A 144,179-nucleotide genomic window follows, 5' to 3' on the forward strand; every position below is an offset into this window, starting at 1 on the left:
GGGTGGACGGTCCTTCTGCTTCTACGTCATAGGAATTTTTATGAATCAAGATGTACGGGCCTCTAGTTCACAAAGATACCAAAGATACCTTTTAGCAGGGCTGCCGGGAGCTCAGGCAGGACCGTGAGACCAGAGACATCCTGGAGTGAAGGAAGTGTGCCTCCGCCGTGAGTCAGTGCCTTTGAAAAGCAACATGTACACATAGAAAGGCATCATCATCATTATCAACCTCATTATTAACACAGTGAGCACTAAACCATAGACCTCATCTTCAGGGTCACTAATTCAAAATCTTTGACTGGAAAAGGAGCACCAGCAAAGCTAATTAAACAAATGGGCCCTCTCTGGGAAGCAGCACCTCTTCTGGAGAAAATATCTTTAGCACAATTCATACCCGTCTCTGGAGTTTTCTTTGCCTCTTTCCTTACTGAAAAGCAGCTTGAGAAGCTAGAAATGCTGACCTGTTTTTTTTCTGTTTGTTTGTTTTTGTTTTTCATTCTTCCTCCCACTTCTAACTGATGCAGACAAAGCTTCTTTAGGAGAGGAAGAGAGCAGTTTATAAACCATCTTCATCATTTTATGAGTAGGCATGGAAACCACTCTTCTAGGTATGGAGACTAGGAAAAATGCAAGAAATCACCGGAAAAGAAAAAGGAGAAGCAAATACTAGCTCTGAAGGAAACTGAAATACCTCTTCTCAAAGCTCTTCTTGGAAAGGAGAAAGTCTACAAAACCACAAAACCACCTCAGATTTATTCAGCCCTCTGGCCTGTCTGGGAGACAGGAAGGTGCAGGGGTCAAGGGGTGGACTTTGGATTCACACAGAGCTGGGGCAGATCCCGGCCCTGACACACACCTCCCTTCCCGCCATGGGCACATTACTTACACTGTGTGACCCTCAGTCTTTTCATCTATAAAATGGGAGAAGCAGTATCTACCTCATAGTACTGTGTGATGAGTTTTTTTGTGTCAACTTGGCTTGATTACAGTACTCATTTATCTAATCACCCATCTAGGTGTTGCTGTGAAGGTAAGGTAATTTGTAGATGCGGTTAACATCTGCAATCAGTTGACATTAAGTCAAAGAGGTTACTCTCAATAATGTGCCTCATCTAGGTAAAGGCCTTCAGGGAAAAACCTGAAGTTTTTCAGAGAGAAAGAAATTCTGCTTCAAGACTGCAGCGCTAACTGCTGCCTGAGCTTCCAAGCTGCTGGCTTGCCCTGTGGATTTTGGACTTGCCAGCCCTCACAATTGTATAAGCCAGTTCCTTAAAATACAGCTGTCTCTCTGTATATGTATATGTATATGTGTATATATATATGTATATGTATACATTATATATAGTACATATGCTATTTAGTTATATATGTATATATACATATGTTTATATTCTGTTCATATATTTAATACACACATATATTTCTTTTTCTGTTTCTCAGGAGAACCCTGACAGATAGAGGCTGTCTGGGGTCTCATACAACGCACGTGTGCTGACATGTATGCTGGGCCTGCCCGACTGGCCTGTGTAGGGGAGCTGGCCTGCCCACAGGCTGTGTTGATTGAGAGACCTCCCTTGGCCCCCACCCCCACTTTTGCCTGCGGGCCACAGCTGATTGGACCGGGCAGGGGTAGGCATCTGACCTGAAGGCCACTAATCATGGACTGGCCTGACACGATCCAAAAGGATGAGCCAGGCCAATTAGATTTCTCTTCTTAGGAGCTCGATTAGGAACTAAAGAAAGATTTCACCAGCTGGTAGAGGGCAAGTTGGGTCAATGATGGAACAATTGAAAAGGCTGGAACGAGGCCGTCATGGGATGTGACCACAGAATGGTCTGCATTTTTGTGAATCTGTAACCAAGCCTTAAAATTTGGGAGATTTTGAGTAAAAAATCTAGCCAGAATGTGAACCCCCAATGGCAGCCCTCCTGTGCCAGGGCCTGCTCTAAGCTCTGGAATAACAGCCCCCTTCCTGAAGGCAATACTTGCCTCCTCTTAGAAAACTGCAGGACTGACTGGGCCACCAGATCAATCTCTGCGTTCCTCCCAACACTGCCTGAAATCTAGCGTATCCTTCCATGAAGCCACCTCTGCCTTCCTCACAGTAGCTGTAATTAATTCCTTTCATGCTGTCTCCAACAGAATGCCCCACAATCAGGCTCTTTGAAAATCAGAATGGCCCCAGTGTGTCTCCAAGTCCGCTCAGCACCCTCAAGTCTGCATCTGGCAGGCCACTTGCCCCCTCCTGCTCACACCTCTGCCTGGTGTCTGTCCCCACACTCGATGGGGGAGGCTACAGGACCTCCCCCTGCCACCCCTCGACCGGCTCCAACAACTCATCTCAGGTCGGCTGGTTCAGCGTACATTCGTACAAGGCTACGTATCGTGATAAAATAAGGTCCAGGGATGCCACTTTTAAAAAGTTGTTCGTGTAACAGGTCTCTCAGGAGAACATCTTCTCTTTTGTATATGGCTATAGCCCCTAAGTCAGTCTTAAACCAAAGTAAACTCCCACAATGCTTTAACCTGTAAATTAATTGCTCCTGAACAATAAACCTCTGTGGAGCACCTACCATATTCCAGGTCTAGATGGATGTGGTGGAGAACACCAGTGATTCAGATGGGTCTTCCATCAGTGAATCACGGGGACCTGGAAAGTGAGAGTGAGAAGGGTGGGGCACCATTGGGCGCAACCTCTCATTATACCGGGGAAGAGATGGGGCCCCGTGGGCAGACGTCTTCTTTCTCCAGGGTTCCGCAGATAGCCTCAGAGCTGGGCCTAGAATCCTGTTCTTTGGACTCTTTGGCCAGGTCTTTGCCATTTCATCATGAAGGGTGAACTTTAGGTTTCCAGGCTGGTGACCCAAAGGAGCGATGTAGGCTGAACAGGGGACTATATTGAACTGGAGAATACAGACGCCTCTAATGATGACTGCTACTTCTTAACCTTTCATGCCTCATCCAGCCTACCTATCCATGGGGCAGGACCCTTCGCGGCACTTGGCAGTGTGCAAGAGGGGCAAAGGGAGGGTGAATAAAGTCAGGATAAAGCCAGTCCCTTAGCTCTGCGTGGTAAAACACCCTAATAATTGAAGTTTGTTTAATCTTATTTGCATGGTCTAGCCAACAGGCATAAGAATTGCCTTGGACATTTCTTAAAATGTGGATTCCTGGATCCTCCCTGGAGATTCTGAGCCAGAATGAAATGATTCTGATGTGGCTGGTACCCAGGTTGGTGACAGCCATTGGGGAGGGAACAGAGCACTGAGCTGGTCCCTGAGAGGTGGGGACTCTAGAGCTGGCTGGATGAAGGAGCTGTGTGATTTCACTTCTCCATGTGTTGTTACATATGGACGTTCAATGGGATCATCCTAGGGGACTCTCCAGTTCTGCCACCCCAAGGTGATGTTATTCAACAAATCCCAGACTAAATTCAGACTAAGAAGACAGGCACAGAGGGGCTGGGGGCTATTGCCCACACTTAAACACACGTGCATGGACTTCCTTGGACAGTATTTCCTTCTGCCAGTGAACCTGGCCTAATTGGAACACCCTCTACCCAATGACAACTTTTCAACATATGTGTCCTTTCCAGAGGCCCTGCAAACGGAGCCCAGCCAAAGGGCCTATCGTCTAGGGGGACGGGTCCTCCAGACTCAGACACCTTGTTTCCTCTTCTTTCTCCCACTGATGTGTCTTACTGCTGAGGATGTTCACTCATACACCTAAGAGGGGATGAGCCCATAGACACGTGATCCTACAAGAGGTGAGAAAAGGAGTGGTTCTGGGGCAGTTGACTTTAAATCTGAGAGGTAGGGTAGCCCTGCCTCTCCACTTTGAGCCCAGAGACACCATGGACACAAGAGAGGCTTTGGAGTCAGACCTGAGTTCTAATCCCGGCTCTGTCACTTACTTGCTGGGGGTAATCCAAGTAACTCAATTTCTCTGAGCCTCAGTGTTGCCTCATCTTAAAAGATGAAATGGGGATACTCAATTCAAGCTTATCATTTCCGGGGTGCAGTGAGAATGAAATCTGATCACATACATGGAGCTCCAGACACTTAAAAGGGGCTCAGTAATCCTCACCCTCCCTCTTGCAGCTCTTTCTTGCTGCCACACTCTGCTTGGGGAAAGGTGTCCCTGCCTGTCTCTCCAGCTGAGAAGTCATCAAGATAGAGTGGAGGTGGCAGGAGGATGTCTTCTCTCTAACATTATTTAAAACTATTCAAAAGAAACATTTACACAAAAAGCAACTCTGGGGACACAAAGCGAAGTGAACAAAACAAATATAAATTCATACAGTGAAATGCACATTACAATTCCTACAAGAGCTTCTGATAAACGCCCCACAGTTCTCAGGGACAATGGGGCCAATGGGAGCTGCGGATGTCCCCAGCTGAAAATGGAAGCCTTGTCCCCCCTGGGGGTCGTCCGCTGCTACTAGACTGTTTTCTCAGCCCAGGAGATGCCTGAATTGGAGGCACAGACAGCGTTCCACTTGCCAAGATCAGCTTTGCAGCTTCCCCTGGCTCCTGGCCCAACCCACACAACCCTTTCCCACACCCCCCACCCCTCTGGTGGCCCCTAAAAGACAAGAACTATAGCCCCGCCTGCACAGAGCTGCACAAAGCCTGTCACGACTCTGGCCTCAGGAGGACCAGTTCTCATTCGGGTGGGTGTTGGACAACAGCAGAAGCGGGAGGGTGACAGCACTGCCTTTCTGCATCTGGGCCAGGCCCTGCGTGGGCTGCTGGGGACACAGAACCGAGAAAAGGGAAAAGGGACCCAATCCTGGTATCTCTGACTCACAGCCAGCCACCTGGACTCAGCGCCCCCAGGGCTGGGGGCTTGGGAGGGAAGCCCTGTGCGGCAGCCCCTTCATGGTTAAAGCAAAGCCCTGACAAACTTGGAGCTGGAGGTGGGCCGCAACCCGCAGCTGACTGAGGCTGAAGGAAGAGTAAGATCCTCAACTGCCCAATGCTTCCAGCCAGACAAGCAAGAGTTCACATCGCTTTGCGGGCAACTTATATAAGGGTTAAGCAAGGCCTCCCGGGCCTGAGAAGGTAGCAAGGATCTGCTCTGGGATCTGCAAAATTTGCCAGCGAGTGATAGAGAGAGCTGAGGGCGCTTACTTGAGGGCCCGCGGGTGGAAGAAGGATTTGCCATAAGTAGGGACGCCTCAGGGCAGAACTAGAACCAGGTGGTAGAGGTATAGAGAATTTTCTACTACTCACAGTCATTAACAATGGAGCAAGCACTGAATTGAGGTCGTTAGAGGGATGATCTGTTCTGAAGTTTGGGTAGAGATGCCCAAAGTGAGATACGTTGATGGGCATGATACCAGTCATACAGGTAACCGGGGGCCTGGCCAGCCCTCGTCAGTATATTGAGCAACCTACTCAGGCACAAGGATAGTCTGAACACACTGTACATATGGGTTTCCTAGTCAGGCTAAGGAAACCAGAATCTCCAGGAGTAAACTTCTGGACCCCTGTCTTTGAATCTGAACTCTCAGAGCTTATCCGGAACCGGACCGCCCTCAACTCGCAGGTGTCAGTTTGCAGTCAAGGCCTGGCAAGTGGTGCTCTGCCCGGATCCTCCCTCAGCCTGGGACCATGCACTGGATCACAGGGGTGAGGTCAAGCCCCCGCTGACGGGGGCACAGGTTCTGCCAGAAGAAGTGATGGTGTGTCATTGCACCGCAGCAGAGCTTCCTGCTGGGCATCCTTTTTGTGTCAGACGCTGGTCCAGTGGGTCCAGCTGTCCCCTCAATCCAACCCCTCATCATGTCCTAATACACTGTTTATGGCGCCCTATCTAGAAGGCCTAATTGTGTAGAAACAGAGGGAGCCCCACAAAGGAACACACCAATGGCTGCTCCTGTCCATTTCCCATCTGTCGTTGTTTTTCCTTGTCTCTTGGTTGGAGTTTGCCCTCTTATAACCTAAAAAATTGGCCCTAAACTCAACCCTCCAGAGCTGCCATATCTTTCCATAATCCCAGACAAGGACATCTAGTTTAGACCAGACATAGGGAGGGAAGATGTTTATACATTGGAAACAGCAACCAACAGAAAGAACAACACATTTATTGCATTCCGAGCTCCACATCATCTAATTTATCCCTCACAGCAATGCTTTTAGATGGGCTACATTCTGTGGTCTTTTTGGATCAAATAACTGTAGCAGGACATGGGCCTTCAATTTGCTTTGATAGGCTGCCTGGATTTGTTTGGACTTCTTTGTTGCATTGGAAGGTCTCATCTAGTTTTCCGCAGGATGGGATGAAACATCTTCCATCCCCTGCAGAAGAGGGCTGTGTTCCCCTAACATCAATCCTCTGCCTTCAGAGAATGGGTTCCTGGTTATTCCTTCTTTTTATTTTTAAATTAATAATGATTTTTAGGAGGGGGAAGGGAGGGAGAAAGAGGAGAGAAGCATCAATGAGAGAGACACACATTGATTGGCTGCCCCTTGTATGTGCCCCGACTGGGGACCGAACCTGCAACCCAGGCCTGTGTCCTGACCAGGAATCAAACCAGTGACATTTCACTTGTGGAACAATGCCCAACCAACAGCCATACTGGTCAAGGGTAAAGTACTAGTGATTTGAGATCCGGTTTTTATTGATGGGGTAGATGTTTGTTGTTTTATGTGTATGTTCACGTTGGCTATCCAGCACTCTTTTCCTGTCTAAAAATAAAATACCCCAGTGTCCTTTTGGAGAGTTACTTTCCCCCGACATTGTGTGCAGATTGGTGTGTTTTGCCCCCATTCCAGGAAACGCCCTTCATCAGATCCTCCTCTGTTACTACAGTACAGCCAAGGAAGTGGGCCTGTGACCTATGACCGACCAATCAGACTCTCCCCTGGAGCTTTGAATGTTGAGCAGAGTAACTCCAAGATGCAACACTGACAATCAAGTCACTCCTGTGCTGCTTCCATGCTGTCTTTAGACTCCCTGTTACTTCCATGAGCTCCCTGATAACTTTCCAATAAGTTTCCTTTTTTGCTTAGATCACGTTTTATGACTCAGCCAAACCCAAGAGTGACTCCCTTCCCTGGCATTATTTTGATTCTTTATAATAAGCAACATGATGGAGAATCAGGTCAACAAGAGACCGAAAATTTGTACTTTCTGCTGCCTCCCTCCTTCTCCCTCTAAGACATCACTGCTTAGTGAATGGGCTGAGGGAGGAACTACTTCAATAGGCGCATTCCAGTAAGTGCTGAGGAGCCAGATCTGACAGCTTGCAGTCCGCCCTCCTTCTTTCCATATGTGGCACCTTCACATCACCTGCAATGGGCCTAATCCATCTCCCCTGTAGCCTTGAGGTGAAGGGGAGCATCACTTCAGATGCCAACCAACAACAACCCTAGGGTGACACCTAGGCCCTGCTGTGAATCATCATTCTTTTCTCATTTGGCCTCATCTCTGAGGACACCATGTAGAGAGCCTCCAGGCTGTCTGAAAGTCCAGAAAGGACATGGACCTTCCAAGAGTCTAGATACTCTTGTGCAGATTCAGAAGCTGGACTGACCCCTCTAGAGAAGCAGTTGCTAAGTGAGTGGGATGTGGAGCCTCCGACTTACCATGTTCGTTAGAAAATAACTCAAGAGCCAATGGGGTGATGTGACTTCTGATAAACCCATCTAATCTGGAGACTCATTCAGTGATGCCTGGAATGTTGGGACAGCTCTGCACTCTCCACCGAGGCCCATTTACTCCAGAAAATGGAGGGAAATCAGAACCGGAGCAAGAGAAGATTCAGGTGGGGTGAAGAGTGAAGTGGGCAGCCAGGTACAGCGCTGTCACATACAAGAGGAGATGAAATTTTTTGTGCATCAGATAAAACTAAAACCCACAGGTAGAAGCCTCAGGGCAGCTGACTTGGATCGGAATAAGGAAAGTCTTTTAGACAGAGCAACACAGCAGCAAAGTGGGCTGCGTGAGGAAGGCTCTCAAGAAAGCGGACAGGAGCGTGACCTCAGGAGGCAGCCACCTGGGTCAAGTCCCAGCTCTTTTACTTAACAGTTGTATGAACTTGGGATGTTTCTTAACTTTCTCTGTCCCCATCTATAAAATGAAGGAAATAATGGTACCTACCCCATGGGAGTATTTCAGGGTCAGGAGTCAATGTTTGTAATGGGCACTGAATAGTGCCTGACGTATGCATACACTTATGGTAAGTGCTGAGTAATCACTAGAATTATTACTGCTAGGTAGTGAGACAGGACTGCCGGAAGCATTCACACTGGGCTGGATGACGAGTGTCAGGGATGCTAGGGGTCATCCCTGCCCTGGCTGGAAGATTGGACCAGACCACGGTGCAGAGAATGGAGCATGGGCTTTTGCAGAGGAGACTATTTCGTCATGTGACTACTGCCCGGACTCACAGTTAGACTCAGGCCAGAACAGAGATTGCTTCTTGAAAATCTCCTTGGCGGCTGTCTGAGCACCCCTTCCCTGTGCCTCACAGCATGCTGGTTTGTACTGGTTCCTGGGACAGGCTGCTGCCCCACCTGGGCAAGTATGTAGGGCATTTTCCCCTCATCTGGGGCTGGTCATGTGCCAGTACCCCCTTCCATTCTGCCCTGTCCTATCATCCCTTAGTGCCTGCTGAACGATGCATAGGATGCCCAGTTGTCTTGCCACCTCCTGTACTTATACTTACATACACAGGACTTGTACATAAGTTCCCTTAACAAACTCTTGATAAAATGATGAAGTTGTCAGCCCCTTCCTATGGCCTCTTGGCCCTGGGAGATTCTGTGTAACAGCTTTGGTGGCAGATGGCTCTGGGTTTTATATCACACAGCTATCACTGACTTCGGACAAACCACAAAACCTCCAGGTCTCAGCTTTCACATCTGTAAACAAGGCTGGTATCGCTCACACCACAGCACTGTCACAAGGAGGAAATTATCACGTGTAAAGATATCTGTCTAGTGACTCGGACTTTTTTGTATTTTTAAAATCTCAGAAAACAATAATACTGTAAGAAATGTAAAGAACGGTCACCTGTGAATAGTCCGTGACATACATTGAGGGCGGAGTCCGCGTGATTCTAGTTTCCTCACCTTCTCCCCGAAAGCCCTGTGGCTGCCTGACACCAGAGCTCATCTTTTTGTCCTTTTGTGAATGCCCTTTCCTTTCAGGCAGCTTGGCATGACTCACCCTTCTTTGCAATTAACTGTGATGTTCTGCTGGAGGCTTCCATTACAAATGATGCGAACAGCCACTGCAGCCTACACAGGGCCTGGCTGTGGCTTGCTTTCCCTTGGGCTATACTGCCAAAGAGACAGAAGATGGGCCCCTGGGAATGTCCTAACTGGCTGGCCTCTCTCCTGCTGCCCAGTTTTGTCCCCTGACTGGGGTTCCCATGGCATAGTCAGTCCCAAGGACTGGGCCTGCACATTCACACAGGCTTACTGGCACCGGGCTGGGTAGCAGAAGCCAGGAAACTAGGCTGATGAGGAAGGCTGGCAAGGAGAGATGTGCTCTTTGTTCTCCTGGAGTTTGTCTTCCATCTAATTCAGGATGCTTTAATTGAACACCTACTCTGTGCCAGGCACACCAGGGATCAGACATGGATTGGAAGGAGTCCTCACTCTGGAGAAGCTTAGAATTCGCCAGGAGATAGATGGAAGCAGATCCATGGATAGTTTGGAACCTCTCTGATGGCATAGAGCAACTGCTGTATAAGTAGAGGGGAGACTCTCCAACCAAAGGGGCCCTAGGAAGGCTTAACACAGTTGCCACTTGCTGAGTATGTACTAAGCACAGGGTACTTCCCCTATCTCATTTAATCCACCCAACTCCGTGAGGAATGGGATTGCTATTACCTCTATTTTTACCAATGAGGAAACTGAGGTTCTGAAAGGGAAATAACTTCCCAAACTCACATAGCCAGTAAGAGGTAGATTCAGGACAAGATTCTCAGCCCAAAACCTTTTTTCTAAAAGGCTAGGCTGCATACTTCCTAGAGGAGGCTGCATTTGACCTGGGACTGAGAAAAAGCTGATATTTTAGGCAGCTCTGAGGGTAGGGCATTCCTCCTGCCTCCCTGCTTTTGAGCACAAACTGCCTGCTCTGAGCCCCTCTTCTTCCCACAAGGGGCTGATAAAGCCTCAGCCAGGCTTGGGGAAGGGCCCCTCTAGTTTCTGTCTCCAGCCCCCACCTGCGATTCATCCCTAAACAAAGCACCGTACTGTCGATCCAAATAGCACTGCCTGTCCACTGGAACCAACAGCCAGATTGATTTAGCACCTGCTGGGAGCTATTACTCGGTTATGCACCATTAATGACCCATTCAACTCTCTAGCCAGTCAGGCACAAACACATCCCTTGTTACCTCGAGGCAAATTTGTTCTTGCCTCACACGTGGAATTTTAGACTATCAGTCCTGGAAGATAATAACAGAGTAGTTCGAGTGCTTCTTCTAACAGATCCCATACTGAGATTGGAAGTTCATACTGGCCTGGAGCCTTCAAGAAAGGCCAGTGAAAGAGATGCTGTCTTCTTTGGGCTCTTCACCTGCTGGGAGGGACAGAATAAAGATGCATAGAGCCTGTCCTCTGTAGGTATATGTTCTGATTGTGCTGTCACATTCCATCCTTATCCAACCCCTGATGAGAGGGCTCTCTCTGCACCCCATTTTCAGATGGGAAATTTGATATGCTGAGAAGCTGTGGGACACACCCAAGGTCACATGAGAAGAAGCCATCTGGCTGCCTCCAAAGCCCTACCCCAGAGCAGAAGGAGGCAGGTGTTTTCTTTCCCATCCCTTTTTGGGCTTCAAAACAGGCTTAGATTTGGCATGGACCCAGGAAGTCTAGGACCTGGTGTCTCCAGTGCAAAGGGGCTCCCCAACACTGGACCTCCCCACTGCGGGGAGGCCTGAGCTGCCTGAAGTGATGATCAGCCCTGGGTAGGCACGAGGTGACACACAGAAGGCTGTGGAAAGTGTACTTACATTTCTTGCTTTGTTCCTGGATGACTCATGCAGCCCCCATAACAAAATTAATGTCTTCTCCAGCACCAGAAAATTGCATTTCCTTCTTTAAAAATATCACCATCAGCCTGCAAATGGCCCTGGTTTATTTTGGAGGCATGGAGCCATCCTGTGGCCACTTTCCTGGACAGGCCGGAAGCTGAGAGCAGGACCGCAATGGGAAGCCTCTGGAGGCCGTCTCTGAGTCCTGTGCTCTGCCTCTGGCCAGACCTTCTGCCCCCGCCTGTAACATTTTATCACACCCGTGTCTCCTCAGAACTGCTGTTCCAAGTGTGAGCAAGTGCTCTGAAAGCCCCCAGCACACTCCCTCACGGGGCTCCTCCCCCAGTAACAAGGGGCAGCCAACATTTACACAGTATTTACTATGTGTCAATCACTATTCTGAAGCTACACAGTGATCCCCATGGTTTGTTACCCTTAGTCAACCATGGCCTGAAGTACTAAATGAAAAATTTCAGAAACAAACAATTCATGTTTTCAGCTGCACACTGCTCTGAGTAATGTGATGAAGTCTCACAATGTCCTGCCCTGCCCTGAATGTGAATCATCCCTTCGCCCAATGTATCCTCGCTATATAGCTCCCCACCCTTAGTCCCTTAACAGCTGTCTTGGTTTTCAGATTGACTGTCCTCATATCACAGTATCAAGGGACCCTTATTTACTTAATAATGGCCCCAAAGTGCAAGAGTAGTGATGCTGGCAATTCAGACATGCCAGACAAAAGCTGTAAAGTGCTTTCTTTCAGTGAAAATGTGAGTACAGTACAATATATGAGAGATCACTTTCATATAACTTTAATTACAGTATATTATTATAATTGTTCTGCTTTAGATATTGTTAATCTCTCACTGTGCCTAATTATAAAATTTAGATTTTATAATCTCTATATAGATTATAATCTATATTATCTATATATAGATAATATATATTATGTATTATAGATATATAGATATAGATAATATATTATATATTATATATACTGTATAATCATGTATTATATATAATATATAGATTATATATTGATATATAATATATAGATTATATATTGATATATAATCTATATAGATACATATAGATTATAATCTATATATCGATATATAGATATATATCGATATATAGATTATAATCTATAATTATAAAATTATAAAATTTAATTTATAAATTAAATTTTGTCAATGGTATGAATGTATAGGAAAAAACAGAGTATATATAGGGTTTGGTATTGTCTATGGTTTAATGTATCCACTGGGGTTCTTGGAATATTTCCCCTCTGTGGATAAAGAATGGCTACTGTATATGTGTATGTGTATATAATTATATGTAATATATATGTATATAAGTATGCATATATATACACACACATTCAATCTTCACAATCCTGTGAGATAGGTTTGGTTTCCCCGTCTGTGCAATAGAGATGATGATGATGCCTATCATCACTGTACCCTACAGCCTCCAGCACCCTCGCTCCTCATTTTACCCACTAACTTCTTGGGGCCCCCTCTATTCAGTGGTCTCCTTTAGGAGAGGGTTATATCTTCTTTGTCCAGGTGAATATGTGCCCAGGCTCGGCTCAGGATCTAGGGCACAGCAGGGCTCCACATGGGCTTGCTGAAAGAATGCATCTAGTCTGCCAACTAGGGTGATAGCTCTTCCTGGGGCTCACAGGCCTCTTCATGCCTCCTGTGTTTTCAGTTCACCCACGACATGCCCCTGGCTCTGTCCTCTGTGCCCAAGGATGGTTGGTGTTGCTTCCAGCCCTGGCCCTGCCTGTCTGTTTGGGACTTAGTGCTTCCTCCCGCGGGAGTTGGAGGATACGGTGGATGCAGACAAGTATGCATCCCATGCCTAAGTTCAATTTTTGTTTGCCTTTCAAAGGCACTAAGTATATATACTTACACGCAAAAAACTAAATGTTGGATATCTACTTCAAATCTGGCACTGTTTTAGGGGCTGAGAAGCCAGTGGTGAAGAAGAACAAGTCCCACCCTCACAGCAGTTCATTTTCGTGGGGAGACAGACTGTACACAAGCAGAACCTGAGTGTGTGGCATGGCGCCGAGTGGTGTAGGTGCTGTGAGGACGTAAGCAGGGGAAGGGCAGAGGGAGGGGGGGTGGCCAGGGAGGGTTTCCCTGAGAATATAGCAGAGCAGAGGCCTGACGTAGTGGGGGAGACAGGCTGATATCTGTGGGAAGAAGGTTCCAGGCAGGGGGAGCAGCAAGTGCCAAGCTCTGCGACGGGCTCATGTGTGGAGTGATGGAGGGAGAGAGCAAAGAGCCATTGCAGCAGGAGCAGAGTGAGTGTGGGCACAGATCACGGATCCTTGTGGGCCACCATGGCGATTCGAGGTTGGTCTTAGCCCATAAGGGTGGCTTTAATCAAACACCACAGACTTGATAGCTTATAAACAATAGGCATTTATTGCTTACAGTTCTGGAGGCTACAAGTCTAAGATGAGGGTGGCAATATGATTGAGTGAGAGTCTTCTTCTGAACTGCAGACTTCTCATTGTGTTCTTACTGGTGGAAGAGGCAAGGGAGCCCTGTGGAGTCTCTTATGAGAACACTAATCAGAATCCAGAGGGCTCCACATAATTACCTTCCAAAGGCCCCACTTTCTAATACTATCACATTGAGCACCGGGACGCCAACATATGAATGGGAGGGGAGACACAATCATTCAGACCACAGCAGGGTTTTATTCCAGAGACGCCAGACACTCCAGAAAGGGCTGGCACAATCAGGCCCATGATTTTATAATATGAAAGCATGGGTTTCTGCGTGTGAAGTCACCTTCACTTACCAAGATCAATAACGATGTTTGGGGTTTACAAGTAATCTTTCTGTTACCACTACTGTTTCTCAACAGTGCCCTCCCTTCACAGCCCACATTGCATCTCCATGGACTTGACCTAGAACTTGCAGTCCAATAAGAGATACAACTAAATAAACAATTGCAGTGCTGCTGATACAAGCTGTAATGGGGCAGCGGAGGGAGGTGGGGGAGCAGCAGAAGGGGCTATGCAGTCAGATAAGGGCTTTATCAGCTGGAAAGTCAGGGGTGCCTTCCAGATGAGGTAGCATTTGACATGAGGTGTGAAGGATAAGCAAGAATTGGCCAGGAAATATGAGGTCCTGGCAGGGGAAACCATACATATGCACAGAGAAATCCTGATGCTACTGTAGCAACGGTTTTGTCTGCACCCCGATTCTCTCACCCCTTGTCCTTCAGTGCCCACCTTGCCAACTCCAAGGCTGGCTGAACTTGGCTGTAGAAATTTGCCACCACTGGTTCCAACACAGATTCACACTCTAATCCCAGTTGGACCCTTGGCCACTCAGTCTTCCTTTCCTTGATATTTAACGGCCCGCCACGTTCCCAACAGCACACACTCCAGACCTCTATTCTCTCCCTACCTCCCTCACTCGTTGAGGGTGGCCTGATCTCATATAATGAAGTGAACTCCCAGCTCCTTGCTACTGATCTTCACCTCAGAGAATGTTTGCATCTTTAGCTCTCATGAAACAATCAGATGATATGTTAATGGGCAACATTACATGGAGAGAGAAGGCTGCCACCACCTGACCTCCACGGTTCCATTTTAAAGACACCACTAAGGATGGGAGAGATCCCTAAGAATGGAAGAACCAAGGCATGCGCCTTTCGATGAGATGACACATGCCATGGATGGTACCTCACTTGCATATGGGAATCACCTGGGGAACTTTAACACATACAGATGACTGGGACACACCCCCACCAATTACGATTTAAAAGGTCTGGAGTACAGCCTACGCATGGACATTTTTAAAGTCTCCCAGGGAATTCTAATGAGCAGCAGGGTTGCAACCACTGCCACGTGAAGCACAAAGCACTACCCGTAAATCACAAAGTACACCTTTGAGCTGTGCTTGCCTCCTCAAAAGTTGATCCTAATCAAGCGTTTCAAGTTAATCTCTAGTAACAGAAATTTCAGGGGCTAGAGGAACAAGTTAAGTGACACTGAGGAAGCAATCAGACAAATTCAGAATGTGACTCATTCTGCTGAGCAACTGACTCATTTCATTTTTTCAGTAAATCAATAGCTTTAAAAAGGGGGAGAAGGAAATGTTCCAGATTAAAAGACTTTGAAGATATAACAACCAAATGCAGTGCATTAATGCATTTTGGATCTTGAATTGGACAGGTCGCTTTTCACACTGAGGAAACTCGGTTGTGAACTAGAATTAGAAACTTTCAAAGAGTGAACAACTATGTTAGGTCTGTAATTATATTGAGGTAATATAAGAAATGATTTCTTAAAATATATTTTATTGATTGTGCTATTACCATTGTTCCAATTTTCCCCCTTTTGCCTCCCTCTACCTGGTACCCCCATTCCCTCTGGCAATCCCCACCCTCTTAGTTCATGTCCATGGGTCATGCATACAAGTCCTTTGGCTACTCCATTATCTATACTGTTCTTAACACCTCCCTGTTTATTTTGTACCTACCAATTTATGCTTCATAATCCCTGCTCCTTTCCCCCTAATCTTCCTCTGCCCTGTCCCAACTGATAACCTTCCAAATGACCTCCATATCTATGATTCAGCTTGTTTGCTTAGTTTGTTATTTGGATTCAATTATTGATTGTTGTGAATTTATTGCCATTTTGATGTTCATCATTTTGATGATCTTCTTCTTCTTATATAATTCCCTTAGGCATTTCACATATAAGGTCTTGATGATGAACTCTTTTCATTTTACCTTGTCAGGGAAGTACATTATCTGCCCTTCAATTCTAAATGATAGCTTTTCTGGATACAGTCATCTAGGTTGTAGTTTCTTGCTTTTCATCACTTTGAATACTTCTTGCCAATCCCTTCTAGCTTGTAAAATTTATTTTGAGAAATAGGCTGCTAGTCTTATGGGAATTCCTTTGTAGGTAACTATCTGCTTTTCTCTTGCTGCTTTTAAGATTCCCTCTTTATCTTTAATCTTTGGCATTTTAATTATGATGTGTCTTTCTTAGTATGGTCTTCTTTGTGTCCATCTTGTTTGGGACTTTCTGTGTTTCCTAGACTTGCATGTCTATTTCCTTCACCAAATTAAGGAATTTTTCTTCCATTATTTTTTCAAGTAAGTTTTCAATTTCTTGCTGTTTTTCTTCTCTTTCTGGCACCCTTATGATTTGGATGTTGGTAGGTTTGAAAGTGTCCCAGAGGTTTCTAAGCCTATCCTCATTTTTTTAATTTCTTTTTTCTTTCTGCTGTTCTGATTGAATGCCTTTTCCTTCCTTGTGTTTCAAATCATTGATTTGATTCTCAGCTCCATCCATTCCACTGTTGGTTCTCTGTAAATTTTTCTTTATTTTACTTAGTGTTACCTTCATTTCTCTTTGGGTCTTTTTTATGCTGGTGAAGTACTCAGTGAGTTCCAGGAGCATCCTGATAACCAGTGTTTTGAACTGTGCATCTGATAGGTTGCTTATCTCCATTTTGTTTAATTTTTTTCCTGGAGTCTTGTTCTGTTCTTTCATTTTGGTCGTATTTCTTTGTCTCCTCGATTTGGCAGCCTCCCTGTGTTTGTTCCTGTGTATTAGGTAGAGCTGCTTTGACTCTCTGGCTTGGTGGTGTAGCCTACTAGAAAAGTGAACCTGGTAAGTTGTATGGGTCAAAGCCTTAGCTATTCACCAGGGCAGCTTGTGTCACTGCTCTGTTGCTCTGTTTTGGGGGAGGGCTTGGAGAGGGGACAATGATGCTGCCTGGCCTCTGGAGTTTGCCTGGGAGGAAGCTGTCTCCTGGCACTTGGCCTGTTGCCAGTCACTTCAGTTTCTCCCGGTATGCCACTGGTGTTCTTCCAGCTGTTGCCCTGGTGCTGAAACTCAGAGGGAGTTAAAGTCCTAAATCCATTGCAGGTCCTTTAAAAGGAGACACCTGAGAACCTTGCAGTTTCTTTGGCTGCCCTAACCCCCACTGGTTTTTACAGGCAGAAGTTATAGGGACTTATCTTCTTAATGCTGGAACCCGGTGCTAGTGGTCTGGTCTGGGGCTGGGGCCCCTCACTCTTGAGGTATCCCTCCGAATTTTTATCCACCACACACGGATATGGGACCATCTGTTCCTGTCTCCATGCCTTTCCATGCCACTCTGCATCTCCACACCTCTCCACACCTCTCCTTGCTTCCCCTAACGCCTCCACATCTCTGCTCCTCCTACCTTTCTGGATGAATGTGCCTTCTTTAAATCCCTGGTCGTCAGATTCTACACAGCTTGATTTTCTGACAATTCTGGATGATATTTGTTTTGTAGTCTAGTTGTATTTTTTGCTATAGTTGTGCACAGAGGCAAGGTGTGTTTACCTACACCTCCATCTTGACTGGACTCTCAAGCAATGTTTTAAATACCATGTTTGTTAGGTGTAAAAGGATGAAATTAGAGGTGATTTGGGATTTGTTTTAAAATATTTCAACAACAACAAAAAGGATAGATGAAGCAAGTGTGACAAAATTTGAGGAATTATTAAATCTGGGTGAGAGTTTTTGGGTAGTCACTTGTTAGTCTCTCTATTTTTGTATTGAAAATTTTATAATATAGTTTTTTAAAAAAGGTGAACCACTTTGCTTTTGCAGTACCAGATATCATTATGATTTGTATTGGTACGTTTGTTCCCTTGTTCCACCCTCATAATGATCAGCAGCTGCATTAATACCAGTCCCGTGAGACCAGAGACTGTGCCGAGCACTGCAATTCCCACTACAGTCCTGTAGGGTAGGTGCTATTATCCTCACTGTGCAGTAAAAAAACTGAAACTCAAAGTTTGTCACTTGTTCAAGTTCACAGAGCTAGTAAGCAGCAATCACTATTAAAAGCTGGATATAAAAGCCCCTCGTCTTTATCAGTAAGCCTTATTATTATTTTCCTTCCTTCTTCTTCCTCTCATCCTCTCTCTCTGCTTTTCCACCATCTATCTCTCTCTCCTTCTGCCTCTCCCACCCCTCCTTCCTGAAAGGACACGCACTTCGACCCTTCTATAGCAGTCAGTGTTTTCTCCTCTTCTTCCCTCCTTTACACCACAGGGAGAAACCATCTACACTTAACGTCCTTCATGCTCACCCCACTCATTCCCTACTCCTTTGTTCTCTGACTTCTACTGCTCTCAAGGCCACAAAAGGTTTCATGAATAAACCTGGAGAATGCCTTCCACCTCATTTAATCTTGCTGCAGCGTGTGGCCCACTGGCCTGCTCCTTCCTTCCTGGAGCACTCTCCCTTGATCTGCAAAGACAGATTCTCCTGATGAATTTCTTCCCTTCTTTGGCTCCTCATCCTCCTCCTACAAGTGTAATGTCACCTTTCACAATGCACTAAGCATCTGACCTGCATTATCTGCATAAGTATTTCTCAAACTAGGGCCCTAGGATGAGCTTCACAATCACCTGGGGTGGGTGTTAAAAACTCAAGTCCCAGGACCCACTCAGACATGTTGAATTGGACTCTCAGATCCTAGTATTTTCATTTTAAAAAATAGGTTCTCCAAGATATTCTTACATCCCTAGGGTAACCATGCTTTCCCACCTGCCACTGGCCAGCTGATGATTCTGAACACTGAAGATTTATTACAGCTTCAGGCTTCACCCATACCAGTCACCTAGTCTCAAAACCCCAGCCTCATTTCCTACTCCAGCCTCTTCCTCATTTTCCATATGTGGTCAGTTGCTCCATCTTGATTACTTTGTGTCTGAACCATTTCTTGCACCACCTTCCTCTCTCATCCCACTGAGCCCCACTGCCCCACCTTCTGTGGAACTCATCCTCTCTCACCTGGCCTATTGCATGTTTTCTGAGAGGCCCTCTTTCCCCCTAGAGCCACCCTCATCTCCCCAGTCTCTCTTCACACTGTTGCATGAATACTCAAAGCAAAGCCCTGATCTAATTGTATGGATTACCCCATCTCTCAATATGCAGTGGTTCCCTTCTGCCTTCAGGACAAAATCCACATTCTTTCACAATCTAATCTTTCCCAGCCTTTCCATTCGTATCTTCTATTTAGATCTAAAGTGATCAAAGCTAAAAACACTCTTTGTTCTCCACAGGCACCTATGCTTTGCTCATTAGATCTCTTCTGTCAAGGATACTTCTTTCCTCTATATTAGATATTGAAATTCTATCTTCTGTGGCAGCTACTAAACCATGCCTTTCCTGGTCATCATGCCCTTGTGCGATCCCCTCCCATTTGAATCTGGGCTGGCTAATGCAATGCAGTAAGAGTGACATTGCATTAGCTCCCAAAGTTAGCTCCCAAAGTTAAATCATAAGAAGGCTTGCAGCTTCCCCCTTGGTCTTATGGAATGATGCTCTGAGGGAAATCAGCTTCTTGAAAGAAATTCAGCTACCCTGAGTTTGCTATGCTGTGAGGAAACCCAGCTGGCCAAGCTGGAGAAACTGGGTAGAGAGAAAAACTGCCAGCCCAGGATCTTCCCACCATCCCAGACCAAGTGCAGCAGGGGAGTGATGAAGCCAAGTCCAGCTGAGCTTTTGGATGACTCCAGCCCCAGCTGCAACCTAACTGCAACCCCATAGGAAACCCCAAGTGAAAATTCCCAGACAGCCCCATCAATCCACAGAACTGAGAGAATACTAGGGCTGTCCAGAAAAAGTCCAGCCATTGTTACTATAACTAAAATGGTTTGTACAACATCGATGTGACCTGGAAACCAAGGAGAGTGGATTGGAATGCACATGTGTGAATAATGATAACTTCACTGTTCTAGTTGGTGGGGGCAGTAGATACCGTTAAGTGAGGATGAGTATTGTGTGGCCATCACATTCAAAATGACTGAGTGCATAGAGCAACAAATCTGCATCGAATTTTGTGTTAAGCTCAAACATTCCTCTGTGGAAACTATCCAGATGATTCAGAAGACTGCAGCTATGGGCAACTGGTGATTGGCAGCTTCATCATGACAATGCGCCCACTCGTGCATCATGTCTCATGCAGAGTTTTTGGAGAAACATTAAATCACCCCAGTGACTTAACCCCTCTTCAGCCGACATTTGTTACCTTATAGATTCTGGCTTTTCCCAAAACTAAAATCGCCTTTGAAATGGAAGAGATTTCAGACGGTCGATGAGGTTCAAGAAAATACAATGGGACAGCTGGTGGCAATTGGGAGAACTGTGTGGGTTCCACGGTGCCTACTTTGAAGGGGACTAAGACATCATTGTCCTATGTACAGTGTTTCTTGTATCTTGTATCTTCTTCAATAAATGTCTCTATTTTTCATAGTACATGGCTGGATACCTTCTGGACAGATCTCATATAATCAATTGTTTTAAGCCACTAAGTTTTGGAGTGGCCTGTTACACAACAATAGATTTCTGGAACAACTTCCTTCTAAGTACAGCTCAAATACCCACTGCTTAGTGCACAGATCCCTGAGCCCTTGGAATGAATAAATTGTGCTCTCATGTGTGCTCTTGCAACTCTCCATATCTATGGGAGATGAGACTTATCACAGTCTGACACACAACTTAATTAACAAGGGCAAAGATTTTGTCTCATTCATCTATGAGGTTCTGGTGGTAACCACTGTTCACGACACCAAGTAGATGCTTCAGACAAGATTTGCTCAATATAATTGATTTCCTTTTCCTTTTCTAGTCCCTCAAGGCAGACAGGCAGCCTAAAGACACAGAGAGTCCAAGACCTCAGTGTTAACTAGTGTTAACTAGTAACCTTGAATGTGCCCAATCAGTTTTGCAAAGCTTTCCAATCTAGAAGGAAGAAAAACCCTTGAGACAATTTTTAAAAGCTGAATTGAAGAGAGATGGAAGAGGCTAGAGGTGACTGTCATTCCTAGCTCACTGACAACAGACAAACACTGTGGACCTGTGCTGTCTACGTCAACAACACACTTGTCCAGCTCCCTGGAAGGTGCCTGCAGGTTCTGGATGGGAGGAGTCTAGTTCATAAGGGACATGAAGGACACCCAGGGCATCCACCATGGCTCCAGCTGAGATGGACTCTGCATACACAGTTTGTTCATCAATGCCAGCTCAGGACTTTTAACTACTGTTGATCCTCAGAATCAGAGACCCACCAAAGCCCTCTTGAGGGCCAGGAATATACCTTCTGTGTCATCACTCACCCTTTCAAAATGCACTCCCAGCCCTGGCCAATTGGCTCAGTTGGTTGGAGCATCACCCAATATATCAAAAGTCTGTGGGTTTGGTTCCTGATCAGGGCATATATCTAGATTACAGGTTTGATCTCCGGTCAGGGTGCATAAGGGAGGCAACCAATTGATGTTTTTCTCTCACATTGATGTTTCTCTCACCCCTTCCTTTTTCTTTAAAATCAAGAAACAGACTCTGGTCAAGATGGAGGTATAGGTAAACACAGCTTGCCTCCTTGTACAACCACAACAAAAAAAACAATTATCACCCAGAATTGTCAGAAAATTGAGCTGTATGGAAATCCAACAACCAAGGAATTAAAGAAGTCACATTCATTCAGATGGACAGGAAGGGTGGAGATGTGGGGATGCATAATGGGTGGTCCTACATCCATGTATGGTGGATAAAAATCGGGGGGGGGGGCATATCTCGTAAGCAAGGGATTCTAGTTCCGCACCAGACCACCCAACTCAGGGTTCCAGTGCCAGGAAGGTAAGTCACCAGTAGGCTAAAAAACTAGGGGGGGTTGGGGTGACACAATAAACTGCAGGATTCTCAGGAATCTTTTCTTAAAGGGCCTGCATGGACTTAGAACTTACACAGACTCACTCCTTCTGGGTTCCAGCACTGGAGCAACAGATTGAAGGGTATCAGTGGCACATGGGGAGAAACTAAAGTGTCTGGCATCAGGGTGAGTACCAGGGGACAGCTTCCTCCTGGAGAAAACTCCAGAGGTCAGACAGTGGCCATTGTCCCTTTTCTGAGCCCTTCCCCACACAGAGCCAAAGAGAGGTGGCACCATATCTCAGACTCCATCAACCTAGTTCACACAGGCCACTCAGCCCAAGCGATTACCTGAGGCCCCGTCCCATTCAGCTTATGGTATGCTTTTCTACAATAGGCCATGCTACTAAGATAGAGAGTCAAAACAGCTCTAGCTAATACACAAAAACACACAGGGAGGCTGCCAAATTGAGGAGACAAAGAAATATGGCCCAAATGAAAGAACAGAACAAAACTCCAGAAAAAGAATGAAACAAAATGAAGGTAAGCAATCTATCAGGTGTAGAGTTCATAACACTGGTTATTAGGGTGCTCAAGGACTCATTTGGGTACTTCAACAGCATAAAAAAGACCCAGGCAGAAATAAATTTATGTTAAGGGAAATAAAAAAAATTTTTACAGGGAATCAACAGTGGAGTGGATAAAGATGAGAATAAAATCAATGGTTTGGAACACATGGAAGAAAAAAAAATTCAATCAGAACAGCAAGAAGAAAAAAGAATCCAAAAGAACAAGGATAAGGTAAGGAGCTTCTGTGACAACTTCAAATGTATCAACATTTGAATCATAAGGGTGCTGGAAGGAGAAGAGAAAGAGCAAGAATTTGAAAACTTATTTGAAAAATTACTGAAAGAAAATTCCCTAATTTGATGAAAGAAATAGACATGCAAGTCTAGGAAGCACAGACAGTCCCAAACAAGATAGATGCAAAGAACACACACCAAGAAGCATCAAAATTAAAATACCAAAGATTAAAGATAAAGAGAGAATCTTAAAAGCAGCAAGAGAAAAGCGGATAGTTACCTATAAAGGAATTCCCATAAAACTAGCAGCTGATTTCTCAAAATAAATTTTGCAGGCTGGAAAGGACTGGCAAGAAGTATTCAAAGGGATGAAAAACAGGGCCAACAACCTGGATTACTCTATCCAGCAAGGGTATCATTTAGAATTGAAGGGCCAATAAGGTGCTTCCCAGATGAGGTAAAGCTAAAGGAATTCATCATCACCAAGCCATTATTAAATGAAATGTTAAAGGGACTTACTTAAGAAAAAGAAGATCAAAACTATGAACATTAAAATAACAAAAAATCCACAACTATCCATAACTGAATCTAAGAAACAAACTAATCAAACAAGCTGAACAGAAACAGAATCATAGATATGGAGATCATTTTTTTGGGGGGGGTTAACCACTGGGAGGGAGAAGGGGGAAAATGGGGGAAAAGCCACAGGGATTGAGAAGTACAAACTGGTAGCTACAAAATAGGCAGGAGGATGTTAAGAGTAGTATAGATAATGGAGTAATCAAAGGACTTATATGCATGACCCATTGACATGAAATAAGGGGAGTATTGTTGGAGGGAATTGAGGGTACTAGAGGTAGGCAAACGGAGAAAATTGGGACAACCGTAATAGCAAAATCAGTAAAATATATAACAATAAAATAAAATCAATAATAATATCCTCAGGTGAAGATTAAAAAAAAAAAACACACTCTCAAACCTCTCTCTGATCACTTTCATTCTCTTCCCATTAAACAAGCATTTTCTGAGCCCTATTTTGCCAAACAGTTTTAAGTATGTTCTATGCAAATTGTAGCTGTCACATTATGTAAATGAAAACAGTCTCTATTCTGTTATAAGATAGAATTCTAAATCTTCTATGTGACATGTGGTGAGGATCTTTCTAGGATTTGACTTGTTACATTAGTGCTTCTCCATCTTAGCTGCATATTCCTGGAAAGTTTTGAAAAAAATACCCATCCCAGATCAATGAAATCAGAATCTCTGGGCATCAGATCTAGACATAATATTTTTAAAATGTCCTCAAGTGATTCTAATGTGCACCAGTAATGAGAAACATTGTTCTTGCAGACCATAAACATTGCTAATGTCTAGGGTTCCAGGCAAACCTAGGCAGTTTCCCCAGTCCTATTTCTTATTTTGGCTACAAATTATCTTTTTCCAAAACATTGTCTGTCCCAATAGGACACGAGGGACACTAGACAGACATGAAGCTGTCATCAAGAAAGTCTTAACTGAATTCAGACCAGTCACATTTCATGAGTTTAATTCCGTGTCATTGAATATTGATTTATCTTCCAACTATGAAGTATATTTTTTTGTAAGAACTCTGGAGGCTGTAGAATGAGAATGTTAGATGAGAAAACAGAATTTTCTCTCTTCCATGACTGCAGGTGCATAAAAATGTTTTTTTAAAACCTGAAAGTGAAAGCATAAAATGATCATAATTAGGGTATTGAATGATTTTTTTTTCTTTCCAAACTTCTTTTGTATTGTTCATCATAGTTTTAAAACTTTAAAAAAAAAAAGTCTGCGTACTTAGATTTATTCATAAAGAGGCTGCCTTTAACTGACAATCAGAACGAAGACATACTGAGCAACTGAGTCTTGTTCCCTCTCCGGGCCCTGATTTCTCGTCTACAGGTTGCACCAGACGAGCTGCAAGGCCTCTCACAGTACTTCACTCTAATTCTAGGCTCCCATGATGCTGTTTCTATGAGATCAGTTATGCAAATGTTATCCAGCATGCTTTCCTTGGTGAGGAGTCTGGGCCAAGCGGGCTCTGAGCTGAGCCCGGTTCACCTCCTCACCCCCTGAGCACACCCCACCCACAGCTCTGCCCTTGCCTCCGCCTACACTGTGCCTTCCTGCATGCTGACTTCCCTCTGTGGTCCCCTTCGCCCACTCACAACTACAGGCCTCCTTCCGGACCGCCCCTACATGCTGAGCAGTTTGCCAGTTAATATACATCAAGCTGCCACATTCAAACAGTTCTGAGAGTCCCATCTGTTCTCAGGAACGTTCCAGCTAGAAGGACCACCCACCATCAGCATCACACAGGCCAGCCCCAGAGGGTCCTTCTGAGTGCTGAGCACTGGAGACCGGGGCTCCCCATTCTGCCCAGCAGGGCTTGGCCAGAGAGAGCATGAGGCAGGGGCATCTGGTCACCTGGCTGGACTGAAGGTCCCATACTGCATCTAATAAGAAATTCCATCTCACTCTGGGGAGTCTCAGATCTCTCCATCCAGAGCCACCCTCTCCTGGGAGATCTGAGGGCTGAGGGCCCACAGCCCTGGATGCCAGCACGGGGTTCGAGGAAACGTCATCCAGAATAGATCTGGAATGCTTGTTCTTTATAAAGCATCACATAATAATGGCTACCATTGCTTTCGGTGTACTGGCTGCTCCAGACTCTTTATGCTGTCAAATGTTCTCAGCTGTCCTGAATGCAGGTACTATTATTATAACTATGTTTTTAGATAAGGACACTGGAGCTTAGACAAGTTAAGTGATTTCCCTTAAACACCTGGCTAAGTGGTAAGAGAGTGTGAAGTATTGGTTCTGAATTCAAACTGCTTACATTGAATTCTGGCTCTGTCTTTTACAAAGTGTATGACATAATCATGAATCTCTCTGAACATCAGCTTGCTCTTCTATTAAATGGGGGTGATAATCCCTATTTATCAGGATGGATGTGGAAGGATTAGAAGACATCATCCATGAAAAATGCTTAGCACAGAGTCTGGGCTCAATAATTACATGCCGTTGTTTTTAGCAGGACCTGAACCCAGATCCATCTTCTAGGTCTCAAAAATGAGTTTCTATGAGTATTGAGTTCACCTGGTTTCCCCCTTCACACAGGCTCTGGGGTGCTGGGTGCTATGAACTATGCTTACACTCAAAAGCCCAAGACGGAAGAAAGGAATGACAAAACTCTTGCACTGCACACCTCTCATTCTAAAGCCCAGTAGCCCTACAATCTTGTGCTTACAGCTAATAATGTCAGAACCCTGCTTGCCCCACCCCAAAGGAATGAGACGAGGTGGCGGAAGTGAGTGGAATATGTAGAAGAAAATGAAATGAGACCACCCACTCAGAGACACACCCCAAAGGAGAGCAGAATAGTTTCAGACTCTCATGAAATGGGTGGTTTTACATCCCACTTCCCCTGACCCACACTGCCCAATCCCTGCTCTGGTTAAATAGAGATCAGAAGAAATCTTGCAAAGCGAATATAAAACCACTTAATAAATAAATAAAATTAATTGTGAACACCCAGTTGACCCTTTTGCCTTTGAGTTTGGAATAATCTATCAGGTGGATTAGCATTTTTCTTGCCCCAGCATGCGAGTGGGAATATGTGGCAGCAGTGGCCTCCTGGAGCATCCCTAACATTGTGAACATGCGAATTTAGGTACAGAAAATAGTCCAGTAAAGGGTGAATTGTGTGTGTGATGTTAGTAATTTCATAGTCTAGTCCACAAGTTAACAAATCAAGGTGTAGGTGACATCCCCATGGAAAGGACCTCAGAGATGCACCCTCCCACTCTGCCCTTCTCCAGGCCACTGGCTTACTGGAGCCACAGGAAAGGTAAGTTCATTTATTTGGTACTTAGCATTGTGTGCACACAGCTTGTGGCCAGCTGGGAGTGGGGACCGTGACTGTGGTGAGCCTACTCGCATGCGGACAGCCCAGCAGGACCTCTGAGAAAACTTTTTCAGTTAACCCTTGACTCCAGAGCTCATGGGGCCCGGGCTTCTGGGAAAATGAGGTGTGTGTGTGTAAAACTCATACTGAAAGGACTTTCTTCCTTTTTTCTGTTGCACTGCACTCTAAGCAGGACTCACTGGCCTATGACAAGTGTATTTTCTGAAGGGGGATGCATGCCTTCTGTTCCTGTTGGTCTCTCTGGTGTAAGGATGTCCTCCCTCCCTTCATTCTTGGGGAAGTTTCTTCTGTCAGGTGGCCCCTCTGACATGAATTATCCTCTGTCTTCAAGGTCAGGCACATTTTCCTTCCTGCTCCTTTGGAAATGGCCCTCCCTTTGTCATTACAGACTATGCTGTGTGGCCAGTTGACCTCGTTCTTTGTCCTGGGAAGGCTTGCATGGTCTCGGGCAGGAGTTCTCAGCTGGAAGCTCTGGACTCTTCCATAGGCCTCTGTCTAGCTCTCCATTCTACTCTCTCATTCAGTATCCCCTACACCCCTCTCGGCCCAACGAGGACATGCTCTTGTATGTACACTGAAAGGTAGAGAAAGCTGGCCTGGGACAGGGGTGGCTAGAGAGAGCCACCAGTGGAGACAGAGACCGACAAAGGGCAGAAAAGACAAGCGATGGAGAGATAGCACTGCTGCGTTTGGTCCTCCAGGTCCTGATTCTGTGATTGCTGGAATGCTGTTGAACTTGCATAATACTTTTTTTTTAAACCCGAGTTAGCTAAATTTGTTTTCTGTATCTTGTCCCCAAAAGAATCCTAATAAACATCTAAAGCCACCCTCAGCCCCATTTCTCTAGAACTCTGCTGTGTGCATCCCTCCCCTGAAGTCTCCCCCGCCGGTAGAGTTAGCTGCCGCACCCCTCTTCCCACAGCATCTTGTACACAGCTCTGTACACACCCTTGTGTGATAATGATCTAAGTGGCCATTTGCCCATTTTCTTTGGGACAAGCACTGAGTCTCTTTGCTAACCAGGGGCGAGGTATCATTTATTCAGCAAGGTATTTTCAGAAGCCCAGAACAGTGCCTGGCATATCGTAAGTGCTTATTAATGTTGGATGAATGAATACATCAATGAAAGATTAAATTGTCAGTGAGGCAAAACACAAACAAGTTGCATAAGACTTCTTAAAATAGCTCTGGAAATTTTCATTCTTACTTGAGTTTTAAGCATACCACTTGGCCCAAGAAACATTAGACTGGCGGGGACACTGCCCTGAAAAGTGAGTGCAGAAGCCCAGGAAACAGGGCTCAGTAACTGCTGCTGTCTGTCGCGAGAACTCTCCCATTATCTGTCCCCTAGGAACAGATACCATCCCCCTGGTCAAAAAAGTGAGCATGTGACCCATCCTAGCCAATAACAGTCCTGACCTGAAGCACCAATGTTTCCCCACAAAATGCAGAGGGTCTGCTTGCTGGGGGACAGGTGGAAGCTGGCATGCCCATCCAACCAGACACATAGAGAGGAGAGACGGATGAAGCGCTGGAGGTAACCTGGGAACCCTCAAGCTGTCTTTTGTCCTCCTTCTATTCTGGGAGCTGTCCCATGTCCTTACTGGCTTGGAGAACCTATAGATTCTCCCTGTAGTTTCTAACACGGACTGAGAACATAAAGTTCCCTGACCAATTCAACACTAGACCTCCTGCAGGAATCTGGACCTGATTACCAAGGCTATCCCCGCAAATACAGCTTCGTCATGCTAGCCCTTCCTTCCCACCTCTGTCTGGTCAGGAGTCATTTGTGGACTTTACCTTCCTTCTGGCCCAGTCAGATTTTTGGGACCCAGGTGAGCCAAACTAAAAAAGCCTCAGAGCTAAGTTTAAATGTGACCCTTAATAACCTCCCAGCTGCAAGATTATGTGAAAAATGCAAGGTGCAGAAAAGTCTGTATAATGTATCATGATTGTTGTACCAAAGCAGAGGGACACACGGTCATAAAAACATAGAATGCATATACAACAGGTAAGAATGGAAGTACCATTTAATATAAGCTCTTTGAGGGAAATTTCCACTTTTTTATTCCTGCTGTATCTTGAAAACCTAGGACAGGCACTCAATATGTATTTATTAAGTGAAGAAATAGAACAAAATGAAAACAAAATTCCTGAAGAGATATATGAGAGTATGGCACTAGTGGTTGCCCACTGGGGATGTGGGTGTGTGTGTGTCAGGGCTGAAGAGGGGTGGGAAGGAGACTAAACAACATTTGGCGTTGTGCACATTTTTTGCAAGTATGTACTGCCTGGAAAAGAAAAATAAAAAGAAGTAAGAACAGGGATTCAGGTCACCTTGGGCCTAAAAACAGGTTGGAAAACAGGTAGAATCTGGTCAAGAATCTAACTCATATCAGTTTCCGTTACAAGGGAAGAGAAAAGGGCTACGTAGAAGATTAGCGGTGGCTGCTCCCCTTGCCTGGTGTCCCTGCAGGACTAATCTGCTCCAGCTTGTAAATATGGCAACCCTGAGCGCTTTCTTACATAAGCAAATAAGGCTCCCCAAAATAGCACAGCCTACTTGCTTTGAATACTGAAGCAACAGGCTTTCATTTTGACAGCCAGCCCTTGACATCTTGCCAACCTCACGGAAAGTCATCTCTGCCTATTCTCCACTCAGCTGATTTCACTGACACCTTTGGAAATGATAGGCACTCTTAAGAGAAGAAAAGACCCTATGTGTTTAATTTGAGCCAATTCCCATTTCAATAAATATCTTCTGTTTCTAGCAATATTCCCAAATATCCAGTTTCAGCTGTCCCTTCAAAAAGTGGAAGAGACACGATAGAGAATTAGTACAATGGTCCCCCGCTTATCTGTGGGGAATACTTTCAAGACCCCCTACCCAATGGTTGCCTAAAACCATGGAAAATACCAAATCTAATAATGTGTTTTTTCCAATATATGCATACCTATGATGTATTTAATTTATAAATTAAGCACAATAAGAGATTAAGTACAGTAAGAGATTAATACCAATAACTAATAATAAAGAACAATCATAATATACTGTAATTAAAGCTATGCGAATGAGGTCTCTACCTATCCCTCTTTCTCTCCCTCTTTCTCAAAATACCTGATCATACTGTACTCACAGTATGTGAGTACATACTCACATATGTACTCAGAAAAGGTACTCACCTTTTCACTTAAGGGAAGTACTTTACAGCTTCTCTTCGGCAAATCGGAATTGCCAGCATCACTGCTCTTGAGCTCTGGGACCATGGTTAAGTAAAATAAGGGTCACTCGAACACAAGCACTGTGATGCCGTGACAGCAGGTCTGACAACCCAGGTGGCTCCTACGTGACTAAGGGTGGGTCGTGTGGATATGCTGGACGAAAGGGTGATTCAGTCCCGGGTGGAACATAGCAGGGTGGCAAGAGATCTCATCTCACTGTTCAGGATAGTGCGCAATTTAAAATTTATGAATTATTTATTTCTGGAATTTTCCATTTAATATTTTCAGATAGTGTTTGACTGTGGGGAACCAAAACCATGCAAAGCAAAACCATGGATAAGGTTTAGGGGAGGGGGACTACTTAATCTCTGTCTTTGACAGAGAATTTAGTATTTTGACAGAGATTTGGAGTTTGACCCAAAATATCTCATTTAAAGTACATAACAACTTTTCGCAGGAGATGAGATCATCGCATTTTACAGAAATCGGGGCTTAGATCAGCAAATGGGAAACAAGGACTCCCACCAGGCCTGTCTCTGAAACACATGTTCTGTCCACTCTAGTGCTCCCTCTAGTCGCATGATACCTGCAGTTTATAAAGCAACTCATGTAAACTACCCCATTTAATCCTCGCAATCCTGAAATCTAGGATTTATTTTTGACTCCCACTTGCTAAGAACTGAATGTTTGTGTCCCCCTAAAATTGGTATGTTGAAGCCTAACCCTCAGTGTGATGGCATGTGGGGGTGGGCCTTTGGGGGAAGTAATTAGGTTGTGAAAGCGGGGCCCTGTGAGCGGGATCAGAGATTTCCTCCCCTGCTCCCTGCTGTGTGAGAAGAAGGCCGCCTATCAACCAGGGCGCAGCTCTCAGCAGATCCTGGACCTGCAGCACCTTGATCGTGGACTTCCCAGCCTCCAGACTGTGAGAAAGAAATCCTTGTTGTTTAAGCTTCCCAGTCTATGGTAATCGGTTAGAGCAGCCCAAACAAGTTAAGACACCATTGGAAGAGGGGAAAACTGGAGCTCAGAGAGAGGTAAGCAAGGTGTGGGAAGAAAAAGACCCAGATGCTGCTCCTGACTGTGAACTTCTGGGACCAGGGACCAGCCATGCATCTTCTCTGGCCCAGAGTTACCTCATCTGCAAGGCAGAGTGATGGACCGGATGGCCTCATGTTCCCAACAGCTCAAATAGTCTGTGATCATAAGAAATCTCTTGGTGTTCCTTGTAAGGAGATTAGAGCTTCAGTTGCTAGAAGGAAGCCAGCAGAAACTTATGTCCACAGATGGGCCTGGTGGGATATTTGCATTTGTTCCTATGCTGAACTTGACATGTCTAAGTTTCTATAGCTACGATGCCTTAATCATAAAGACACTGATTCTAGAGTACCATGAACATTCCCGTTGGAAGTGGAAGTGCCAAATTTCCCAGGGGCTTCACACCTCGTTATATCATCGCTTTAGATAATTTTTATCATAATTTAAGTTTATTGAAATATCAGCTTTTTTGTTTAGAAGCAGGGAAGTCTATGCCAGTGTTTATACAAGGGCAGAAAAAAAAAGAGTCAAAAACTCAGTCCACCAGAAACAAGCCAGCCCACGTGCATCACCTCCACTGAGGTAATGGAAACATCAGAGGAACCCAGCTGTGCCTGGCTGCTCAGGGAGGGGGTGGGGGAGGCTTCCCTTTGCTTGTGGGCAATGCAGTAGCATCTGCAGGTTAGTGCTGAGCTTTCAGCAGCAGCAGGAAGCAGCGTAGGAGGGGGCCCATGTCCCTTGTCTTGCTTGGTAAGGTATTGGGTAAAGTCGAAAGTGAATGGACAGGCTGGGTTTAAATTTGGGTGCTGTAACTTGTGGCTCTGTGAATCTGTGATCCTGGGCCAGTTACTTTATCTCTTTGAGCTTTAGTTACCTCATCTATTACTTCTCAGCATTTCTGTCTGAAGACTACTTGCAAGGATTGAGGTGGGGAGAAAATGATGACAGTTAGGTAGGTCATTTTACTATCCCCATTTAGTAGATGAGGAAATCGAGGCACAGGAAGATTAAGTAACTTACTAAGATTTGAACCTGTGCTATCGGGCCCCAGAGCCTGCATGGTAACCTTTGCACTAGACTGTCTAAATAAAAAAAGCTCTCATGTGTAGGTTCACATTTCCATGGATGTGTCCCCTCCTGGGGGTGCTATGTCCCAAGATTTTTCACAGAACATTTTTCATTGCTTTGGTAAAGTTGTCCAGGTCCAAGATTTGGCTTTCAGATTTGTACACCCAGAACCCAGCTTCTGTCAGCACAGTGAAGATGGGCCATCGAAGTTGGTAATATACAATGAGAAATAACTACCAGAGGAACCAGAACCCTTGAGCCCTATGATCAATGGCAGTCATGCTACTTGGAAGCCACATCAGAATCAGAAGATTATCTGAAAGACACGATAGCCAACATATGGAAGAAACCTAAGTGTCCATCGATACACAATTGGATAATGTGGTACATATATGCAATAGAATGTTACTTGGCCATAAAGAACAATGAAATCTTGCCACTTGTGACAACATGAATGGACTTAGAGGGCATTATGCTAAGTGAAATGAGTCAAAGGAAGACAAACAGCATATAATTTCATTTATATGTGGGATTTTTGAAAAAGGTTTTATTTAGTTATTTTCAGAGATGGGGGAAAGAGGGAGAGAAACATCAATGTGGGAGAGAAACATCAGTTGGCTGCCTCTCTCACACCCTCAACCAGGGACCTGGCCTGCAACCTAGGCATGTGCCCTGACTAGGAATTGAACCAGCAACTTTCAGTTCATAGGCTGGCACTCAATCCACTGAGCCACACCAACCAGGGCTATATGTGGAATTTAAAAAACAAAATGAACTAGCAAAAAAGGAACTAACTTATGTAGAGAGGGAACAAACCAATGGTTGTCAAATGGGAAGGGAGGTAGAGGGATGAGTGAAAAACTTGAAGGGATTCAGAAGTACAAATTACCAGTTAAAAGAACAATCACAGAGATGTAAAGTACAGCATAAGAAATACAGTCAGTAATATTGTAATAACTATATATGGTGACCAGTGGGTACCAGACTTATTGGGGTGATCACTTTGTAAGTTATATAAATGTCTAATCACTATGTTGTACCCCTGAAACTAATATAATGTATGTCGACTGTAATTAAAAAATAAAAAAATTAAAAAAAAAAGAAGGGAGTTACAGAACTCAAGAGTCTGACAGCGGTCAACTGTGAATCCAGCCACTGTAGGCATGCCTCCTGCTTGCTCCTGCGCTTGGGACTGTGAAATCTGAAGGTACCAACTGAGGCTTTCTCTGTCAAGGGCAACGTTAAGACATATTCACCTAGTCACCAAACCTTTGTCCTTAGGACTTGACTTTTGGATAATTTGTGCCCACACATAAAGGAACTTCTTGCTTTCGATCAGAGTACAGTAAAGCATGGAGCCTTGTTTCCCTAAGATGACTTTGAGGGTCTCTGCCATGATCCTTGACAAATTATGCTTAAGTTTAAATCTTGAAGAGAAATCTTTCTCTTGATTTCTCTCCCACCATTACTGGCAACAGTACACAGTGCACCTGACATATAGTAGGTGCACAATAAATATCAAAGTAACCACAAACATCTATGCGATGACATATGGACAAGACACATTCCTTGGCCTCAAGGAGTTCATAGTCTAAAGAGGATGAGAAACATGGATAGACAATGATGACTCAGGATACTAAGGACTGTGAGGGTGAGGGTGGAGTGTCACAAGAGCGTCAAAGTGAGGTGTGTAGCCATATTGGTCACAGAAGACCCTCCCCCCACCCCTGAAGACATCTGAGCTGTTATAAAGGATGAAAAAACTGACATGCAAAAGGATAAGCAGGATCATTTCAGACAGGAAACAGCGTGACACATTTAACAGATTACCAGCGATTCACTAGGAGTGAAGTCAATTGGGGGTGGGAGTGAAGGAGCTGGGGGAGTAGGAAGAGATGAGGCTTTGTGCCCGCTCAGAGGATGGTGCCCCTCTCAGGCCTGGAGCTTCCCCAGGCCCCTTTCCCATCTGTACGTGGGCACCTGCCCTTGGCTCGAAGGCTCTGTGCGCGCACTGCACAACTGCATGCAGAGGCCCTTGGCCCAGTGTACTGCGTCGCCAAGGACATGTGTCACAATCTGGGACGTCTGGATTTTGTTCAGAAAATGCTCAGAACCAAAAGGATTAATTAGAAGCATTTAAAATGAGAAGTGACACAATCACAACTGTGTTTTAAAGAGAATACTTTGAAAGCAGTAAGGCTTGTGGGGTGAGGACTAAGAGAAGGCTGGAGGGCTTGGGGTCAGGATATACTGTGGACACAGGCAGACACAGGCAAGGATGTGGAACAGGAGTGAAGCTTTGAGAAACACTTGGGGCATAGATGGGACAGGATTTTGGAACCAAGTGGATATGGAAGAAGAGAGGATGAAGACAATGATGACTGGGTTCTGAAGGTCAGGAGAGAGTGGCTCTGGAGACATGATTTGGGAGTGCTATATATGGACAGGGAGAAGTTGAATCCATCGATGAGTCTAGTGAGAAGAGGACACAGAACAAAACGTCAGGAAAATTTGATATTTTAGAGACAGAAAGAAATGTTCAAGGGGTCGGAGGTGGCTGAGAACATGCTGGCCCTCTGTCTTAGTCTTTCTTTTTTCCACCAAGTAGAAAGTGAAGGTATCTGTAGAGACCAGTGCGGTATGTGTGCGGGGCAGGGAGTGGTATGTGGAGAGTGAGGAGGAGACAGCCGCTGTGGGGAGTGGGTGAGGGAGTTGACTGGGGACACTAGAAGGATTGCCAAGCACAGATTGTTTTCTCCTGGCCTGACAGCTGCTGTCAGTCAGAGGACCAGATGGAATAATGAGGTGACATTCTCCCAGCACAGAAGCTACACTCTTGGAGCAGAGCAAGTCTCTTCAGACGCAGACTTGACTTTATTCCTCTGAACCAGTAGAGGGACACTGGAGCTGGTGTAGTCCCTTGTTTATGGGAGTGTGGGATACCGCCCCGAGGTGCCTCCCCAGTTACAGCCTGGAGCAGGCCCTCACAACATTCGCAGGTGTGAAGCAAGTGTAGAAATGGAGGCCCCTATACCAGATGTCTAAACATTTAGAAATTATAAATTAAGCTATTCCCACAGCTGGCCTGCATTCCCGGCCAGGGCCTCCCAACCCATTCCCAGGTACCACCCTTGCACCTCCCTTGGCTCAGCCCTGCTCCTGCGGCCTGGAGGGGCAGCTCAGATCTGCTGGTGCAGGATGGGACACAGGCTGGACCTGGGCCCAGGACCACTGGCTCTGGCTAGATCCTCCGAACCCAGGAAAGGGACTGACACAGTCAAGGGCCCCAGAAAGCCAGGGCAGGCAGGCAGGTCCCCCTCCCTGCATGTTATCTTGCCAACTCAGGATTTCCAGGTGGTTCTAACCACCTCCCAAAACTACGTCACCCATGTAGAGAAAAGGGAAAAAAATATAGTTCTCTTGTGGAAACTTCTCTGGCTAGATCCTCTCTTTGGGTGATTTGAAGCAACTATAAACAAAGCAGACTTCCAGGAAACAAACGGGTTTCCTTCAAATGGTAAAGGGTAAAACAAAATGTGCTATATCCATACAATTGAATACTAGACAGTAATGAAAAAAGGAATAAATGACTAGTGAGTGCGTGTGTGCGTATGTGTGTGTGTGTGTGTGTGTGTGTGTGTGTGTGTGTGTGTATAACAGCATAAAAAGTAACTCAAAAAGCACTTAAAGCATTACACTAAGTGAAAGAAGCCAGGCACAGAAGGCTATCTACTGCATGATTTCACCTGTGTGACATTCTGGAAAATGTGAGCTTCGGGGAGAAGACAGATCAGTGGCGGCCAGAGCAGGAAGAGGAAAGGGATTAACACCAAAGAGACATAAGGGAATTTGATTAGATGATGAAAATGCTCTATATCTTGATTGTGCTGGTGGTCGCGTAACTGTATATATTTGTCGAAATTTGTCAAAACAAACACTTCAGAGAGGGTGAGTTTTATAGTGTGTAAATTTTATCTTAATGCAGTTTACCCTGAGTAAATAAAGAGGTAAATCAATTAGACCCTCTTTCTCTGGTTTCCCAGGGCAGAGGCTGTGCTTTTCTCCCTCTTCCTTGGTGTGGGGGTCATTTCAGCCCAAATGATCCTCCCCTGTAATTGCCCTTCTCTCAACTGTTTATTTACCAAATGAGAGGGGGGGAGGGGGGAGAGAGAGAGAGAGAGAGAGAGAGAAATAGAACCCATTGACAGTAAACCTTCTATGAATATTGAATTTTTCTTGAAATTTTAAATGTACAGTGTTAGAGCCCCATAAGCAGTGATTGTAAAGTGACTATTTCTCCCCTTAATTTACCTGTTTTGCAAATTTGAAATTTTTCATGGGTTGGATTTGCTTATAAGGGCGTGTACCTGCAGAACAAGCCATCAAGTCCCCATTTGCTTGAGAGATCTGCCGTATGTGTCTTTTCATCATGGCAGGGCCCAGCTGGAAACCAAAAGAGTAGGAGATAATACAAAATGATAAACAAAATACATTTCTTTTTTTTTTTAAAAAAGATTTTATTTATTTATTTTAGAGAGAGGGGAAGGGAGGGAGAAAGAGAGGGAGAGAAACATCACTATGTAGTTGCCTCACATGCGCCCCCAACTGGAGACCTGGCCCACAACTCAGGCATGTGTCTTGACTGGAAATTGAAACGGTGATCCTTTGGTTTTCAGGCTGGCACTCAATCCACTGAATAACACCAGCCAGGGCCAAAATGTATTTCTATTTGTCTTTCTGATGCCTCCTCACGTGTACTCACATGCTCCTCCCCAGTCCAGCACTCTAGTTCCCACTTGAAATCCTAGGAGCCACTTACTCTGAACCTATGCCTTAGACTTGGGATATAAATCAGAGAAATGGATTTTTTAAATGATCATATCATGGAAAAGATTTTTGACATAAACACCGGTTATACCAAAGAGCTGCTCTTAACTATGGGGGTCCAGAATTGTGTGATTCCACTCCCTAAAGTCACAAAGCCTTTCAGTGACTCACTTCATTTATATATGAAATGGGCATAATAAGAGCTATCTTTCTGTTCTCACTTCACCATGGTGATAGCCAAATGAGGTTTTGTATGCGAAAGAGCTTTATAAACTTTGAAAGAGTACAGGCAAGTGTGAGCGGCTACTAAGTGGCTATGAGACCGCCAGCATGGTTTGAAAATGTGACTCCTTGAAAGCCGCAGATGGCCCTGGCCTGTAGCAGAAGCCCCAAAAGCTTCGTTAATGATTGGGATACTTTTTATTTCTAGTTTATAACCAGCCTGCTGTCAGCCTCCTTCCCCATCCTCCTACTCACAGGAACACAGTCTAAAGATTTCTCTTTCTGTTCTGAACACTGGATCCTGGCGTGCTAGCCTAGTCAGGGTCACGCAGGTTACGGTGAGCTGGCCCAGACCCTCCAGTGTGTACTGAGAAACCGCAGAGGTCAGCACTACAGCCAGGCCTACCATTGTCCGGCCCCATGGTTCAGTGGACAGGCTAATGTGGCCTATTCAGGGAGGTGGGGCATGAACAATGGGAACAAATCTCTGCCCACTGTGCTCCCAAGGGGCAAATTGCTGGCAAGATTTTCCCCAGAGCTAATCAATTCCAGAATCATTTAACCAGGGTTTTGAGCCCTTTGGTTTCTGACTCACAAAGGGCCACACTGGTGCTGGGAAATGGAAAACCATTTTCTCTAAAGTGAAAGGAAGTGAGATCATTTAGCAGAGAGAAGAGAAGACCAAGGGGGTCAGCACAGGCCTGGCAGAAATGAAGTGAGAGATTAACTTCCCCTTTCTGTGCCATAGCTACTCCCCTCAGCTACACGTAGCTTTCTAGCTCCCTTGTAGCCCCTACCCACTGCCTTACCTCTACTCCCTCCCCCTCCACCTGCTCACCAGACAGCATCTCAGACATCATTTACAGACACCTCAGTTACTGATCATTAAGGCAGGGAGGGCTTGGGGAGACCACCAGCCCACTAGTTTCCAACCTTTTCAGGGAGGGCCACTTGCGGCTTTGTGCCTCTTCCTGCAGGGATACCGCATTCAGGAGATTTTAGAATAACTGCCTTAATTGAGTATCTGTTCCTTTGGGTAGTTCGCTGGGCCAAGGACTTTCCCTTATTATTTTGTCTCATGCCAACAAAACCACTGAGAAGTAGAAATAATTATCTCTATTTTACATATGAGAAGGCTCAGACTAGAGAGGTATATTTGCCTGAAACCTGACAACCGGAAAGTAAGACTTTAAGAGTTGAATCTAGGTCTGTGTGGCTTTAAGGACCCACGTGCATTTATAAATAGTTCGTGCTGCCAGCAATTGCACTCCTAAGTATATACTCAAGAGAAATGAAAATATGTGTCCACATAAAACCTTGTTTATAGCAATATTATTCATAGTAGTCAAAAGGTGGAAACAACTCATGTCCATCAACTGGTGAGTGGATAAACAAAATGCAGAAATTCCACACAATGGAACATTATTTGGCCAAGAGAAGGAGTGAAGCATGGATATATGCTGTAACATCAGTGAGTCTTGAGAAAATTTTTCTAAGTGGAAGAAGCCAGTCACACACAAAAAACCCCCCACATAATATATGATTTTGCTTATATGACTTGTCAAAAACAAGCAAATATGTAGATATAGAAAGTAGACTAGTGATTATTTTGGGTGGAGGTGGAGGAGAGGGGGAAGTTAAGGCAGAGCTCCTTAGAGGGTACAGGATTTTTTTTTTTTTGCAGTGATGAAAATGTTCTAAAATCGACTGGGGTGATGGTTGCACACATCTGTGGGCATACCAAAAGACATTGTGTTGTATTAAATAGGTGAAATGTGTGTTATGTGGATTATATCTCAATGCAGCTCTTTAAAAGGAATTGCTCATGCAATGACTGATAAGGTACCATGGTTGTGCTCTGTGAAGGCTGAGAAGCAGAAGCTATATGATACAATGGAAAAAGTAAGAGGTGTGGAACCAGTGATCCTGGACAAGTTATTTAACCTCTTGGAGCCCTAGCTCCTTGTCTTTAAAGTGGGGTTAATAAGCCCCCATCTCACCATGTTGTTATGGTGTATGGGAAAGCCCTCAGTCCTTCCAGTTCTAAAATTCCCTGATTTTGAAGTTTGAGGCTTGAGTGAAAAGGTAGAGGTAGGAGGTGTCTGTGGACACAGAGGTTTCCCTTGCTTTGAAATCACACCAACAGGAACCCTTCTTTCCTGTGAGTGCCAAAGACTGGCCAAACTGGAGGGCTGGAAAGAGAGCTTGACGGTCCACTGCCTTCTGTCCCCTGATAGTCCCAAATAACAGAGACAAGGTAGACATTAGAAAACGAGAAATCAAGTAGATCAATTTAAGAAGCAGAAGCAAAAAAGAAAAGCCTCACAAATAATGGGACGGCAAAGAAACACCCCCTGGTCAAAGGGAAAGGAGGAATCCCCAGAAAGAGAACGAAATGAAATAGAGGCAAGTCAACTATCAGATACTGAGTTCAAAAGAACAGTTCTAAGGAAGCTCAATGAGCTCAGTGAGCTCAGAAAACATTACTAAAAACTGCAGGGAAACTACAAGGAACTTACTGCAAACTATATCAGCATGAAAAAGGACATAGAAACTATCAAGAAGAGACAAGAGGAAATGAAGAATACAATTTCTGAATTGAAGAACACAATAGAAAGGCTCAAAAGCAGGCTAGATGAAGCAGAGGATTGAATCAGCCAGCTGGAGTATAAGGTAGAAAAAAAGCTCCTAGAAAGAGCAAGAAAATGAAAAAGACTCAAAAAGAATGAAGAGGCATTTAGGGAAATGTAGGACAACCTGAGATGTAATAATATCCATATAATGGGGATACCAGAAGGAGAAGAGGAGGAAGGGATAGAGAACCTGTTTGAAAAAGTCATGATGGAAAACTTCCCTAATTGGAGAAGAGAAAAAGTCACACAAATCCAGGAAGCACAGAGGGTCCCATAAAAGAGGAACCCAATGAGGTCCACTCCAAGACGTATCATAATTAAAACCGCAAATGTCAAAGACAAACAGGGAATCCTAAAAGCAGCAAGGGGAAAAGAGGTAGTAACATATAAGGGAGCCCCAGAACAGCTAGCAGCTGACTTCTCAGCAGAAACACTACAAGCCAGAAGGGAATGGCAAGAAATATTCCAAGTCATGAAAAACAAAGGTCTGCAACCAAGACTGCTCTACCCAGCAAGGCTCTCACTTAAAATGGAGGGCAAAATAAGGAGTTTCCCCAGACAAAAAAAGGCTAAAAGAATACATCTCCACCAAACCAGCATTGCAAGATATACTAAAGGGACTGTTTTACAAAGATGAAGAAAAAGAGTCTATGAATATCCAGTTCCTTTCACAGTCACCAATACTTGATTTTTACAATATTTTTAATATTTATTAATCTGTGACAAGGATGCGTTATTTTAATTGTTCCTTTATTATTTGTTGAAACTAAATCTGTTTTTGTATATTTCTTGCCTATTTCTATTATTTTTTAAAAAGCTTTACATGGCTTTTTGGTATTCTTTATCCGTTTTCTGAGTAAGTGTTTGCAGAATTTTTTCCCTAAAAAAAAAACCTATTAACCCTTTTTTAGATGTGTTGCAAATACTTTCCTTTTCTAATACTTGTCCTTTAACTTTTTTATATGTATATTACTGTATAGTGTTAAATGTTTAATATAGTTATATTGTCAATATTTTACTTTATAACTCTGGGTTTGAACATTTTACTATAGGGTAAGAAAAATATTATTTTGTATTTTCTCCTAAAACTCCTTAGATTTTATATATTGATTTTTAACTCACCTGAATATTTTTTGTGTAATGTGTGAAACGGGGCTCTATATTGGTTTTATTTCAAATAATAGTGGTCCATGCACTTTATTTGTTGAATAAGCCTTATTTTCCCCATTGATTTGATGTATCAATTTAATCATATATTACATTGTTAGACAGATATATACATTTGTTTCTAGAATGGTCATTTTATTTCATTTACCTACTTGATTACTTCTGTGATGGTGTCATGTTTTTTTTAATTGCTGAGACTTTATAATGGATTTAAATGTTTTAAGATTTTATAATGGTTTTTGACATTTAAAAAATATATAAAATCAATCTGCATTAAGAAAAAAAAGAAAAGAAAACCAGGAGTGGTTGTGTGAACACTAGGGATCACCCTGCTGACCTTGGAAACGGGTGGCAGCTAGAACCAGGAGAGAGGTGAATGAGAGAGCTAAGAGAAGGCCAAGCTTCTCTAAAAATATGGCTGTCGTGAAAGCAATGGGATAGGTTGGATGATTGTGATGTATTTCTGCCAAACTATGAGGCATCTGCCAAAATGCAGAGATGCTTTTCTGAAAACAACTAGGGAATGGAGAGGTATAAAAAAGGTAAGCAAGTAAACAAAACAAAAAAACTAAATAACCTCATAACAGATGCTTAAATAGTAGGAAAAAGTACAGTCGATCTTCATTATTCACAGATTTTATACTTGTGAATTTGCCTACTCACTAAAATGTGTTTGTAATTCCCAAATCACTACTCATAGTGCTTTCAAGGTCATTCACAAGCATGAGTAGAGCAGCAAAACACTTGAGTCTCCCAATGTAGATATTCCCAGCTGAGACCAAACAAATGCTCTGCCTTCCGATTTCCTTGTTTCAGAAGGCAGAGAGAGATGCTCTGCTCTCCTACTGTAAACAAGGTTTTTTTTGGTTTGTTCATTTGTTTGTTTTTGCAGTCTACTTAGTGTTATATGTTTTGCAGTGTTTTCCTCTGGTTGGAGATTTTGCTGTTTGAAAAGACCCTCAGTGTAGTGCTGAAGTGCTGTCTAGTGCTCCCTAGCATAAGAAGGCTGCACTGTGCCTTACAGGGAAAATATGTGTGTTAGGTAAATTTCATTCAGGTATGAGTGGCCATGAATTCAATGTTAATGAATCAACAATATATATTAAGGTGTTTTTTTAAATAGAAACACATATTTAAAAAGGCTATCTATAACCTATGTAGGATGTGTTTTTAGCTAGAATTGGATTTCATTGTTAAAGGGACATGTAACATGATAGAAACAATATTTTATTCATTCATTTATTCCTAGTGCCTAGAAAAAATTCTAGACAAATAGCTAGGCCTCAAAAAATAAATATTTTGGAAGTTAAAAAAATAAAAAGGGTTATGCATTTATTGTCAAAAATGTTGTGATCACAGGCTCACAGCCACCTAATTCTGTATTTCCTCTAGGATTAGTTCAGTATTCACTATTCAGTGTTCACAGTCTTTATAGAATATAACTACTGCAAAAAATAAGAATTGGCCATACCTGTTATGTATTTTTCATTTTCATACATTATCTTATATTATTATATTACATATAAACAAAACAAAGTATTGTCTTTGTTTTACAGATAAAGAAATTGAGGTTAGGTTAAAATAGATTAGATTGTGTAATTTAGAGCTAACATATGGAAGTGGCAGGATTTGAATCCATTTCTAACTTTCCAGAGGGAAAGGAAGCTTTCTCCTTCAACTGGAACGCCAGTTTTTAGCAAAGGGTGGCCAGGCCCATATCAGGGTTGGTGGGAAGGTACAAGGAGAGTTGAGCTCAGTCAAGAACAGTATGTATCTAAGAAAGGAGGGTGGAAGAACGGAACACAATCCTCTAGATGCAGTCTGCTCTGGTCAGACTATAGCTAGAACAGTGGGGGGGAAGATAATCTCCAATTAGCATAGAAGAGGGCACCAGGATGGTGAAGAGACTGGGAGCCAACCACATCAAGAGAGAAACAGGGGAAAGCATAGGAAGTGTTCAGCCTAGTACCGAGACAAACAGGGAACATCTTTTAAATACCTGAAGGGCTCTGTTGGGAATGAAGAACAGATGAAAAGCAGAACCAGAAGAGAGGTTTAAACTTCCAGGGAGATTTTGACTCGCTCAAAGAAGTATTTTCTGATGTTCAGAGCTCTCCAACAAATCAAGATTAGGGACTGAGGGTCATGGCCCAAATCTGGCTGCAGACCCTTTTGCAGGCTCACAGTGCTTTTTAAAAGACTATGTTTAAATGCCCTTCCGTGGGACACGGGTCTCCAGTTTCCACGGCCTGTATCACCCCGTGCTGTTAGCCCCATGTCACTCCTTCGCCTTACCCTTTAAGTATAGTGTTGACGGATTTAGCAAATAAAAATACAGGAATAAGTTAAATTTCTATTTCAGACAAATGACAAGTAATGTTTTAGTGTAAGTACATCCCATCCAATACTTGGGATATACTTACACTGCATATATATTTATATCTGACTTGGGGTTACTAATATTGTCCTGTATTCAATCTGGCAACCCTATCCTGGAGGTCTTACTTTTTGTTTTTAAATTTTATTTTCCTTGAATAAAGGAATAAATGACACCTGGTCACATTTAACTCCCATTCCTCCCTCTCAATCCCCTACACCCCTGCCCTGTGACAGCCCAACCTCCTACCCTCTTCCCCTTTGGCAACAATCAGCTGTTCCCTGTATCAATCAGTTTTATTTATTTGTTTGTTTGCTTTTAGATTCCACTACTGTAGAGGCTTTACTGTTACATTTTTGAGGAAGTTGGCTCTGTATTTGAGAAATATTCAAAGACTTGTCTCAGAGGAATGCTCAGAATGGAAAGAGGACTAAAATGGTCTAAGCACACCATTGCCCTATTTTCTTGAAATGGGCCCCCTCCCCACCACCCATTTTAGAGCAGCAAAACAATAAAAAGTAGATAATACTTCCAAATAATGACCCAGGTACTTTGCTGGGTGTGCTTGACAGGTGGGGCACCTGTTTCTTGCTCTAACAGCAGAATGTTCTACCAGAACTGAGGTTGATTGATAGACAAATACACAAGTGCTTTTGGCCTCTAATATAAATTCCTTTAAAGTGCAAGTTGATTGATGTGTTCACAGCTGGGGAGAATGGTGGCAATCTCTTTCTGGATCAGGGCATGAACCAAGAATCATAAAACATTCCAAAATAATAATAGTTTTATCTGTCAAAAGTCATCTTCCTCTTCTTTGAGACTGTGGTTAGTCATCCTGATGTGTGTTTTCCTATCCTGCTGCCAGAACTGCTCTTCTAGTTGCTTTGAACAGACTGTGACCAGCTCACCAAGCACGGGAACATGGCAGCAGTTGAGACTGACAGTAACTTGCTCTGTTACTACGCAGCCTCAGTTTCCTCTGCAGAAAAGAAGAGCCAGGATCTCTGAGGTCATTCTCAGAAACTATACCTCTAAAAATAAGTATTAGTAGTCTTTGAACACAGCTAGTCTTTCAGCATCCTCCTAGGCATCAGAGAATTAGAATATTTACGTTCGATGGGACTTGAGGGAGCATTCGGTTCAACTCCCTCATTTTGGAGATAAGGAAAATTAACTTCATGGTAGGGTGACAAGGTCCAGAGCTCTTTGTAGCTCAGCAAGTGGCCTCTCTTTCCTCCTCCTCAGTTTACCATGTCTTCCTCCCTCACTTTCACCCAAATTTCTAAAAGTCCTTCACTCAAAACAAAAATAACAACAGCAACAAACAGCAAAATGCAGGAGAAGTTAACATAATGAATAAATCATCCAGGGGAGAGTATGCACCACAGACTAGAGTACAGACTGAAGTATATACACAAAGGGAGGGTCCTCAGCTGTTCTACTTTGTCCTTATCAGGAAAAACTCCTAGAAGACATGGGCTTTGCCATCTTTTTAAAGACAGGTATGTCCAGAATATCCTCTGGTTCCCTAGGATACTCACTAAATATTCCTAGTGAGGCCCTATTTCCTTCAAGATTAAATAAATACAATCTCAAAGTAAAACTCCATTTCAACTATTAAAGTAGGGAAAATTGTTTAACACGTCCTCTCCAGACTTAAGGGTTGAGAGGGACCTGACACAGAAATCTCTGGATCTTAAGGACTTCAAGGGACTTATGGCATTGCTGTTTTCAAGTAATAGCCTGGTTTTCACTGGCTGTCTTGATAGGTATGCATTCTATCTCAGGTTTGTGTATTTACATTATGTACATGGATCCCCAGCCAATATGTGTTGAATGAATAACAGGGCTTTGGAAACAAATATCCTGGGTCCTTCATTCACCAGCTGGTAAACTTGGGCAAGTTTTTAATTTCTCTAAGCTCCGGTTTCCTTATTTGTAAAATGCAGATAAAGCACGTCTTTCATAGGATGTGGTGAAAATGGTATAATAAAAGCAGCTATTATTATTGTACCTGTGAATTAATATAAAACTTAAGCAATAAGAAACAGTGTGATTTTCTAAGTTTTTAATGGAGTCCCATTTTGTTTGGTACAGAGAGACAGGCTGGTAACCTGAAGGCTGAGTTAGCTGTTTTATGTAACTGCACACTCTGGTGGGTACTATTTTACTGATCTCTAAAAGTGTTTAAGGAGAGGCATTACAGTCAAGAGTGGAATGCATGACAATTGTTTTATTTATAATGCTTACTTGAATGACAAAGCCAGCCAGCATTAGGCTGCCAGGAAGAAGCTTGTGGCCCCATCCATGCCATTACTCCACAACACGGCGGAAAGACTGGACAGCAGGCGAAGCTGCACCCCAGTCGATGGGCTTCCGGTACTCCCTCTTGTCCAGGAGGTACTGCCTGCCACGATAGCTGGGGAGCTCGTAGAAGATCCAGGCACCCTCCAGCACTTTACAGGAGTGGACCTCTTGCATGTGAAATTGCTCCATGATGGAAGGACAATCTTCAGTGGTTTCATACATCTGACCATTAAAATCCCCTTTCTCAAAGATCTGAATCTTATACTGGCCTCCGCGAGACTGAAAAAAAAAAAAACACACAGGAGGAAATGAACAGCAACTATTATGGAAATCACCAGCAGGCCAGAGAACAGCATGGTTCAGAACCCACCATCTTGAAATCTAGATCTATACTCCCATACCCACTGTGCACTGACGGAAACAGCTGACTTTCAACAAGAAAAACTTATTTCCTTAAAATCCTCAAGAGGTAATAATTAACATATTCAGTCTTGTGATGAACTGTCCTAAGGTTTTATTGAAGCTTTCACAGCCAGAAAAAGACAGCTCCCCATTAAGAAGTAGGAAAACCTCAAAAGACTCTCACAGAAAAGAAAAGAAAAATGATGGGGGGAGGGCGAGCGAACGCACAGCCCACTCACCAGATGAACAGCTCTGCAGGAGCCGAGGCGGTCATTGAGGGCCAGCCAGTGCTGGTATTCAGGGTACTCACCCCGGGGTAAGATGTACATGTGCCCAGAAAAGTTAGGCCTTTCATACGCAACCCAGGTGCCCCCTTCCACTCTAATGGAGTTGCAGCGATTCAGGTACATGTGGAAATCTGCACAGTCACAATTGCAATCATAGTGGCGGCCTTGAAAATTTTTGTCTTCATAGAAAGTAATCTGAAGTACAGGGCATGCAAAGAGAACTGAGGAGTTGGTTGTATGCATTATTCATACATAAAATAAAAATTAAGAATATATTCCCCACTTTAGATAATCCTTCCTCCTCCAGTTTGCTCTCCCTCACCTTACAGCATTTGCCTTCTGGCAGACAACTTTGGTTGTCAACAATAGCAAGGAGTCCTTTCTGAAGGCTTAAAGTGAAACAAAACAAAAAGTGCTCTAATAGAAGTCAGCAATTTCAGACTCAAGCTCATTGCTTTCTCCTTTTTGTTCCCACAGCTCACTTTACCACATTATATAATAAACTATCTACTAATATGTCTCTCCCTCCCACAGGACTCCTGGTATACTGCATCCAAGGGCAAGGGACCAAACCTGAGTTAAGCTACTAACCCCTGTGCCCAGCATTGACAGACTCTTAATAAATGTTTGGCGAGGATACAGGAGTGCATATGCAGACATTCATTTTAGGTGGTGTGGAAGATATGTAGGAAAAAAAACAAAACAGACCTTAGTTTTAGAGAACTTATTTTAGATGGATTTAGAGCATACATCTGACCATTAAAATCTCCTTTCTCAAAGGTCTGAATCTTGAAAATACACCATATTATGGCCTGTTATGATTTCATTGCCAAGAGAGCTGTTGCAAAGTAACAAAATGAGAAGGCAAGATGTTCTCTCTTTCAAACTCTCACCAAGTTTCTAACAGAACATCAGGGTACACCTCTGAGATCTGTGATGGCCCTGGAAATATGCATCCCCCAGAAAGCAGAAATAATAAATCTGGGCTCTGCAGCTGCCATCTCTGTAATCAGCCCTACCACCTCAGTCAAGCCATCTCTCTGGGCTCCAATTTCCCATTTGTCAAAAGAAAGGAATAGACTGCACTTGGAAGCCCTGGCTGTAGAGTAGAACTCAGAGCTTTTCTGGTTGAAATGGGAGATGGCGTTCCCAGAAATTCCTAGGGCTTCATGAAACAACGTCTGACAGCCAGTAGATCAAAGGAACTAGAGTTTGTCCCTTCTTCTAAAATTCCACAATCCAAGACAAATTTAGAACTGAAATCACAGGTGCCATTGATTCCAGAAGTTAATTCCCTGGCGTTATGCTGCCACCTTGTGGCTTTCTTTATCGATTTAAAAAAGAGAAACCCTTGGGAGGAACAGAGCCAAGTAGTCTGGTGAGATCTTAGAGGTGAGGCTTGAAGGATAGATAGTTGTGGGTTTTCCAGGGGCAGAGGAGAAAGGATGACATGTTCAAAGGAATAAAGGGGTGAAAGGTCATTATAGGGACCAGTAGTTCATTAAACCTGGTACATATAGAGTATTTGTGAAGTATCAGGAAATAAAGCCAGGAAAGATGCAGGAGCCATGCTTAGAATCCTTTGGTGATCATGTAGGAGATGCAACTGGAAACAGATGGTTGCTATGGACTAGGTGAGTGGAGAGGGCCAACGGAGGGGCAATTGCAATGTGAAGGATAATGAGGAAATAGTCAAAAGATATTAAAAGTCAAAAAAGGATTTGGTGACTAATTAGATGTAGAGAATAAAGGAGAGGAAAAAAACCAAGAATGATTTGCAAATGGGCATAAAACCTCATCCCCTTCCACCCCCCCATGGTTCTTTCTAGATAATTCCCCATTAATAATTATTTCCTTCTATCTTAATCTCCTCTCCTTACCTTTGCCATTTCTATTCTATTTCCTGTTCCCTAAAAAACTTCCTTACTCCTTCCCACCCCTAAATCATATACTTCATCTTCTTCCTCCCCTTCCCCAATTTCTCTCTTCCAGCTCCCTTTCCCATTTCAATGCAGCACATATTTAGATGCAGAGCATGTTTGCAGATAAACAAAAGTGCAGCAGCACTAATTACTGGCTCTGTGACCTTGGACAGGCCATTCGCTGAAGCTCAGTCTCTTCATCTGTGAAACTGGGTAACAATATCTACTGCACAGGATTGTTCTGAGGGTCCAACAGAATATTAATAGCGCACTTAGTTTAATACTTGGCTCCAATTACCAATAAACTTTTGCTATAGTTGTTATAGAAAAAGAAGTTAAATAAGTTGCCTAAGGTCACTAGATAGTTACCAGTTAGTTACAGGTGAGAAGACTGCAGTGCAAATTGCTGGTTAGTAATGTTTTTCATTTTATATTACTTTATCTCCCCCTTTGCTGTCTTCCTACCTGCACAGCTATCTCTGTCAACATACAGCATTTACTCTAAAAAAAAAATAGAGTAAGACTGATCCTGAGTCTGAGAGGATTTTCCCAAAACCCAAGGAAAGGTCTTTAGGAAAATCAAGGTAACTTTTCTATAAATAGACCCAAAGTTGTTAATTCAATTTGACCTTTGGTTTTTGGTCAATTACAAAAAAAAAAAGGCAGCTTTTCAAGGGATATGGGAAATTAAGTTAGTGTCATCTATTTTCCTTCACTGTTTCTCACACTTACTGCCCCCTGCACATCTGCCTGACATCAGTATCCGAGAACGGAAAATATACATGATGTCTACAAGGTCCCATTGTTGTCCACCGTCCCAGCAGAGAAGCCAACCATCCCAAGATTGAAACAAAGCACTGATGTCCTGGAATCATTACTAAGCTCCAGGACCAAGATCTCCTTTCAGTGGGAGAACTTCCAAATCTCAGGATCCCGAGAATGTTGCAACTTTGCATTTTTCATGGAGGACCATGAAATCTACCCTATGGTCACTTGAGAGGAGGTTTTGACTCTTGGGCAAAATAGATAGATAGATAGATAGATAGATAGATAGATAGATAGATAGATAGATAGATAGATAGATAGTCAGCAGAGAAGGCTAAGAAATTCTCAGATTTACCTAGAATTTCAAAATTCCTCTCATTTTCAAGTTTGTTTTTTTAATAAAATGGCCTACTAATCCAATACAGCAGAAAGAAAATTGTCTCAGGTGTTCCAGAGGTAATAAAAACAAACATAATACATTATATTTTGCCAAGCCCATAACTCCTCTGATTAAATTGCTAGCAAGATAGTAGGAAAGGGAGAAGTAGTAAGAGAAAGAGATACTATTTTCTTTGGTCTATCAAACAGGGTTATTTACCTTAAGTAAAAAGCCCAGCTACAAGAAATAAGAGAGAGCACACCATCACCACTTTGGAAAGCTCTGAGAGCAGGGATGTTTTCATCTACCGTGGTCTGTAACAGCCTTCCTTCAAGGCACATGGATATCCCCCGAAGGAATTCGAATTATTTTTAGTGGTATGTGCAATGACGTATGAATTTTCAAGAACCTCAGAGCACTAAAGACACTGTCTCATTTTTTTCCCCAAGCTTTATGGGTAAGTATGATTATTAGTTCTATTTTCTAAATGGAAAAAAAATCAGGCACTAACCAATTCTGGAACACATTAACAGGTGTTCCCTAAAATGATGCCATGAGAAGTACTTGGCATTGTCTATGCAGCTTTCTTGCCATAGATGGTTAGCTAAAATCTGAACATGTGGAAACAATCAGAGAAGTCTAGATTTCAGGACTTTCTACAAGACACCTGGTCTGGACTTTGAAAAATACCAATGTCTCAAGAGACAACAACAAAAAGGGTAAAGGGGCTGTTCTATATAAAAAAGGCTAAAGGAAAAAAAAAGGTTAAAGAAACATGACAACCAAATGCAATGCATGATCAATTCTTCATTGGATCCTACATCAGGGGAAAAGCCAGCCATGAGCAAACTTTTGGGAGCAATGGGGGAAATTTGAATACAGTTTGAATATTAGGTATTGTATTTTATGATAAATTTGGGGGACCTAATGATAATTCATTTTTCTTATTGAGTTCCATGGGGTTGGCCCTGGCTGGTGTGGCTCAGTTGGAGTGCCATCCCACACACTGAAAGATCACAGGTTCAATTCCTGGTCAGGGCACATACCTAGATTGAGGGTTCAGTCTCGTCAGGGTGCCTACAGGAGGCAACCAATCAATGTTTCTTCCTCTCTTCCCCCCTTCCTCTTAAAAAAGAAATCAATAAATGTATCGTTGGGAGTGGGTTTAAAAAAAGACTCAGTGCATTTGAAAATTTTCAAACTAAAAAATCGGGGGGAAATGGCTTTGTCTTAGACCAAGTGGTCAGTGGAAGAGCTAAAAAAAAGAAAGATATATTCCCTCATTCCCAAAGCCCTGCCTGCGGGATCAATACCCAGTGCAACAATTATGAGTCAAGTATTTAAGGCAATTTATCTAATTTAACAAGCACTTTATTTGGGGCTAAGGGTAAAAGTAACTGCTTGAATGAAGAGAGTATGTAGTATTTAATTCACTTGATTGGTTCATCTGCCTTGTCCTTTTAAAATATTAATGGTTGAGGCTGAATTTAATAAAACAAAATTTTCTATGAATACTGAAAGCTTTCCATTTCAAATAATCCTCTGGTATGCATGTCCTATTCCTGTGGAAGTTCATAGAATATGCATTGCTGGAAGACAGAAATCAGGATTTTTACTTATTATATACTTGTACAGTACTCAACACAGCACCACACATAAAGATTACCCCTTAACGAACTGTTATGTAATTGTTAGAGCAGAAAAGAGTAAGCATTTCTTAATATTCTCTCCCAATCCCAAACTTTTAACCACGATCCTACCTCCAGGCAAAGGAGCAAAAACTTTTCTTCATGCTTCTTTCAATGTATTACTAGGTGAAAAAAAAGTGGGTAAGCTAAAAATCAGTATGACCATTTACTTACCTTGGCCCTAGTGTTAGACATTTTTTTGGTGCATAGATTGGTATCCCCAGTGCTGAAATCCAGGAATAGCTACAGAGTTAGAGACATTTATACTGGGCTGGTTGCAAATCAAACATTTGCTTAGTCATGAGAATAGGATCCAAAAATTGAGTCAGTCATTTAGAAGCTATTGATGGTTTCCAGAAAAACAAATGGGATTATGCAATAAAGGAAAGCTTCAGTGCCCACTTTAATGCTTACCAAGCCTTGCTGTACTACAGACTTTGCTGAGTCAAGACACCAAAACTTTGCCAAAGTTTTCAAAATAAAAAATGAAAAAAGTCTTCTTACCTGGGCAATTTGATTTTCTAGAAACCATTAAGAGATAATTCAAAAGGATATCCTGTATTTCTGAACAGAAGTGACATGTTGCAAAGCAACATATCTTATATAACTAAAGGCAATGCATGCTCTGGATTTGAATAAAAAGTTGCCACAAGGGACATCTTTGAAACAATTAGCAAAAATTTCAATATAAACTGTGTATTAGATAATACTATTGTACCAATGTTAAAACTTCCTAAATTTTATCTTTGTACTATGACTAGCTAGGTAAGAAAATGTCTGTTTTTATTAAATACATGCTAAGGTATTTAGGAGTAAAGGTCCAACATAACTGTAACCTACTCTCAAATCATTGAGCAAGATTAAAGTAATACTATATAGAGTGGTAAAGTGGTAAAAGGTTAACACATGGTGAATCTAGATAAAGGGTATGTAGGAATTCAGACTTTTACACTGGTTCTTTAAGTTAGTTTCACACACACACACACACACACTCACTCACTCACTCTCACTCACTCACTTTCTAATCCACAAGAAAGGGTGCTACATATGTAGTTTGGGAGATGGAAAACGACTATGGGAACTCCTGAATTATTTGCAAAGGTTTAGCTGGGCTCAACTTGCTACCTGTTAGGTAGCATTTGTCTCCAATGATATCTTATTAGGACCTATTTAGAGAACATGTTGGCACTTAATACATCTCTGACTTTAGGGATGAGATTATACCTTATATATGCTCACAAACACACACAATACAACTCAACTGTTTTCCATTTTACTTTTCCTGGGCAAGTATATTTTTCTCAAAAGTCCCACTTCCTCATCTTTCCACTAACCAAGCATCCAACAAATACTTTAATAAATGAGATGCCCCCAATATACAATATGGTAAAGTCAGAAAATGGCAAATGTGTTTTGATATGAACATTACTGGGAAACAAAGTATTAAGTTAGGTGATTAGTGTTCTGAATTTTATGAAGTTTAAAGTAATTCATATTATTTTAATTAACCAATAGCAACTTACAAAACACACTTCTGCTTTCTTGAATTTCATCTTAACATAAAAACTATGAAAACCTCAGAATTAACACATTTCAAGGTTGAATTTTCACTTAAGAAATAAAGATCAAGCCCTTTTTTGATGTAATTATTAATTAAATGGTCAGTGAGCATATGAAATGTTTATCAGTAGATTTATTTTACTAATTTGATAATTATTTTATGTTATCTTAAAGAACACAGCTTTCCCAATCAAATGTAAACTTTATTTTGATATAACATCACAGAGTAACATTGGAAACCTTTTCTAAAGTTAAAAGTGAAAAGTGAAGCTTTACCTGTTTATCGAAAGAAGAAAATTACTTTTTAGAGCATGTTTATTGAAAATTTGAAGCAAAAAATGAAAAATACAATTTCATTAAGTTTTATACTTTAAGGACTAGAGTATCTTTGCATAAAACTCTCTCTCCTATACTTATATACCAACAATCATACTTTCTTTCCAATTATTTTTGAAAAGAGTAGTGATTTCCTTTTAAATAGTTACAAAGAACTATAAAACTCTTAACCCCAGAAAGGATGAAACCCTTTTATCATACAAATTAAGATGTGAAGTTAACTTGTAAATCTACATTCAATCACTTTAATATTAATTAACATACATACAATGGGACTGGCTTCATCAACTTTTCCATTTTGGCATCACAAAGATGAATCTTTCGATGTTCTATAAGCAGTATATTTATGTGATAGTCAGAAGTTTACTTAAAATTCAACTCAAATGGTAATAAATGAGTATGAAATGGAAATCAAGGAAAGGTCTTAAATAGTAAGAAAAAGCCCCGAAGTCTTCTAAATAGCAAGAGCACATTCTCAATTTAGTTTCAAGATGTACATCATTTTCATCCTCATTCTTCCGGGGCCCTGAAGAGAAAAGAAAAAATTGAAATTAACTTCATTTTCTATTGTCTTCATGCAAATAATTAGGAAAAAACCTTTGCAATTATAAAATCACATAAATTATCAAGGTCAGATGAAAATTGTAAGTAATAAAATAAATGTCTAAAGTTAATTACATTCCTTTTTTCTGAGGAACACATTAGTTCATAATAAAAGAAATTCATACACAAATCTTAAACATTGGCAGGTTATGGGGATTAGTTTAAACTAAAACTTTACCCCGTTATAGTTCCTATTTCCTTATAATCTTCTTCTGATTTCCGATTCTTAATCTTAACATTTACTGATTAAATACTGTAAAATTCCTTTTAATAAAAAGTAATACTTTAAAAATGTAAACAGCATATAAAGTAACAATAAGTTTATGCGTTTGGAAAACAGTTGAGAAGTTTAGTCAAATGTTAAACACATGGCCTTCTACTCCTAGGTATGCACCCAAGAAAAATAAAAATATGTCTACACAAACACTTGTACACAAAAGTACATAGCATTATTCACAAAAGCTAAAAAGTGGAAACAACTCAAATGTCCATTAACCAATGAGCAGATACACAAAGTGTTGTATATCCATACAATGGAATATTATCCAGTCATAAAAAGGAATGACATACTGACACATGCTACAGGAATATACCTTAAAAACACTACGCTGAGTGAAAGAAACCAGGCACAAATGTTACATATTTTATGATTCCATATTATATGAAATGTCCAGAGTTGACAAATTAAGAGACAAAAAGATTAGTGGCTGCCAAGTACTGGGGGAAGAGGAGATACCTGCAGTTGCAGGAACAGGGAGTGATTGTCTCTGTGTATGGGGTTTATTTTTAGGGTGATGAAAATGTTCTGGATTTGTTAATGGCGATGGTTGTACAAACCTGTGAATATAATAAAGCTGCTGAATTCTTCACTTTAGAAAGATGATTTTCACGGTAAGTGAATTATATCTCAATAAAAATTTAAAAATGATTTTTCCTACTCTAGACACTGAGTCTCATTTTTCAAAGACAAATACTATTCATAATTTTTTATATCTTTTCAGAAATTTTAGGTATATAATTAGCATCTAACTATGTGTGATAATCCCTCTTTTTTCAAATACACAAGGGAACATTTTACACATACATTTGCTCCAAACCTCCCACCCCAGGCTCAGTGATCATTTAGGGTCAGCACATTCAGAAATACTGCATTCTTTTTAAAGATGAATTCCATGACATTGATACATCAGTTCATTAGGCTCCAGCCTGCTATTGAGAAGCATTTGGGCTTTTTCCAGTCTATAGCTATTTCAAACAATGCTGCAATGAACGTATTTTTTACAGAGATCTTTCCATACATGAGTGTTATCTATAAGTTAAGTCTAAGGAGTGAAATTGCTAAGTCAAATATATGTATTTTTAATTTTGATTTTGTCAAACTATCCTACCAAAAATTTGCACAAATTTACACTTTCCCCACCGGTAAGTGAAAATGTTTTGCCAGTGTTGTAACATGTATACCATCGGTTTTTGATCCTTGCCAATCTGATAAAAAATAGTATCCTACATTTCTTTAATTTTAAATGAAAGTGAGAATCTTTGTATTTTTCTATTTATTTGTGTCCTTTGTTTTTCTACTGCTGGTCTTTAAAAATATTTTTAAATGGCAAAGTAAATTTCTGTAAAAATACTACATATTGAATTAAATAATTTCCATTTTAAATGTCTCTATCCATGTTCTCCTCCATTGAATTTGTGATCTCCTAGAGTTCACTATTCAAATCTTCATTTGGATTAATTCTGGTAACTTATTATTGCTCATGTGCAATTAACAAAACCCAGCTAATCTATTAATTGGTTTGTGTGTGGGGAGATATATGGGAAAGAGTAAAGATGTGTTATAAATGAGGAATAAAACTTAAAGCCATGAGGAAAGTTGTCCCTTTGGACAGTACAAATTGTGCCACTGTATTTGTCTATAATTTGATAGGGTCCACCTAAATATTTTGGTTGGACTTCTCACTATAAACTGTGGCAAACATGGGTATGTAAAGGTCTGTATGTGCTGGTGGGAGTGGTGGAAAAAATTTGGCAACATTCGATAACACAATATGCTGTGTAGTTTTTTTGTATGCTTATAACCCTTCCCCAAAGTAATTTGTTTTAAGTGGTCTGCATTATAAATGCCTACCAGTGCTTTGATGTAGGAGTCTTATCCTGCTGCTTGTTTGGAACCTGCTGCAGGGGGCACAAGGCTGTCCAGCTGTTGGAGATGTCCTGTATTAATCAACCACTCATAAAACTTATTCTCCACAAGTACCTGGAACTGTTTCCTTTGATCCCTAAAATTGCAGTTGAGAAAAAGAATGTAAAAACACTAATTCATATTGATTTTATTCCAAGTGATTATAGAATACTTCAATGGAATAAATGTTAAATTGTTTCTAGTTACCCATTTGTTCTCTCCAAATAAATGTTCTGTTCAGTTCTGTACAGTGGACCACTGTCCCCCAAAATACATTTGGTCAGATACAATGTCTTCTTTGTAAAAACTTATCAATAATTACATATTTTGTTCTACTGTGGTTATTTATTCAACAGATATTTACTGAGGACCCAGTGATGCTGGGTGGAATTCTGACTTGTGGGGATAAATGTGTGAAGAAAGGGGAAGAGACAAAGCTCCTGTCCAGGCAGGTCTGTACCGCACGGCTCCAGAGGGCACCCTTCCCACTATTAATCTATGCAGTCTGTGTTCCCTGTGAACTGTGTATTTTAACAGGGAAGATAGGTAATAGATAAAATAAATATATGATATGAACTTAAGGAGTTTTAAATGCCTTCCAGAAAAATTCAGCAGAGTAAGTGAATGGAGACTATTGGGAATGCTATTTTAGGAAGAAAAAAAATGAACAGAAAAAGCCTGAAATAAAACTTAAGCAGAGGCCCGAATGGAGTGATGGATTAAGCACACTAAATATCTGGAGAAGGACATTCCAAGCAGAGGAAACAAAAAGTGCAAAGGCTCTAAAATGAGAGCGTATTTCACATGTTCAAGATAAGAAAGAGAAGGCTAGCTCCTGACAGTCAGGAGCTGGCTTAGTACTAACAGCTAGCACTTAGTATAGCTAGGCTCTGGCCTGGCTGTGGTGTTGTCTGTTAACATAAACAATTCCATAGACGAAGACCAATATTAGACAAGGCCACTCTCAGGGGATAACAGATCAAGGCAAGAACAAGACCACTCCATAATCCTATCTCAGTCCAGACAAAAAAACATTTTGTGGTCCATACCATAAATATCCAAACATCCAAATAACCAAACATCACCATTTCCTCCCTAATGAGTAACTGCTGTTTCTTTATGATTACAGTTTTAGCTCCACTTTATTCTTTCACCTTTAATATAAAAATTACTAAGATACTAAATCATAGAATTGCTCTTGCTTCCAGATAGAACCCAAACCACAAAACCTTGCTTCCTAGAATCCTCCCCCAAATCACCTGACACAAGCCAAAACTCAATTATAAGTCCTTTTTTAACACCTTTTCCTGAAATGAAACATGATTGTCTCCTTACTTGCAATGAGTAATAAAACCCAGCTTTGTTCTGCTTTAATGGTCCTGGTGGTGTATGGCTAGAGGGCAAGGACTAAGTAATAGCAAGAAGACTGCTGTATGGCAGAAGGGGTGTAAATGAGAAAAGAATAGCAGCAAGTGAGGCAGGAGGACTGGTAGGTACGGTAAAGGTTTTAGATTTTATTCCAAGTATGATAGAAAGCCATTAGAGGGGTCAGAGCAGGGAAATGATACAATCTAATCACTATTACAAGAGTGTATTGGCAGTTTGTTTTCAAATTGATCAAAAATTCTTTTGTCTTCCTATATTCCCCAAATTAAATTGAGTGCTCTTCCTTGTTTTTAGTGTTGTCCTGGACCTTACTGTCTTAAAACACAATGATTCAGAGCCAACATTTATTAAACACTCACTGCATTCTGAACTCTGCTCATAAGCTTTTCACATGTGTAAAAAAATCTAGGCATGTAAATACTAGAATATCATATCATATCATATTATATCATACAATAGTTCCCAGAAAATAATAAAGACACTAAGAACCTAAGTTCTGGAACCAGGCTGACTTGTGAATCCCAGTACCTGTATGACTTTGGGTAAATTATTTAATCTATTTGTTTCCTTTTCTGTAATAGGGTATAGTTATAAAGACTAAATGAGTTAATATATAGAAGGTACTTAAAATAGTACTTGTTGCATAGTAAGTGCCCAATACATATTACCTGTTATTATGGTCATATTCCTTATTCTATGATATGCTAACCTGAGAATGACCACTCTGAAGCATTAACGTCTTGGTGGCTCAATTCACAAGATAGAAACCAGGTGGAACATTTGCAAAAAGTAGCAGCATTATCACAATGAATTTCCAGGAAAAGCATGAGTTGTAACTGTTAGTGATTTTTTTATTTTTTGGTATGTAGTGACTGTTTTAAGAGTCTAAATGTAATTTTGTAACTATGGAGATATATATATATATATACAGGGTGGGACTAAAGAAGGTTCACAGTTGTGAATACGTGAAACCAGACTTTATTCTTGTATTATTATTATATTATTTTCCATACAAACAACTGTAAACCTACTTTTGCCCCACCCTGTATTTCATTCCTTAATCCATATTATGAGAACAAAGCCACAAGAATGCATCCAGAAAATACTGTGGCTGGATCAAGTCTTTTTTTCAATTACTCTTTCTCTTAGAATAAACTTCATTCTAACAGGTCAGGTCTCGGATATTCTGAGTAAACAGTCTTACCGAGAAGATGTGTCTCACAAACACAGCATTAAACAATGTCTCATACACATACTACTAAACACAGTATAGCATATATCACTACACACAATATCTCAGGCACACATATTACTTATTAAACCTTTGCATCAGTCACAACTGGTGGAGGATATACTTACACTTTATGATACAATTAAAGGCTAGTTAACAGACTCAACATCACATAGTAAAGTGACATGGTCAGTACTCATTCCTAAGTCTGAGTACTTTCCAGTACAATGTAGACACGGCTATCCAAAGAACACTAATCTTGACCTGAGCAGTGTGGCTCAGTTGGTTGGGCATCAGTCCAAAAACAAAGAGTTTGATTCCTGGTCAGGGCACATGCCTTGGTTGCAGGTTCGGTCCCCAGTTGGGGTGCAGAAGAGAGGCAACCAATCGATGTTTCTCTCTCACATTGATGTTTCTCTCCCTCTTTCTCCTTCCTTTCCCCTCTCTCTAAAAATAACTAAATAAAACCTAATTAGAATAAGCATTTTTATTCATATATCAAATGGCAGTGGGGATCATCAGAAATAGAAACATTTTAGAGTGGCTGCCATTTTCCAAAATAATGACAACCAGAAAAAAAAATACTAGGCAAATGAAATCCAGTTATTAAAGAGTTTTTCTGTCTTAAGGAGAAGAGTCATAATGATCAAGATATTATCTAGACATATAGCATTTATTGTGAAGATCCCCAAAAGAACTTTATACCGTTTTCTCAAACTTGCTACAGCTCTCAAGTGGACAATGTTGTAACATTGTAGAAAAAGCAGCCTTCCATCTTTTGGTACTATGTTTCCTATGTTCCTTTTCTAATATCACTAACAAATAAAATTTTACTAAATACCAAGATACTTGCACAAGCAGTAACTGTTTATTCTGAGTACCACCACTTTCAAGATATATATGGTATTCTTTCCAAAAGAAAGTTGATTAGTCAGCCCTGGCTGGTATGGCTCAGTGGACTGAGTGCTGGCTTGTGAAACAAAAGGTCACTGGCTCTATTCCCAGTCAGGGCACGTGCCTGGGTTGCCGGCCAGGTTACTCAGATGGGGGCATGTGAGAGGCAACCAATCGATCTCTCTCTCACACATGGACATTTCACTCCCTCTCTTTCTCCCTCCCTCCCCTTCTCTCTAAAAAGTAATTAAATAATATCTTTAAAAAAACAAAAAGTTGATTAATCAAGTTTCTAAACTGGACCCCAGTTTTTGGAGTCGCCTTTGATTTTCTTGTGTTTTTTCACAAAATCCTACACTGAATCCTGCCTCCTGTCAAGGTACTTCTGGTCTCTGCCCCCTTTCCTTCCACTGTAGGATATTTCATTCATATTAATGTATATCTGCCAACTAAACTTAAGTTTCTTTGAAAAAGGGAGTTTAATATTTGAGTTACTAGACTCTTATCTCTCCAAGCAAACAGTGCCTGAAATGCTGACCTGAAACACAAGCCTTAAACTGAAGACACACTGTATATATTTTTTATTACTTTAGCACAGCTGTAAATACGTGCAGATTAATTTGCTTTTCCTGGAGTTCTACTAAAACAAATTATTCTAGAAAATACTTACTTTGTCAAACGAGCTTCCTTCACCGTTTTCTGCCAGATCTGTATCTTTTGTTCTCTTTGACCCAGGGCTTTCTGATATGCAGATGGAAGACCCCCAGGTATCTCTGTGGTGTCCCCTTCCATTTCAAAGGGAATAATAAATACATAAAATTCACAAGGTGGTAAGAGTCGGAAGACACTCGTGTCTCTGTTCTCTCTGCACACAATCATTGGATTATCCCAATAGTTAGGCACTGTAGCAAGGCCAGTTCTGGCCATATGGTCCTCCAGCATTGGGTAATGGGTATGAAAAGGGGCAAAAGTTACTGTGTGGTTCCCAGAAAGTATAAGTGGGCGTGTAGGTGTCAGAATGTGAAAGATGCAGCCTATAGTAGAAGAGATGGACAAACGATGACAAACAGCAATGACTTTAACATTGTCACAGCTGTGGAGATGAAGAGCAGTCTGTACTGGGCCGAGGATAAACGTGCTATTTCTGCACTTCTCAATTGTCACAGATCTGAAAAACGAAAAACTGAGGTAAATGCCTGCGAATGAAAGTAAGATAAAAATATTTGACTACAAAATCATTTTCTGATGGTAAGAAAAAGATCAATCATTTCCAAAGTAAATGTCAAAAATGTCAGAACACTAGGAAGACTGTGCTTACCGTAAGGGAGAGAGCAGATATATAAAAGATTCGTTGCAACGGTGAATCTTTACATGTGCCCCCACCAGAGTATCTGAGCTCTTGGCCAATGTCTGCTTGTAAACCTGGCTCATCACCACCATGCGGTGCATCCTAGGGGCCACATGAGTATTACAAGCAATCTTAGCTCTTTTGGTCGTCCCTTCAACTAGTTAAGAAAAACAAAAATAAATGAGATAGTTTCGAATGAAAGAAAAATGACAACCATATGATGTTACACATATCTACATGTATACAAACATGTCTAAAATTAGATACATGTCAGTTTAAAAAATATTAGATCTGGGTATGGATAAAGAGGTGTTTGCTATATTATTCTCTGTACTTTTTTGGTATGTTTTCAATATTTCATAATTTTTTGTTATAAAAAATATAAGAAGTATAATCCTTTCAAGATTGCCAAGATGGATCTAAAATACTTTTTATTTCTATCCTTCAAATTGAGTAACGTGCCTAAGGTTGTATAGTTGGCAAGTCGGAGAGTTGGGCCAACTCAAGTATCTTTTTCTCCAAAATGCCTTAATTTATCATCCCTACCTTTAAATAATCTGTTTAAACTGCCATGATACTAATTCTGAACCCTTCCTAAGTTACTTACCACATCATTCTATGAATTCTTTTTGGGTTTATGCCTTCACTCCCAAGATCATTACTGAAAAGCACACCTTCCTCTCAAACACAGTGCCTCACACAAACTGACAAAAATTCTGTGCAGGTTGCCCCCCAACACAGTCCTGTCATTAATGTGATTGACCTCTCAGACTGTACTTCCCTACAAGCCACCAGGACATCCTTGTGAAGAATACTGACCAAATGTGAAATCACTGAAGTGTGCTATTATTCTTCTTAAAAAATAATTTTTATTACCTAATATTAGATAAATAATACATGGTTGTAGAAAAAACTTAAATACCAGAGTAAAAGGATAAAATTACTTGTTATCCTAGTATCTACCACTGTTAACATTGTAGTGTAATCCTAACAGGTTAAATATCTTTTTTTCCCCTAGTAGGGCCTACCCTAACATTTAAAAATTTACTTGAATCTATACTCTTTTATCAACATCAAGAATTACGTACTATCTACTATGTATTAATGGAAGCCTTACATATGTGAGTCTTTGATCTCACACTAGAGTAATAGCTTAGTTGGATATAGAATTCTTAGGTCACTATGATTTTGCTCGCGATTCTGTAGATGTTGAACAACCATTTTCTGTTTTATAACACTATAAAATTTGATATAGAACTGACTTTTTTTCTTACCTTTGCACAAAACCTATTTTTTTCTTTATCTTTGAAATTCAGAGATTATGAAAGTATATTCTAGGTGTTTTTTCATTAACTTTGTCTGGCATATGCCTCAGTATAGGTATCTACTTCTCTTTAAACTTATACTGGGGTCCCTCTTCTCTTCAAACTTATTCCTGGGCCCCAAGAAGTCATGTAGCACTTTAACCTCTCCTTTTAGCCATTGGTGGACTACCAGGAATAGATAACTGATGCAACCGAGGCCAGACACTCTCTATGGTAAATTTAAATCTCCAATTTAGAAATATCTAGTCTGCATATGTCTTTGGTGCTAAAAAGAACCTTATCTCTACACCGGCTCCCTGAGGTTACCTGCAGAATGGCCAAATTCTGCTATGGTGTGTAGTAATAGGGAAGCCTCAAGAGAAAGAGCTTATGAGAACGAGAGGGAGTCAAAAAGAGAAAAGCAGAGCAAAAACAGGACTAACTGAAGTTGGGAGCTTCTGTTAATGTAAATCAAAATGACTTAGACCAGTAAGTCAATTATCTGAGACTGATGCTGCCTTGAGAGAAAAAGGCATATATACACAAGAAAAATGCTCCCCTTTTCTATTTTATAGTAGCAATAATATTTAGGTCTTCTATAGAAGATACATGATCATTAATATACCAGAAAACACTAGGTTCCCTAACTTGTCATTCAATTTAATATAGAGTAAAATATTAAATACCTTGGTGAGCCCAAGCCAATTTCTTTCCAGACTTGAGGCAAGCAGAGGTAGCAAATGGATTCCCAGTCAAACAGGCTCTCAACCAGGCTTCCAGCTTGTAGAAAGAAAAGGTCTTAGAAATCCGTGAAAAGCCATTTTCTGCATGTAGTGGTTGCCACAGGGCAAGTTCATGAAGTGGGTATATCTTCCTGGCTCTCCTCACTGTACCTTCAATAAGAAAGCTGAGTGCTACAACAGCTTCTCTAGAGACTAGACTACTATTAGTCGAATGAGAGGATGTAGTGAGTTGTTCTGGATCTAAAAGCAGCTCAAGGAGATCTGATAGATGATCACAGACAAATGCTTGGTGACTGTAATCATTCCAGTTCTAAAAAAGATCAAAACAAAGCACTCTTAAGATAGATTCTGTAAGACATGAAGTTTTTATATTTTAATTATTTTGTATTTATGTTTTGCCTCACCCTTAACAAACCGTTTAAGAAGCCAAATAAACCTTTTTTTGGCTCCTTAAGATTTTTTGTGTATCTGATAGGTATAAACACAGTCTCTCTTGATCTTAGCCAATTCAAATTACAAATAACCCTTAGTGTGTGCCACACATTAAGTATTGCACAAAGTTTAATATATTTAATCCAAACAACAATCTTAAGATAGCACAGTTTACAGATGAGGAAAAAGAGAAATAGAAATGTTAAAAACCTCACCCAAGGCTACAGAGCTAGTGAATACTCTGAAGTTTCAGATCAAACATCAAAATAATCACATTGGGCATTCATTCAATGAAGCATTGGGTTTCTTCATTTACCTGCTCAAATTACAGAAAAAATTTCCAATTCCACTGGATGAAACAAAGCAACTAATCTTACAGTAACTAAATTTAAGAGAGGTTATAACTTTTGGAATAAGCTTTGAGTTGGCAGATGTCCCAAGACTTGGCTTATTCATTTGACAGATATTTTTTGTGTTATGAACAGTGTTAAGTGATGAATTATGAAAACTAACACATATATACTTTCTGTTCTCAAGGAACTCAGAGTCTATGTTGTGAAAAGACAATATAAACAAATAACTAACACAATGAGGTAAGACCTATAGCAAAGATCTCCAAAGGCATTCTCTATGAGCATGAGAGAAACAACAAACTGCACTTGAGGGAAAAAACTGTAGTGGATGCTGTTTGACTAGATTCTTGATTAATGTTGTTAGGCAAATAGACAAGGAAAAAAGGCATTTGAGGCATAGGGAACAGCATATGCCAAGGCCCATAGAAGTAAAATTACCTGCTGTGTTGAGAACTGGAATTTCTGGGCAAGGTGAAGAAAGCATGCTAGGAAGTGACAGGTTAAAAAAAAAGTTAAAATAGTAATCAGGGACCAATCATGGAAGGCCTTGCACGACACACTAAAACATCTGGACTTTATTTTGTGTGCCAGGGACCAAAACTTATTTTCTCAATAGTTATCCTTTAAAAAAAAAAAGTTTATTGTACTTTTTCCATTACCATTTAACCCCTTATACCTACCTCTCCCCTGCAATCACTACCCTGTTGTACATGTCCATGAGTTTATCCTTTTTGCTTGATCCCTCCACACCTCCAATAGCTGTCATTCTGCTCTTTGTCTATGAGTTTGTCTCTAGTTTGTTTGTTAGTTCAGTTTGTTTATTAGATTCCAAAGATGAGTGAAATGATATGGCATTTGCCTTCCTCTGACTGGCTTATTTCACTTAGCATAATGTTCTTCAGACCATCCACGCTGTCACAAAAGGTAAAACTTTCTTTTTTTTACAGCCAAGTAGTATTCCATTCTGTAAATGTCCCATAGTCCTTTTATCGACTCATCTACTAATGGACACTTGGGCTGCTTCCATATCTTAGCTATTGTCAATAACACTGCAATGAACATAGAGGTGCTTATGTTCTTTCAGATTAGTGTTTTGGGTTCCTTCGGATATACTCCCATAAGTGGGATGGCTGGGTCAAACAGGTCCATTTTTAATTTTTTGAAGTATCTTCATATTGCTTTCCAGTGGTTGCACCAGTCTGCATTCCCACCAACAGTGCAAAAGGGTTCTCTTTCCTCCACATCCTCACAAGCATTTGTTGTTTGTTGATTTATTGATGATAGCCATTCTGACAGGTGTGAGGTGATATCTCACTGTGGTTTTAATTTGTATTTCTCTGATGATCAGTGACGTTGAGCATCTTTTCATATGCCCATTGGTCAACTGTATGTCCTCTTTGGAGAAGTGTCTATTAAGGTCCTTTGCACATTTTTAATTGGGTTGTTTATTCTTTTGGTGCTTAGTTTTGTAAGTTCTTTATAAATTTTAGATATTAACCCCTTATCTGACTTACTGGCAAAAAAATTGCCCCATCCCATAGGCTTTATAGTTTGTTAATGGTCTCTTTTGCTGTGCAAACTTTTTAGTTTGATGTTGTCTCATCTGTTTATTTTTCCTTTCGTTTCTTTTGCCTGGGGAGATACAGCTGATAAAATATTGCTATGAGCAATGTTTGAGATTTTGTTGCTTATATTCTCTTTTAAGATGTTTATGGTTACAGGTCTAATATTTAAGTCTTTAATCCATTTTGAATTTATTCTTGTGTGTGGTGTAAGAAGGTGGTCTAGTTTCATTTTTCTGCATGTTTCTGTCCAATCTTCCCAACACGATTTATTGAATAAACTATCTTTAGCACAGTGTATGTGCTTGCTTCCTCTGTTAAATATTAATTGACTATAAAGGTGTGGGTTTATTTCTGGGCTCTCTATTCTGTTCTATTGACCCATGTGACTGTTTTTATGCTAGTACCATGCTGTTTTGATTGCTATGTCTTTATAGTATAATTTGATATTAGGTAGCATGATTCCTCCAACTTTGTTCCTCTTTCTCAAGACTGCTGTTGCTATGCAGGGCCTTTTGTGGTTCCATATAAATTTTTGAAATATTTGTTCTAGTTCTCTGAAATACAACACTGGAATCTTGATAGAAATTGTGTTGAATCTATAGATTATTTTTGGTAGCATGGACATTTTAATGATGGTAATTCTTACTATCCATGAACAAAACATGTGCTTCCACTAATTTGTATCTTTTTCGATTTCTTTCTTCAGTTTCTTATAATTTTTTGAGTACAGGTCATTTATACCTTTGGTTAGAATATTCCTAGGTATTTTATTCTTCTGAAGCAATTGTGAATGCATTGTTTTCTTAATTTCCCTTTCTGTTAGTTCATTACTGACATATAAAAGTGCAACTTATTTCTAGATGTTAATTTTTTATCCTGCTACTTCACTGATTTCACTTATCAGTTCTAGTAGTTTCTTGGTGGGATCTTTGGGAGTTCTCTATGTATAATATCATGTCATCTGAAAATAAGGACAATTTTACTTCTTCCTTTCCTATTTGGACACCTTTTGTTTCTTCTTGTCTGATTGCTGTGGCTAGGCCTTCCAATACTATGTTGAATTAAGAGAGGTGAAAGTAGACATCCCTGTCTTGTTCCCAATCTTAAGGGAAATGCTTGTAGTTTCTGCCCATAGAGCATGATGCTGGCAGTGGGTTTGTAATATATGGCTTTTATTATGTTTATGTATGTACCCTCTATTCTCACTTTGCTGAGAGTTTTTACCATGAATTGGTGCTGGATTTTATCAAATGCCTTTTCTACATCTGTTGATATGATTACGTGTTTTTTACTCCTTGTTTTGTTTATGTGGTTAATAACGTTTATTGATTTGCGAATTTGTACCAAGCTTGAATTCCTGGAATAAATCCCATTTATTATGATGTATGATCTTTTTGATGTATTGCATTATTCAATTTGCTAATATTTTGTTGAGGTTTTACATCTATGTTCACCAGGGATATTGGCCTGTGATTGCTTTTGTTTGTTGGGTATATTTTAATCATTGCTTCAATTTCACTAGGTGTAATATGTCTATTCAGATTCTTTGAATCTTCCTGATTTTGTTTAAGAAGATTGCATGTTTCTAGGAATTTATCCATTTCATACAGGTTGTCCAATTTGTTGGCATATAGTTGTTCATAATATTTTCTTAAAAATCCTTTGTATTTCTTTGGTGTCAGTTGTTATTTCTACTCTTTCATTTCTGATTTTAGTTATCTGGGTAGTTTCTGTTTTTCTTGATGATTCTGGCCAAAGGTTTGTCAATTGTTTTTATCTTCTTAAAGAACCAGCTCTTGCATTCATTGATCTTTAGTGTTGTTTAAGACTCTATTTCCTTTATTTCCACACTGATCTTTATTATTCCCTTCCTTCTACTCACTTTAGGCTTTGTTGTTCTTTTTCAAGTTCCTTTAAGTGCAAAATAGATTGTTTATTTGAGCTCTTTTTTGTTGTCGTTTCTTTGAGATTGGCATGTAATGTTACGAATTTCCCTCTTTGGATTGCCTTCCCTGTGTCCCACAGATTTTGGACTGTTGTGTTCTCATTTTCATTTGTTCCAAGATATTTTTTTGATTTCTTCCTTGAGTTTGTTGACCCATTCAATGTTTAATAACATGCCATTTAGCTTCCAAGCCTTTGTGTGTTTTTCAGTGTTCTTCTAGTGATTAATTTCTAGTTTCATAGCATTGTGGTCAGAGAAAATGCCTGATATGGTTTCAGTCTTCTGAAACACATTGAGACATTTTGTATCCTAACATGTGGTCTATCCTAGAAAATGTTCCATGTGCACTTGAAAAATACATACATTCTGCTGTTTGGGGGTGGAATGCTCTGAAGATATCAATTAAATCCATTTGATTTAGTGTGTCATTTAAGGCTACTGTCTCCTTGTTGATTTTCTGTCTGGAAGAATTGTCCATTGAAGTAAATGGGCTGTTATTATCCAGACTATGACTGTATTTCCGCCAATCTCTCCTTTTATGTCCATCAAGATTTGCTTTACACATTTAGGTGTTCCTATGTTGGGCACATAATGTTTACTAGGGTTTTATCCTCTTGTTGTATTGTTCCTCTTACCATTATGTGGTGACCTGTGCCTCTTCCTTATAGCCTTAGTTTTAAAGTCTATTTTGTCAATATACGTATTGCATCCCCAGTCTCTTTTCCTTTCCATTTGCATGAAATACCTTTTTCCATCCCTTTATTTTTAGTCTGTGTGTATCTTTCAATCTGTGGTGGGTCTTTAGAAACAGCATATATATGGGTTTTGTTTTCATATCCATTGAGCTACCCTATGTCTTTTGATTGTAGCCTTTAAACCATTTACATTCAGGGTGATTATTGACAGATGTATTTATTTCCATCTTATTTTTAAACTATTTTCCTCTGTCTTTCTCTTTCTTTTCCTGCTTAAAGAAAGCCCTTTAATATTTGTTGCTGTACTGGTTTTGTATTAACAAACTCTTTTAGCAGCTTCTTGTCTGGAAAGCTCTTTATTTCTCATGAATTTTATATGATAGCTTTGCTAGGTAAAGTAGCCTTGGTTGTAGGTTTGCCTTCCATCACTCTGAATATTTCATGTCCATCCCTTCTGGCTTGAAATGTTTATGTTGAGAAATCAGACAATAGTCTTACTGGAGCTCCCTGGTAGGTAACTACTTGCTTTTCTCTCGCAGCTTCTAGGATTCTGTCCTTGTCCTCAAGCTTTGTCATTTTAATTATGATGTGTCTTGGTGTAGGCCTCTTTGGGTACATCTTGTTTGGGACTCTCTTAAAGCTTCCTGGACTTGTATGTCTTTTTCTTTCACCAGACTAGGGAAGTTTTCAGTCACTATTTCTTCAAATAGGCTCTTGATCCCTTGCTCATTCTCTTCTCCTTCTGGTATTCCTATGATCCACGTTATGCTTCATGTTGTCCCAAAGGTTTCTGAAGCTCTCTTCATTCTTCTTAATTCTTTTTTCTTTCTGTTGCTCTGCTTGGATGTTTCTTCTACCTTGTCTTCCAAATTACTGATTCAATCCTCTGCTTCCTCTAACCTATTGTTTTTTCCTTCCAGTGCATTATTTATTTCAAGTATTGCATTCTTTATTTCTGACCAGTCCTTTTTTATTGTTTCTAGGTCTTTTTTCATGCTGTTGAGTATCCTTATAGTCATTACTCTAAATTCTCTATCTGATAAATTGCTTGCCTCCCTTTCATTTAGTTCTTCTTCTGGAGGGTTCTCTTGTTCTTTCATTTGGGGCCTGTTTCCTTTGCCTTCCCATTTTGGCTGCCTCTTTGTGTTGGTTTCTATGTACTAGGGATATCTGTCAAGACTCTGGTGTAGATCTGCAAAGACGCTGGTGTAGACCTATGTCAGACACTGCATGTGACTGGTCCTGGGCAACCTGTTTGAAGCTATCTGTGATCCATAGGTTGTGGCTCCCTCTGCTGGGCCTGGGTGTGTACAGAAAGTACCAGGCTGTGCACCAAGGCTGGCTTTAACCAGCACTGGGACTGGAGGAGTCAGCCTAAGTCTCAGAGCTCCAAGAGATATGCCTTTGCTAAACTTAATCACAGAGATAAGCTCTAGCTGTACTCAGCAGCCCAGCTTAAAATCCACAGAATGGGGCAGAGTAATTCCTGTGGGCAGGGCTATTGCTCCCTGCTCAGGCTGATGCGACTTGGAGGGGAGTGCTCTGAGAATGGCCTTTTTAGTACGGGGAATGACTCAGTACAGGGATCCTGGTGTCTTCCTTCATTTCTCTCCCCAGAGCCACCAGCCCCAGACTCTCCTTATGGCATCTTTAGTCTACTCTGCCCTCCCTCTGCTGGAGTCCAAGGTAAGTGGCTGCAAACAGTTTTGTGTGATGATCTTTTAAGACAGCAAATCCCCAACCTTTTTGGCACGAGGGACTGGTTGCGTGGAAGACAATTTTTCCACGCACCAGTAGCACAGGGGCTGTGGTTTGGGGATGCACATTACATTCAAGTTCATCTTTTGCTGAGTGGCTGGGTTCCTAATAGGCCCAGACTGGTACTGGTCCATGGCCCAGAGGTTTGGGACTCTTGATTTAAGAGACTCCCTGCATCTCTGGCTGTCTTTCCCTGGTGGACAGAAACCCTGCTGCTTTTCACAGCTGGATGTTATCTGGGTTTTTTTCCTGGCTCTGGTGCTGTACACTGGGGAGCCCAGCTTGGGGTTTAGATCCCACACTTCTCAGGGGCAACCCCCTGCCTGCTGTAATAGCCCCCAGCACCTCAGCTGCTGCCCTTAGGAGCCCAGCCAGCCCTCTTGCACCTCCTCCACAGTCCCTACCGGCCACATTGTGGTGAAGTGGTTTCTTGTCTGTCCTTGGTTATAAGGCTTCTCTCCAGCGAGGGTTCAGTCGGCTCTTCAGGATGATTTCTCTATAATTTAGTTATAATTCCAATTTGGTTCTGGGAGTTTTGTGCAGCTTCCACTTACTCCTCCACCATTTTGGATCTCTGTTTTTTTTTCTTCTTTTGTTCTAATAAACTCCAATTTGTATGCCAAAAAAACATATCAGAGCAGAGCTGTCCGCAACCTCATTGGTTCTCTCTCCCTCTAGCTGAGTTCCCCTCCCTCAAGTAGGCCCTGCAGTGGTTCCAGAGAGTATAATATGAAAACAATGACAATTCACTGATGAAGTTTCTATAGAAGAGGGATATAATCCACCTATTTTATAAAGTCCAGTGTAGTGGGTGGACTATAGACTAACACCAGGGTGATAAGATAGGACTTAACTACAGAAATCAAGCCCCCAAAAATTGCATTAGGGCCTATATAATACGAATAAAGGGACAGATTTTTAAGAGTTATTTGGAGGCAGAATCTGCAAGATGATAACTAACTAGGTATGACCGATGAGAAAGAGAACATGGATGATTGGTGGTGACTTTCACTGGCATAAGGAATACACGTTAATTCAAGTAAAGGGTGGTTTTACTGTAGAGACACACCATTATCTCCTAAACTATAGTACAGGTAGGTTTCATCAGAAGTGTAACTGAAAAGCCATTTTGAACCTGGTTCTCTCTTAGGGAGCAGTGCCTCTCTGCATGTCTGTTCTATTCACTTCTTTCTTTCAGATTACCTCAGAGTTTCTAATCCCTTATAACTCCAGGTTGCTCATGAACTTGGTGCCATGTGAGCTCTCAGCTCAAGCACCCATCACCAACTGGTTTCTTCAGTCCCTGGGGATACTAATTGGACATGGTCATCATTTCGAATCAGGCCAATTTAAAATACATACCAGTGAATTGGCTACTCTAGTCAAGTGTCCATCCCTGGTCCAAACAGTTGTTGGTAGAGGTCACACTATAGCTTAAACTTGAATCACCATTTACTGGTGCTTACTATGCAACAAGTCTCATGCTAATACATTTCTGAATTCTCACAGCCATTCACAAATAGGCATTGTCTTCCCCATGTGGAAAAGAGAAGTCAAGGCCTAGAAGAGCTAAGTGACTTGCCTAAAAGTATGTGATATTAAGTGGTACAACCAAATTTGAATGGAGGCCACCTTAGCTTAAAACACTGTCTCTAAGACGTTAGGTCAAGATTCAGGTCTAAGGCTTCAGGTCAAGAGGCGTAAGTAAACATGGCTCACCTCCTTATACAACCACAGCAAAAATTACAACTGAATTATAAAACAACTATCACCCAGAATCTTAAGAAATTCAAGTTGTATGGGAGTCCGACAACTAAGGAATTAAAGAAGTCACATTCATCCAGATGGGTAGGGGGGCAGATATGTGGAGATGCGGAGACATGGAATGGGTGGTCCCACACACAAGTGTGGTGGGTAAAAATTGGCGGGGGGGGGGATGTCTCAGGAGTGAGCGATCCCAGCCCCATATCAGACCACCCAGTCAAGGGTTCCAGTGCCAGGAAGATAAGTCCCCATAACTTCTAGCTGTAAAAGCCAATGGGGGTTGGAGTGGTGGAAGAAACTGCGGGATTCTCAGATGTCTCCTCTTAAAGAACACACAACTGTCTCAAGACTTACACAGATTCACTACCTCTGGGCTCCAGCACCAGAAGCATATAGGGAGAAAAGGAAGTGTCTGGCATCAGGGTAAGTGCTGGGGACAGCTTCATCCAGGACAAAATTCCAAGGCCAGGCAGTAGCCACTGTCTCTTTTTTGAGTTCTCCTGTACACAGAGCCACAGAGTGGCCGCACCATATCTAAGACTGCATCAGGCTGGTTCACAAGGGTTGCCCCACCCAGGCAATTACCTAAATCTCTGCCCCATCCAACTTACATGTGTGCTTTTCTACCACAGGTCACACTACTAAGATGGAGTCAAAGCAGCTCTACCTAATACATAAAAACAAACTCAGGGAGGCTGCCAAAATGAGGAGACAAAAAAATATGGCCCAAATGAAAGAACAGGACAAACTCCAGATAAAGAACTAAACAAACTAGAGATAAGCATCTATCAGATGCAGAGTTCAAAACACTGGTTATTAGGATGCTCAAGAACTCATACTTCAACAGCATAAAGTTGGGTACTTCCAACAGCATAAAGAAGACCCAGGCCAAAATGAAGCTTAAGCTAAGTGAAATAAAGAAAAATTTACAGGGAATCAACAGTGGAATGGATGAAGCCGAGAATCAAATCAATGATTTGGAACATAAGGAAGACAAATACATTCAATCAGAACAACGAGAAGAAAAAAAATCCCCCAAAACGAGGATAGAGTAAGGAGCCTCGGCGACAACTTCAAACATGCCAACATTCGAATCATAGGGATGCTGGAAGGAGAAGAGAAAGAGCAAGAAATTGAAAACTTATTTGAAAAAATAGTGAAAGAAAACTTCCCTAATTTGGTGAAGGAAACAGACATTTAATTATATCTATTTCATCATAATTAAAAATGCCAAAACCTAAAGATAATCTTAAAAATACCAAGAAAAAAGCAGGTAATTAGCTACAAAGGAGTTCCCATAAGACTGTCAGCAGACTTTTCAAAAGAAACTTTGCAGGCAATAAGAGACTAGCAAGAAGTATTCAAAGTCTGGAAAAGCAGGGACCTACAGCCAAGATTGCTCTACCCAGCAAAGATATCATTTAGAATCGAAGGGCAGATAAAATGTTTCCCAGACAAGGTAAAGCTAAAGGATTTCATCACCAAGCCCTTATTATAAAAAAACGTTAAAGGGGCCTATTTAAAAAAAAAAAAAAAGATCAATACTATGATCATTAAAATGGCAATAAATTCACAACTATCAACAACTGAACCTAAGAAACAAATTAAACAAACAAACTGAACAGACACAAAATCATAGATACGGAGATCATTTGGAGGGTTATCAGTTGGGAGGGGGAAGGAGAAGAATGGAGGGAAAGGAGTAGGGATTACAAAGTACAAGTTGGTAGGTACAGAATACCCACAGCAATGTAAAGTATAGTATAAGAAACGGAGTAGCCGAAGAACCTATATACATGACCCATGGACATGGATAATGGTGTGGGATTGCCTGAGGGAGTGGAGGGTAATGGGGGAGGGCAAAGAAGGAAAAATTGGGACAACTATAGTAGCATAATGAATAAAAATACAGGGTCTGGCATAAATAACCCCCCTTTTTTATTACAAAATCTTTTATTACAATATCATAAACATGTAATTCTGTAACATAATAATATCATACTCAAGCACACCATGTGACATTTTAGGTGAAATGTTCAAATTAAAACTATAAATTATTATACCCATATTATTATTCTACCAACCACACTCCAATAGGCCTTACTCCTATAGAACCCTGTATATTTAAAAAAAAAAAAAAAAAAAAAAAGGCAGGAACTATGTGTGAAGACAGTAGGAAATGGTTGGTATCTCTAATACATCTGGACTTGCATATTATGAATTTAAGAGAGAACAGGGCATTTATGTCAAGAGGGAAACCTAGAATGGAAAGAAACTCAGGAGTCACTGAGATATATGAAGTCATGGGAAGATAATGAATTACACTGAATAAATATATGGAATGAAAAGACAAAAGTGCCCTAGAAAGAATCCTAAGGGAATAGTGGCTTGTAAGGGCCAGGGGGAAATAGGCTCATGAAGAAGGAGAACAAAGACTCAGAAACAGAACCAGGAGGGAACAGCATTATGGAATATAATGGTGAAAAGATTTCTCTGAAAAAGGTTATTAAAGAGTCTGCACATGGCAAAATTACTGAGATCTACATTTTACTTAAAGTTTTAAAAAATACTTTTACGTAAACAGATAAAAACATTTTGGGTTTCTTTATAAAAACAGAACAAAGTAAGATTTTCTAAAGCTCACAATGTGAGGCAGTTAAATTTAACTTCTAGGATATATCACATCATAAATAATTACTTAAGCATGCTGACCTTAAATATATTTAAGCATATTATCTAAACATATGAGAAGATATTTTTACAGAATTTTTTTCAGTAGATTTCAACAGACTTTGCAAACACTGCATCTTCTTATTTATCCTTAATCAAATAAGTAGATTCAAATTCATTAACATTTGCAAAAATGGGAATGCTGATAAGAGTGAATGATTTGCCCAAAAATCATGTAATTTTTGTGTCAGTAAAGGAACTGAAATTATTTCTCTATGTTAAGATTCCACATTGCTTTTGTTTTATAATTTGGAAAAAAGTAAAAAACAAAGCAAAACAAAACAAGCCAGCAAATCAATGGCTTATATGAATAAACTCAACATAATTTTTAAGGAAGGCAAACCATCTCCCCCACAAATTGTCTTCTTCAGAGCAAGACATCAAAATTTAAACAGTACCTTATTATGACAACTGGATTTTTCAGTCAGGTCAGGAGACTTAGATCTGTTTCTGAGAGTAGGCCACTCTTCTCCAATCAAAGATGTCCTGAGAGAGACTTTATTTAACTGCTGTATGTACAAGAAGAGCAGAAATTGTAGCGTGTCCACTGAAAGCTGCACAAGAAGAAAATAAATGATGAACACAGGTCCTAAAACCACATCAATCACTCGTCTACAACTAAACAGATATAGTGAAAAAAATTCACAGCAGTTTTCTGATCTCATGAAGACAAATGTAGAAAAATTGCTAGCATTTGATATGTATGTCTCTTGATACCCAGATGCAGCAGTTTCTCAAACTAATTAAAATGGTGATAGAAGGAAACTTGACTTGGGGTAGTGAACACACAATACAATATACAGATGATGTATTACAGAAGTGTACTCTTGAAACCTATATAACTTTATTAAGCAATGTCACCACAATAAATTCAATTAAAATAAATAAATAAACTAATTAAACTGGAGTTACCTTCTCGGAAAGCTACGTAGTATCTATGGCCACATAGCATCTTTCCCAAAACTGATAAAGAAAAAAGAAGTATGTATTTTTTTAAAGTATATTATTTCAGAAGTTTAAAGTTAGTTAAAAAGAAAAGAATCTTTAGCAATATGAGTAAATAAATAAATAATCAGAAGAGGGGAATTTAGTTAAAACAGAGGTCAGTTAACCTAAGGTGCACACAGAGACTTATTAAGAAAGTTTAAAATATCAGTGCAGCACCTAAAATAGTATGTAATTTTTCAATGTGTGTGCATTTTGTAGGGAGCAGACCTCAAGTTTTCATCAAATTCATAAAGGGATGTTTGTTTGACTTAAAAATTGCTGGTCTGATGGATTTTATAAGCCATTTCTTATTTGAAGGGTACAGTTTGAAGCTCAGGTTTTCAAGCTTATGATTATCCTCATATATGCATCCCCATACACATATAGGAAAGGCAAAAAAAGTAAAGTAAATACACCTGGGACTATACTTCTATTCACTCTGATTCCCAACCTGGCTAAAATTACTATTGCTAATGAACTTAAAAATACAGATTCATAGGATCACCTAAACTAATTGAATCAACTGTCAATGTGGAACCCCATAAATCTATATATTTTCAAAAATTTTTACTTTCTTAACTAAATTCTTTGAGATAACTGTAGGTTCACATGGAGTTGTAAGAACTAAAAGAGAAATCCTATGTACACTTTACCCAGTTTCTCATCTTGCAAAACTTTAATACAATATTACAACCAGGATATTAACATTGACAGTCAAGATCCAGGACATTCCCATCAACACAGAATCTCTCATGTTGCCTTTTTATAAACATACCCATTTTTCTCCCATTCTTACCCTACCCTGATAACCACTGCTTTGTTCTTTTTAATTTTGTCACTTCAATTGTATTATAGAAACAGAATCATACAGTATGTAAACTTTTGGGATTCGCTTTTAACTCAGCATAATTCCCTAATTTTACACATATTTCCATAGAATAATTGTTATATTATCATTATTTCTTCATATACCTGCCTCCCCATGAGACCACGAGATCCTTGTCTTTTTCATTTCTATATTCCTAATAAGAATAGAGTCTAGCACATAGTAAGCACCCCTCTATTGTAGTTAGCACATACTAGGAACTCAGTAAGTGTGTGGTTAATGAATAACTGTAATGCCCTTTCCCTCTTGGTTGCTTGACAAACTCTTTTCAATCCCCAAAACCTGATTTACATATTACCCCATGTAGCAGAGACTGGCTAGATGCTAATACCTTTTCTTTTCTTCCTGGGAACACAATCAGGTGGCATTTACCTCTCCCTTGAAGTTAGCGATAGTATGACTGTGTTACAGTCAATTAAATGTGGGTAGCTTTTCACATACCATTTTCAAGCCTCCCAAAAACTCTCCCAAAAGAAATGGAAGGACTATGAGGCCCTCATGGGCAAGGCTGTGGCAAATTGTATTGTATTTTCAGCTATTAACTTCCCTACCCTTCAAGAAGCTTACATGAACCACGGGGTTTTTCTTACCTCCTGTGAGGTAGTTTACCTTCCCCCCTCATTGATTTTAGGTATGGACATATGACAAAACTTGAGACAATGGAATCAAAGTAGTCATAGTTATGTTATTCGTCCGAACAAAAGTTTTAAGAGGCATCATGAGTTTCCTTCTGCTCTGTTGCTCTTCCCTTCTGTACCCAAAATAGATGACCCTACTGAAGAAACTGTTTCTTCAGTCTGGGTCCCCAAATAAGAACACATAGCCAAGCCACAGTCTAGAAGAGAGCCATAGCTAAGGTGTAACCTACATATAAAATAAGCAAGAAATAAACCTTTGTTACTGCAAGCCACTGGAATGGCTTTTTTTGTTTTTAACTGCAGCAAAGCTAACTAATATAACAGTGGCGCCAAAACACAGAAGAAACCTGGATCCCTGAGTGATTGCATGGACAACCTAGCCTAGAGATGCCAAGTTGCACTGTTACATAAATGAGAGAAATAAACTGCTTTGTGTAAGCCTCTGAACTGCTGGATTGCTTGTTACTGTAACTAGCCTATTCTGATGAGTATACTTTCTCTGTGAAGTCCCTCCAGATCATCAGAATCATTCATTCTCTTCTTTATTCTATTTCTGTATGTTACGCATACTTTTGTTATTACACACTTCACACTATTAAATAGCACGTTTTTACACACCAGCTTCCTCTAGTAGTCTATGAGCTCCATGAAGCCATGAAAGCAGAGATGTTGTTCTAATCTTTGAATCCCAGCATACAGCAGACACCCACTTAAAAACAGGTGGTTCATATCAGTGGTTCGTTAAGTATTCATTGACCTCAAAACACTTTTAAGGTCAATGAAAATATTTCCTTCTTTCAATAACAGTGTTTCTGCAACATTATAGCTTTGAAAGCAAGTGAACTGGGATTGCTAAGGACTAATTCAATAAATACTGCCAAAATGGAACTGCTAAAATCCAAATGGTGCTTTGGGATTATAACTGTCATTAACCTAAAAGCACATCCTGTACAGCTAGTGTGTACATTAAAAATTTAAAAATAAAATTTTTTAATTTAAAAATTAAGAAGTTTATTTCCCAAAGTAATTAAACATATACATATACATATAAATCCATACTTGATTTCTCTGCTTTTCAACTTCATCCTCAGATGTGCAGCTGGACAGAATCTCAGACCACTCCAGGCGCTCCTCCGGTGTCTTCACGGCAAGACTATCAAATATTTCAAAGTAAAGCCACGCCAGATCCTTAGCCAACTGCAGCTTTCCACATGCAATGTGCCTCCAGGTTGACCAGTACAGGCGCGGGTAAGCTCCCTCTGTGGCCCGGGTTCGCACATACGTGGATATCTTCCTGAGGTAGTGAAGACTGAACTTGGATGGAGGGGGCACCTGTAAGGCGCCCACTATAAAGGGTTCTGCTTTCACCCAGAGGAGAACTCCAGACTGATCCATATTATCTCTAAGGACATCTGTGTAAAAAGGCTTCTTTGCATACCTGGGAAACAAAGTTTCTTCACAAATTCATTTGAAACAAAACTCATTTATACATTTTTTTGTAAGGTGATCCCTCTCTTAACTATTTTTAAATGTACTATATCATTTTAAAAAGCAGATCTAGCTCATCAACCAAGAGCAGAATAGACTTGTTGGTCAGTTCTCATTACAATCTATTTAAACAAGAAAAATTTCGTGATAAAACTAAATTATCTTACTGAATTGTTGGAAGTGGTTGTTGTACGAAAAGTGTGTACATGCATAAGGTACGAACTGGGGAAAAGAAGAAATGGGTAAAGAGCCATCCTATCAGAAGAAATCTTTTATTCTGCCATGAAGGAGAATGCTAGACAAAATTAAGGGAATAAAACTTCACAAGAATCAAATCATTTACACATAAGGATGATTGGTTAAAGATGTGGACATGTTAACTGACCACATAAACTCTATATGAAACACTAACACAAGATGGCAGAAGAATGCCTGTGTAAATGTAGGCTACAAAAATAGATCAAGGAAAGTTAAAGCTATTCTAACAGGTATGATTCATCATGTTCAGGTGCAACATTTTTAGATTTTGTTTGTTGTCTGTTATAACAACAATACATAATTTTTATGGAGTATTTATAAAATACCTAAAAAAAAGGAAAAATCATCCATTGTCCCATCATCAAACAGAAATTAGTTAATACTGTATTCATTTTTGTTTATCTACACATAGAATTTTTGAATTTTCACAGTTGTGGTAACACCCTATATACAATTCTGTATTATTTTAAAAGCTTCACAGCAATCTAACTAAATGTACCTCAGCTTATTCAACTGTTTTTAGACTTTTAGGAGGTTTAAAATTTTCCATAAAAACAAGCTAGGCAAAATACTGATCACTGTTAAAGATGGGTCATGAGCAATGGGGGTCGTTTACCTATTCTACTTTTGTGTATGTTAAAAATTTCCATTATAAAAAGTTTAAATATTTTCACTATTATACCTAATGCTATAATACCACCTTTCTGCCTATTTTCTGCATTAGGATTATTTCCTGAGAAAATTTTCAGATGTGCATTTGTGAAATGAAGCAAATGACAATTCTGAGCCTCATGACATATAGTTCCATTGCTTTCCAAAATGATTGTATCAAATTGTACCTTCACTTGACCCAAGGTACTCACTTCACCAAGCACTCACATCACTTAAAAAGACCTTCCTTGTATGACTGATGAAAAATGCTTTATGTTATTATTACAGTCTGCATTTGATTCTAAGAAAATTGTGCTTCTCTGGGGAATTATCTGCTCAACAAATAACTGATGTCAATTGAGTGCTTACTATGTGCCAGGTAGCATGCTAAATATTTTTCATACTACACCTCTTTTCATCCCACAAGCACTTGGAGATTAGTGTGATTATCCCATTTTCAGATGAAAAAATGGAGGCTTAGAGAAGTTAAGGGACTTATCTAAAGGCACATACTTAAATCGGCACAGCCTAGGATTGCAATTCAAGTTTGTATAACTTGAGAACTGTATTGCTTACAAATGTATTTTAAGAACCCAGTTTTGTGAACATCTCGGAAAAATGGGAGTGAATCCAGAGGAGACCAAAATGAATGACTTTAGATGTGAAGCCATATATAGACATGTTCCAAGTGGAGGAACACAAGAACAGGAACCCAAAGAGTTTGAGAGGGTAAATGGCAGCTGGTTTTCGAATGTGGGAATGGTTGAGCATGGTTCTTAATAAAACCAGACGATGACGAAGACCTTAGTTCCGCGTCCTGCCGCCGCCCCCCACCCCCCACCTCCGGCGAAATGGAGACAGGCTGCTCTGCGAGGTTCTGAGCTCCTGTGTCTAAAGTGTGCCATCAAAGCCAGATCCTGGAGATGTACCCTCTATATTAACTCCGGGACTCGAGGGGGCTAAATTCGTAAACAAACTTAAACTGGAGCTCTTTCTCTCTCCAACAATTTCCCGGGGATGCTCCAGGATTAGGGTTTTCTAAGTGGGGAAATCAAAGGACCCCAAGGCGGTCCTCCAGAAGCTTCGCCGCCACCTCGGGTGCTGTCCGGGGTAGGACGCAGCGTGGGCCGCCAGAGCACTCGACCCGACTTCAGGAACTGAGAAACCTCAGCTGACATGGTCCGTAGACGACCAAGACCTGGCTAGAGCGAAGGCAGCCTCCCCAGCCGGAGCCTGAAGCGTGACAAGCCCACCCTTGCCTCCCCGGGGCTAGTCTGTGAGCGATTACCTGCAAAGGCAGGCGCTGCTCCATCTCACTTTTCCGCGCGCCGCCACCGCCGCCACCGCCGCCACCGCGCCCCGCCCGCCTCTCGCCCGCCTCTCGCCCGCCTCTCGCCCGCCGCCGCCGCGCACACCACGCAAGCGCGAGGCTTCACACCACCGACAACGGGAGGACCACATTGCTAGAGCGGCCGACCGCTTCTCTAGAGGTCTGAAGAATTTGGCAGAGGCTTATAACCTTCCTGGATGCCGGGACCTGGAGCCATACCGGGCTGCCTTCTAGTGTCGAGCCTTTGAACTCAGCGGGGTAGGAAGTTTTCTGTTGCTCCACAATACTGAGGGCAGGCAATAACTGCTAGAAAGGTCAGCACGTTTTGATCAATAATATCAATAACGACAGTTTACGTTTTAGAGTGCTTATTCTGGGTTGGACACCTTTATGTGTATTATCTTTGTCTTCCCAAGAACCTTTTAGGTTAAGTACATTTGTTTTCTTGATGAGAAAACTAGAGCACAGTGGGGTGGCAGTAATACACCCCTAAGAGCACATAACAAGACTCGAGCCAAGATACAAATCCAGGCCTTCATGAAGCACTTTGATTCCGCCCAGAGATACAAACACAGGTAAAAAGACCATAAAATGCAATTAATTTCTTTTTTAGTAGCTTCCCTCCTCTAGCAGGCATCTTTCTAAAAACATAGCCTTATCTTTCTCTGAACTCTGCATGAATCAAGGAGTAAAGAGCAGGGGCACTCTATTCAAACAGATCTAGGTTACAATCCAGGCTGCACCACTAAGTAGCCCAGTGACCTTGAGCAGATTTTCTCTATGCCTTTTTTTTCTGCAACAGCAATTACTTGTTGAGCTCCCCTGTGTGCCTGGCATAGTGCTAGGCACTAGGATTACAGTATTAAACAAAACAGATAAAAGGTCCTTGCTTTGTTGGAGTGCATATGTTAATAGGGAGAGTAGATAATACATATTAAATAAAATAGGATAATATCAGGTAGTGATTATTGGGGGAGGGAGTCAGTGTTAAATTAGAGCTGAGGCCTGAAGAATAAGAAGCCTGCATACAAAAATCACAATCAGAGAAACATTTGCTCACTGTTTTAAGGTACCATTCTACACAGCTAAGAACAGATCAGCTTCATGCTCTCAAGAAACTGGCATTCCAGTGTATCCGAGTATGGGAGGCAGGGATGGAAACAATAAAATAAAGCAAGGTGGTGTAAGAATAAGGGATTCAGTAGGGGCTAATTTTGAGTGGTTGATGAGGGAAGTGTTCTTTGAGGTGGTGGCATTGAAGCTGAATATTTGTGTTTAATAAGGAGCCACCCTTGTGAGGATCTGGGAGAAGAGTGTTTCAGCAGAGAAAGCAGCTAGAACAAAGGCCCTAGACAGGAACGAGCTTGGTGTACTCGAAAAAGACAAAGGAATGCAGTTTTGCTGGGACATGGCAAGGAGTATATTGACTGAGTGAACATACATATCGTATAAGGTTTTCTTTGAAAAAAATTTTCCAACATCATTGAGACATACAAGGTTTTTATAATCTACCATAGAGTTGGGATTTTATTCTAAGTGCAATAAAAAGCCATTTGGGGCCTTCTGAGCAGGGGAATGATATGATCTGGTATGTTTGTCAAAAATCATGGCGGTGGGGTGGGCAGGCGTGAACGAGAGATATTGCGAGTGCTGACCGGGAGACCAGTTAGCCAGGTGGGGGATGATGTACCTTAGCCCAGAGAATTAGTGGCAAATAGTGGACAGATTCAGGTTATAGTTTAAAGGTAATCATTTAGATAGGGGATGCAACACAGCAATCAAGGTACACACCTAGAGTTTTGTCGTGAACAAGCTAGGTGGTGCGTTTACTGAGATGAGCAAAAAAAGTAGGTGGGGTTGTGGGGAATCCGAGTTCTCTGAACTAAAAATAGTTATTCACTGCGTGCTTACTATGTGCCAGACACTGTGCTAGACGGTTTAAAGATTTTTCTCCTATTAAAATGTCCCAACAATGCCCTGGCTGGTGTAGCTCAGTGGACTGAGTGCGGGCGAGCAAACCAAAAGATAGCCCGTTCAATTCCAGTTAGGGCACATGCTTGGGTTGCGGGCCAGGGGTCCCCCAGTTGGGGGCGAACGAACCAATCAATATAGCTCACACAACGACGTTTCTCTCCCTCTCTTTCTCCCTTCCTTCCCCTCTCTCTTAAATAAGTAAAATATTTTTTAAAATAGAAAGAAAATGTCACAACACTGCCAGTAAATATATCAAATCTGTAAATAAAGAAGCTTAGGCTCAGACTGGTGGGTAAGGAGCGTGGGTTTCTCACCGCTAAGTGGTGGAAGCTGAATCCGAACTTCAGTCTGTCCGTCTCCACGGGCTCTTCTCTGTGAAACCGAGGCCATATCTTCCCGAGCTGTTAGAAGGTAAAATAAGATTTGAAAAGGGTGTTCGCAGTACCAGGGGCTTGCAGTGATTGTCCCCTCCCATTTCGCCCCGGTCCCTCCGGTGCCGCATCCGGCCTGTAGTCCCAGATGAATGAAATTCCGAGACTGGTAAAGGAGATCAAATTTGCTTCCTGCAATTGGTCAGAGTTGAAGGGGAAGCCTCGTGATTGGGTGAAAGTCAGAGGCGGGCTGGGTATCTTCTGGTACCTTAGATACCCTCTTGGGGCACTGATTTCCCCGCCGCCCTTTTACGTAGTTTTCTACGACTCCCAGGAGCGGGTGCTGAGCGGATTCCAGCGGCGGCGCGACTCTCTGACGTTTCCTTTCCTAATTGGCTAGGAATTGGGACTGCAGTTCCGAAGCCTAACTGGCCGTCCCAGCCGCCTCGAAGGTGAAGTGTACTGCGCTGATTGGCTACGCCAAGCCGGCCGCGTGTGATGTCCTGAGCAGCGATTGGCTCTCATCTGCTAGGGGGCTTCTCTCACCGGGACACGGGACTCCCGGGAAGTGGACTGGCAGGAGAGGGGGCCCGCTTGCGTCGCTCCTGACCCAGTAGAAGACCCCGGCGCGAGGCGGCCTTTCAGGGCCGGGTGGGCAGGCGAGCCGACGCGGCGGCTGCAGCTGCGGAGACAGTGAGGAGTGTGTGGGAGAGGGGCCGGCATAGGGGTTGGCACAGAGAAACCATGGCCCCGCAAAACCTGGGCACCTTCTGCCTGTTGCTGCTGTACCTCATCGGGGCCGTGATCGCCGGGTGAGGAACGGGCACCCGCGCGGCACAGGGCTCGTGAGTCAATCTTGGCTGGGGAAGACTGGAAGGAGGAGGGGGCGTTGGTTGCTATGGTGAGACGGTGGGGCGGTGGGGACGGTGTGGACCAGGTTGTTGGGGTGGAGAGGAGGGCAATGGGTGACATGAGTGACAGGGACTTACTTACATTTAGATGTCCTATAGCGCTAGATTTGTCGGGAGTGGTGGGAGTTGGATGCAGTGCCAAACACAACGCAGGGGGAGAAGGGCAGCTGAGCTGGAGAAGAGGACGATATAACATTGAGGCTGCAACGAGCCATTGGGGAGTTGACATTAAAGCAGGTGGGTTAGTGCCAGGCTGAGAGAGGAAGTGAGCAGAACAGGTAGGGAAGCCTTGCTAGGACAGAAGAAAATTAAGTTGAGGAAACCAAGGTAGACCCTTTGGAAAGCCCTTGTACAGCTTCTTGATACTTTCAGCCTAAGCTGTCATTATGCCTCACAGTCTCTCTCCATGGTACATTTTGAGAAGCTGAATGGTATTATGAGCTAGAAGAGCATTTCACCAACAGGTAGTAGACCGGGATTCTAGCCCTCCCACCCCCACCACACTTCTGAATTATGTGACCTTGAAGGAACCACCTAAACTCACATCTGTAACATGAGAATAATAATGTGTCTCCTATATGAAGGGAGTAGGACCACCTGAACTCTTGAGGATCCTTCCAGCCTTTAAGATCCATGATGTTATAAGCCTTGTGACCACAGGATATGATGTGCCAGGCTTATATTTTAGAATGTGGGGGAATAGTAAGGTCTTAGCTTCTAACAGTTAATAGGTTGCTCTAAATGGAGACAGTCTTATCTAGCAAAGCTTTGAAATTGAAGTCCTTGTTATTTTCTTAAAAAGACTTTTCCCCTGTGCATATGTGCTTAAACTTTGTCATTTTTTTCTTGTAAAACATCTTAACTTTAAAAAACATTTACCTTCTCCTAGGTCATGCTTTATTGGTTTTGTTAGTACTTTTTACAGTTAAAGCAACAAGTACACTACGGTGTTTAAACAAAATATCTATATAAATATTGTTAATAATGTAGCTTTATAGCCCCGGTTGGTGTGGCTTGGTTGGGCATCATCCTGCAAACCGAAAGGTCATGGTTTCAATTCTCAGTCAGGGCACCTGCCTGCGTTGCAGGTTCAATTCGGTTGGGGGCTGTATAGAAGGCAACCAATCAATGTCTCTCTCTCACATCAATGTTTCTCTCCCTCTCTTTCTCATTCCCTTCCTTTCTCTCTAAAATCAAAAATAAAAATTAAATTAAAAAAATTTTCACTTTTAAAAATGTATTATATAACTTTTCCATGAAGTATCCCTTCCTTTTCAATCTCCAGGAGAGATTTCTATAAGATCTTGGGGGTGCCTCGCAGTGCCTCTATAAAGGACATTAAAAAGGCCTACAGGAAACTAGCCCTGCAGCTTCATCCTGACCGGAACCCTGATGATCCACGAGCACAGGAAAAATTCCAGGATCTGGGTGCTGCTTATGAGGTATGTCAGGAAAAAGGATAAAGTATGAATAAAACCTACAGATATAGAAAAGACTGTAACATGGGGAAACACTCTCTTCTTTCAGGCCATTTCTTTTTAAAAATAGACATTAGATAAAAGTAAAAGTAGTATTTGATACTATATTGTATAATAGTGTTTATACATGCCATTTTTTGCCTTTTTGATATTAATATATGTTTTATTAAGGGGAGTAATGTTGAAAAAGATGATTGAAAGGATGTTAGATTGATAGGTTAATAAATAGATTGATCATCAATCAGTTTGGCAGCTGGTGCCAGAAACAGAAACAAAATCTGAATGAGGATTGCAAATCTGCATACCTATATCGACCAGACAGATAACTAGCAGGACAGGTATAAGATAAATTATGACAGTGAATATTCTGTTTCCCGTGTTGGGAATCAATAAGGATTGATGAGGACTGTGACAAACTGAAGCCTCCTTGACCCATTTCAAGGGAGCAGCTGTTACTCAGTCCCATCCAGTTTTTACCATATAAAAATGCAAAGTGCTGTTGCCAGATCATGTAATATTTCAAGAGAAGTGGAAATCCAGACTTTTAAGTAAATTCTCTTGTAAAATTTTGGTAACTAATTCAATTTTAAAATTTCATATTTGTGCAGATCAAACAAAACAACTATAGTTTAAGTTTGCAACCTTTAATCTAGAAGTCAAAACACTTTCTTGTGTACCATCTCATTTACTTTTCACTAGGACACCATGAAATATAGTAGAACTGGGCATATACTTACTCCCATTTTCTTTGAGGAATACTTATTGAATGCTTAATAAATTATTTACTATTTGAAAACCTGTTATACACAGAACCTTTCAACACTAGGGTAAAAATATTTTACAAATAAGCTATTGATAATTTTTTATATCAATTAATGTAGGAGGTAGCTGTTTTGCATGTGGTGCAATTCACCTTCCCTCTAGAAATAGAATAAGACATCTGTGGTTTTGTTTTTGTTTAGCTTTATTGAGATACAATTGACAAAATTGTAGATTTTTAAAGTGTTCATCATAACGATCTAGAATATGTATACATTGTGAAAGGATTCCATTCATCCAGTTAACACGTTCATCACCTCACATATTTATCTTTTTTTTTTTGTAAGGATATTTTGGTTCTGCTTTCTTAGCAAATTTCAGTTGTACAATATAGTGTTATCAACTCTAGTCACCTTTATTTCCATTTTCTAAAAGGGCACAGAAAAAAATTTAACTCCAAACATTATGAAGCTAAAACTTCTGAATTCAAGTTAAATTTCTGTATAGTGAGAAGGCTAGAAACAAATCTGAAAAATATTAGTAGTGGAAAAAACCCAAAGGAAGGGAACCCATGGCCTCCTTGATGAAAGAAGTGAACGAACTAAAACAGAGACTTACACCTATGTGAGACCTAGAACTACTGGGGTCCCCCTTTCTTCTCTTGGTACCTTCAAGGATTCTATGGAATCCAAATTTCTAACCTCAGGCCCACAAATAAATGTGTTGGTGGACCCTCTTACATTATATGTAACATTTTGTTTCTTGTTGATAATATGGATTCCATATTTTTGCACTAAATTTCCCGGGAATATTCCCATTGTTTGCTGGGAACTCAATACCCAAAAATATTTTCCATGAATGCTGTTGCTATAAATTTACCAAGTTCTTTAAAGAATCTATCATGTTCTTTAGCCATAACCTAGGTAGGTTCATTCATAAGATTGCAGTTTTATTTAACTCTCAGAACCTTTCTAAGTCACAAGTTCAGTTTTTTTGTTTTATTTATTTATTTATTTATTTTTTATTCACTTGATTGCTTTTGTCTTAGATACATTAGAGCTGTAAAGTTGAAGAGTGAGCACAAATCTGTCTTTTTGACTGAGCTGGGATTACTGCATTTTAATTAGTCAACACTCTGTGGGTTGTTGACCAATCAAATAATTACCTTTTTTAATTTCTTTTAGAAATAAAATGGTTTCTGAGATCATAAAATTAAATTGCATTCCTTAGAAGAAAAGTAAGGGGGAAGTGAATAATAATAGATAGCTTGAAGGGTAGTTTTGGGAGAGTTATTATAGAAGCCTCTGATGTCTGAAAAGAAACTGACTACAAAGTAGTCTTTGTTTGGGGGTTTTGAAATGGTGTTTCTTATAGATCCAAATGCAGGCTTCATTTCTTTTTTAAGACAAGATCAGAGAAATCGACTTGAAAGGGGAAATATTGGAAATCCAAACTACATGATAATGTCTTTCTTTGTTGTTTTTAAAAGTTAACTCTGCCCATTTCTACTTTTCCAAAGTAGCTACTTCTTTTCAAGATATTTACCAAAACATTCCTTCCTCTTACCTGGTCTGTCATAGTGACTTTAGTTAAATACTGTAGTCACTTTTGGACTAACCCATTTGTCTTTGCTTTTAAGAATGCTCACTTTCACGTACACTCAATTTTTTTTTTATTTTTCTAAATATATTTTAAATGTTAACGAGTGTTTGCTGAGCCCCTTGCACATCATTTAGGCCTTGAGCCAAAGGTGTGTCCTGTTTACTTATGGCTGTCAGACCTTCCCTTTCTTTTGCTAAGTCAATAAGCTGCATCTACCTCCAATCTCTCTTCTTCTGAGCCAGCACAGGTATGGCTTTGCAATAACTTTCTCCTTCAGTCTGCTGTTTAAATAGGAGTTAAAAATATCAAGGAAAGAGTATACATCAATTTAATTTTCAAAGGTGTTTGTGGGCATATACTTCAGATTGCTCTAAATACGCGAGAAGCTTTTCTTTTTGCAGAGGAAGGAAAATTCTGAAGGGTATGGAAGCTTATTTTGTTTTTACATTCTTTAGTATTATGTGTGGAGTGGGCCCAATAAGAAAGCATATACCTTTGACTGTGCGTGTAGTTTTCTAAAACCATTAAAATTTCAAAAAGTCTTTCTAAGCTGTGAAATTGACCTTGAGCAACCTTCACAGAGCAGTGTCCCATTTTACTCTCTGCAGTTCAAACACAGGAGATTATGAACTTAAATGTATATGTGGCAGACAGCATTCTTTCAAAAATGGTTTTCTACATACCCACCAAAATGGAAAAGGAGGGTCTATCATTTGATTTCCTTGATTTGTTAGTCTTGTGTTTGGGGAGGGGGACATAGTTGGGACATGCAGGCTTAAGCGATTTTAAGGCTGTCCTAATTTACTGTTTCTGGCACTGAGGAGCCTGTCATAGTCATATCCTAGTTTATATTTTAGAGAAAGAACATAGCATAGTGGTCAGTAGCATGAGCAGTGGAGTCGTACCGCACGGGAGTAAACCAGAGGATTTCATCTCAGGTCTTTCCTGTTACTGTCCTCACCATCATAGCCACATTGTTAATCTGAGATATGATTTTTATGTGACTAGGTGAGTTTGGATAAATCTAAATTAAAAACAGAAATTGAGCAGTCTGAAGTTACAAAAATGAATGATGCGTCACAGAATTTGTCTGCTAAAGAGAATATAAACATGCCTTAATATCGTACATAATGAAAACTACATTCATTAAAATCTTAGACACAGTATCAGAGTTTTAAAAAACCATAAATATGAATGTGCCTTATCAGAACATTACCATCTCATGATCTTTTTTGTCCCCAGGTTCTGTCAGACAGTGAGAAGCGGAAACAATATGATACTTACGGTGAAGAGGGATTAAAAGATGGTCATCAGAGCTCCCATGGAGACATTTTTTCACAGTATGTAATTTACCCATCTGCAAAGTAGTTGTGCCTAACATGGATCATTTGTGATTATTAAAGAATTATCCTTGCTCCCTTGTTCAGAAGCTTTTGATGAAAAGTGCAACTCACCTGATCCTTGACTAAAAGGTCAGGCATCATCTTCATTGTGGGAATGTCCTCTCCCATTTTCACAAAGCTCCAGAAAAGACAGGTAGCACTGAAAGGGCTGTCTGTCTAGCCAACTGTATCAGTGAACTGAATCTTGACAATGTTGTGGGGGAGATACATGTTGGAAACCAGTTTGTCATCATCTCCCTGCAGTCTTAGCATTTGCAAACCACTTAATGAGAAAAGCTATTCTTGTAAGCAGAGAGAGAGGGAGAGAAGAGAAATTCCTACTCCTGTCCTAGAGCTGCCTCTCTTTTATCCTGTCAGCACAAGAGGGACAGTTACGGTAGCCAGCATTCAGGAAAGGAATTAGGTTAGAGGCTCTTTATCTCCTGCCGTGAGGTGGCTTTCTGGAAGTGCTGAGTGGCTGGAATAGTAAACACCTTTCCTTTCCGCTCTTTGAACCCCTCTTTGTTGAGCATTTGAATTTCCATATGCCATAATGATGTCCTGTACTAGGAGAGCTTAATTTAGGGTTTCAAATCAAGTTATAAACAAAATAATGTTTGAGCATGCATTTCTGTGGGGAGAGGGTTTATTGCTTTCTTCAGATTCTCAAAGGGTTTATGAGCCCTTCTCCAAAAGAAGTTAAGAGTCACTGTTGGATACAATAGTGTTTGGAGGTGACAGTAGATTTTCAGGACTTGTGAAGATATGTGAGTAATATGATTAGGAAATCCTTTCCTTCCCCGGGGTTGATTTGGGTTTAGCCTGCTAGGGAAGTGTCCTGTTCCCCTTCGCAGTTAGAAGTGATCCCCAGAGAGGCCAAAACAAAAAAACTTGGTACCACCGGGTGCTCCCCACCTAACCCCCAGCCAATCCTCCCTCTCTGCTTTTATTTAAGATTCAGCGATTTTACAATTCCCTGATTTATTTTAAGATTCACCAAGATTGGTTGGCAGGGGAAGTTATATATTTGTCATCATCACTGTGCTAACACCTGAGGCTTAATAACACCAAAAACTGCCATTAGATTAGGCCTGCACAGCTAGAGGTCACTGTTTGTATTAATCTCTCAGAGAAGCTTCTGTTACCTAAAAAAATTAATTTTGATTTTTACAGAGACCAGAACTTCCTTTTCCTAAGGTTTAGAAATTACTAAGGCTGATGCTTATTTAGTTTATTTAATTATGTACCCAAGATTTTTGTACAGAGCAGTAGCTTTCACAAAAGTTAGTCTAACAAGCATATAAAGTAAACATTGCAAATGTTCAAAATGACCATTAGGTTCAAAATAACATGGTTAATATATACTGTATTCTTTCTCAATGAGCCCATTCCATACTGATGTTTCTTAATTTTGAAACATCATTTCATTGATTAAGCCTAACTTTGAATTCATTGGTATACTATATATATGCACTGTATTATATATCTGGACAATAGTAAATTTTTGTTGCTGTTGTGGGGGCAATATAGTTGATATTGTATTAGTTAAAAATTGTGTATGATATGTGGCTCCAGTATATTAAAAATATTTTTCAGTGTTGTACCATATGTTGGTAGGATACAATATTTTATGAATGTGAAGAAAACTAAATAATTGTAAGACATGAACTCTTTTCCTGTTAATTTTACATTTATCTACAGCTTCTTTGGAGATTTTGGTTTCATGTTTGGAGGAACCCCTCGCCAGCAGGACAGAAATATTCCAAGAGGAAGTGATATTATTGTAGATCTAGAAGTCACTTTGGAAGAAGTGTATGCAGGAAATTTTGTGGAAGTAAGTTCCAACAATATAGCTATCGGTATTGACTCCCAGAACTTGTTGCTTTGACTAAAAAGAAAGGGTTTCTGGGCGCCTTCTCTGTCTTTTAGGGGGTGAAGAGAGTGACCAGATGTGTAGGGTTGCACTGATCCTAATCCTTGGTTCATGATACACTGTTACTGTGTCGTGAACTCATCACCCAGCCCAAGAGCTCGAGGAAACAACACCGCCATTTACATCTACCCATGTGCTGCTTCCCTGTTGCATTCCCTGGCCTCCCTTCAAATGTAGCTGCTAACCTGAAATTTGTCTTTATTATTCCCTTGCCATTCTTGCTTGTTGTATTAAATATGTGAATATCTGATTACTATATTGTTTATCTTCATTGTTTTTGACTTTGTAAAAATCATATCATACTGTATATTGTCTTCTGAGACTGGCTTTTTTCATCCATGTTGTTGCTTATAGCTGTAATTCTACTGACTAGAATTTCACTGTGACCACAATGTATCAATAGGCAATTAGGTTATTTCCAGTTTTTTTCAATTTCAAACTTCTTTTATGAACATTTTTGTGTATATACCTGAGTAGATATAGCAGGAATTTCTCTTGGGTTTATATGTAAGAGTGGAATTGCTGGATAATATGAACCAGCGTTCATCTGTACAAGATAATACCATATTGTTTTCTTATTTGATTGGTACCAACACTTCTGCTTGCAGTTTATAAAAGATTCTATAGATCTGCCCACTTCTTCAATACTTTGAATTATTAGACTTCTCAGTTTTCAACCAAAAAATGGGTATCAAATGTTATTCTATTGTGGTGTAATTTGCATTTTTTATTTATAATTAGGATAAGCATCTTCATGTTTATTGACCATATTTGTTTCCTGTCTTGTGAAATGTTCTTTTGTGTCTTTCGCCCATTTTCCTTCTGATCTGTTCCTATTGATTTCTAAGAAAAGTTTATTCTTATTACTAATCCTTTGTTGGCTGCATGTAATACAAATGTATCCTATCAGTTTGTAACCTGTTTTTTCATTATATTGAAGATTTATTTAAATGAACATAAATAATTCATTTTAATGTGGTAAATTTATCAGTGTTTTCTTTTATGGTTAGTGTTTGTGTCTTGTTTAAGAACTTCCGTGCTCTAAAATCAGAAAGCAGTTCATATATATTTTTTACTAAAACTTTGGAATTTTTCAATCTGTGGTTATTCATCTTTGTTAATTCTAGACAATTTATCTCTACTATATTTTCAGATATTTAAACCATTGGCACTTCTACCTCTATCTGTTCTTAACTTTCTTTTAAATGTTAAAAAATATTTTTATCCTCCCCTGCTTCCTTCTAGGAGAGTGCCTCATGGTCTCCCAGCTCACTATTTCAGTCTTCAGTCAGCTTATATTTTAATGCATAATATTTCTACTGGATTCTTGAATTATTTCGTACTCTTTCATTTTGCTAATGTCTTTCCTTATCTCCTTCAGTATTAATTTCTTAGACTGTCTTCTCCAGTAGACTTGCTTAAAGGACATGTGCTGCCCAGCTTGTTATCTTTGGGGGGGCATGGTAGATCGTTGGAGTCCTCAGGTCTCTTAACCTTTTTAGTCTTTGAGACTCAGATGCCCCCTTTGGGTATTGACCACTCCCTTCCCTTACAGAACATACAGGGCAAGCTTACCTAGTGGTTTTCACCGTGTTTTGTTTTCTTGGAGTTTTCGTTTGCTGTCTGAGGTCTGTTGTTTTCTGGGGAAGGGGCCAGATGGTACTTGTCCTGAGGCAGTTCAGGAACGAGACAATGGCAGAACTTCAACTGCTTTTTTCCAGCGTCCTCACTGCCCTCACTGCCCCTGCCGGCTCCTGTTGCCCCTGTACACGCCAGTTCAAAACAGCCTTCTGTCTCTGGAGTTTTCTCATACATTTTGTGTTATCGTTATTGTTTCCAGGAATTCGTGTTTTCTTATAATTTTGCCAGGATTTTGGAGGAGATAGCAGTAGCCTATGCTTATGTGCCATCTCGACAAGAAGTAATTTCTTCTTAGTTGTGGCTTTTGCTCAGAATAGCTGAAACAAGACTAGAGAATTACAGAAGATGTAACTGGCTTGTAATACTGTTTTTCAGTCTGAAGAATGGGAGTAAAAGGCATTTAAAGTATGTGGGCCATCCCTCTTTCGAAAGCAGGATAGGTTGTACAGGTGGAAGAAAAGCAGTGAGCCTAATTAACTTCCGTGTTTCCCTCCAGACTTGTTGTCTGCAGTCATTGCTAATACACGGTATTCCTCACTTTTTGCAGTTAGTGTGGTTTTAAACAAATTCTTTTTAATCTAATTATCGTAGAGGATGTAAGTTACTATTTAGATGAACCAATAGTAAATTCTTTTTTTAAGAAAAAAATACTTTAAGAGAACATAGTGGTTAAAAACACGGACTCTGGAGCCAGACTGCCTGGTTTAGAATCCTGACTCTGACGTTCATCAGGCGTGTGACCTTCGTCATGTTACTGAACTTTGTGTGCATCCATTACGTCCTCTGTAAAGTGGAAATAACAGCAGTGTCTACCTCATAAGGTTGTTGTGAGGATTAAATGAGTTCATATATATAAAAGCGATTAGAGCATTGCTTGGCACATAGTAAGTGCTACAAAGTATTTGCTCTAATTCCTGTTATTTGTTCTGTCCTGGGCTTTCGTGTGTTGGTAGGGAGAGGGTTTCAGTGATGAGTCTCCAGGCCTTTGTGTCATCCTGCTGCGTGAGCACATGCTTTGGGATTAGGTGTTCGACTAATTAACCAGATAAAAGCAAGAATACATATCTCCGTATATATTAATTTCCACATACTTAGAGGGATCAGAACGTTTGATTACAGTCACCTGCAAAGAGATGCTCATTGTATATCTTCTTATGTGCTGAAGTATCTGAATTGAGATGGCACTGGAAGCAGTCCTAGAATGAGTTGCCTGAAACAGGAATTGTTTTCATTAGGTTAATCAGAGCTAATGTTCTGGCAGCAGCCACATATCAGCTCTTAGAGGCTGTGGTTGTTCTTCACGGGTTATGCATGACACAGCTCAGATTTCCAAAAGATAAGTTAATTCTGTGAACTACTTTAAATCAGTAGTACTTATTTGTGGCTTAAAAATGCTGATGTATTTCACATTTTTCTGTTCTTTCTCAATTCCCCCTCTCTTCTCCAACTTTAGAATTTGAGTCATTTGAACATCTGTCTGTTTCATTACTGTTTGAGGGCTGATTTGCAACTCCTTAAGTACTTCTCTCAGCTCAGGTCTTCCTGAGGGACAGCTTACCAGAGAAAGGGAAGTTCCAGCTCTGGCACATGTACAGAGCCCTGGTCAGTTGAGGAAGACAAAGGCTGTTCTGCGTGAGAGGGAAGCTGATATTGTTTATATACTTCTTAGGTAGTTAGAAACAAACCTGTGGCAAGGCAGGCTCCTGGCAAACGAAAATGCAACTGTCGGCAAGAGATGCGGACCACCCAGCTGGGCCCAGGGCGCTTCCAGATGACCCAGGAGGTGGTCTGCGATGAGTGCCCTAATGTGAAGTAAGTGACAATTGTTCTACCAAAAGACACTTTAATCATCTCATTTGTCTGATAAAATGCTAATGCTCCATTCCTAGATATTTTTCCTCCCTCCCCTCACTCTTCTCTCTCTCATGTTCTGCCAGAGGATAGAACAAAGAAATGTACATCTTAATTTTTTCCAAAGGTATTTCTTCTAAATATTTCCTTCTACGTTTCTGAACTAACATGCCGTGGACTATATCTCTGAATATACCTGATACATGTTTGATGTTTCATTTTTCCTACTTGGAATATTAGAACAATATTACATGTCCAGCTAACATTTCAGGTTAGAGAAGTACTATTTGCTAATTGTTTTATAAATACAACAATTTAATTGAACCTTAAATTGTATATACCAAACTAGATCAGCTGTTTGTGAGATCAGGAAAAAAAAATCATATAGGATAAACTCGCCTGCTAGATTCCTGATAAACATGACCTTGTCCTTCCAGATGCAAATGTGTGTAAGCGTGAGCAGTTTTCTCTGTTTTGGATCACACAGTTCAAAGTGATCAGTCTACTGCAGGTGTTTTTGGAGGCAGCGATTAAATGATTGTATACTATGTAGTAGCTTTGTCCTGTTTGGGCATGTAGAAGATGTCCTTGGGTATCAGATAGTTTTGTCAGCTAGAGATACAGGATAGTCTTTCCAAGGAAAAGCTCTGATAGAATGGATGAGACTTTATTTGTGTTTGGTTTGTATTTTCTTTTCTTTTTTTTTCACTTTAAATTCTCTTTATCTCAGACTAGTGAATGAAGAACGAACACTGGAGGTAGAAATAGAGCCTGGGGTGAGAGATGGCATGGAGTACCCCTTTATTGGAGAAGGTAAAATATTGATATTGATGTTTTATTATTATAATTTTCTGCTCTCTGTTTGCTTGTGATGAGTACCACCCATATCTCACCTCATCCCATGTCCTTACTGGCCATAGTAAAGGCACATATTATTTCCAACACTCTTTAAGTCCGTTTTAGGATACAGAAAGATTGTTATGACCGTCATGGTTGGTTACCTTAAGCAGTAGCATTACTGTTTATCCTTTGAATATCATGTTTAAAAGTTCTATCAAGTAGCCTAAGTTATATTAATTTAGGGTGTTCAGAACTTAATGGAGTAATTTTAACTCAATGAAAGAAGCTATGTAACTCTAGTTGGCATTAGTAAGGTACTCTGAGACCTTACCTTTGGGGCTACATTTAAAACTGTCAAAGAAAAAAAGGCTCTAAGACTTCAGGTTCAAGAAATCAATGAATCATTCTCTGTTTAGGAAATAGGTCAAGTTATCTATTGCTGTGCCTGAGGTACAGCTGATCTTCAGAAACTTTATATAACTGGGTAGAGACACTGCTCTCACAGATAGTTGACACCTTAGGTAGGATTTTTAAAATATCCTCTCAGCTGCCAAATAGGTGTGCAGTGGTAGACAGGTGTGGCTCACAATCTGCTCTAACCTTTTTTGACTAGGCGAGCCTCACGTGGATGGAGAACCAGGAGACTTACGGTTCCGAATCAAAGTTGTCAAGTGAGTAACCTAAGTTTAGAGGCCTTCACTTCAGCCCTTGCTTTTCACCTGTGTCAGATTATAGAAATATGGGTAGACACCAGAGCACTTCCAGACTTTTTCCTCTGTTTAATGTCCTTAGTACCCTCAAGGATTACTTGTAACTCTACAAAAATGCTGAAAATTTTGGATTGGGGCCTAGGATTGAGCTTAGTTATATATTTTCTCTGGACCTACAAATTCAAAAGAGGTTAGAAGGAAAGAGTTAATAAGACAAGTAAGGAGTTGTTAAAGAGATGCAAACAAGAATGGGAAGTCTAGGAGGCCTGAGATTTTAACTGAGGAAATATGGTACCCTCCAAGAATGGGAGACTTCTCCTTAGAAAGGGCCTTCTGTTACATAATATGCGCTTTTGTGCAGAGAGAGCTCTTTGTTGGCTTCTCTTTGGTGTAACATGCTGCTTAGACAAGATTTTGCGTGGGACTCAGGCTTGTTTATTATTTACCAATTTGGAAACCAGTGATACCTTAGGATTCTTTGAACAAAGTTTCCCACCTAAATATGGAGAAATAGGCCCCCACGACCTAGGACTTTTCCCTCCCAGTACCCTTTAATTTCCATGACCTTTCCCCCCGGCTTTTCCCCCCTTGTCTTTATCATTTCCCAGAGAAATTGGAACATGTACCGTTCCCTGAGTAAACCTGGTACCTTCTCAAGTCTGCCTTTGACAAAATTCCCTCTCGCCCTACCCTCGTCCTCCTCCTGTGCCCACCTTATCTGTGTCTCGAGAGCTGACCTGGCCTTGGGATCCCAGCTCTGGAAACCTCTCTAGGCTTGTGCCTGATGCCGTCTCCCGTGCCCCCATTGCCAGAAGTTGTCTTTCTCTCTTTTCCATAATCTAATTATGTGTAGTTTTATTTACATGCTTTGGCTTCTGTAAGGTTCTTAAGAGTAGGATTTAAAAAATCTTACACACCTTTGTAGATTAATACTACATAAAAGGATGTCTAACAACTGCTTATTGTGTAAATGAGTGATATTCATCTTTTTTTCAAAATGTTCTAAAAACTTTTTGAACTCTTCCCAAAGAAAGATGGAAGTTAATGATTTTTACCTTGTTTTGTTTTCAGGCATCCAATATTTGAAAGGAGAGGAGATGATTTATACACAAATGTGACAATCTCACTAGTTGAGTCTCTTGTGGGCTTTGATATGGATATTACTCACTTGGATGGTCACAAGGTAAACAAACCAGTTTTTCTGCTTCCTACCTGTCCTCTTAAAAGCCTTCATGTGTGTGGTTTTGAAATTATTTCAGCCACTTCAATCATTTAGAGCCATGGGGACTTCTTTCTCAGTCTTTTTCTGCCTCTTCTCCTCACTCTTCTGAACATCTGGACATTTCAGCTACTCAGAGTTGATTGCACAGCCTTTGTCAGCCTTGTCCTTACAGTTTCCTTTGGCAAAGCCTGACTATTGTACTTGTTTGTGTGTTTGGTTTTCTTTTCCTTTTCATTTCCCTTTTTCTTTCCCTTTTCCTTTTGAAAGCCTTCGCTTTCTTCAGCTCCCAGTGTTCTAATGAGTTTCCCTTTCTCCTTCATCCTTTCTGCCTCCTCTGAGATACGATATGAGCTTTGAGCACCGTGTTCACTAGAAGCTGGTGATCTGCTTTGGGAGTACCAGTCATGCCCCAGCTCATTCCCTTTTGCTTTTTAGGTACATATTTCCCGGGATAAGATCACCAGACCAGGAGCGAAGCTATGGAAGAAAGGGGAAGGGCTCCCCAACTTTGACAACAACAACATCAAGGGCTCTTTAATAATCACTTTTGACGTGGATTTTCCAAAAGAACAGTTAACAGACGAAGCAAGAGAAGGTGGGGGATATAATGTGTATGAGTGTATGTGCTTGTTGTATGTGAGTATGAGAACAAGGTGGTTAAAGAAGTCAGGCAATAAAAACAAAACCCTCCAGTGACATCAGACATCCACCATTAACACTAGTGAATACAAGACTAGGAATGAACTTGCCTTTCTGGAAAGGCAGTATTAAAAATTCTACTGCCACTGTGTTACAGAAGGCTGTGTAAGCTGGGCTTTGAAACACAGGGAGTGATAGGTTGTGTGGATGTGCAGGTGTGAATCACTTAACATGAATGAGCTATACTAAACTGTTCACAGAGAGGTGAGGTATACGTTAGGGTTAGAGCCATAGGGGTCACGTCTGCGATGGCTGGTTTAGAGGTGGGCCCAGGTGGTGGGTCCTAAATAAAAAGGAAGAAGGTCAAAACTGGAAAGAGAGCAAAGAAGAAGGAATGGAAGACAGCTGAAGAGATTTCATTCCATTCCGATTGCCTTTTCTCAGGGATTTATGGGATGTGTGTAGTATGTGTGCTTGAGAGACAGAGAAAGACAAGATCATCTTGGACGTACATGTGCATGTGTGGAGGTAACCTCATGTGATGAAGTTGGACGTTGGTGATTATTAGTTTAATTCAGATCATGGTTGTCGTAAGGCCTTCTGTGAGGCTCTGCGTGAAACATGCTCTTTTTACTCTAGGGAAGTCACATTTTTTGTTAATGGAATCATTTGTTTATTCTTTCTTCAGGTATCAAACAGCTACTGAAACAGGGATCAGTGCAGAAGGTATACAATGGACTGCAAGGATATTAAGAGTGAATAAAGTTGGACTTTGTTTAAAATAAGTGAATCAGCGATATTTATTATCTGCAAGATTTTTTTTTTGAGTTTGTTTTGGTTTTCAGTATGCAAGTTTGGCTTAATTTTTTCTTCTAATGATCGTCATGAATGAATAAGAGGGCTTAGGAATTTGTCCATTTTTGTTCAGAAAAGAATGACCAGCAAAAGGTTTAATAATACCTCTCCCTTTGGGGATTTAATGTCTGGTGCTGCCGCCTGAGTTTCAAGAATTAAAGCTACAAGAGGACTCCAGGAGCAAAGGAGACACAATATAAAGGGTTGGAGTTAATTGGTAGCTATTTCATTCAAAATACCAACTGGAGAAGTCTGTTTTTAAATACATTTTGTTGTTAATTTTTCTTGACTCCTGTTTCTTGTTGGTTTAGCTATACTGTTTACTTTTCCGGCTGCATTTTGGTCTGTTTTCCCTTCATTTGCCACATTTCCTTTCTTTCCTTCCTGTGAGTTGGGCTGTCTTCCCATCAAGCAGGTGGATGCACAGACCTGCAAAAACCCAGTCCCCGTACCAGTCTTCTAGAGGGGAGCTTGAAAAAACTGAATAGATAAAGATTGGGGTAAATGAATCAAGGTTACACAGAGATCTCATTGTCCTTGAGAAAGAATACTTCCTTATTTAATTTGGGAATAATAAAATCTGACAAGGACTTCTCTGTTTAGAAGTCACTTTCACATATCTGATTTCACTTGACCTGATGAAAAAGGCTTTGGTTTGTGTTAGGAACTAGGATTACCATTGGCTCTAGAAAATGAGTTTAAAGTAGAAGGGCAAATCACATTCGCCTCTCCTGCAGCACCTAATGCAGACGGTAGGTGACCTTCACTTGTCTACATTACACAGTCATGTCATACTCCACTTGTCATATACTTTTGGACTTCCTGCCTCGGCTAGCGTTTCAATGCTGTTGAACGATTTCCGCTGCGATGTGTGTGGAGGTGCCTTCCTCCAGCCACCAGGGTGGTCCCAGGGCCTTCCCACCCTTGGCTCTGCAGCAGCCAATGCTACTGCTCGCTTTTTCATTGCATTTTGCCTGTTTTACAAAAATGAGTGGGAAGGGTGAAAAAAATGAGAATTTCATCAATTTAGAATACTTAATAAGGTGAAAAGCAGTACATCTTTAACCTCTTTGGACTTGAGTAGTTCAACTTGTAAAAGTAAGGAACAAGTTAAAAGGATTATTCGAAATGCTGAAAAACATACCTTAGAAGTGAAACCACATAGATACATATGTAAGTTTAGTGAACTTTTTGTACATTTAATATTATATACCTTATTACATAATGAATATGTAATACAGTTGCCCTATTTGAGCATTTCATAGAAATAATCAAACATTTTCCTTACATACCTTAGTCCAGGAGAGCTCTTGATCATTATTTGCACTTGCTCATCCCTGCTTTTCAAAGAGTTTTGCAAGCCAATCACATACTAAGCTGGAGTTAACTAGTCTTGCTAGAAAGACCCCATAGAGAGAATACTCTTGCTGCAAATAAGAATTAGTGAGGCCTTTGTCACTCCTGTTTATCCGTGGTCCAGGCTGCCATGATTCAATGAGTTGTAAAAGAATATTCTTTCATTATTTGAGCTTCAGCTCACCTTAATGCTTTCACTGAAGCTCATTGTAAGGTGGAAAGATGTCTATCAAAGTTTCACAAATTTTCTTGTAATAAAGAAAACCATAGTAACAGCGTGGTGGTGATGGAGATGATGGGAAGATCATAAAACCAGGCTCCAAAGCCCAAGCTTTTTGCATTGTGGTACAATTCCATCCCCAGAAGTTAGTCCTGTCCAAAAATGGAGCTTTGGTCCCTGAGGCAGCAAGCTCCTACCAAGTGGTCTACAGCTATCCATCTATCCAGGAATGTTGAGCGGGGGTTCCTGGGCTTGGGAGGCCATAGTAGTCAACGTGTAAGTTCCCTTCAGACCAGAAGCTTCTATAGATTACAGACTTTTCAAGTGAAGGACTGGGAAAACTTCTTGCTCACTCAAAAAACTATTGAGTGCATACTATGGGTCAATGTCTGTTTATATGGGTGAGCTCATTTCTATGGAATAGGGGCTGTTATCCTCAATTTACAGTTGAGGAAATTGAGTTACACCTCACAGATTACAAGTATTGGTACCAGGATCTGAACCTGAGCAGTCTGCTCCAGAGCATGTACTCTGAACTGCCATGAATTCATGAATTTTACTTAGAGAATATAAATACTGTGGGGAAAGGATTTTAGGTAGTGATGGTGGGAGAAGAGCTGCCATATTTTCTTGTGTATTGTGCATTTTTTGCCCAAATATTTGAGGAGAAAATAAGGATGTGCATTATAGATGGGAATAATGATTACATACCATGGATATAATGATGGGGACAATAATCCCATGTATAATGCACACAAAACGTGTGTGCTTGTACACAGCAAAACACAGTAATAGAGTTTTCAGTCCTGAAAAGAAAAATGTCATTCCAGTGAAATATGTAATTTAGCAGAAAGGGTGTTACTGGCTGGGGATCAGACTCAATCTCTGTGACACTTGCAAAACGTGAATAATGAAGGATGATGTGTTTTAACCTGAGCATTTGTGCATTTCTAACACATTTTGGCTACTCATTTATTTGTTTGCTTCCTGGTCCTCGGCTGCATTCACTATTGATTAGGTTGCCAGATCCCTGAATCCTACTTGGGTGTTGGTGCTCAGAAATCACTGTTTTGGGGAAAAGGAACACGATATGGAAACTAAAAACCAATTTCAAGAGTTACATTGGTTGTTATTAGAAATGGGAATGGAATGAGGATTTTCTTATATTCTTTGAAAAAAGCTGCTACTAGTGTAACAGTGATTGAAGTAAATATAATACGCTAATCAGGTGGTAATAGACTGTACTAAAAAACTCATAGAAGATTCTTGTATTAAAAGTTTCCTTTTAAGTATTTATAGATATCAGTAGCTGCAGCTCCTGCTTAACCGAGGAATGGCCCTGACCACAAGAAACTGGGCAGGCATCGGCAACTCATATCGGAAATGAGAAACGCCGCCTGCGCATCCAGTTCCCAGATACCAGCAGTGAAACTGCAGGTGGAGTGATGAAACTGTAGGATGATGTGCCCAGAGACAACACAGAAACCCCCAAGAGCAGATCTGAGAAACTGCATGTCGCCAGAAATTCCTTAGTTCCACTCTTCCAATCATTCCGCTATATAAACTAGCCAGTACACCTGAGTGACCATCTTAGGATGGTGTTTGAGACGATAGTCCCTCATATTCCAGGTTGTGGGCACCTGAGTACAACCGCTCCTCTACATCAGCACCTGCCTCTCGAGTATTAGCTTTCAAGGAGGCAGGCAGCTAGACCTGCATTCGGTTACACTAGCTCTAGTAATGACATCTACCCTGAACAAAAAGGCAATACGAAGACTCCAGGAGATAAGCAGAGAAGAAAAAAGTTTGGTAAGTGTTCACTTTGGAAAAAATTCTAGTCCTTCAAATCACTGAAATTGTAGCAGGACTCACAAGCAAGGGCTGACAACAGGTCATAGGCAGTGGGCACCAGGACACTCTTTACAATGATTTATGTCCAAGAGCCCAGACCCTTTCTCTTTTCACTAAAAAATCAATATTTATGAGTGGTATAACTTTAGGCACAGTGCCTCTGCTAGGCGAGATTGGGTACATTCAGGGTGGTATGGCCATAGACATAGTGCCTCTATTAATGCAGCCAAACTGAGAAAGACATAATTGGAGGGCACTCTGGTCACAGACCTGAGTGTCAATAAAACCCCTCTACAGCTGCCTTCCCAATGTGGTAGGCATGTGGCTACCAAGCACTTAAAATGTGGCTAGTGCGAATTGACATACTGTGAGTATAAAATATGCACTAGATTTTGAAGATATAGTGAAAAAAGTATAAAATATCTCAATGGTAATTTTATACTTTGATTATACATCGAAATGGTAGTATTCTAACTGTTGCAGGGAAAATAGATTAAAATAATAAAATATATTATTAAAATTTCCCTCAGTCTCTTTTGTTCTTATCCTTTTTAAAATGTGGCTACTAAAAATGTAAAATTACAGATGTAGTTCAAGTTATATATCTATTGATAGCACTACTACCAAGTCTGTCCTCGACATGAAGGAAGTGGACTAGGACTTCGGGAGAAAGTGCTCATATTCATCCCTATTCAATTGCCTCTCATTCAATTCAGTCCAGGGGTGCACACTGTTAAGATGTTTCAGGATCCCTACTCAATCATTCTATATTTTGTCCGTGTTTCTCCACTTGATGTTATCTGATCCCTGTATTGGCTAAGACATCAAGATTTTCATCCAAATGGTGAATGAGAGTGCTGGCCAAAGAAGGGAAGGCCAACTCTTGTGTTTTGCCACTAAAAGCCTCTTCCAGGTTCTGATTCGTCGAAACATCAGGGTAAAGTCATATCAACCTCCATGGAAATAACTAACTTTGTATCTTTAATTCTTTATCATGTCTACAAGGATATGTTGAGAGGCCTTCTGAAATCAAGGTATACAATAGCCTGTTAGGAAATGAGATATGTCAACATCACTTAGCCTTACTGAGGCCTTATTTGATCCTAGGGATCAGCACTTGTACATCCAGGTGCTTACAAATGATGCCTAACATGGCTGTCATGCCCTTACCTTTTAAAAAAATTGCCCATTTCCAGTACTTGGTGTGACCCCCCCCCCCCCCCTACCCAACAACCAGCATTAGGGTGACCACTCATCCCTGTCTGCTTGGGACTTGTTTGTCTCCGGTTTTAGCACTGCGAGTCCCACATCCCCAAAGCCCTCTAGTCTCAGACAAACCTGGACAGTTGGTTACCCTAAGGTCCAGCACTGAAGAGGTCATTTGCATGGAAGCCCCTGCAACTCATGTCATTCATGATTGTCATAGGAAAGTGCAGAGTGATGTTGAAGAAATTGCAGGGGCTGGAGCCAGGCAAAGTTCTGAGAATGTTCTATGAAGGGGGAATCCATGTGCATGGAGACCTAGAGGGTCAAAGCCATGGCACAGCTGTTACACGGCAAGTCTGTGGGGAGGTCCTTCCTGGGCTGGCTGACAGAGATTGGCCTGTGTTAAAAACAGCATTCCCTTTTAGCCATTTAGGTAGAGGAACAGGGGGAATTTTTTTTTTTTTGTAAAAGTTATATATACACTTCATCCTTTATGTTGAAGTTTAAGGGAATTATTGCATGTACTGACTATATGGTTAAAATTTAAACTTAGTATAATTGTCTTTCATTCCACAGCTTTACATTTATTTTAACGAATAACTCGTACTAAGAATATAGGCTGCTTACATGGTTTGGGCTTAAAATCTTCTAAAAATATCCTTTACAATTTTTTTTTGTCTGTATATTGACATAATTCTCCCACCTTTCTTTGTTCATTTGAATCTCTTTTTATTTCTGTTTGTCTGTTTTTGTTTTTATTTGTTGTGTGGTTATTTGTTTTTGTGAGTCCTGAGCCAGCCATCTTCTTAAGAAATATGTTAAGGGTGTTCATTTTCAATAATAAAATGCATTAGTTCTTTCTGTAAGTGGTGATATTATTGCATTTCAGAATTCCAGCCACCTTGACTACTGACCGCAGGCAACTTCCAGCTGGCTCATGTCCGAGTCCCCAGCACAGATGAGCTTCTAGGCCTAGATTGCAAACACACTCCAGAGGGAAAGCTGAGCACCTGCAAGGAACATTTTTTTTAATGTGTCTTTACTTCCATGAGAGGGCGCTGCTGTGGAGGGGATGAGGCTGATGTACATCCTGTGGACTATACAAGGAGTCACGCATGGAACTTCTGTTGCCAGATTTCCAGTTTGTTCTAGAGTCATTTTAGCTCCCACTTACTGAGTAGCCACACATGCCCGCCCCTCCCCCCGTGACTGCGGCAGGGGCTCTGTGCACTCTCAGAAAAGCCCACCGTCTGTTGCACCAAGGAAGTGGGCAAAATTACATCAAGTGGGGGGAGAGAGAGAGTGAGAGCGTGCTCAATTGTGGAAAACATTACAAGATGTATTTTGGTAAAAGGCAATTAGCAGCAATTGTAGACTTTTTCAATAGAAGAGGAAAATAGTATACTCTATTGATTCATTGCACATTTACAGAGGAGCTGCTACAGACATGAATTTTGGAGGCCCTGAGGAACCAAGGTGGCCCAGGGCACAGCCCCTGCACAGAGGAGCCCAGGCAATGAAGGTGACTGCACCCTCCTCACTGACCCCTACACTCAAGAGTCCTTCCCATCACAGAGCTCCAGGGGAACTTTCCAATCTCCTGGGGGTGGGGCAGGGGGTCGTCGCTGGTCCAGGGTTTGCTGAAGATGGTGCTGGTTTATGGGAAGGCTGTTTCTAATGACACGCTGGGTCCACAGTTGAGCCCTTTCCTCCACTCCTGGACCGTGGCCTCCACCATCTTCTCCCTCAACCTTCACACGCCTTTGAAATGTCATCGTGTGTCTCACCCATGCACGGCACCGAGCCAGACCCTGTCTCCGCTAAAGCAGAAGAGCTGCAGCACAGCAGCCCCTCTGTCACCAGGGCCACCGGCTATTGTGGCTACTGCAAACTCACGCTGAAAGATGACTTCTTTCTGGCTTATGAACTCATCTATTAAGAAATTTAAATCAGACCTTTAAATATTTAGCAAATTATCTTTACTGAGAAAAAAAAATTAGGCAATTGAGATAGTGGTAAAAAACTAAGGTCTGACAGCTACCATGATTGTGGCCCTATTTCCAGAGTAGCAGGGTCCCTGGCTCTCGCCATCTGTACCCCCAATAAGTGAAAGGGGTATGTGTGTGTGAGAGACAAAGATAGAGATAGAGAGAGACACAGAGACAGAGAGAGAGAAATGGCCTCCTCCCTGGGCATTGTGGTTGTTCTCACCACAGTGGGAAAACTGGCCTCACAGTTAAGCGGCACCATCACAGAGTGGCAGAGCCCAGGCAGAACTGAGGCTTCTAGGTGGGTTAGATTTCTACTTAGTAGTGAGGCTCAGGGTAACCAGACTAGGGTGGAGGGAGAGCCTCTGGCAAGTCATCAAGTGGCACTCACATAGCGCCTCATGTGAGCTCGAGGAAACATCAACTGTTCATAGTAGAGACAGGGCAGCGCAATGGGAATTAGGGCCTAAGCCCCTCTGGCATCTACCCTAGGTCACCATGTACCCTCTCCTGCCTCTTGCCTCAGCTTCTCTGGTTATTACCTTTTCCCTAGACTTCACTTTGAGCTCAAGGACAGAGGGCTTGGGAATAACAAACTGACTTTGAACTTAGATTTCATTATATCAGAAAGTAAATAAACCTTGAACTGTTAGTTTTGGATTTTTTTACAAAAAGATCATGCTGCCATTCCCTTTCTCTACACTATTCTGATTGCACATGGTCTCTGATGGTTTAAATTTTCCTCGGTAATCATTCCCTATTCCTCCTTAAATGTGATGCTCCCACATTCCTTTTAGTTAAATACACTATTCTCTGTTCACTTCTCAAAAACGTACTGTACTTATTTACATTGAGTTGACACACAGGGTCTGGCAGAAGTAAGGCCTGCTTGAGTGTGGTTGGTAGGGTAATAATTTGGATATAATAATTTATAGTTTTAATTTGAACATTTCACCTAAAATGTCAAATAGTGTGCTTAAGTAGGATATTGTTATATTACAGAATTAAATGCTTTTGATTTGGTAATAGAAGATTTTGTAATAAAAAAGGAGCATTATTTGTGCTGGACCCTGTATTTTCCAACAGCAGTCAAATGACATAGGGGCTCTGGGAGCACCGCTCTCTTCTGTGGGGCACTACTGGCTTCACTGGGAGCTGCTGCCTGTGCACAGGTACTGCTGGACCTCGGCCTGGCTGCTGGGCACTGCCCTCTCCTGCCAAGTGAGGCCATGGAACACCCAGGCCCGTAATGAGTTCTGTACAGACTGTTGGGAAAAGTCTCTTTGCTCTTCTGTGTTAGAGGCTGTCAATGGGCATCAAAACAGGAATACTTGAACTTCCTAAGATCCTTCCTGACAGAACTCTCTTTAGCTCTTCTTATAAAAGGACTCAGATAATGAGTTCAAAGCAGAGCCTGGCCAGGAGACAAATTTGAGTGACAGGCGCTATTTTGTCGTGCCTTTGACCACAGAGGAGGCCTCAGTACCAGGCAGACCTGTTGGTCCCACCTCTACTCCAAGAAGGTGGGCTCTTTCCCAGGAGGCTCCCCACTCCTCCTGCAGATGGTATCCTGGGGACCCAGCCCACCAATCTGCGGACATGCAGAAACACAGTGTGGGAGGCAGCTGAGGCCCTAAGGCTACCCAGGACCTACTATCTATCTATGTAACTGTGCCACTTATTTTAGGAAAGAGAGAGAGAGCTCCAACTTTAAGAAGCCATGGGACATTTACATTGGAAAAGAAGTCACAGCATGCTCATCAAGTGGCAAACTAATATTTATGCAAATCAAATGGGAATACAACAAAATGTATATTGGTGTGTTATTCAAGATCCATGTTGTTAATAGAAATAAATCTTAAACACACATTTTAGGATAATAAGGTTGAGAGTAGAGATTGTGAGAGGATTAAGAGAAAAATGACCTTTTCCTTTCATTGTCTTTCATCTGTGTCAATAGGGTATGGCTATAGGTAATTTTAAAGCACCAAAGCTTGCACTGTTTTTGGGACCACTCCAGGTTTCTGTTGGGGGAAACCCATCACTAGGGAGTGCAGTGGGGGCCGTGGCAGTGTGGAGTAGGAGGAGGAGGACAGGATACAGATCCTGACTAGAATTCTGCCTCCACCACTTGTCTCCTGTGCAAATCCCTACACAGAACTTGTGTTATAAAAGATTGAGAGAAAATTCAACTATGGGGTTTCCTGATTGAACGCTATCTTGGTCTGTATTCAATCTATTATTTGACCTATTTAAGTATTTTCATTTCTATTTAAATAATCATAGTTTACTTTTTAAAATGTTATTTTAAGTTTATCGATTTTTTTTAGAAAGAAAGAGAGAGAAACACCGATTTGTTGTTCCACTTATTTATGCATTCATTGGTCAATTCTTGTATGTGCCCTGACCAGGGATCAAACCTGCAAACTTGGCATATCCAGGCGTTGCTCTAATCAACTGAGCTACCCAGCCTAGGTAAAATAATCATACTTCTCAATTAAAATTTTCTATTTGATTTTTTTTAATTAAACCTGCCTCTCCCCACCCCCTGCCCCTGCCATGTTTTGTCGTTTCTATGAATAACATGGCTAAATTCAATTTATTAGTTGGACAGGCACCTACAAGAATCACACTTGGAAGAAAGGACCATGAGAGGCCTAGAGAAGAATGTTGTCCCTAGCGAGGTCAGCTGAGCTTGGCACTGCCCTGAAAGAGCCCTTGTGGATTGCTAAGGAACAGGACTCCACAGTTACAAAGGTTTCTTCCCATTCCCTGAACACAGTCCATAATTCTTCATTGCTTTACTTCGTCACCTTATTCCTCCCAACCAGACAGCCATACTCTTCTTTTTACCTGTCTAAGTCTTGCCATTCTTCAGGGTCAAATTAAAAATGTGTACTCATCTGTGAGGCCTTCTTCCCTCTCCCCTGCCCACCCTCAGCCAGGAATGGTTTTCCTCTTCTCTTGTGAAGGCCTATTGCACATGGTTCCTCTTATGTACCACTGATGATTACTGGGACCACTCCATGATTTCATGGCTTGAAGCAAAATGAAAATGCAGAGCTCCTTGTTCAAAAATTGTTAAGAATTTCAAGACGGCTGTAGCAGAGCATTATATCCAGCACATGGCCCTTTTTAGTGCCCCGGCACCAAAAAACAAGACACATGTGTCTGGTCAGCCAGCCAGATAATTACACCTGGACACTCTAGAGGGGACTGAGAGGCCCATGAGCAAATGCAATCATTTAAATGCTCATTCAAATCCTCTCCTAGGGTACCTCCTGAACTGCACGTTTTCCTGAGCCCATCTAGCGCTCCAGTGCTGAAGCGCCTACATGCCTTGCTCTCCACCTCTTAGCACTTAGGTGAGGGTTCTGCTCCCAGACCCATGCAGGCATTCTGATCTATGCATACTATCCGTATCCCTGAGTCCTGCTTCATTGATTTCCTTGGGTTAGCCACTAGCACAAGAAACAGAGAAGAATCTATTGGTTATTTTTCACAATACCTTCATCTTCCTTCCTTTCTGTTCCTCCTGTTACCTCAGGTTGCTGACATACAACTCTTCTTTGCCAGCATGTTGGTGCCAAATATGAAGTTGCATTCTTCCACCTGTTCTATTTCTTCTGAGTGGTAATATAGGTGCTTGCCTGATGTCAGGAATGTTGAGCATACTATCTTATTTAATGCTCTCAACATTGAAGTATGCACTACTATTATTATGTCTTTTACAGATGTGTACAACAACTCAGAAGTTAAATAACTTGACAAAGATGATAAAGTTAAAGAGCCCTTTACTCTTAGCTACTGGGGTATATTGCATAAATAGGCTAATTGAAGGCAAAGATCATACCTTAGTTACGCTGTACTCTCTATGACACCTCTTTGTGCTTTCAATACTAATGTATTATTGGGATTACTAAGAACTCTTATTACTGATAGCTCACTATGTGCCAGGCCCTACACTGAGCATAGCAAGTATAATCTCTTTAAACCCTCAGCACATTACTACCAGCCAGGTTTTACTGCCCATATTTAACAGATGAAGAAACTAAGGCTCAGCAAGATTAAATCTCGAGTTAGGTCACATAGCTAGCAACTAGCAGCATCACAGTCTGTCTTGGCTCTAAACGTGAGGCTGCTCAACAAGCTAAGCTGCTCCCATGCCCTTGGCCCCCACCACTCTGACCCCTCTCTGTCTTACTCACCCTTAGCTTCCAGCTGTATCAATTCTCCCATTGCTTCAGTCTTCATTAGAATATGAGTCCTGGAGTTTCAATTGTTGCTTAATGCACTAAATGATTTGGCTGCCTCTTGCACAATCCTAGTGCAGAAAGAAAGTTGCCCATATTCTCTGTCCTGGCCCTATGCTCAGCACCCTCTCAATTTCAACTTGTCATCTAATGTCCTAACAAGAACATCAGAAGCAAAGACTTTCCATGTCCCTAAATATTTTCTAGAGATCAGACCACTAGTATAGAAGAAACGGCACTAGCTGAGAGCCTTGCTGAATTCAGGATGAATGAAGACTTGATCCTCTCTTATAGGTCTTCTACTGGCTCATGTATGTTCCATCTCAACATTCAAGAAGTCTAATCAAGGCAATCTATGGAGAAGAATGGCTTCTCTATTGGTTGGTTTCATTGTTAATACTTTTAAGAGTTCAGATAAATCTCCAGAAACCAGGAGAAATTCTCCTGTCCTACAAGTAGAAAATGCCCTACCTCCTTTCGTAGTAATTGATGAATTGTCCTTCACTTGTGCACACATGTGCACACACAAGTGCACATCCACTTGGATTGCTATGCAATTCATTTGACTCCCAATCACAAGATGATTCATCCTATTTTTTAACCACTGATGCCACCCTGGTCTATGTTAATAAGATGATGAGGTGGTCTCAAAACTAAGTCACCTGAGAAGTAACTGAAGGAACAAAGATGATCAAAGTTGAAGGAGGTTAACAGGATATAACATGGTTGTCTCTAAATACCTAAAGCCCAATGTATAGAGCAGGAAGTTGATTTAGTCCTTCAAGGAGACTCAAGACCCATTGGTAAAGTTACAAGGTAGGCACTTGTTGACTCAACATGGAGGAAACTACTTACTTCCTAGTTACTAGAGCAATTCAACAATAAAATGGGCTGCCAATGTGGTGAAAAGATTTCTGTATCTGAATGTCCTCAGGAAGAACACCAGACACTGGAGGGAGGCTCTGAGTGGAGTGAAAGACTGGCATAGAGCCCCTCAACAATCACACATAGGTCTCAGTCTGTGCTGGTCAGGAAGTAGGTGCTCAGGATTCAAGATTCAAGATGACATAGATACTTCTGTCTTCTGAGAACCCTTTCAACTCAGAGATTCCGTTCCTCCAGATTTAATGTAGGCTGAGGATAGGACCACAGCTTATACTCCTCCTGTATGCTCATAAAAGCTAAACATAGTACTGTGGAGCCAGACCCAACAGTAAGCATCTGGAAGGCAAGAAATATACCTTCCATCTGTAATACTTAGCATCTAGCAAAATGCAAGACATAAGTTTTGAAGTTAATGAATATGTGTCCCGAGAATACTCAATACAAGTCAATAAGTGGGTCCACCTAATCTACAATATTGACTCACTTTTGAAAGACCCATTGCAACTCCTGTAATGTACATGATGGATAAAGAAGTGCCCAAAGTTACTAAGGTGCAATGGGTTACTTAACTCCAGTGGCCTCATTGTAACCATACAACCCTTGGATGGTAAGGACACAGCTCTTCTGAACATCTCCATGTCCAAGGACCCCAGAGAGTGGACCATGGGTCTCATTAGATGATGATGATTTTACCTCTCATCTTCCTTCTTGTCTGAAGAATGTCACCAGCCTGGTTTTGAAGATATCAAAAGTTAATGACAGAAGCCAGCAGGAGAGAGAGATGTGATTCTCTGCATTGACTAGCAGTCCTCTGGAAAACATTAACCAGAAATCATGTAATCATTTACTTTTTATTTACTTTCTAAACCTGAAGTAGAAATAATTTCAACACCAGCTGAGCCCTCGCTAAAGTCAACAGGTAAAAGTCTCTTGTGCAATATTGATTCCCGTGTATTTTTTACTGACTAAAATTATGTGGGTAAACAAGTTTTTAAAATTCTTTTAGTTGTTAACCAAACTCAATCCATTTTCAAATTTTTTTCACTTTTCTTCAAATACAGTACACAGTCATTTTTCCTGTTGGTAAGAATAGTGACTTGCTCACTTTTAGGCAGTGTCCAGCAGCAGACTCCTCAACTTTCCTTGGGCCCTATATTCATTTGATTTATGGTTAACAGAGAAAAAGACATTGGGCTAAATCCAGGCTCCGCCTTTGTGTGCTGTGGTCAAGTTCCAGAATCTCTCTGAGCCTCTGATTCTTCTTCCATAAAGAACAGAAGATGAGAACAATACAGTTCCCATGGAGTTATGAGGATCAAAACGCAATGACAGAATAAGGAATTAACATTAGCTATGATGACGCTGTTTATCTGAAGAGGAGCCATTCCAGCCTCAGAAATCTCAAATCTCCCCATGCTTTCTCTAACCCTAAAATGATTCTCTCTTCTAAGAGACAGACAATTAAATGAGTGTCAAAGCCACACTAAACAATATATAGTTGGAAGTCCTCCAAACAAAAGAGAATGGAAATTTTCCCATAGTTTCTTATGTGACGATGAAAAGCCTGCTACAAGAATCACTGTGTTTTTGAGGTCAATTGCACACATAGAATCACCAGCCAAAATGGTAAAAGAACTTTCTTTGAAAGAGTAGAAAGTTTTGATGAAATACAAAATTTTTTTTTTCTATTCTGGGTTTAGATTATACCTCTTCCCCAGGGCTGGGACTAGGGTGGCAAGGGAGAGACCAAAGACACAATGTTTAAGGAGGTGCAACCCTGCAAATGAGCGCCTCCTTAAATTTTGCACCGTTAGCGTCTCCCTTGTTCCACCCTAGTCCAGGCCCTACTTTTCCCCATTTATCCCCGCAAATGCATTTCTTTTCAGGGCTTGGATTTTCAGATCCAGATCATGGTTATGAGGGAAGCATTGGGAGAAAGTTGGAAGAGCCCTTTCTCCACCCAAAGAAAGGGAGTAATCACCTCTGGTCACTGTAGTTTAATAATTTTTACCATGATACGCTCAGGTTCAAATCTCCCAACTTCAGTGCATTGGCACTGAGTACAAAGGGCTCTTCCAAATCATGTCCAGGGCACCTGGTGCTAAGATACCCTCACAAGAAATCTTACATGTCCTTGGACAAAGGTAACTTGCATTCCATTAAGCGATGTTTTACATTAGAGAAATAAATTCCAGTCTGTTTCCACAGGACAAATACTCTACTTTCATATAACTTATAGTTCTTGACTAATCAAATGTTGTTGGACCAAATGAGTCAACATGAGCTCCTTCAGGCAAGACGATATCTTCTCATCACTCTGCTTCGAGGCACCTAACATCACACATACAAGGTATTTAATAAATGCCCGTATGAATAAAGAAACACCACACCTACCAGAAATTAATCCTTGGCCACTCAGGGCCTAGGCCCTTTAAGTACCAGAAAGGGCAGAGCCAGGAATCTGGCCCAATGATTTAAACACCAACCACTGCCACTTCCTCCCTGTGAAAACCAATCGTTCCTCTGGCTTTTGCTGACGTGCCTTTGTCCATATCCTGTTTTGTGAGAGGCTCTCACTTCAGCTCTTGCTGCCTGGCGTGGTATTTCACCCTCTTCTAGTTCTGTCCTTCCCTTGAGAGACTCGTTTCTGTTTGGCACGGCCCTGACAGAAACAACCTCAGCAACTCTGACCCTGAGCTTTCCTGCGATCCTTCTTGTCCTGTCTCCTGCCTGGGAACCATACATCCTGAATGCTGCGTTGGAACAGTTTGAGTGCATTGCTGCCCTAATGGGGAACTCTACTGACTAATCCAGAGACCTGGTCCCAACCACAGCTGCCATCTTGAGATCTCCACCATCAGCCGCGCGCCTGGGGACTCCGCCCAGCAAGCGCCTCCCAGCGCCCTCCTGGAGGTGATTGGTCCTCTTCTGCTCCTTAGATCTTTGGGCCTGCTCTCCTCTACGTGCTCTAACAAGGCTCTGATATCTTCCATACGCTATCAGATACAGTTAGTGTGAACGGAAAGAGTATTTTTTTAATACAGTGATGTGGGCCTCATAGAAAATTGCACAGATAAGTAATTAAAATAATGAGACAAACGACAAAAAAGAGAAGTAAATGTCTGTCTCCTACTGGCATGCAAAGAAACTGGAACTGGGGGGATGGAGCTGACCCGAGAGCACTCATGAGCATGTGCACTTGGCATTTGGCAGGGGAAAATCTTTCCAAGTTTGAAATTGGTGGCATCACACATGGTGAAATACCTATGGCCTCCCTTTGGCACTCTGCTACAGCTCTTTTGAAAACTTACCGTAATATCATTTATTTCGTTTATTTTTCTTCTTCATTGTCAGTAAGTGGTAACATTTCTTTGTGAGTAAACAGAAACAATTTAAATGAGGGACCATTTTATTCAGCTTGTCACCAAAGTTAGTTTATAATTAGACATATGAAATATTTGAGATAAAACCAAAGATATTAATAAATTATATTTTAAATGAGTCTTGATGCTTCCCCCATATCTAAGTTCCCACAGAAGTCAGCAAGGGAGCAGTAGCTGAGGAAGAGAGAAAACAGTTGACCTGACTTAGCACACTATTTCAATGGAGGTGAGGAGGGGGACATAAATTGGCACCACCTTCCTGATAGGCAGTTTGTCCAGAGAAATTAAGAGCTTTAAAGACATCCAAATCAATAAAAAATAAAAATTTACCCTTTGGGGCAGTATGGATGGACCTGGAGAGCATTATGCTAAATGAAATAAGCCAGTCAGAGACAGACAAGTACCATATGATTTTACTCCTATGTGGAATGTAATAAACAAACTGAAATAACAAGCAGTAGACACAGATTCCTAGATAGAGAGCAGGCTGACAGCTTTGGGTGGGGGATGGTGAAGGGATCGAGCAAAAAATAGAAAGGACTCATGGACACGGACAACAGTGTGGTGACTGGGGAGGAGCCGGTAGAAGACGGTATAAAGGGTTATGGGAGAAAATACAGTAATAATAAACTATTAAAAAATAAAAATATCCAAATAATGAGTCAATAATTTCCCTAATAAGAATCTATCCTGAAAAAATAACTAGAACTCCAAAACTTTCTAAATAAATTTCATTCAAACTTTTATATATGATAGTGACCACTTGAGAACAAAGTAAATGTCTAACAATAAGAGAAAGGTTAAATAAATTATACACACAATAGAATCATAGACAGTCACTATGAGCATGTTTTTCAAGGCTAATAATATGGGGGATATATTCCAGTTATAATATGAAATGAGAAAAGGAGAATACAAAGTTCTATATACAGTATGACTTAAATTACGTTAAAATAATCATGTGCATAGGGAAAAAAAGGACAAAATGGAAATGTACTAAAACGTCTGTCTTTGAGTGATGAGGTTGTGGATGACTTTGTTTTTCTGTATATAGGAGGTAGGATAATAGGTCAGTTATTAACTGCTTTTTGTTTTCCTAGCATCAGCAAAACTGGACAACACTTAGTCCTTTAGAAATTGTCACCCATGGAAGATCCAAGAATAAAGATACCAAAAGAAATGCTCCAAGCAACAGACAGAAATAATCAGAATGGGTGATCAGACAGAACTTTTCTTTTTCCCCCACCCTCAGGTTGAGGTGGCAATAGAACCACCCCAAGGACAGAGTGGAAATCCCAGAGCAGGGGGAATCCAGGCCTCCCCATGAGGCTGAGGGAGGAGAATGGGCGCACAGGTAGCATGCGGAGACATCACATAGCAGGGGGAAGCCCCCAGAGCAGCAGGTGGCACTAGAGCAGTGGTGGACATTGACCGCAGGGTTGTCTAGGTGGATGGGCCTGAAGGTAGCTTCATGAAGTCCCCCACACCATAGGAGGGCACTGCAGCTCCATTTTCCAAAGTTTAAGGGAGGGGGGCTAGCACTTAGCTGAGAGAGGCCTGTAGTCTAGCAAGGGTCCCACAGCTGAGATAAGGGGGCCCCTGATCAGGGATGCAGGAGGACTTTTTTCTGTGGATTAGATGGGGCAAGCAGGACCTGAGTTCATGGTGGACACACCAGGTGGATGTGACTAAGGACAGATGAGACAGCTGATGCCAGCATAGGCCTTTGCAGCCTGAGAAAGCAAAGGAGAACACCCCTTTCTGCCTTTGACTGAAGTGGTATTTGTATAAGTCGCCTGCTCCGCACTCAGGCTTGCTCTTAACTCCAGAAGAAAGAAGCAGCATACGGGACAAACAGTCCTTGGTGGGACTGGGTTTCAACCCAAGTGTGTGGGAGAACAGCTTACCCGGAAGCAGTTAAATTTTCACAAAAGAGTGCGCAGAATCAAAAATTCAAATGTGTTGTGGAAAATAAAGTTATAGTTTATACAGCTGAGCTCGTAACACATGAAATATTCACTCACTGCACATATTTTTTGTGATTTTCAGATTTTATTACTAATGACCATATTTTATATTTAAAAATATTATTTTTTAAAAAGCAAAAACAAAAACAAAACAATACAAAAAAGAAAAAAGTAAAGCATAGCTTCCACAAAAAGTTACTCATGAGTCAAGACCCTTAAGAAAATGGGGCATAAGCTGGAAGAAAGGCTGAGGGAAGGTCCTGAGGGTCATCTTGCCAGAGGGCCAGAGCTTGTTTTGTGTCTCTAAGAACCAGGATTCCTCTGTCAAAGAGAACCTGGAATCCTGACCACAACTTCTGAACTTCTGTCATTAAGATTCTCTTAGTGTAGGAACAGCTGGGAGCAAATGTGGAACTTGCCCTTGTAGCTACTTCCTGTGCCCTATCACACTACCCCCCATCTCCCTGCTCCCCCAGCAAATCGATATTAGTAAGCCCCCCCCAGAAGGCCCCCTCTTGTTTAAAAACCAAGTTTTATTCTCTGAAGCAATACCAAACAACAGAACAAATCCACTCCCACACAATGATGACCTCTACATGTTTGAAGAACATGTTGGTCTCCATGTAGGGCTCCCGTGCTCCAGGCTGAACCAAGCCAGGTCCTCTTATGATATTTTCCAAGCCTCTTGCTATGCTGCCCACCCTCCTTGGAAGTTACCCCTGAGGCTGTCAAAGGCCAATTTAAAGGCAATGCTTCCTAGAACTAACATTGTGGCCCTGTGCTCTGACCAGAAAGACTTCAACTCTGCTAAGGCTTCGAAGGATATTTAGGAGGCATTTGTGTTCCGAGCGGCCCCGGTGGTGTCTCAGCCTGCAGTGGGGGACTCAAACGCAGAGCTTTGCCGAGTGAGTGGCTGTTAGTCCGGGCCTCCCCTGTGCTGCACTTGTGCATTTGCTGCAGGCTTGGGCCGCAGGCAGCACAGGGCCATTGGTGCCAATCACACCCAGCTACCCAGGAGACCCAGGCCAGGATCGTCTGTGCTGTCACCCGCAGGGCCCTGGCAGTCAGGTCTGGAGACAAGAGGATGAGGGAGTACAGAGCTCCATGCCGCTCTGCTAGCCATGGCCCTCCCTGGCTCTGCTGAGGGAAACCCCTTGTCTAGCCTCCATTCCCCACTTCGAGCAGAAATATTTCCCTTTTTTCTTTCCTCCAGGAATCTTACCTAAGATTTTGGCATCTCCTACAGCCCTCCCTTCTCACTCAAGATCATCTGTACCTTTGCTATATCTGCAGGTCTTGTCTTCCCTCCATAGCCCCTCCTGGAGGAGATAACCCTCCCTGGCATTACCTGATTTTATCCTACATGATTACATGCTAAACATCCCCCTTTTTACCCTCACTGGCCCCATGGTGCGCTCAGATCACAACAGAAGGCACTCACTCTGCTGTTAAACCCACGGCACTCCAGGGCTGGCTGTGCCAGCCCACCGCACCTCGATGCACACCTCACCCCCTTAGGCTCCTCTCTTTGCTGCTGTGACCATGTTCCAAGCCAACTTTAAAGCATCTCCCCCACCTCATTCCCAGAAGCATTGATTTGGCAGACTTCTTGGGGGTCAGCAATGTCCTAACCTGTTTGTTTTTCCAGGGCTCATGTTTGCAGGAATTCTCTTGGAACAACAACAGAAATCATCCCATGCCCTTGTGCAACTCCTCTGGGAGGCTTCGACAGATAAATAAAGCTCTTGGCCCCTCCATTGATCTACCTTTCCCGGCAGAGCACCTGAGTTACTTCTGAAGCCTCCAGCATCTGCCCACCTTCCAGGGTCTCTCTGGAGCAGCCATGAAGTTCCTCGTTCTGGTCCTCTGCCTAGCTCAGCTCTGGGGCTGCCACGCTGTCCCGCCTGGCCTAGGTGCTATGGTTTATAGAGAACTGAATTGTGATGACCCAGAAACAGAGCAGGCAGCCCTGGTGGCCGTGGACTACATCAATAAGTACCATGATCGGGGCTACAAACACACCTTGAACCAGATTGACAAAGTGAAGGTGTGGCCTCGGGTAAGTGAACATGTTGCGTATGAGCTGAAAGAACCTGTTTGTGGAGTTCAACTGGGCATCTCAAAAGATCATACCTGCCAGCACAAATGAAACTACAGAGGGGTAGACTCTAATTTCTTCTCAGGAGGGAGGGAGGGAGGGAGGGAGCAAGTGGAGGGCAAGAGAGGACACATCCTGTTCTGTAGGCATGAGTCTCAAGGGAAGTGCTGGGCATAGGGGAGATTTGTAGGACGAGAAAAGGATATTTTGAAGTTCAAAGGGAGAAGGTGTGGCTTGCTAGAGAAACTAGGGTGCAAGAGACTGGATTCTAGCTGCCAAATTATCACGGATTAGAAATCGTTTGTCTTTCTTTGCTTCTGTTTCTCTGGATGAAGACTGAGAGTGGATGAAAATAGCATTTGACAATTTACCTACTGCAGGCCAGGCCTTTTCACATGTATTATCTCCTCAACTCCTCCCATTCCCCAGTCCTACGTATTGTTTCTGTCTTACAGAAAAGAAAGCCAAGAATCTGACAAATTGCAGTGTTTTTTTGTTTTGTTTTGTTTCGTTTTGTTTGTTTTTGCCCAAGGTCATATAATTAGTGAGCACTGGTCTGGGGTTTGATTCCAAACCTGTGTTTCTTCCTCTTTACAAGCTGCCTCCAAGATCTCACAGCCCAGAGAGACAACTTGGCATAAATGAGATTTACTTCCTCACAATGCTAAACAAGAAACCAATACAGTCAGTGACAAGAAAGATCAAGCTAAAAAAATATGCCTTGGGGATCAGTTGAGGCATTTGGAGAGGTGGGGAAAAGGCATCTATCTACTGACTATTTAGAAATTAGATTGTATATCTGATGAGGAGTAGTTCTTTCAGCAAATGTTGATTACAATCCTTCTGTGGGCAAGAACCAGTATCAGATGCTGTATTAGGTTGAACCATATGAAATTGCCATTTTTGTATATTAAAAGCAGTCAAACAGTGGCATTTTAATGGTTCAATACAATACAAAAGTGAGAAAAGACATAGTGCCCACAAGAGGTTTACAATCTAGAAAGAAAAATAAGGTAAACATCAGGATGTCTGGACTGACTAATATCTGATCTCTTAATGGGACAAAATATCGAAAATCAGGATTATCCCAGATGGACTTTAGGAGCTCTGCAACCATACTGAAGTCCAGAGAAAACACGGATTCAGGGGGAATAACACATAACATGCATGGTAGAGGAAAAGGTAATGAACAGATGTGGTTTTCACTAAAGGCAGAGCTTACGAGTTACTTTCCTTGAGATACCCAGGGATGCGCAGCTCCTATTCCCTATGGCCCTGAGTGTTTTCAGGAAGTTAACTTGGGCACATCTGCACATCATAAAACATGGCTTTTTCCAGGGGAGGAGATTCTGAGGCTTCAGAGTGAATAAGGCAGAACAGATATGAGACAAGAAGTGGGCTGAAATTAAAAAAAGCATACTTATACCTTCTTGATTTTCCAGGCTTTGAAGAAAGGATACAGTAACAGGTTAACTGGCAAGAACAATTCCAAGGAGTTTTACAAGCTCCCCTGTCATTGGCTTCCCCACAACTACTTCTGGTCTGTGCTAGAGACTTAGAACACAGCATTCTGTGTCAGAGGCGTGCCTCTTCCCCTTCACCACCAGCAGGGGACAGTAGAGGGCAGCAACTTTGTATCAGACATTCACAAACCAAAGACAAATCCAAGGACTTTCCCTTTAGGGAGGAAAAGGAAATGGGGAAGGAAGGAAAGTAGATGAGAGGGAAGAAAAAAGGAAGCTGATGGAGGGATGGAGAAAATAAACTAGGTATTATAAGTAGACTGAAAAGATATTATTCTACAGCACCTTACTTTGCTGCTTAACTGAGAAAAATCCAAAGCTGACTTTTTCAAAGCTGCTTGGAGGGCAAAATTTTAAAAATTAAATAGGTGTCAGCACTCATTTTTAGCTTCCAAGTAGAGCTCAGAGTGATGACTGTAGTTCCATCAGCGTGTCCAGGCCCATGTCCCCTTCTTCAAGCACCTGCCCAGCCAGCAGAGGATGACCAGCAGACCCTGTTGGGGTCCGGTCCACAGGTCAGGTCAGAGCTGGATGGGGTTGCAGACTCACAGTAGAAATGACTTTCCTCACCTCTCCAATAGGGGGTGGGTTTAAGCCTAATGCAGGCGGCGGAGGGAGTCACACTTTGGCCTCCCTCAGGAACAAGGCAATAGGCTTTTTACTTCTTCACTCTATGTCTCCACAGCGGCCAGTGGGAGAAGTGTTTGAGATTGAAATAGACACGCTGGAAACCACCTGCCATGTACTGGACCCCACCCCTGTGGCCAATTGCTCTGTGAGGCAGCTGACACAGCATGTGAGTGGCACTCTTAGAGTGACTGCAAGGGTGGGGATGTTGGGGGGTGCCCAGCCATTTCCATCGTGGTTCTGCAGAGAGCAGGCCCATTTATCCAGCTGCCCAGCCTGCCCTCATGGCTAGCCAGTGTGCAATTTCTAAAGCTGCCATTTGAAGCCTCCTTCCCTAGGGCTGATCTTTTGCAACAGTTCAACTTCCTTACTGTAGCCCTCCCTGCAACCGGAGAGTGTAATGTGTCAATATCATCCCAGGAAGGTGATTTTGTGAGGCTCACCTTTGACAACCATGCCTGAGGGACCCACTCCTCCCTGGGGTGAGACGTGAAAGGCTAGCCCTCCTCCAAGGCTCTCACTATGGGTTTATTTCTCTAGGCTGTGGAAGGAGACTGTGATTTCCACGTGTTGAAACAGGATGGACAGTTTTCCGTGTTGTTTGCAAAATGTGATTCCAGCCCAGGTAGAGATGATCCTTCTTATTTTGTCTGACCTCATGGAAGGTGTGAGGAAGGAACCTGCCTTGTTATCGAAGTGGGTAGTTCTAGATGCTTTGATGGTGAGGAAAAGAAGAAGCCAAATTTCCTGGGTTCTGGGATTGTAAAACTGTTTTAGGGAGCTGTTTTCAATTGGAGGTGAAAATTGCCCCCTGTTGAGAGAGAGGGACTCCTGCAGGAATGTCAGCAAGACAGGAGCCACCTGAAGGTTTAGTAAGAAGCAGAGAAAATGCCTGAAACCATTTGGATCATGTCTTAGCCTTTTCTAAATAAGCAGAGCTGGGGTGAACGCGGCGGAGCATTACAGCTGTATCCATTTCTTCTGAGTGTAGACTCCGCGGAGGACGTGCGAAAGGTGTGCCCAGACTGCCCCCTGCTGGCTCCGCTTAACGACACCAAAGTGGTGCACGCTGTAGATGCTGCACTGGCAACTTTCAATGCTCGTAATAACGGCTCGTACTTCAGGCTTGTGGAAATTTCCCGGGCTCAGCTTGTGGTAAGATTGAGACCTTTTGACAAATTGGACAGTTTTGTGGCACTTGGGGAAGGCATGTGGTGAAGGAATAGTGAGGGACAGAGCAAGTGCAGAGGCAGCAATGAGAAGGCAAGGAGGGTGGCAGGGAAAAAAGAGGAAAAGTCGGGAGAGTATGAGGACCCTGAGTGTCATGTGGACCCAAAGAACCTCCAGGGCCTCTTCCATGCTGAACCACTCTAACATAAAACAGCCAGACGCTGCCTGGCCCAATTCCTCAGTTCTAATTAACACCAGGACTCTCTGCTCCGTGGGTAGGAGTTCCCACATTATCCAGAAGCACTCGCTGGGAATTTATGGGTCTCCACACCTTTACCATCCATCACCACTGACCATCTGCAGCACTCTCATAATTGATACTTATAAGGTACAAGCCTATTCACGCAGATAGGCATATACTGGCAGGATCCTAAAATGCCCTTCGAATCACTGAAAAAAAAAAATCTAATTGTACTGTGATTAACATAGTTTAGTACATTCAAATGCAACAGAATTCTAATATTTAAGAAAACAGGTATTCTGGATACCAGCCATGGCACACTTGGAAAAGCACTGTATAGGCGATAATTCTGTTAACCAGAATATGTGCTTCTCAGAGCACGTCCACCCCCAGTCTATGCCAAATAACAGATATTTTATTATTGTAAGTGTCCATATGCTCCTTAAGAACTACAACCCCCCCATAAATATCTTCCATATTCTCATTTCTATTTTTCATTTGATCCTGCTCTATATAATTGGTAGCAGAGGTATTGATTAATCTCTTTATTTTCCCACCCCTTGGAGTAACCTGAACCTTGGGTCTCGAAGTGCAGCCCCAAGAGGGAAGGCTGGGGTGAGGGAGGCAGGCTTCTCACTCAGATTAGTGTAAGGTTGGTCTCTAGGCTCCTGCTTCCTATTTAAAAACTCACTCTGCCCTGAATGATGGGCAGTGGATACCTGCACCTCCTTTAGGGGAGACCCACCTCTGACTTCCGTATACAAGCACTTCAGAACACGAGGCCACAATAAGCACCCCATGCAAGCCATTGGGGCCATGTGATTTCTGGCCACTCACTGTGGTTTCTGTGAAGGGTGCTCCCTGGAGTGTGCAATGTCTTGGCCCTTGCCACTTCTCTCTAGCCTCTCCTTTCCTGCCTTTTTCATGTTGTCATGTTGCCTCACGAGCATTTCCATTCATTCTCATCAGCCTCTTCCAGCATCAACCTATGTGGAGTTCGCAGTGGCTGCCACTGACTGTGTTGCTAAAGAGGTCACAGACCCAGCCAAGTGTAACTTGCTGGCAGAAAAGGTGAGTCCACCAGTCCCTGGGATGGCAAATCTGGTCATAGAATAGAGCATCATTAGAGCAAGCTAGTATCTTGGGGCTGTGGATGAAGATCACAATGCAAAATATCTACTCTCTGTGGGGCTGGGTCATGCCAGGCCGTCCTCTGAGATATCAACGTCTCCCTTTAAGAGCTGCCTCCTAATCATCTCACCTGATGGAGTTCCCTGAAGTTAGGAAAAAGAGACTGTTCGTAACTAAGCCAAGTCATGCCCTGTTGCTGGGACCGTGAAGCATAGATTTTCTAGATTACTTCTGATATGAAATCTTTCCAGTCCTTGAGCCAATAATGCCTACCTCTAGGAATTTAGCCTATAGAGATCATCAGAGATGTTTGACAGAAATATATCTCTATACTATGAAACTAATGCAAAATAGTATTGAATGTAATTGGCCCTGACTGGTGCAGCTCTGTTGGTTGGGCATCGTCCCACAAAGTGAAAGGTCACTGGTTTGATTCTCCATCAGGGCACGTGCCTGGGTTGCAGGTTCAGTCCTGTCAGGGCGTGTAAGAGAGGCGACCAATCAATGTTTCTCTCACACATCTATGTTCCTGTCCCTTTTTTTCTCCCTCCCTTCCCCTTTTTCTAAGAATAAATAAAGTCTTAAAAAGAATATCGAACGTAATTGAAAAATAAAATTTTAAAAATAAAAAGAAAAAAGTTTCATAATTTAAAAATATATCTATAAAGATGATTAATCACAGATACAAAATGACCCCCAAAAGAACTGAATGTCTAATAGGGGAGAGTCATTGAATAAAATATGGCACATCGGTAAATAGAAAATTATACAGACACTAAAAATCATGTTTTCAAGGAATAATGAATGATGTAAGAAAACACACTCATAGTAAGTGAAAAACAGAATACAAAGTGGTATGGTCACAATGATTTCAATTTTTAAATGATATTTAACAATATTTTAAAACAAAAAAGAAAGACATGGATGTTAATGGAAGCTCTCTTGAGTTACCACCCTTTAGGGGATTATGCATGATTTTTTCCACTATCAAAAAGCATTGCTCTATTTTCCACATTCTATAAAGAATTATATTTTATATATCCTCTGTAAGCAGAAACTATAAACTTTAGGAAAATACATTTGAAGAGAGGAATTAGGAATTCAAGGTTTTTTTCCTTCCTTTGATGTGTTGGAGTATCGGTGAAACTGGAGAGAGAAATCCACTTATTGAACTAGTTCAAATAATTCCTGTTTTTCTGTGGCAGCAATATGGCTTCTGTAAGGCGATAGTCACTGAGAAGGTTGATGGGGAAGCTGTTGAAGTGACCTGTACAGTGTTCCAAACACAGGTAACGGCATCACAGATACACCTGACCTCATCTTCAGAATTCAAAGACCCCTTGACATTTATGCGGTGTGTTTGTAATTATAGGGCATTTGCTGCCCTGTCCCTCTGAGCCCCTCAATGATAAATAGCACTGAGTTATATGGAACCATCAAAAAAATGGAAGGGTACTTCAGCCATTCCCTCCCTTCCCATGAACTGGTGCCTGCAGGGCAGAACCATCCTATCAAGGAGTTGACAAGGCCACTTTTTATTTGCGGGGAGTAGGAATGGTCTTCTGGGTTGCAGAGACCAGGTGGCCATAATCTGCTCAGTAGCCCCCAGTGGCTGCAGGTGTAGATGACAAAGTGGGTGACCCTGCCGGTGAAGGTTAGCCACCAAGTGGGGTGCTCTTGCTCGTGGACATGTGTAAGTCCACAATCCCTGAGACAATTGGTGAGAAGGGGGTACCATAAGCCAGCTACCCTCCCTTCAGCTCTGATGACAATCTTTTGCTCATAGGGAGTCCTTATTTTAGAAAAATGTTTAATTTTTTTATTTTGCCAGATTCCTTGAAAATAAAAATTATTACTGTGAGAAAGTTGGGTGGGGTTCCACCCAGAAGCATGGGGGCTTTGCCTGGGAAGGGAAAGATAGCTTGCTAACCTAAGGAAACGGTTCTCTCTCCAGCCTGTGTTACCACAGCCTCAGCCAGACACCAATTCACCCACCCCGGGGGACGCCTTAGCTGCGCCTCCACCTCCTCCCGCTGACCAGCCAGCCGCTGGCGTGGCGGTGGGACCCCTGGCGGGGGTAGCTCCTCCGCCAGCCGCGCTGGTGAACCGCGCGCACTACGACCTGCGCCACACCTTCGGGAATGTGGCCTCAGTGGAGTCGGCCTCAGGAGAGGCGGTCCAAGTGGGGAAAGCACCCACAGCGGTGCAGCCTGACGCGGCTGCTGCTATCAAGCCACTCGTCCGCCCTTGCCCCGGGAGGATTAGACACTTCAAGATCTAGATGAAGGTCAAAGATGAGGAGGATTGGCAGAAAGAACATAGCCACCATTTTGTCCAAGCCTGAGTAGGGTAGAGGAAGGGACCTTGTTTGCTATCAAAGCAAGTGGTACATGTGGTCTAGATTAATATCAAGCCTTGAACCCCAACTTCTCTTCATTCTTCAGAAAACAGAAGCAGAGGGGGTTACGGTTATGTTTGATAAAAGGTGTAAAGTTGGCCACTTATTGATTGCCATTATTTTGATGATAAGCCACCACCACTGTGTTCTCTGCCTTCTTTGACCCCACAAAAACAATGAGAACTGTAACTTTGACAGGTGCTGTTGCCAAGCTTATATCTGCTTGTTAATAAAAGTGTCCGAAGGACCTTCCTTAATAAAGAAGGTTCGAAGCTGAAATGTGGTCATGATCATTGCCTACTTCCTCCAAGCACACGTGTGTGGACTGTCTTCCCAGCAACCATGCCACAAGTGTCCCTAAGCAAAATAGACGTGTAAATACAAACAAAATAGAACAAAAGTCTGCTATGTTACTATACACAGGAAAAAGTGAGACTAGAATCTGCTCAAAACCCATAGAATATGCCCATTTCCTTATGAGAAAATAATTCTTTTCATAAAGGTCAAAAATAGTGCTAAAGGAGGACCAAGTGACTGAACTTCATACAGACAAATCAACCATTGTTTTTCCCAATATCCAAGTAAGGAGAGAATGGTAATTAACATAGAGACCTCACTTTAATTATATGTTTATGATGTATGTTTCAAATAACTGTTGATTATACTGTATACACTTCATGTCATGATGCAGGATTGGTCTTTCTAGCTAATCCATTTTAAGGCTTCAAGTGAAAGCTCTGGTTTGAATAGAGGAGGGTTACCTGGACAGGTAAATCCAGTGGACATTTGTAGACACTATTCAGGTGCTCAAATAACATAAAGGAATAAACAGTTCCCACTAGAGAATTGTGCCTAGACAATCAGTTTTTGTTCATTAGCATTAGGTTGTTCTTCTCCCCTCCCCTCCCCTCCCTTCCTCTTTTCTCCTCTCTCTTTCGATCTCTCAGCAATGTTTGCTTTTAGTCTCAGCCCACAGTGCAATTGACAATCTCACATCTACGTAAGCATTAGCACCTACACCTGAAGAAAGAGAAAAGAGTCGTCAAGAAGAGCCAAGGAAGGAGCTATTCCAGGGGAATAGCAGGCATGAAAGCCTAGAGGCAGGTAATAGGTTGATGTAGCCAAGGATGAGAAAGCAAGCTGGGCTGAAGCAAGCAAGAGGAAGAAGTGGAGGGCTGTAGAAGATGAGGTTAGAGAAATGGATGGGAGCCAGGTCATGAGCAGCCTTGAGGTCCCCAGAAGGAGTTGGAATGTTGCTCTTAGTGCACTGGGCAACCATTAAAGGTTTTAAGCAGGGCAGTGTCATATTCTGATTTATGTTGAAAGATCCCTGAGGCTCCGTGGTTCTCAACCTGGGGATGGGGTAAGTTGGGATGAGGCAGCATCACCTCCTGCTCAGGAGGGTGTTTGGAAGTGGAGGCATTTACTTAGGATACTACTGGGCAGAGGTTAGTGATGCTAAACATTCTGAAATGAGCAGGACAGCCTGACCAAGGAAGTCCCAAAAATGAACAATGATTATTTGATGCTCCAAATGCCAATAGCATTCACCTTGTTAGTTGCTGTAGGGAAAATGGAGATTAGCTGGGCAAGAGTAGCTACAAGATAGGAAGTGACTGGAGCTTTCTAGGCAAGAGGTAAGTATACCTTAGACAAAGATGTTGGGCAGCAGATGTAGTAAAACAAGGATATAAATTTGCAGGTAGGACTCCTAGAACTGCTGATAGGTTTGATGTGGGGGTGAGAAAGAGAAAGGTGAAGTGTAACTCCCAGTTTTGCGGCTTTGCTAAGTAGGTAGGCGGTGGTGCCATTTAGTGAGGCAGAGGGCAGTGGTTCATTTCACTCGAGTTACCTCAACTTCTCTCTATCTTGAAATCGTGCGGTTTATTATTCTATGTCAGGCTAACCCATGCTTCTTAAGGAAGTGGTGAATCCAACAGACCTATGTGAGCTGGGCCAAGTTGCTTTACCTTTCATTTCTCATTGCCCTAATTATACAACCCGGTGTATACAACAGCCTGGAATGGCTGTGAGATTAAATGAGATGCTGGAAGCAGATACTTGGAAACTTCTTGACACACTCTTGGTCCTCAGTGATGGTTTTCCCTCTCTGTTTCCCTCTTTTTTTGTCCTCTGAATTGCATGTCTTCAGAAGATCACGGGTTTGATCACTTAAATGTGTACTCACTGCTTGGCAAGCCCATTTTCTCTCATTTAAACTCTTAGTCGTACACAGATAACTTCCAACTTTACAGCTCCCGCTTGGGCCTCTTTTATTGAATTCCAACACTGCACTTCCAAATGTCTCCAGGGTTTCCTCTCTTGAATTTACCTACATCTGTTTCCTATGTGATTTATTTATCTAAGTGAAGACTTAGCATTATCCGAAGCGTGCTTATTCTAGAAAATTTCTTCCCAAGAATAAACATAGAGAGGATGAGTTATGGATCTGTTAAATTTATTGTGCTAATTGAACATTTTTACATTAATGCTGCTCTTTATCTTCCCAAAATCATTTTTTAACATTTTGCAGCATGCTCTCTCCTAAATTAATAACATTGCATATGTCCCATTTACTTGCCTTCTTAGTAGCTTTTTAATCACTTCTAATTCCTATTCTAAAGTTATTGAATTTCAGGTTTATTTTTCAATACTTGTGCCAATTAACAATATGTGATGGATGTTAAGATAATACAAACATTAATTTTCCAATTAATGATTTTCATGAAAGATGGGGCTCGTGTTGACACGTTCCTATTTCTGCACTGACATTTTAGGATCTTTTACCACTCTCCCTAAAATGTTCATTCTGCTCTGACATTGGGATGCCCATTCTCATTTTTGTAATTATGACTCTGACACCCTCAGGGGCTCCCCCACATTCACCAATGGCTTTAGGGTCTCTGTTTTCCAGCCGTAGCCAATTTCAACACCCCTGCTTGATGGCCCATCCCCACAACAACTCTCCCTGTATCTTGCCTCCTGTACTGTTTCTGCGACCCTCTTGTTCCCACCATCACACCCTCATGGGGGAGTTGCCCTCATCCTGATGTCAAACCTTTCTCTGCCCTTACATGCCTTTTGTCCACTTCTCAGTCACCGTTGATCAGGTTAAACTGGTTGTTCAGCCTCACTGAGGGCTTCAGCCCCTCTCTTTCTATGTATTGTATTAGTCCATCTGTCAGGCTCCTCCTGGTTTCACTTCCTTGTTTATGTGGCCCAGTCCTACAGTCAGTCATTTCAGTGACATGCACACAAGCATCCTTTTTGAGTCTTGACCTCTGTCCTCTGGACCACATGCCTTTCCAGGGACCAACTCCAGCTGGACTTTCCCATGCCTGTTCACAGCCTGCTGGATCCAACTGAAGGGCTTCCCACAATATGGATCTTGATACCCTGATAAATGTTGCTTTCTATCCTCAGATGGGACCAGGAGGCTATTCCCTCTCATTATCCTCATTTTTATTCTGTTTCCCATTCCACACAATGATTAACTCATGTATTTCCCTCTCTCAAGCCCCTGACCACACTCCTACATCTCTACACTCAATAGATTGAAATTCCCAGTTTCCAAATAAAATAAATGTTCCCAGGTAAAAATTCCTTCCACTTCCCTCCAAAGTCATTGGTTGTTACCTCCTTCTCGCTTGCTCAGATTAGATGTCTTTCTCTTCTCTCCAGCTGTACCCCCGCTCCATCCTACCTTCTCACCTTCCTTAATTACTTTGCTCTCCACAGCATCCTGCCTACCCTCACATCAGCCTCACCCTTCTTACTGACCACAGACTTTCACATAGTCCTCATCCTAAAAAGTCACTCTCCCCTTGATCCTGCATTCCTCCCAAGCCACTTCACTATCCCTTCCCTCAGCCATCAAACCTCCTTTTTAAAAATGTTAACTTAATTTTTTAAAACATTATATGCCCTTTAAAGAAAATTTTGAAAATATTGAGAAGCTGAAAGAATAAAAATAAGTGCCTCCTATAGTCAAGTCCTATGGCTCAGCTCTAGACACTATTTACTTTTTCATATTGTATTCATTTTATCTCCCAACCCTACTCCAAAGAGGTTGAATGAATACTTTATGAATCAGTATAATTACCCTGTAGTTTCAATGGTCTATCCAGCTATTAAGCTTATAACCTAACATTATAATGTCAACATTTCTGCAACTACATAAGCCTCACAAACATAATTTGTGATGACTAGTTTGTATTCCAGCAAATGGGCATATCGTAATTTACTTAACCAGTCTTTTATTGTTGTTCATTTAGGTGGTTACTACTTTTTTACAGTTGTGTCATGACAATTATTAAAGACAAGACAACAGGCCCAAAATGGAGTTGGTTAAACTAAGCCTCACATCACCAAACGAAGACAATTTAATTACAGTTTTGGCTCTCCCAGAAATGAGCTCTTAAACTAATCAATGAGGAATTGCCTGATCAGTGCTAGTGAGGTGATCTGCCTGGTAGACCCCTGCCATCTTCATTCAGGGGCGTCCTACCTGTGGCCCGCAAGCCACATGCAGCCTGGGATAGCTGTGAATATGGCCCACCATAAAATCATAAATTCACTTAAAACATTATGAAATTTTTTTTTGTGATCACATGTCATGATGTACTTAATGTGTGCCCTTCTTCTTCCAGTAGGGCACAGGAGGTGCCAAAAGTTTGGACACTCGTGCTTGAAAGTAACTGTGCAATAACTAATTCACTTTTTTGTCTAATATAATTTCTTTGTTCCCCACTCCTTTCTGCTTATAAAAGTCTTCCACATGGCCCTTGCTGGTGTGGCTCAGTTGCTTGGAGCATTATCCCATAAACCAAAGGGTTGCAGGTTTGATTCCCAGTCAGGGCACATCCTGTATCTGATCCTCTGGCTACCCCTTTCCTTTCTGAATTCAATCCTTTCTTGTCCACAAAGCCCGGCTTTCTCCTCTGTAGCCTTTCAATCTCAGAACTGTTCTTTTCTTTTCTAGCTTACTTTCCTCTGCTTGTCCTGTAAATATTAGTTTTCCCAGAGTTTCACTTCGATAGTCATCTTATTACCTTACCTCCCAGAGTGAGCTCATTGCTATCATTATCTTAGCCTCCACGTGGTACTGATGGTGATCTACTCATCCCCTTTAAGCTTCAGGTCCATATATCCAACACCTATTATACATCTCCACTTAGAGATCTGTTAGGCCCTTCAAATTTAACAGTCCCAAACTCGCTTCTCCATTTCCTCCCTTCCCAAATCTTCTCCACTCCTGTGATAGCAACACAACTCCTCAGACCGGTCACTAGGCCTGAACCCTCTGGGGTCATTCTTGATCTGGCTCTCATCCTCCCTGCCTTATCACTAAGGTCACTAAGGCTTGATTTTCTGCATCTTTAATACATCTCAGATCCATCCCTTCCTCTCTGCTTGCACTGTCACTTCTGTCTCTGTAGCAGCACCACCTCCAAAAGGTCACCCGCTCAGAACTGTATGAGGGTTCAACCAGAGGAGGTATTACAGGGAATTGGCTCAGGCAATTGTAGCCCCTCCTTATTGTGGGGGCTGGATAAACAGTACCCTGTAAGGCTGTCTCTATCCCATGCTGTAGCCTGAAGTCCACAGGGTAGGTGCTCAGGAAGAGAAGATGAATGTGAAGTGAGAACAGGCTGGAATCCACAAGTATGAACGGGAGCCCCATGAGGATAGACTGACACCATGTTTATTCTTTTGCCTCTGACCCTGGTGATGAGGGTATCCTGCAGAAGCTGGCATCATTCATCGCTGCTCCCTGGAGTGGTCTCTCTGAGAACCCGGTCTTTAAAACCCTTCTGGAACTCCCCAGTGTTTGGACAATGCTATGTAAATCACAGCACAAAGCGCCCCCAGGTCTCTGCCAACCTACCTCTTTGGCTTGGTAGCTTGTCATTACCTCTTCCTTTCCTCCTTACCTCCTCCTTTGTGCCTTCTAATTTACACGCACACACACTCAAGTCAGATAAAACGATGGTGGAAGAAAATTGCCCATAATATCTGGGGCCTGGTTTATTAAAACTTAACAGCGTTTCTAAAGTTTCAATATCTTAACTCTAAAAAAAGGAGAATAGTTGGAAGACTATGCTGTTATCTGCTAAACTGTAGAAAAGGCTGAGAATTGTTACAACTTTTTATTGATTCACAGGCCACATATCCCCGATATCATTATAAGGAGCATGGCCCTATGCTCTTACTCCAGGCCCTCTCTGTTGTCATTGACTGGTCATTTGCAACCCCATCGTGCCTGTTATCCACCACATGACACTAAAGCAAATAATTATCCAGTTGTTATGATAAAACAGATGGAAAAATGGGCACTCATTTAAAAAGTCTTTTTAGTTTGTGTTCACTGGTGTTTAGATTCCTGGTATAATTCCCCTGAGACTGCTTGCTCGCACTTCAAAGTCTTGAACATGTGATTCTTCTGCCCTGCCACAATTCTTGGAACTAACTTCTATTCATTCTTCAAAGTTTATGTAAGATGTCACCTGCTCCAGGAAATCTTTACTAGTTCCTTTTGCTGCCTCTGTCTGCCAACGCCTAGGATAAGGGTTAATCGCTAGACCTTCTTTTGTGGTTAGACTTATTGCACTCTATTGTACTCGGCTCCTCAGGGCAAGGGACACGTTTTCTTAATTCCGTATTTCCAGCATCTAGCATTGTGCTAGTCACGAAGTAATGACTTTACTCATTGGAGAAAAACTTAGTATATTAGTTGAATGGAGGAACCTCCTTCTTACCCTCCAAAGTCCTGATCTATCTGTCCACTGCTGAGCTGAGAAACCCAAGCTTGGGACATTCAAATGGAGATCATTTCCTAGTGTTACATATACTGCTGGTGTGAATACTATTTGTTATCATTTGTTTGGAAGGCAATGTGGCAAAGTATTTCAAAAACTTTAATACTAGGAATTGTCTTTAACCCAGTAATCCCATTTCCAGGCATTTGTACTAAGGAAATAATTAAGCATGTAAACAAAGACTTATTCACAAGAATGTTAATTGTAGCATTGTTCATAACAGCAGATAATTAGAAACAATCTACATGTCTATCAAAGAGAATTGGTTTGAACAATTGAACTGTCAATGGACAACTATGTAGTAATTAAAAATTACGTTGTACAAGTGGGTTTATTTATTTAAGATATTCATGTTTATTGTGGGACTTTAAAAGCAAGTTACAATGTAGTAGGTACAGTATTATACTATTTTTATATAAAAATGTGCATGATATAGGCATAGAAGAAAATCTAGAATGATATCCATCAACTACTAATATTATAGTGGAATATTATCATCTTCTTTACTTTGTTTTTTTTATTTTTCTAAATGCACACAAATACTGACAATATTTTTTGAATGAGGAAAATATTTATAAAACTTGTATTTAGTTCTTTAAGCTCTTCTCCCACTTCCCCCAGCTCTATTAGTAGACATAAATGCATTTGGATCAAAAAAAAAAGAAGAAAAAAATTACCAAGTATTAAGACTTACGATTGGGTGGGCATGTATCACAGGCATGATCACAGTTCTCTCCATTTTTATTGATGAGAAAACTGAGTATCAGAGAAAATAAATTGCACCTGTACTTGAAGTCACACAGCTCACGACAGATCCTGCCCACCAGGTGTACCCCACTATAAGCTCTGGGCTTTCCACTGTATCACATAGCAGGGGTGTCTCTTGGGAGTGCCCACCTCTCAGGCCATTGCCCACACTGAGAAGGGTAAAAACAAATTAGTTCCTGGTGCCATTGTCCTCTCATGTAAGCCTGCCAGAGGCCAGGAACCCCTGAATTACTAGGAACTGGATCAAGGCTGTGGGGATGTACATTGGTTTTGCACTGTGGTTAATGAATAATAGTCTATTTGCGTATTGTATTGACCTTGCAAGATCCAAAATGAAGGAGGAAAATAAATACCACATACTGAGAAGAGCACAGGGTTATGTTCTTGGGTCAATCCCTGGCTGGATGCATTGTCTTGGGCAGGTCATCTAAGTTCTCAGGACTGTGGTCATTTAAAAAAAGTGAGTATTGGCCTGCCCAGTCTCTAAGGACACTTCAGTCTCCAACAGTTTCCAAGGATGTGATAAGATATGCATTCCACAGCTTGTAGGAATGGCATCTTTTTAAGAGAAAGGGGATAGAAATATATTTCCAGCACCTCAAAGACTTCAGTTTCAACATCCTTCAGAAAGAGATTTCCTTATTCTTATTCTTAAGATAAGGAAATTGGTCTTACAAAAGTTACAGGGATAATTTTTCAAGCTTTTGAGTAGCTTCCTGTGTGAAATGTCACACTTCTTTCCCCTTCTTCTCCCCATGTCCTTCTTGTTCTTTTGAAGAATCTGTGATTTTCATGATAACTCCCCTGTTACCTAGAAATTAGTTGAGGGATAAATCAGTGCTTTCTCTGACAGAGACTCAAAAATCTGGCAGATTTTCCTCTGAAAAATCCACAGAATTCTCTGTCCAGCTCAGCTGCAAGTCCTTTGTCTGGTTCAGGAGATGCAAGATTAGATCTTTCTTAAAGGGACATTCCTCAAAGCTTATTTATTCTTTACTCACCACCAAGAAAACAAAACAAAACAAAACAAAACAAAACAAAATGGAGTGTTGCAGACCATCATCTCCACCTAGGAATCTTTAACAGCCTGTTTTCTCTGTGTGCTTTGAGTGCCTGGATCCTGAGACTTACACCTAATACTGCCAGGATACTGCTTAGAGTCCCCTAGCACTTCTCAGCTGTGCTTTGAAGGTAAAACAAAACAAAACAAAACAAAAAACCCCACCAAACTTTATGAACATTGAAAAGTGGCAAGGCCATGCTCATAAAGAAAATGACATCAGAAATTTTGTTCTCTGTTCATTTCCTACTAATTGGAAGATACTGGTGTAGTGTGAAAGGGGCAGAGCACATTAAATTCCACCTATTCCTTCTCTGCTAACTCACTCTTGTATTCTCATACTTCAGCCCCAGTCTCGTCCCAGTCTTTCCCCATCCACCCGTAATCTCGTGATACCACCACTAGCAGCGTAGGAACTGCTCAGTTTAGCTGGCAGGCAGTAATCGCCAGCAATAGGCATGACAGGTGTAAACCCTGGAGGTCAAAAACCTCATTCTTGCCTCTATTGCATTGCAAACAGAGTTCATTGTTAATTGTTTCTTCTCGGTGCTCATAGCTGGGCTTCCACTGAAAGAAAACGTGCCAGAGCTGAAGCCCCTCCATAAGAGTGGGTCATGCAATCAGGTTCTGGTTCTGTTAATCTGGCAGATGTTGCTACACCATGGGAAGTGGAAAACATACATGCTTTGGGTGACATAGTCGTCAAGTGGGGATGAAGATACCTCCCAACAGGCTTCATGAAGATGCACTGTTAAGTGCCTTGCTCTCAGCACGGCGGGCATGCAGTAGGCATTCAGCAGTGTTACTTCCCCATTCCTGTCTTTGGTCAGTGTATGGGCAGTACTGGTTAGGGTAGAATTTAGCAATAAACCCACCCATTGGGAGTGAAACAAAACCCATGAGAACTCAAGCCTCTGGGTAAAAGAAGCCATTCATAGGAAGGCCACACCCTCTGAGTTGGCTTGTAAAGGTGTTGGTGAGGTAGCTTGGGAGGTGCCCAGGTCAGACTGGGTGGCTCTTCAGAAAGAGACTCTTCCTAATTAAAGTTTAGCCTCATGCCTAGGACCCCACCTGTAATGTAGGATCAAGGATATAAGCCTGGCAGTGGAAGCCACTAACGAAGGCTGTGGCTTAGCCAAGTGCATTGTTGCATGGTATTCTGAAGTGACAATGCAGTCTCTTTGTAGGAAATAAAAGGGTGGTCAGAGAGGAAGAACGTGTCAGTGTTTCTGTAGCTCTGTTGGGGTCATGCCAGAGAGGCATCCCTCTACAATGTAAATAAACCATCAGGCTTCTGGATTATATATCAGTTGCTGTGTGTTGGGTCAGTCTGAGACAGTCCCCAGGCCTGAGTGACCCTGGGTTCTCAGGAAAGCCTGAATGTGTGACCTGCAAAGCTTAGATGTTCTTGACATCTCTTCATAAACCAGGACTGCCACCTCCAACCTCATTTACCACTGTGAGTACAAGATGTGGGTTTGGAGATCCCACCTGCCGTCCCTTCTTATCTTTTATATTCTCTTTGGTGAGGTGCTGAAGGCAACCCGTGTGCCAGGTACTTTTGTGTGGGATCTCATCTTCCATAGGATCCTCACATCATTCTATGGATTCACTCTGGCCTCAATTTATTAATGAGGGAGCTGGGATTCAGAGAGAGTGAGAAGCCTTTCTGTCACACAGCTGATGAGAGGTAGACCTGGGGTTCCAACCCAGCTCTTTGCTGTAGGCTACAGCACCTTAAGGATTTTTGGAGGAAGTTCCACTTTGGATGTCATAAGACAGATTTGCCCCGAGAATATTTTGGGTACTGAAAAATGGGTTCTAAACATTCTGAGTTTTCTCATACATTGCCTAAATATGGTTGATAAAAGTAAGGGAGGAAATGAGGTTCCATGTAGGGCACTTCAGGAGACAGACCACCTAAAGGTGACCTGAGGCTGCTGGGTGGGTTGGCAGTGACAAATACCATCCAGTCTATAGAGGAGACAATGGAAAGGGATGAAAGGACAGAAGATAAACAATGTGATAAAAGCAACAATTTGTTGCTTTTATTGCTCTTGCTCCCACTTCCTTGGCCCATCAGGCACACTCCTATTCATCCTTCGAGCTCCAGACAGAATGGAACATCCTCTGAGAAGTGACTGCCCCAGCAGAGCTAGTTTCTCCCTCTGTTGCTTTCTCGGTACCCACTCATTGAGAGCAAGAACTGTGTCTTCTCTGACGCCACAGAGGTTAGACACAAACCCTGGCTATATGACCTTGGGCAAGCTTCTTAATCTCGCTGTTCCTCAGTTTTCCTCATCTGTAAAATGAGAACAACAGTATTACCTACAGCCCTGGGTTGGTTGTGGACCTTAAATGAGAGAAGGAACATAAACGTTTTAGGATGGGGCTGGGCACATACTGAGAACTCATCAGTGTTCTTTATTACAGGGTGTGGCAAACATAGGTTTACAGTTGTTCCTATGGAAAATAATACAATAATAAATAGTAAAGCAAGAATAAACTCTGTGTTTTATGTACTCAGAACTGTAGACCTACTTTTGCTTCACCCTGTACTTGGAACACTGGGCCTTGGCGGCATATCAAGAAGATGTTTACACAGGATTTGTGGAAGGAAGAAAAGATAAAGGAGAAAGGTGAAGAGAGAGAGAAACAAACTAACCAGATGCAGAGGTCATTTCTAACCAGATCGGAGCTGGCCTGGTATTTTGAAGCTGTGGCTGCTGCATAACTTTGCTACACACCCCACTGTCTCAGGTCAAGACTTGGTACCCATATTTCTAACTCCTCAGAGACTTAATGCCAGGCACCACACCTCACCCAGCTCTGCAGCAAACAATATCTCACCTGCTGACCTGTGCGGTTCAAAAACCAATCCTAAATTGCTGCCCTGATTCACACCTGTCCGGACAAGGGACTCAGGGTAGCCTGGTATCGCCCCCACCCGGCTCAGGGGAAATCAAGTCCCTGTTTCTCCTAACCTGGCTAACGTGCTGGTGACTCTCCATCCAGGCAGACTGGGAGAAGGTGGCCAGCAGAGTCACTGAGGATCTGCACTGTGTGAGACAGAGTAAGGACCACAGCAAGCTATCACTGCACTGACAGAAGACATTGACCCCAGGTTCCTGTGTTCTGGGGCTACACCAAGCACCTGGCATTGGTTTCCCTGAGACCAGTCCTTACTGCAGCCTCAGGAGAGGGGGATCTTGCTGCCTTCCTTTGATAAGGAGCCTGTGCAGTCTATTCGGGTGGCCACGGGTGATATTGAGCACCATCAATGAGGCTAGTCTGAATTAAGGTATGCACTAGTGTGAAACAAAGAATGTAAACTATCTCATTCATGTTTTTATATTAATTACAGATTGAAATAATGTTTTCAATATATAGGGTTGAGCAAAATATTAAAATTAATTCCATCTGTTGCTTTTTACATCCTTTCATGTGGTTACTAGAAAATTTAAAATTAAACATGTGCTTGCTCCTGACTTGCACTGTGCTTCTTCTGGAAAACACTGGATTAGAGGATTATCCCAAACCAGAGCCCAGATTCAAACCCAGGATGATCTGTCTCCAAGGCCTTGCTCTTCATGCCTGAGCTGAAATTTCACTTCTCTGCTGGTTCTAGAATTGTCCCTACATGTGACGGGAACCAAACACAAGCGTTCCTTGGGTGGAGTTCCCAGGCACGTGTGTGAGTAGTGGGAACGCTGCCGTTTTACGGACAGGAAACTAAATGTTCCGGTGCACCCAGTGCCTCAGGCCCCCTTCCATGCGAAGGCAGAAGTGAAGTTTAAACCAGGTCTGTCTGACTCCAAAGACGTGCCGGTTCCCCCTGCCACCTCACCCGGGGCTCTCATGCTTTACCACCTCGAAGGAGGCTGAGCTCAGGTTGTCTGAGACTGGGTTAACACTAGGATCCCTGGGCAATGGTAGACAAGTTTCATCGTATTGGATTCAAGGAGTGATATCTCCTGGAAATGGAATGATGTCAGATAAAGAAAGGCAGGAATTCCCTCACGTCAGAATTGAAATGCTTTTGATGTATTCCCTCAGGCTCAGACTGTCTCCTCCTGTTTGGGCCCTTCTGCATTCCTGTGCCCGTGGTCCTTCCCAGCCTCTTCCCGTACATCACTGCAGCTCTGTAATGTTTGTTCACTTGCGGCTGCAAATCTTTGTTGCACCCCAGAATTTGAACATCGAGTTTTCGTGCCCATGCCTGGTTTCATACCCATTTTCCTAGTGTTGTTCCTGTTAGAAAACAGTGCCTAATGCCCATCTCTAATCATTAGATTACATCATTAGATTTGGGTTTGTAAGCCAAGCCTCCAAACTGTTATCGGCTTGCAGAAATTAGTTAGGGACTGCCTCTTACTAACTTAATTAGCTTTATTAACCCTTGATTCCAGAGAGCTTGACACAGTTCCCTGTGGCAGTGCTCAGTAAGTGCTTGTGGACTTTCAAGTGACTTATAATTATAAGAAAGTTATCACTGTGTGCCAGATGCAGGTCTAGTCCTCCATGTATGTAATCTGTGAGATGGGAGCTACAATGAGCCCATTTTAAAGACCTGGCTACTGAGGCTGAGAGTGATTCAGTGACTTTCCAAGTGTATCCAGGTGGTAATTAAAAGAGTTACACTTAGGCTACTGCTACAATGCTTGGTTTGATAAAAAGAATTCTAAACTAGAATGTTTCTGTACTGGTTCTGCCACTAATTCATTTATGATTTTTGTTTAGGCACTCCATCTTTCTTCACCTCAGTTTTCTTGGCTGAGGTGTTTGCTGATTAGATTCACTAAATTCACACTGAGAGTACTTTTCAGTAAGTCCACCTATATATTACCACTGAATGAACTACGATGCCATGACTTGGTTATCAAATGGAAAACAAAAAACACCCTGTTTTCCATTCAACTTTTTAATAAAAATTTAAACTGTATCACAGCAGCTAATTACAGTAATCATAATTAGCAACACAAATCATATTTAAGTTTAGTGTGAAATTAAAGTTTTAAATAAATACTGATAACATTAAATGCCTTGCTTATGTTTACTTCACCGTTATCAGTCATGGCTTACCACAAGCTGAATTTTGGATCAGGCCAGTGACTTCGTTTTCAATCCATTTGGAATATTTTCACTTCCAGTTATCAAATCCTCATACCATGGAGCAGTGTCTTATTTAAAAAAACAAAAACAAAAACAACCCCCCCCCCAAAAAAAAAACCTTAGATAGCAATCCTTGTCTACTAGTGCCATAATTCCCAAAGTATACCTTGAAATGAGTACTACAAAGACCTCTTCTAGTCAAATAATATAGGACATTGTGGCATAAATAGATTTCTTCATCTCAAAGCTTTGGAGAACTCTTAGCATCTAATGTGTGTGGAGATGCTATAAGACTGTACACCTGTGAATGCAGCAGTACCCAAACTTATTTAAGCACAGAGCACTGAGGAGGATGTGGGAGGTGGGGGTGAGGCTGGGGGAAGTGTAGGGTGGGGAACACATCTCATGGACTAGGGTTCTATGGAATAATTACCAGCCTGGCTTTTTTCTCATATGACTAACTCTGATGTGTGTGATTTTTTTAAATAGACAGTTTTAAAAAGATATTTGTATTTTGTATAGTTCCAATCAGTAGAAACTTCCTGAACCTGAAGCTGAAGCTGAAAGAGAAAAACAAGAGTCCTAACCTTTTGGGAATTACTAGTATTCCCAGCTTACCTGCCAATCATCATCTCCCTCTCGGTTTGTTTTGTCCATCTAGATAGCTCTAGATGGCTCTTTTCCATTAGTTGTCTTTAGCTTCATTCAAAATGATTTTGTTAGATTGTTTTGTGATAGCCGTCATATCAGTGTGTATTTATTTATTTATTTGTTGTTCAAATACATTTGTCTCCTTTTTCCCATCACCATTTTCCCCTGAGCCACCCATCCCACCTCCCACCCTCAATCCTTCCCCACTTTTGCTTTGTCCATGGGTCCTTTATATGTACATGTTCCTTGACTTGACACTTTCCCTTCTTTCCTCATTACCCCGCTCCCTCCTCCCCTCTTGTTACTGTTGATTTATTTTTTCTTTCAATGTTGCTGGTGATATTTTTCTTGCTTATTTGTTTTGTTGATTAGGTTCCACTTATAAGTGAGATCATAGGGTATTTGTCTTTCGCCTCCTGGCTTATTTAGCTTAGCATAATGCTCTCCAGTTCCATCCATGTTGTCACAAAAGGTAGTAGCTCTTTCTTACTTTCTGCTGCATAGTATTCCATCATGTAAATGTACCATAGGTTTTTGATCCACTCATTTATTGATGGGCACTTTGGTTGCTTCCAGCACTTGGTTATTGCAAATTGTGCTGCTATGAACATTGGGGTGCACAGGTTCTTTTGAATTGGTGTTTCTGGATTCTTAGGGTATAATCCCAGCAGTGGAATCACTGGGTCAAAAGGCAGTTTCATTTTTGGCTTTTTGAGGAAATTCCAAACTGTTTTCTACAGTGGCTGCTCCAGTCTGCATTCCCACCAGCAGTGCACTAGGGTTCCCTTTTCTCCACAACCTCGCCAGCATCCGTTGTTTGTTGATTTGTTTATGATGGCCATTCTCACTGGTGTGAGGTGGCATCTCATCATGGTTTTAATTTACATTCCTCTGATGGCTGGTGATGCTGAGCACCCTTTCATATGTCTCTGGGCCTTGTGTATGTCTACCTTGTAGAAGTGTCTGTTCAGGTCCTTTGCCCATTTTTTAATTGGACTTTTTGTCTTCCTGGAGTGGAGTTGTGTGAGTTCTTCATATATTTTGGAGATCAAACCCTTGTCCAAGGTATCATTGGCAAATATATGTTCCCATACGGAAAATATATTTTCCCTTTTCATTTTGCTGATGTTTTCTTCAGCCGTGCAGAAGCTTCTTATTTTGATGAAGTCCCATTTGTTTGTTCTTTCCTTTATGTTCCTTGCTCTAGAGGGTATATTGGTGAAAACATTACTATGTGGAATGTCTGAGAGTTTTCCTGCCTATGTTCTCCTCTAGGACTTTTATGGTGTCACAACTTATATTTAAGTCTTTTATCCATCTTGAGTTAATTTTTCTGTATGGTGTCAGTTGGTGGTAGAATTTCATTTTTTTGCATGTAGCTATCCAGCTCTCCCAACACCATTTATCAAAGAGGCTATTTTTACTCCATTTTAAGCTTCTGCCCCCTTTGTCGAATATTTATTGACCATAACGACATGGGTTTATTTCTGGGCTCTTTGTTCTGTTCCATTGATCTACCTGTCTGTTCTTAGGCCAGCACCAGACTGTTTTGACTACAGTGGCCTTGTAATATAGTTTGATATCAGGTATTGTGATCCCTCCTACTTTGTTCTTCTTTCTCAAAATTGCTGCAGCTATTCAGAGTCGTTTATGGTTCCATATAAATTTTTGAAATGTTTATTTTATAACTGTGAAATACATAATTGGCATTTTAACAGGGATTGTGTTGAATCTATAAATTGTTTTGGGTAGTATGGACATTTTGATGATGTTAATTCTTCCAGTTGATGAACATGGTGTATGCTTCCATTTATTTGTGTCTTCCTTAATTTCTTTCTTCAGTGCTGTGTAGTTTTTTGAGTACAGGTTTTTTACCTCCTTGGTTAAGTTTATTCCTAGTTAATTTATTTTTCTTGTTGCTATAGCAAATGGGATTTTTTCCTGATTTCTGATTCTGATATTTCATTGTTGCTGTAAACAAAATGCCTTCAATTTCTGAATACTGACTTTGTATCTACAGTTTTGCCAAAGTCACTTGTTAGGTCATGTAGTTTTTTTATGGAGCCTATAGGGTTTTCTATGTTCACTATCATGTCATCTGCAAACAATGATAGTTCTACTTCCTCCTTTCCAATTTGGATGCCTTTTATTTCTTTTCCTTGTCTGATCGCTGTGCCTAGGACTTCCAATACTATGTTGAATAGAAGTTTTGAAAGCAGACAACCTTGTCTTGTTCCCAGTCTCAGTGGGAAAGATTTTAGTTTTTGCCCATTGAATATGATGTTGGTTTAGGTTTTTCATATATAGCCTTTATTATGTTGACATATGCCCCATTACTCCCATTCGCTAAGTGTTTTTATCAAAAATGGATGCTGTACCTTATCAAATGCTTTTTCCACATCTATTGAGATGATCATGTGATTTTTGTCTTTGCTTTTGTTTATGTGATGCATTACGTTTATTGATTTGTAAATGTTGAACTATCCTTACATTCCTGGGATGAATACCATTTGATCATGGTGGATGATCTTTTTAATGTATTGCTGGATGCCGTTTGCCAATATTTTGTTGAGGATTTTAGCATCTATGTTCACCAGCGTTATTGGCCTGTAGTTTTCTTTCTTGTCTCTTTATCTGGTTTTGGTCTCATGATGTCGCTCTCATAAAAAGAGTTTGGGAGTCTTCCCTCTTCTTGGATTTTTTTGAATAGTCTGAGGAAGACAGAGGTTAGCTCTTCCTTAAATATTTTGTTGTAAAATTCTCCTGTGAAACCGTCCTGTCCAGAGCCTTTGTGTGCCTAGAGTTTTTTGATTACTACTTCAATTTCACCAGCTGTTACCTGTCTGTTCAGGTTTCCTGCTTCTTCTTCATTCAGTGTTGGAAGGTTATATTTTTCTAGAAATTTGTCCATTTCACCCAGGTTTTCAAATTTCTTGGCATATACTTGTTCATAGTAATTTCTTACAATCCTTTGTATTTCTGTGGTATCAGTTGTATTTTCTTCTCTTTCACTTCTGATATTATTTATTTGGGTCTTCTCCCTTTTTTTCTTGATGAGTCTTAGTGAGTAGGCTTGTTAATTTTATCTTTTCAAAGAACCAGCTCCTGGATTTATTGATCCTTTGAAATGATCTTTTAGTCTCTATTTATTATTTATTTGAGTCTTCTCCCTTTTTTTCTTGATGAGTCTTAGTGAGTAGGCTTGTTAATTTTATCTTTTCAAAGAACCAGCTCCTGGATTTATTGATCCTTTGAAATGATCTTTTAGTCTCTCTGTCATTCCATTCTTCTCTGACTTTGATTATTGCCTTCCTTCTACTTGCTCTGGGCTTTGTTTTTTTGTTGTTGCTCCAGTTCTTGAAGATGTAGGGTTAGGTTGTTTATTTGAAATGCTTCTCTCTTTTTTAGGTAAGCCTGTAGTGCTATGAACTTCTCTTTCAGGACTGCCTTCACTGTGTCCCATAGGTTTTGGATTGTAGTGTGTTCATTTTCATTTGTTTCCAGAAACTTTTTTATTTCTTCTTTGGTCTCAGTATTGACCCATTCATTGTTTAATAGCATGCTATTCAGTCTCCATGAGTTTGAATGTTTTTGAGTTTTTTCCTTGAGGTTGGTTTCTAGTTTCAAGCCCTTATGATCCGAGAAAATGTTTGTTATGATTTCAATTTTTCTGAATTTTTAAGACTTGTTTTGTGTCATATCATGTGGTCTATTTTTGAAAATGTTCCATGTGCATTAGAAAAGAATGTGTATTTTGCTTCTTTGGGATTAAATTGTCTATATCTATATCAGTTAAGTCCCTTTGATCTAATGTGTCATTCAGTTCCACAATATCCTTGTTGATATTTTGTTTGGAAGATCTATCCATTGTCTACAGTGTGGTGTTAAAATCCCCTACTATCAGTGTGTTGCTGTTTATATACTTCTTGAAGTCCTTCAAGATTTTCCTTATATATTTGGGTGCTCCTATGTTGGGTGCATATAGGTTTACAGTGTTTTTGTCTTCTTGTTGGATTCTTCCTTTGAGTATTATGAAATGTGCTTCTGGGTCTCTTTGTATGGCCTTTGTTTTGAAATCTATCTTTGTCTGATATAAGTATTGCTACCCCAGCTTTTTTATTTTCTGTCCATTTGTTTGGAGTATTTTTTTCCATCTCTTTACTTTCAATCTGTGCAGGTCCTTTTTTCTGAGGTGGGTCTCTTTTAGTGCAGGTCATGTTTTCTAATCCATTCAGCCACTCTATATCTCTTGATTGGAGCTTTTAATCCACTTACATTTAAGTTTATTATTGATAGGTATTTATTCATTTTTTCCCTTTGTACCTGTGGTCTTTTCTTTCTCACTCCTTTTCTTCTTCTTAAAGCAGTCCCTTTAGCATATCTTGCAATGCTGGTTTGGTGGAGGTATATTCTTTTAGCCTTCTTTTCTCTGGGAACCTTCCATTTTAATTGAGAGCCTTGCCAGGTAGAGTGGCCTTGGTTGCAGGCCTTTGCTTTTTATTACTTGGAATATTTATTGCCATTCCCTTCTGGCTTGCAGGGTTTCTGTTGAAAAGTCAGCTGCTAGCCATAACAGGCTTGTATGTCACTACTTGTTTCTCCCTTGCTGCCTTTAAGATTCTCTGTCTTTCATATTTGACATTTTAATGATGATGTGTCTTGGAGTGGGCCTCATTGGGTTCCTCTTGAATGGGACTCTCTGTGCTTTCTGGACTTGTGTGACTTTTTCTCTCCTCTAGTTAGGGAAGTTTTCCATCATGACTTTTTCAAACAGGTTCTCTATCCTTTCCTTCTCTTCATCTCCTTCTGGTAACTCTATTATATGGATATTATTACATTTCAGGTTGTCCTGCATTTCCCTCAATGCCTCTTCATTCTTTTTGAGTCTTTTTTCATTTTCTTGCTCTTCTGGGAGCTTTTTCTCTACCTTATCCTTCAGCTCACTGATCTGATCCTCTGCTTCATCTAGCCTGCTTTTGATTCCTTCTACTGTCTTCTTCAATTCAGAAACTGTATTATTCATGTCCTCTAGTGTCTTCTTGATAGTTTCTATGTCTTTTTCATGCTGATATAGTTTGCAGTAAGTTCCTCATAGTTTCCCTGTAGTTTTTGGTAATTCTCTCTGAGCTCACTGAGCTCATTGAGCTTCCTTAGAACTATTGTTTTGAACTCAATATCTGATAGTTTACTTGCTTCTATTTCACTGAGTTCTCTTTCTGGGGATTGCTCCTTTCCCTTCAAGTGGGGCATATTTCTTTGTCCTCCCATTATTTATGAGACTCTCCATTTTTGCTTCTGATTCTTAATTTGATTTGTCTTGACTTTCTGATTTTGTGGTGTGAACTTCTATGGTAGGAGACCTGTGAGATTCAGTGATGCAGTCTCCTTGATCTCCTGAACTTGCTGCTCTTTGGATGTGTTTTATACTGTTTATGTTGGCTCTCTGAAAGTAATTGGTGTTTTATTGTTGTTTGGTCATTCTTTGGTGGGTCTTACCCTCCAGCTGG

At 41.3% G+C, this 144,179-nt stretch overlaps 4 protein-coding genes and 1 long non-coding RNA gene across 6 annotated transcripts; 2 read left to right on the forward strand and 3 right to left on the reverse strand.

Moving 5' to 3' along the window:
- Positions 1-45,156: 45,156 nt before the first annotated feature.
- CRYGS (crystallin gamma S) lies at positions 45,157-50,959 on the reverse strand. Its single transcript, XM_054585257.1, has 3 exons — positions 50,903-50,959; positions 45,927-46,169; positions 45,157-45,564 (listed from the first exon to the last, which is right to left on the reverse strand). The coding sequence occupies exons 1-3, from the start codon at positions 50,921-50,923 to the stop codon at positions 45,292-45,294; spliced, it is 537 nt and encodes a 178-aa protein (XP_054441232.1). The 5' UTR covers positions 50,924-50,959; the 3' UTR covers positions 45,157-45,291.
- A 1,648-nt stretch (positions 50,960-52,607) lies between these two features.
- Positions 52,608-79,799, reverse strand: TBCCD1 (TBCC domain containing 1). 2 transcript variants are annotated; one of them, XM_054585080.1, is made up of 8 exons: positions 79,757-79,799; positions 77,131-77,509; positions 73,959-74,114; positions 62,262-62,628; positions 60,242-60,428; positions 59,594-60,091; positions 55,359-55,509; positions 52,608-53,150 (listed from the first exon to the last, which is right to left on the reverse strand). In XM_054585080.1, the coding sequence occupies exons 2-7, from the start codon at positions 77,464-77,466 to the stop codon at positions 55,380-55,382; spliced, it is 1,674 nt and encodes a 557-aa protein (XP_054441055.1). In that variant the 5' UTR covers positions 77,467-77,509; positions 79,757-79,799; the 3' UTR covers positions 52,608-53,150; positions 55,359-55,379. The 2 variants fall into 2 exon arrangements, with proteins under 2 accessions (XP_054441055.1, XP_054441056.1); XM_054585081.1 differs by lacking the exon at positions 55,359-55,509.
- A 2,872-nt stretch (positions 79,800-82,671) lies between these two features.
- On the forward strand, positions 82,672-97,896 carry DNAJB11 (DnaJ heat shock protein family (Hsp40) member B11). Its single transcript, XM_054585082.1, has 10 exons — positions 82,672-82,955; positions 84,340-84,496; positions 88,136-88,233; positions 89,977-90,109; positions 93,519-93,661; positions 94,431-94,513; positions 95,154-95,211; positions 96,322-96,433; positions 96,908-97,067; positions 97,800-97,896. The coding sequence occupies exons 1-10, from the start codon at positions 82,888-82,890 to the stop codon at positions 97,862-97,864; spliced, it is 1,077 nt and encodes a 358-aa protein (XP_054441057.1). The 5' UTR covers positions 82,672-82,887; the 3' UTR covers positions 97,865-97,896.
- Positions 97,897-103,222: 5,326 nt separating this feature from the next.
- On the reverse strand, positions 103,223-110,492 carry LOC129079971 (uncharacterized). The gene is made up of 3 exons (XR_008530119.1): positions 110,419-110,492; positions 108,796-108,911; positions 103,223-103,609 (listed from the first exon to the last, which is right to left on the reverse strand). It is a non-coding gene; the product is annotated as an uncharacterized LOC129079971 (long non-coding RNA).
- Positions 110,493-112,320: 1,828 nt separating this feature from the next.
- Positions 112,321-124,542, forward strand: AHSG (alpha 2-HS glycoprotein). The gene is made up of 8 exons (XM_054585083.1): positions 112,321-112,638; positions 116,724-117,134; positions 119,382-119,492; positions 119,864-119,948; positions 120,315-120,478; positions 121,704-121,805; positions 123,071-123,154; positions 123,820-124,542. Exons 2-8 carry the CDS (start codon positions 116,919-116,921, stop codon positions 124,144-124,146), a joined length of 1,089 nt encoding a protein of 362 aa, XP_054441058.1. The 5' UTR covers positions 112,321-112,638; positions 116,724-116,918; the 3' UTR covers positions 124,147-124,542.
- The last annotated feature ends 19,637 nt before the right edge of the window (positions 124,543-144,179 follow it).

Source organism: Pteronotus mesoamericanus, unplaced genomic scaffold (genome assembly GCF_021234165.1).
Source record: "Pteronotus mesoamericanus isolate MK-2021 breed Mesoamerican mustached bat unplaced genomic scaffold, CSHL_Meso_final contig_82, whole genome shotgun sequence".
Lineage (NCBI taxonomy): Eukaryota > Metazoa > Chordata > Mammalia > Chiroptera > Mormoopidae > Pteronotus > Pteronotus mesoamericanus.

Excerpts from the sequence above, each read along its gene's own strand:
- TBCCD1 (XM_054585080.1), bottom strand. The coding sequence starts at position 77,466 with ATGGATCAGTCTGGAGTTCTCCTCTGGGTGAAAGCAGAACCCTTTATA. Across the intron at positions 60,429-62,261 it reads ATTGGCTTGGGCTCACCAAG|TTGAAGGGACGACCAAAAGA; the intron begins GTATTTAATATT and ends TTTCTTAACTAG. Across the intron at positions 60,092-60,241 it reads TATCTGCTCTCTCCCTTACG|ATCTGTGACAATTGAGAAGT; the intron begins GTAAGCACAGTC and ends TTCGTTTTTCAG.
- CRYGS (XM_054585257.1), bottom strand. The coding sequence starts at position 50,923 with ATGTCTAACACTAGGGCCAAG. Across the intron at positions 46,170-50,902 it reads TGTCTAACACTAGGGCCAAG|ATTACTTTCTATGAAGACAA; the intron begins GTAAGTAAATGG and ends CCTGTACTTCAG. Across the intron at positions 45,565-45,926 it reads CCTGCAGAGCTGTTCATCTG|TCTCGCGGAGGCCAGTATAA; the intron begins GTGAGTGGGCTG and ends TTTTTTTTTCAG.
- DNAJB11 (XM_054585082.1), top strand. The coding sequence starts at position 82,888 with ATGGCCCCGCAAAACCTGGGCACCTTCTGCCTGTTGCTGCTGTACCTC. Across the intron at positions 82,956-84,339 it reads ATCGGGGCCGTGATCGCCGG|GAGAGATTTCTATAAGATCT; the intron begins GTGAGGAACGGG and ends TTCAATCTCCAG. Across the intron at positions 94,514-95,153 it reads GTACCCCTTTATTGGAGAAG|GCGAGCCTCACGTGGATGGA; the intron begins GTAAAATATTGA and ends TTTTTTGACTAG.
- AHSG (XM_054585083.1), top strand. The coding sequence starts at position 116,919 with ATGAAGTTCCTCGTTCTGGTCCTCTGCCTAGCTCAGCTCTGGGGCTGC. Across the intron at positions 119,949-120,314 it reads AAAATGTGATTCCAGCCCAG|ACTCCGCGGAGGACGTGCGA; the intron begins GTAGAGATGATC and ends TTCTGAGTGTAG. Across the intron at positions 121,806-123,070 it reads GTAACTTGCTGGCAGAAAAG|CAATATGGCTTCTGTAAGGC; the intron begins GTGAGTCCACCA and ends TTTCTGTGGCAG.